General features: G+C 40.3%; 1 protein-coding gene across 1 annotated transcript; it reads right to left on the bottom strand.

The window, feature by feature from the left end:
• Positions 1-41,736: 41,736 nt before the first annotated feature.
• Positions 41,737-136,204, bottom strand: GUCY2F (guanylate cyclase 2F, retinal). The gene is given in 28 exon segments (XM_044234701.1): positions 41,737-41,824; positions 41,888-41,960; positions 41,963-41,996; positions 47,801-47,886; positions 51,012-51,110; positions 55,059-55,236; positions 58,701-58,905; positions 59,858-59,882; positions 59,885-60,020; positions 62,305-62,453; positions 65,640-65,786; positions 67,003-67,085; positions 70,984-71,138; positions 73,371-73,547; positions 89,718-89,807; positions 95,772-95,795; positions 95,797-95,904; positions 101,099-101,195; positions 105,174-105,253; positions 105,458-105,461; positions 105,600-105,624; positions 106,641-106,725; positions 106,727-107,024; positions 120,432-120,714; positions 135,511-135,663; positions 135,666-135,743; positions 135,746-135,847; positions 135,850-136,204. Coding segments are annotated over 28 exon segments (3,417 nt in total).
• Positions 136,205-144,179: the final 7,975 nt, after the last annotated feature.

The following is a 144,179-nucleotide window of genomic DNA, read 5'->3' as shown; positions in this document are numbered from 1 at the left end:
CATGTACTTCCAACTCATGGAAGGAATCTAGACTGGTAATCTAGCTTTTGAAATTGTAATAATATTGGTGTTCTTAAAGCCATGGCATGAATGAGTTAACCCAAGGAAAGTAAAAAACAAACAAACCAACCAACCCAAGGAAAGTGAGTGGAGTGATAAGAAGAGTTCTGAGAACAGAACCCTGGGGTTGTGGAGGGAACTATTTTCAAAGGTTTGGTTGAGGAAGAGGAGCCTGCAAAGGAGACTGAGAAAGAGTAATCCTAAAGGTAGGGGAAGAAAATCAGGAATGAATGTTGCCATGGAAGTCAAGAAAGGAAAGGAAGGTAAGTTTTAGGTAGAAGGGAGTGACCAACAGTATCAAGTCAAGTATCAACAGAAGGTAGAGTCAGGTAGTGATGAGATACATAAATTGAATTTGACTGTTGAGAGAGATTATTATAGTAGTTTCAGACATATTCCAACAGGTTGTAATGGGTTGACAGTTCCCACTACAGTGAGATAATAAAATGCATAGTATGATAGCTGGACAGCCCTTAGCCAGTACTCCCAATAACAGCACAAAAGGGAGAGGTCTTCACTTTTGGGGAGTCCTGTGTCAAATCTACCCTCAGGACATTAAGAATTTTCATCCACAACATGATTCCCATCCCATGTCCCCTAGAAAAAGGATGCCAATTAACATAGTACCCTATACCCTGTGGGGGAAAAATATGGTGGTTTGTTAAGAACTAAACTTTGAAGTTTTGGCTGCCAGCCAAAAAGTATGAGGCATTGCAAATAATTGCATTAGTATAGACATTATTTGGACATGGAATAGAAATGGGCCTTAGTTCGTGGTCTCTAGCATGGTTGTTTAGGCCCTGTAAAATATATTGAGACACTTTCCCCTTTCCTTCTCTGTGTCATCCTATGATGTATTTTTTTCCCCTCTACTAACCTACTCATAAGGGTTAAAGCGGGCTGTACATGTCTCTTTAGCCACTAACACCCCTGTAGCTGTGACACCATCATAAGTGCTGCCTTTTAATCCAGGAAACCATGAAATATGTCACAAAGTACAAAACCTGGTTACTCTAACCTACTTAATAGAGGCAATTGCCCCATTCAGGCAGGAGGAAGGTATTTCCCGTGTCGGTCTCTGTGTGATAGGGGAGGCTCTTTGTGAATATGTGTATAGAGGCAGGAGATTTTCTGTGGGCTCTAAGGGTGGTCTTGAGGTCTGGGAACCCTCAGGCCATATTTCTGTCCACATTTTTCTTTGTGCACCCATAAAGAACAGATCTTAGAATGACCTAAGAATAGTTGTTCCTCGGCCTCTCATGAGTCACAGGCTCTGTGGGAGGTCTGTAGCTATGCACAGAAATTCTTCCCCAAGATGAAGTTTAGGGACGACTCCATGATTATAAGTGGAAGCATGAAGAAACGTGTGTCCCATATAAAGGTTTTGGAGTTAGTTATTCTTGTTATTTGTTCTGCGGTCATGAAAAAGATCCTTAAGTCCTCAAATAATTCCCCATTGAATTATGCCACCAGGCACTATTCCTTTGGGTTAAGCATGTATCTGTCTGAATTTCTTATACCCCTCCCCATCTCTCTCTCTCCCATTGGGGAAGCTACTCTAAAAACATACAGTTAGAATAAGAAGGGAGTAAGTGGGAGTGCTGAAAGTTTTAAAGAGAGCCAGAAAATGTAAACTTGGGCTGCTGAGGTCAAAACTACCAACTCTGGAAAGGTCTGGTTCAGAATTTGCTTGCTTACTTGGTCTCTGTACTCAGTGTGAGAGCTTAGGCAAGGAAGCATCTGCCAAACCCAAGAAAGCATAGAACCACAAGTGTCCTTATCCTTGTCATTCAGGACGAAACTGGGTATTTGTTCGGCAGGAGGCAGCTTAGTACATAGAAAGAAGTAATTTGGGACTCTTTTAGGGAAGAAGACAAGACCTGAGTAAGACAGGGGCTGATGCTGGCCTGAACTTCAAGTATTTCTGTGCTTTTAGCACTGTGAAAGTGGGAAAGCTCCTGAAAGAAGAGTGGAGATCATATGTTGTTAATTAGAAAAGACGGAATGGGAAGAATGCCACGCTTTAGCTTAAGTTTTCCTTGTAGGTTGATGACAACCCACAGGTAAAGTTTAAGATGAGCATTTTCAAACTCATCCTTCTGTGCCGCTGGAGCAGCTCCAGCTATATGGTAAAGAAGCAGATGTGGCAAAAGAACAGGATGTTTCAGGCTTTGAGTTTCAAAGGGTCAAACAGAAGTGGAGATTTGGTCCTTTGGTCTTCTAAACACTGAAGATTGAAGGGTTTGTGGCTCTCTGGGGCTGTATTTCTCAGCCTGCATAGAGGTCCTGTTTTTTCAGGTGTGACTATAGAAGAAAAAAAAAGAAATCAGGTTGGGTAGGCCCTGTGAGGCGAGAATGTGGGCTTTCTCAGGTACAATGGCAGAAATAAAAGGCCATTCCTGAACCTGCCAAGAATCATTGGGTATTTCACTGAAATTGCCACTCGGGACTCCCAGATAGGACAATATGCAAGTCTCCAAAAGAGAGAAAGTGTCTTCCCTGGATAGAAGACTGCTATATACCTAGATCTCCTCTGGATAGAAAAATAGAAGGAAGACGCTTGACTGGGTATGCCTTTGCCTAGGGAGAATATAAGGAATTTTAATGACTTCCTGTGTAAAATCTTGAGGGGCCTTGGGTAGCCAGTACAAACAGGAGGCATTTCAGTTGATGGGATTTATGTTTCTGAAATCAGGAAACAGGCCAACATGGGCCTCTGTTTAGCTCCGTTCCATGGGATTGGAAGTTGGAATGCAAGGAGATGCCACCTCAGATTTCATTCTGTAATCAGTGGCCACTCTGCCTTTTTGACTTTTATCTAGTTACTTAAAAAAATCATATATATATATGTGTGTGTGTGTGTGTGTGTGTATATATATGTGTGTAATATATATATACATATATATACACCATATGTATATGTATATATGTGTATATATACATACATACACACACTAATATATATATGTATACATATATATACCATATGTATATGTATATAGTTTAGGAAAGCTAATAGCCATAGGTACAGCATAAGCTAGGGTAAAAATCCCACATGGTTTTCAGCTGTTCCCTACAAAACTTGGCAACCAGCTGTTACCAATCCCCATTGAGAAGGAAAGGAGAGGAAACAGGCAATAATTTGAAATGTGACCATAATGCAATGCGACTGCTGCTTTTTTACAAGCTTATCAGTTATCAGTTGGATATACAAGCATATCCAAAGGAGTAGTGTCCCCTTCAGACTAACACTTTGGGAGGCTAAATCCCTGTACATTTATTGCAATGATGTTGCCATTGCTCAAAATGTTTTTTGGCACTCCTCTTTAGCAACTGAGTTCAGAACCTGCAGCACATTTGTTTGATTATCCTCAGTGGTGATAAATCTTTGTCCTTTGAGGGTGGATTTGATTTTAACAAGCAGAAAAAGTCACTCAGAGCCAAGTCTAGAGAATAAGGTGGGTGATCAAGCTCAGTAATAGAGTTTTTAATTACAAACAACCACTCCCTCTCTTCTCCATTTCTTTCCCTGTCCACCTTCATTCTACCTGCCCCTCTCTCCATCTCTCCAGCCCTGCCCTCCATTCAAAGTGTGACTGTGAACCATTAAGACCACTTTTCTTGCATGGTTCATAGCCTAGTGTAAACAGAGGTTAAATGACTACTGCCAAGATTATAAGATTAGGTAAGAAGCAAGCTAGCATTAGACCCTGTGTCTCCTGCAAATCACAGCATGAGAAGCCAACTAACAGAGAAACTTGATGACAAAGGGGCTTAATTAATGGAAATGGATACGCAAAGGACCATGGGTTGGTTCTTCATCCCTAAAGGTCTTTCCAAATCCTTCACAGATGACATAAGTATAGTGCTGCTTGATGGCAATAAGAATTCCCTGTGATTTGGTACTTCTCTCCGGACAAGTCCAACTGGGGATCTGCCAACATCTCTGAAAACTGACTTTCCAAATAGGGTATAAGTGGAAGGAGGTAAGAACTCCCTACTTCTTATCCACTCTGGAAACAAAACAACAACAGCAAGACTATAAGAAAGCCAGAGCTGTCCCTGAGCAACATTGTGAAGGCAGAAAAATATGCATCCTTGGCAACTACTTTTCCAAATCTGTACCTCTCCCCCATCACCACCTTCTCCCTATTTCCCTGTTCTCCAGTGAGGGAGAAGTGTGTCTGATTTTTGCATTCCTGCTACAGAATTATACAGATCATCTGCATTTTTAGAAGAGAGCATCAGGGCTGTGATTTTCCCAAAGGGAAAGAGATCAAACAAGCAGAAACTTCTGATGTATCAATGAGGGAATACTTTTAGGCAAAGCAAAGGTATGACAAATCACCCCATAGAGACAATATCTGCCACTCTTGTGCATGAACTTATGCCTGGAATGAGCTCTATTGTGGGATGCTTTCCCTCAAGTGCTGGGCACTATTTAAACAGCTGGACTTTGAATTATAGAATTTTGGAGCTGCCAAAACCCCTAGAGAGGAGACAGTTCCCTCATTTTGAAAATTGGGACCTAGGAAGGAGCAGGGTGAGGAGTGGCCTTCTCCCAGATCACACAAGGAATCGCACGGCCCCATGTGGGGCTAGAGCTCAGGTCCCTGGCTTCCCACTACAGCAAAGCACAGTGAACACCTGACCTTTCTCAGGCATCTTCTGGCCAGCATTTGATTGCAGAAAGCCCAGCTCCTCGTTCAGTGTAAACCCGACTTTTTGAAGTGGGCCACTGTTCTCATGCTAGTTACCTCTGGCTATTAATAGAAGATACTCTTGTGTTTCCCAACGAAAAAAGGGAGTGAGAGAAATATCAAAGTCCTACACCCTTTCCAGAGACCCAATATCTTCTCTTTTGAGGACAAACAATTCCACTGGGAACTCAGGAACATTGCTTTTGAGCCCAGGCAGCCAGCATCCCTTCCACAGCAACTCAAGTTTGTATTTGCTATTGAATCCCCAGGATGAACTATTGGAGAAAGTATTCTACCAATTATGTTTCCATGGGGCCCAGAGCACATGGTCTTGATTAGAATGAGCAATAGCAAAGCAGATTTCCCCCTGTGAAGGTCTGAAAACAACTTGAAATCCAGCCAATATTGTTCTAGCAGCCAATGCCTGGCTTCCAGCTGCTGCTTGATAAAATTTCCAAGCTCAAGGAGATGAAACCTGGTGGGGTAGGTGGAGATATAGAAGGCCAAGCTAGGGAGGAAAAGAACCACAGAAGGACTTAGAAGTGTTATGTTATGGCTTTGATCGGCCCCTCTTTCCCAACTCCAAATCCCAACACACCCAGGCAGAGCAGATTGCCAACCCGTCACAGTATGGGGCTGCATGGTGAGACTCATTGGATACTAGGTCAATTCCTATCTCATACAAAGTCTTCCCAGACTATTATATCTCACCAGGAAGCCTCCCTGGCCTCTCAGAACTTACAGTAAGAATGCAGTTTCTCAAAAGTGAATACATCTCTCCACCACAAGTGAATACATCTCTCCACCACTATGTCCAGTTTTTCAGTATCCAGTGGGTATGTTAACCTTTTCATCCTAGCTATAATGTGTGGTTCTTGAGATCAGAATCTGCTTTCTCCTCCTTTGCATAATCCATAATGACTCCTTCCGTTAAAAGCCTCATAGGTGATTGACCACAGAGGAGTCTGGAAAGGGCACAGAAGTGCATACAGTCCCTTCGGCTTTTGCCAGTCTTTTCCACCCAGGTTGCCACTCTGATGTGCAGTATTCTGGGAAGGAAGAACACGAGGAAAGGTCAGGCCCTGAAGAGGCCACTGGAAAGAAAAAGTTGAGGATAGGTGAATAGGTGAATGCTTTAGGGGAATGTGGCAGTGAGGGCAGGCAAGTTGGGCACAGGTCAGGGAGAAGGACATTAAGAGGAAGAACAAAACTCCCCTCCCCATTTTTGTCTAGAGATTACCTTGCCTGGGGACCTATGGGAAGCAAAGCTTTGCTGCTGTAGCTTTTTATGTGTGTGTGAAGGGGTGTGCTAGGGAGAGGAGGTTAGAAAAGCCAAGAACCTCATGAATGTGTGTGTGTGTGTGTGTGTGTGTGTTGTATGGGTGTGTGTGTGTCTATATATTCTTTTGTTTTTCACACTGTGTCCCAGCTTGGATGCTACTCAACAAATTAATGCCTTTGTCACATCTCTGAAATGTCACTAACAGGTCCCAATCCACACAGCTCCTGGCACCAATAAGATGGCATGAAAATAATATGTTGACTGCTACATGGTAAGTGGAAACACACGACCTATCAATCAAACAAAAATCGGTTTTTCCTCTAGGATGCAGAGCCCTAGTAGAAAGGGAGCCCCAAGCTAGATGCAGAGAACTGAAAATAACACCTTCACAGACAAGCTGGAGAAATAAGTTGGTTTCTGGTTTGGTTTTTCTTTGTTGTGCCAGGAATTTCTAAAGTACCCAGAAAATTAAGAAGTGCTCTGACTCGAGGATTCCTGCAGGACTTCCCAGAAATCATAACAGCAAAAATGGTTCTGAATGTTTTCTAGGCAAGTGTCACATACTTCAGTGAGATTTCTTTGCTGGCTCTTATTATCTTGGCCTGTTGAGGCCAGCAACCTATCCCATTCCCTCAGGCTGGGGCTCTGAGCTGTCCAAACTGCAACCAGATTCTCTATCAAGCAGAGAGGGTGACCTGATCTTGAAGGCTTACCTCCCTTGTACACCCCTAATGCCTCACATGAGATGGCCCACTCACCATTACTTGCATCACCACCAGCAAACCCAGAAGTAATGAGTTTGTGGCAGCACAAGGAATAGAAGTTAGACAAAAGGGAACATTTACAACATTAATTAAGGAGATTTCTAAAAAATTATTTAAAATAAGTGTGTTGGGGGAAATTGGAAGGGGAGGTGAACCATGATAGACTATGGACTCTGAAAAACAGTCTGAGGGTTTTGAAGGGGTGGGGGGGTGGGAGGTTGGGGTACCAGGTGGTGGGTATTATAGAGGGCACGGCTTGCATGGAGCACTGGGTGTGGTGAAAAAATAATGAATACTGTTATGCTGAAAATAAATAAAAAATAAATTTAAATAAATAAATAAATAAATAAATAAATAAAATAAGTGTGTTGTGGCATCTGCCTGAAGTGGCTTAAATGTGATTGTTTTTTCTTGCCCTTGGATCTTGTCATGTAAATGTCCTCCTCCTTAGAGATCCAGAGGAAAATCAACTTTAAGAGGGGTAATGCCTTAGCCCTCATTGCCCTCTTCTCTGCCACTCCCCTGCTTGTTTACCTTTTAACCCTGATGGCTTTGTGCTTGTTGAAGGTGGAAGGCAACACTGGGAGCAATTTCAAGTGTGGGTACCCTAGTTTCAGGAATTCTTAGAATTTGAACCTATCTTGGTGGATGAGTTGAGGTGGGTTGGGGGGCACCTTTAGGTGTATCTGTATATCTCTTCAGTTATCTCTTTTCTTTGGGAGGAAATAAACACAGAGTTACACAGGCATATGCACAAACACACACAACCTTCCCAAACAGGCTTAACTACTATAAGGAAGCTAAACAACAGAACTACAACATTATAATGAAGGGCAAGGGGTCAAGGAAGACTAGTTTAAAGTTTTCTATATAAAACAGTTTTTTAAATAGCAGTACTAATGACAGAATTTTGGAGGTGAAAGGGATCTAGAAAAAATCCAAATCTGTTCCAGAACTCCTGCCCTTAGTTCTTTAGAGAATGTGTTTATTTCCTCTCTGTCCATTGAAGATGTATCTGCCACTTCCCTTCAATGTCACCAGAACCAGTACAGTTCACAGTTCCTCATAATGTTGGCCTTTAAGTCTCCCCTGCTTACAGGGGTAATGGAGATAGTAGGTTGCTGTTGTCTGGTGTTTCAACTGAAACTTTTATCAGAACTCCACAAAAGCTGCCACCAGAGGGAGAGACTATGACTGACTTGAAGGTGAAAACATAGCAATTTGGGCCAATAGGTAAGATAGTAGGACTTAAGAAATCCAGTTGTCCAAGGACACCTGGCTCAGTTGGAAGAGTGTGAGACACTTGACCTCAGGGTTGTGAGTTGGAGCCTCACATTGGGTGTAGAGATTATTTAAATAAGTAAGAAAACTATAAAGAAAGAAAGAAAGAAAGAAAGAAAGAAGAAAGAAAGAAAGAAATCTAGTTGTCCATCCCCAGGTTGAGGTGCTAAGCTGCATGAGGGAAATAAACTAAATACTTCTATAAATCCACTTAGACTATCTTACTTTACATCTGCTATACTTTCTTGGAATTGTCCTAAAGTCCATGTGGGCATATTTAGATAGTAGGATAAGGCATACAAGGGCAGGGAGGACCTCCTGCTTCTAAAGTTCCTGCCATGATTCCAATGCTGTGAATTTGCCAGATATACACATTCTGGCTATCCAGCTATGTGCAAATACAATCTCAACACAGCTCACTGTCATGACTCAGGGACACACGGAGGGAAGGTTTGCTCTATTTTATTTAATTTCATTTTCCCTCCCTTCTCCTTCCCTCCCCTCTCCCCTCTCTACCAGTGTCTCTCTTTCTCTCTCTCTTGTTCTCTCTTTCATTTTTTCACCCTTTCTTTCTCTCTAGTTCTTTCCAACACCTCTTCTAAGAGCAAAAACTAAAAAGGCATTTCTTGGAAATCCGTGCTGCATTCAGCATGGCTGGGTGGAAACAAGTATGCTAACTTGGCTGCAACGACTCCTGCATGGCACAGAACTGACTGGCCTGAGGCTTGGCCACCTGACTTGTCAGGTCAGGGAAGCCCTGCTGTTCTTGCACTCTGCCCTCCATTGCTTTGGCTCAGCTCACAGCAGAGTGCAGTGGCTAGCCTTGTGTACTTTGGCAAGATAGCACTGTTGTAATAGGCCAAGACGAGGGTTTTCCTCAAGCCACTGTACAGTCCCTTGGGAGACTGTGGATGGACCAACCTAGCTGAGAATTCACTTCCTCTTAAGACTTCATCAAGAAGTTGTAAAATGCTCAATGACTTCCTTAGACATTGGAAGTAATACAGCTGCTGTCAGGCTCGGAATACTCACCAAGAGAGGCTTTTCAAGAAGTGAAGTTTTCCTAGATTAATGAAAGGCAGTTAACTCAGCAGCCTAGGGAAGAAGCTAAGCTGGTTGGAGGCAATTAGCCAGAATGGGTAATAGGCATTCCCAATCTCTACTGACAACAACGTGAGAGGAAGTGCTCTTGAACTAAAGCATATGGGCTTTAGGGGAACTTCAAGAGACAGTCTGAATTGCTGGCAAGCAATGGACCAGGATTGAAGGAAGACATAGACAGCAATCCAGAGCAGATCTTTGGCAGTTTGGGAACTAGATGCGCATAATTGCTTGGAGTGCTGAGACTACTCCATTGTACTATTTGGTACTTCTGATTGAGAGGGCAATCTGGATGGGTTGGGCTATTGTGCCCAACCAGAAGAGATTTTTTTTTTATCTATTCTCAGGACAGAAAACAGGAAAATTCCTTTCTGTTTAGGAAGATTTAAGGAAAACACATTAAGCAATCTGTAAAATTGCTTTTAGCTCAAGAGGTTGCTGACAATCAGCATCTGCTCAACCAAGATGCTTGTAATACATGGGCCTGATCTAAAAAGCTGCAAATTTCTCACCCAGCATTGCTCCAGCATTCTGGTTGGGGGAGCAGCTTCAGTGAGAGCTAAATATGAATTTTCTTCCTATCTGAAACAGGAAGCAGAGAGGGCCGGGCTTTCTTGGGTTCTTTTGATCTTCACTCCAAAAACTCCTGCACTGTCTGCCCATCTTATGTTACCCCCATCTACTTTGTCATTCATTATTCCTTCACCCTGGCATGCCAAACCATGTTCTCTGCCATCTCTTTCTTTACTTACTCCTTAGATTATATACGTATTGCTAACTGTATATGACTGGAATGTGCATTAATCAGAATATGATAGGCTTAGAGTAATAACAAATAGGCTCTTCTTATATCTCAGTGACATATAAAATCTGATGAGAGTCATCAGGGGTTCTCCTCCAACTTGGACAACTTGGAAATCCAAGCTCTTTCCATTGTGTGATGGCACCATTTCAACATGAGTTCCAAGTTCTCTGCAGCAGGGTAAAGGAGGGCTAAAAATATTTTAAAGGCCCGACTACAGAGAAGTATTCATCATTTCTTCCACATCCCATTGGCAAGGGTGAAGTCACATGGGCCCCCACCCAACTGCAAGGAAGGATGGGAAATGTAACTTTCCTGTGAGTCCAAGAAAAGGAAAATAAAACTACTTTGTGAATACATAAAATTGTCTCTGACAGAATTTATGTCTGTGGCTTTGTGCCTCCTTTTTCATATCAGTGTCTGTTCTCTAGGGGAGCACCTTACTTCCTGGGCCCCCGTACAAAAGGATGGGTATCACCACGTGGTGAGCATGAACATTATCTCAGAGCTAACCTAGTAAGTACAGCATGGCTCCCCCATGGCCATAGTAACATGTGAAACTAATCTGCCCCTTTCTCTAGTAGGAAAATGGGATGTAATATTTATCTTACAGTGCTATCAGTATTAGAAATACCATAAGAGAGACACAAGTAGAAAAGGGACACCTTTACAATCTTCACTTTAACCCATGAGAATTCATGACCACTAGGATGAATCCAGAAGCTCTTAGGCTGGCTTTTCCAGGATACAGTGAAACCTGTAGGATCTTAGAGTGAGCTATTTCCTGGTAAGTGGACTGACAATGGCTGCCTGGCTATCACTATCAGCCTGAGTATATATATTTCACCCTTCTGATGAGAGTGATAGGCATGCCTAGGTGTGGGAGATTATCTGGGTCTGCCCAGAAGAGTAGTTAAGATTTTATTATATAGGAATAGAAAGTTCCACAGAGCTAGTTTAAGGAATGGCAATAGCTACCATTTTTTGAAGGCTTGCTATATGCCAATGACTTTATATGTATATTTACATCTAATCTACATAAATATCCCCAAACTTTACAAATATGGAAAACTGAAGAGAAGTTAAGAAAATGGCCCAGGATCATACAACTAATAAGCGACCAACTTGGAGTATGAATCCAGGTCTCTCTGGCCTATAGTGGCCCCTTGGTGGGAGATAGTGAGGGAAAGTAGCATTTGGAAGAATGAGCCCTTCTGCTTCAACTGCATTTTTTTCTTCCTCTGCTCCAACTCCAATTTGAACTCCCACTTTCTCCACTTTTCCTTCTCTTGATAGCACAGATCCAGAAATAAGTAATGTAGGAAAATAACTTGGTTTAGAAGAAGCCTCCAGACCATAGAGACAGACCACTCAGAAAGGGTTTTTGCACCAAAGGCAATCTTGTCTATCATAAATGAACAAATTAATTTATTAAAAAATAGCATATAGCTAGAGAGCCATGAGCAATTAGTGAAGCGACCTTTAGTTCTCAGCTAGCAGACTCCAGCAAGAAGCATTCTTTTGGTAATATAATACACAGCTGTAGGGGAGTCCTGAGCTGACCTTGCTGAATTTGTAGTGGGGCAGAAGAGTAAAAACAGGATGAGTAAGCTTCTGCCACCAATCCAGCAGCGATCAAATAGGAAACATGCTGGTAAACAAGGTTTGAGCTACCAGGGAAGCCTCCCTCAGCCCCAAGTGAAGCAGTGGCCAAGAAATGAACTGAGGCCAGTTTGGAAGAAGCATGGAGTAGTGTAGGGAGGTTGTTAAAATTACAGGGGCCTGCAGATATGTCTAGTCTAACTCTCTCATTATCCCAATAAGGAAACCATGGCTCAAAGGAAAGGGGCAGAGGACTTGCCAGAAATCACACAGCTAACTAGTGTCAGAACAAAGATTAGAACTTGGGTGTTTGAACTCTAACTAGAAGACACTTTTCATTCTGTCAATATTTAATGCAAGCAAACAGTATTTAGAAAAGATGGGTCCTCCTCAGTGTGCACATTTGGAAATGTAGGGAAGAGATTATATTTTGGGAAGACTACTTGTGCTACATTGCTTTACCCAGGGATGGGTACAGATTGTTTCTGGAAAACCCATTTTTCTACCCATAGGACCACCCTGCTTTTAGCATACCCTCATGCCTCAGAAGGGTAATGGGAAGAACCATCCTCCCATCTTTCTACCCTTTTGGTCCAGAATTTTCCTATCCTATGTCCTCACACCTGACTCTTCTAGAAAACTAACCAGTATCACCCCAGAACAACCAGAAGTTTGCCTCCAAACAGCTGAGCTTGTTAATTCTCATATAGACCAGAACTTTCTAGAAACCAGTATGTGGACCAGTTTCAGTCTGTGACCATGTCTCCACTGGTCTGTGTTGAAATTAGATAAATCACGGGACACCTGGGTGGCTCAGTTGGTTAAGCGTCTGCCTTCAGCTCAGGTCATGATCCCAGGGTCCTGGAATTGAGTCCTGCATAGGGCTCTTTGCTCAGCAAGGAGCCTGCTTCTCCCTCTGCCTGCTGCTCCCCTGTTTGTGCTTTCTCTTTCTCTCCAGCAAATAAATAAATAAAATCTATTTTTAAAGAAATTTCATGAATCAGGACAATGCAGTGAGTTTTTTATGAATTAAATTTCTCTTAATTTATTCTGTCTTTGCTACCTTTTTGGAGCTAAAGTGTAATTTTATTTTTTTTAATTTTTAAATGAAATAAAGAGATTTTTGCTTATAGTGGTTTTTTGTTTCACAAAATAAAAGCCAATCAACCTACGCATTCCTAAATAAATGATTTGTACTCTTCTACAAAATTCTAAATTCTGAAAAGCCCTGATATAAGCTACCCAGTCTGTTTCCAACAACAGATCTCCCCCCTCTTTAGGCCTTTTCTCTGCTTGCTGCTTATTTTCTCAACTTTGCTTCCTGCTCTGAAAAGTAAATCTTCAGATGCAAGGAACACAGCCAGTATTAGGTTTAGTGATGCTAATGCTAACCACAGCTTTATCAAATGAGATGCCTAGGGAAAGGCACATATGCCATGTCTGTTTGTTAATGGAACTGAGGGTAGCCACAGACTTATTAATAAATTAATTGCTCCATGATGTGAACCTCACACAACCCTCAGGCTCATCCTCCTAGCTATTGGCAAGATTAAAATAAATAATTTGTTATATTGGGGACATCCCAAAAGGAAATTTGATAATGGCACAGGGTTGGGGTAGTCTGCATGAAGGTGATTCCTTCTCATGATTAGAGCTGGGAAGCAAGACAAATGCAAAACCCATAGAAGAGTGGAGATACTCCTGCAAGGCAAAAGGACCCTTTCTCATAACCCAAAGTTATCTTATCTCTATTAGGCCAGTGGTAACCACAGGAGAGGATGAATAGCATTGCCATGGTCCAATGAGACTATGTGCATCAGTGTACCTTGGTGTTCCCAGGGCTAGGGTAAAATTAGGGAGATCAATTGTATGATTTTTTTTTTTTTTTGTCCATTGCAGCCTTGCCATTCTGTGGGTCTATATGCTATAGCTGGCTAACTGCAGTGATCTTTAAACATGATTAGACTAGTAACCCTAAACAAGGCAACATATTTACAAGGCAACATATTAAACCAGTGAGTTTTATAATCTCCTGAGTTCTACAAATCCTAGACACAGCCTTACTGCTGCTTGGTAGCTATCTATTTTGAAGAAAGAGGTATCATTTCCCATTGTGTGGCACTTTTAAAGTATGATAGGACAACTGAGATTCTTAACTTCCTTGAGTACTTAGTAAAATGAGATGAGGAGTGATTAAGTGAATACTTACAAGCATGCTAAAAATCTAACTCTATTGATCCTGATTCTGAGAAGTAGACATCAGGGTGCAATATACACTTGGCTTGCACTAGTTTTTTGGTTCTTTCTCCCATTACTGGGGTTTCCACAATCCTTACTCCAGGCTAAATACTGATCTCCACCCTTGCAGTGTTTCTTCGCTGGTAACCCAAGAAGGAAAACAGTTTATAAAATCTGTGAGTGGGTGGCGGGGAAAGGTACTTAAATATGTAAGACTGGAGGGTGCTCTGGATGAAGGACTAAAAGTAAAGATGTTCTGTATTCCAAAATTCTGACTCCCAGATCTTCATCCCTTCTTAAGTAAATTGGCTTGGTTAATCCCTAGCCATGAACCCACCATGTATGCATGTATGTTATTTTTCTCAGTTGCATCTGGGACTCTTCCACTAAGAGCTTTTATTTTTAATTGAAGTATAGCTGAGACATAATGTTACATTAGTTTCAGGTGTGTAACATAGTGATTCAACAGCTCTATATGCTCTATATGTTATGCTATGCTCATCAAAAATGTAGCCTTCATCTGTCACCATACAACACCTTTACAATACTATTGACTATATTTCCTATGCTGTACCTTTCATCCCCCTGATATATACATTCCATAATTGGAAGCCTGTATCTCCTACCCCCCTTTACACATTTTACCCACCACCCCGGACAACCATCAGTTTTCCTCTGTACTTTTTTTTAACTTAATTTTAATTTTAATTTTATTTTAATTTAATTTTATTTTATTTTACAGGACTCTGGTTGTTCATTTGTTTTGTTTTTTTATAAGGTTCCACATATGAGTTAAATCATATGCTATTTGTCTTTCTCTGTCTGACTTATTTCACTTAGCATAATACCCTCTAGGTCCATCCATATTGCAAATGGCAAGATCTCACTCTTTTTTGTGTTGAGCTGCATACTCTTTTTATATATTTTGGATATCAACCCCTTATTGAATATATCATCTGTAAATATCTTCTCCCATTCAGAAGGTTTCCTTTTTGTTTTGTTGATAGTTTCCTTCACTGTGCAAAAGCTTACTATTTTGCTATAGACCCAATACTTCAATTTTGCTTTTGTTTCCTTTGCCTGAAGAGACATACCTAAAAAAATGTTGCTAAGGTCAATATCAAAGAGGTTACTGCCTATGTTTTTTCTAGGAGTTTTACAGTTTCAGATCTCATATTTAAGTCCTTTATTCATTTTTAGTTTATTTTTGTGTATAAGTAGTCTACTCTCATTCTTTTGCATGTAGCTGCCCAATTTTCTCAGCACCATTTATCGAGGAGATTGTCTTTTCCCCATTGTATATTCCTACCTTCTTTGACATAGATTAATATTATACAATCCTTATCAAATACCAATAGCATTTTTTTACAGAACTAGAACAAATAATATTAAAATTTGTATGTTACCACCAAAGATCCTGAATAGCAAAAGCAATCTCGTGACAGAAGAACAAAGCAGGAGGTATCGCAATCCCAGATTTCAAGGTATACCACAAAGCTACAATAATCAAAGCAGGCACAAAAATAGACACATAGATTAATGGAACAGCATAGAGAACTGGGAAATAAATCCATGCTTAGATCTTCAATTAATCTATGACAAAGAAGAGTGCTTTGGGAAGTTATAGACATTTTAACAATATCAATTCTTCCAACCCATGAGAATGGAATATCCTCATTTATTTTTAATTTTTTAAGATTTTATTTATTTATTTGACAGACAGAGGTCACAAGTAGGCAGAGAGGCAGGCAGAGAGGAAGGGAAGCAGGATCCCTGCTGAGCAGAGAGCCCGATGCTGGGCTCAATCTCAGGACCCTGGGATCATGACCTGAGCAGAAAGCAGAGGCTTTAACCCACTGATCCACCCAGGTGCCCCCTCATTTGTTTTTATTATCTTTAATTTCTTTCATCAGTGTTTCATAGTCTCAGAGTATAGGTCTTTCACCTTCTTGGGTAAGTTTATTCCTAGGTATTTTATTCTTTTTGGTGAGATTGTAAATGGAATATTTTCCTTCTTTTCTCTTTCTGCTACTTCATTATTCATGTACAGAAATGAAAGACATTTCTATACATTAATTTTATAACCTGCAACTTTACTGAATTTATTTATTACTTCCATAGTTTTTTTGTGGATTCTTTAGGGTTTTCTATGTATAATATCATGTCATCTGCAAATAGTAACAGTTTTACATCTTCCTTACCAATTTGAGTGCTTTTTTTTCTATTCCTTGTCTGATTGCTGCAACTAAGACTTCCAGTATTATGAATGATGAAAATGGTGAGAGTGGGCACCCTTGTCTTGTTCCTAATCTTAGAGGAAAAGCTCTGTTTTTCACCATTGGGTATGGTGCTAGCTGTGGGTTTTTCATATAAGTCCTTTATTATGTTGAGATATGTTCCCTCTGAACCCACTTTACTGAGAATTTTTATTATAAATGGATGCTGAATTTTGTCCAGTGCTTTTTCTGCACCAATGGAGATGATCATTTGATATTTATTTTTCATTTTGTTTATTTGGTATTTCACAGGGATTAATTTGTGGATATTGAACCATCCTTATATTACCAGAGTAAATTCCATTGATTGTGATGAATGATACTTTTAATGTATTGTTCAATGCAATTTGCTAATATTTTGTTGAGGATTTTTTAATCTATGGTCATCAGGGATATTGGCCTGTAGTCTTCTATTTTTGTAGTGTCTTTGTCTGGTTTTGATGTCAGTTTAATGCTGGCTTTATAGGATATATTGGAAGTTTTCCTTCCTATTCTATTTTTTTAATAGTTTGAGGAGAATAAGTATTAACTCCTCCTTAAATGTTTCATAGAATTCACCCACAAATCCTTCTGGTCCTGGACTTTTGTTTATTGGGAGTTTTTATTACCAATTCAGTTTTGTTTTTAGTAACTGGTTTGTTTTAGGAAGAGGAACCAGAGCAAAGCAAGCAGGAGCATGAAAAGTCACCTACAAAATTCATGTCACCAAAAATGCTGGGTTTTATCTTCACCAAGACATCTTATCTCTCAAGCTGGCATGGATGTTTGGCTTCAGCCACAGTACATGTAAGCTAAAAAAATGTTCATCCTGTGTTCTAGGCTACTTTAGTAACAACATGCTTAAGGAAAGGGGTCCCATATGTGTCTCAACAAGTATCTTATTAATGGGCAGCCAGCCAGTTATCCATCACATGCATTGCCACCAAATAGCAGGGGTCTCAAAGAACCATGCCATGCCAGCCAATGTTTTTGTTTGTTTGTTTGTTGTTTTGCATGCATCTGTTTATTTTTTTATTAACATATAATGTATTATTTGCCCCAGAGGTACAGGTCTGTGAATCATCAGGCTTACACATTTCAGAGACCCCACCATACCACATACCCTCTCCAATGTCCACAACCCCATCACTCTATCCCTACCCGCCCAACCCCCAGGAACCTTCAGTTTGTTTCATGAGATTAAGAGTTTCTTACTGTTTGTCTCCTCCTGATCCCATCTTGTTTCATTTTTTCCTTCCCCATCCCCCACAACCTCCCACCTTGCCTCTCATATTCCTCATATCAGAGAGATCATATGATAATTGTCTTTCTCTTATTGACATATTTCACTCAGCATAATACCCTCTATTTCCAACCATGTTACTGCAAATGGTAAGATTTCATTTCTTTTGGTGGCTGCATAGTATTCCGTTATATATATATATATATATATATATATATATATATATATATATACACACACACACACACACACCACATCTTCTTTATCATCTATTAATGGACATCTAGGTTCTTTCCATAGTTTGGCTATTGTGGACATTGCTGCTAAAACATTTGTGTGCGAGTGCCCCTTTGGATCACTACACTTGTATCTTTAGGTTAAATATCCAGTAGTGCAATTGCTGGGTTGTAGGGTAGCTCTATTTTTCAACTTTTAGGGGGAGACTCCGTGCTGTTTTCCAGAGTGGCTGCACTTGCATTCCCACCAACAGTGTAGAAGGGTTCCCCTTTCTCCACATCCTCACAAACATGTCATTTCCTGACTTGTTAATTTTAGCCATTCTGACTGGTGTGAGTTGATATTTCATTGTGATTTTGATTTGTATTTCCCTGATGCCAAGTGATGTTGAGCACTTTTTCATATGTCTGTTGATCATTTGGATTTCTTCTTTGCAGAAATGTCTGTTCATGTCTTCTGCCCATTTCTTGATTGGGTTATTTGTTCTTTGGGTGTTGGGTTTGATAAGTTCTTTATAGATTTTGGATACTAGCCCTTTATCTGATATGTCATTTGCAAATATCTTCTTCCATTCTGTCAGTTGTCTTTTGGTTTTGTTGACTGTTTCCTTTCCAGCCAACTTTTGTTTTGTTTTGTTGTTTTTTAGCTTTCCTAATTGTCCTGTGGTCTGTAACACCTGGCATTACCAGAATTCAAAATTGAATTTCTCTGGCTCAGTTGCTCAATTTATAATCCATAGAAAATTTTCTAGACCTATACATACCAAACTGCATACAGCATTAACTCATGGGGTAGAGATTGGGGGACTAAAAGGGGTATTTTCCATTATAGTTTATACATGTTTGTATTGTTGAAAACTTGAAAAGTATGCATGTCTTTTGTAATTTAAAATAACTTAATCTGTGAATACAGATTTGGTGCCAGTTTAAATTGGTTGAAGAAAGAAGGCAGACTTGGGCCAAAAGACACCTGAGAGAAAGAGGTGCCAAGAGTACTTAAATTTCTGGGCCAGGGATTGGTGTTGTCAGCCTGAAGTAAAGCAATGAGGGCTCCTCCCAGGTTGGGTTGGGGCTAGGAGTTGCAGGACTCCTGGGGGCACTGAAGGACTTGTTTCACCAACACCAATGTACTTCCACTACCACCAAAAATAAAAAATCAAAGTGGTAATGGGGTGAATTGGGAGCAGAGAGAATGAAGAAATCTGTTTCCTGTCCCTTTTCTCCTAGCTCAAAACCTATCCTTAAAGTTATTTTATACTCAAAGGACTTAGAAGGCAGCAGACTCTTTAAATGTTCCTTTTTTTCTCTTCTTATTCACACAGCCTCAGCTTCTACCCATCATCCACCCCCTCTGACACCCCACCCCTTTCTACCTTTAAAAGCTCAGGATCCTTCTGGCAGCATGGAATAGTTAGTCTCATTTGAAGCATTAGCAAATGGCTGTGCAGTCAATTTATTTAAAACTTTGGAAGAAAGCAGATTTGTTTTCCTATTCCGTCAAAGTAACCATGCCAGCCTGTGATCCCTAAAGACATGCCCAGGTGATGGATGGAAGGCGAATAAGAATCTTTGTATGTACAGACTATAGCACCTTTTGTAAGGGCCTATTTCCCTCCACTGGTAGATCGCCAGGGGGTTCGAGTCCTCCTAGACGGTCAGGGGGTTTCAGTCCCCCTAGATGGTCAGGGGGTTTGAGTCCCCGTAGGCGGTCACTGGGGACAGAGAAAATCCCCACCAGCAAGTGTTTCTAGGGGACCAAGAAAATCCCCACTAGCAGCAGGCTCTGGGAAAGGGCCACTGGGTCTGCAGTTATCTTTGTCTTGTCTTTTTGTCGTCTGTTGTGTTGTTTGTTGTTTGAAGGAATGCGGCAAGTAGAGAGTAAGGGGACTCTGACTTTTAATGGCTATAACTGGAGCCAAGTGTGGTTAGTCTAACTCGAGACAGAGACTTTAAGGAATACTCCCAAGCAGCTGCCGAAACTCCCTTTATTTCAGGGAATTCCTTGCCTTCTCTGGCCCCATGTGGACTACTTAGCCTCTCCCCCTTGCTGGCGGGAAAGCATGGCATCTGAAGTGGAGTGGGCCCAGGTGGAATGTGAAATCTGTTAGCAAAGAGATGGCTAAACTGAGGGTTAATTGTCTGTCTCAGGGTTTTAATGGGTAATTGTTAAAGTAGCTTTCAAAGTCTTTGGTAACCTGAAACTTTAAACCAAATGGGGTAAAATGCTAGAGTGTTGGTTGCTGGAACTAGGTTTGTGCTTTTGAAATCTTTTGGTAAACATGTTTTGTGCTTAACTGATTCATAAATTTGCCTTCTAAGAATTCTGTTGTAATAGTTCAAAATTTATTAATATTTAGTCTTCACTAGAGATTGAGATGGTTCTAAGAAAATGTAAATGGTTTTCTCTTTGCTTGCCCAGAGTTGTAAATGAGATATCTTTGACTCATAAGGCTTTTCCTTGATATGCTAAGTTATTCAGGGAGTATTGCTAAACCAATGACAAACCTTGGGTTACATTTGGGTAAATGCTGTAACTACTCTAGAGGTTCTATACATTTCCTAAAGTTTTAATGTTTTGATAAGGGTCATCACTTGATATTTAGCCATATCTATTCTGAGTTTTTGTCATTTGTAGTTGTTTTAATTCTCTTGTAAGATAAATTCCGCCTTAAAGGAAATTCATATGGGAGACTTTCAGGCCAAATACATATCTTTGATATGTTAAAATCCTGGAACTGAAATGGGTAAGAATTTACAGAAGTAAGGGCTGCATTCGGACTAAACCAGAATTAGCAACATGGGACTAGATGAACTGAAAGATTGTAATGTTGTGTCTCTTAATGTTTTGTCTTATTTTAAACATGACTGGTTCTGTAATGTTTGCTTTTCCAGACTAGGGAAACATTTTCTTTAGGGAAACTTTTTCTTAAGTTATCTATAACTTACAGAGATGTAAAAGTACTCATTTGTAAACAAATCAAGGCATTCAACTTTTCTCTGTATCTGAACCCTCTGAAATCAAAAGGTCTCAGAAAGTATTCTTTCTTCCATGGCAATCAGTCATTTGCATAAGTTCAATAAAAATCTGTTCTCCTTGTAACAGGACACCATTGGAAACACTGGTTATTTTATCAAGGCTCTGACTGGAATGTCATATTTGAAAAAGACTCAGATATGACCAGACAGTTTAAAGGAACTAAGGTTGACTTTATAAAACCTGGAGCTGTAAAGCCCTTTGGAACTGTTGGCCTGATAACTTGCTTACAGAGTTCCCAGCAACCTCACCAGATGAGTAAAGGATGTCACTTCCTGGCAGGTGCAGGACCTCAGGAAGAGGAATTTGCCCAAATCTGACAGGTATTGCAGGCATGTCTGATGGCAACTACGTGGCTTCTGGCCTGGAGAGGCTACTAAAAGTTCAACCTAGAGATTCCTTATAAGAAGTTCCAGCAAAGCAGATTCTAAAAGAGCTATATGATCACACTCACTGTTCTTGCTGAGCTTATGTAAATAATTAGGCCAATTTTATTAAAACTGGAGTTGTTTTTCAAATAAATTAGCACTGATTTGGCTATCTCTGGAAATGAGGGTTATTAATAACATGCCTTTATGGATGTTAAATTTTAGATTTGGCTGTCTTTAAATGTTTGTTTACCTACACTAGACAACTTGAGGTAAACTTCAGAGAAATTGCACAATAGCTCGTTTAGATGATCTTGCTTCTGCCAGACAGCCCCAGATATGAGGAGGAAACTTCAGAAAATTGAAGGATTTGAAGGGAAGAATCTGACTGAGTTAGTGGGAATAGTGGAAATAGCCACTGAGGACTATGAGTCATGCTTTCGGGGGACGAGAGCTCTCTTACAAACTCTGCAGCAAAAAGGGTATCAGGTGTCAGCAACGAAAGCACAGGTTTGTCAGAGCCACACCACTTATTTAGGCTTTGATCTCCACGAGGGAGTTCCTTGGGATGGTGGGCTACTGCAGTCTGTGGATACTGCAGTTCGCAGAGATGGTGCTACCTCTCTATGAACTGGCTAAGGGAGGACTCCCTATAATAGAGTGGACAGCTGAAGCAGAAGGAGCATTTTGGGAATTACAAACAGCCTTACTGAGTGCCCCAGCATTGGCCATCCCAGATGTTACCAAGCCCTTCCACTTGTATGTGGATGAAAAGGCAGAGGTAGCCAAAGGAGTTTTGACTCGGACTCTGGGGCCTTGGCAAAGGCCAGTAGCCTATCTTAGCAAGAAACTAGATCCAGTAGTGGCTGGGTTCCCCCTTGCCTCTGCATAATTGCTGCTACAGCCCTCCTGGTCAAGGATACAAGTATATTTACAGAAATGGACTAAATTAGACTATAAAAGGGATTGGGCTAAGACTAGAACAGGAAAGTTAATTCTTCCTCGAAGACTAGGAAGAAATTAGTAAGCCAAATACATTAGGGCACTCATTTGGGGACACACAAACTTAAGGAGCTTATGGGCAAGCAGTTCCAGGTTTCTAAATTAGGGCATATGGCTCAGAATGTGGTTGATAGATGTGCTCAATGTCAGGAGGAACTAGAATGGGAAGAGGGAAAAGAGAAGGAGGTAAGGAGCCGGGAATTTATTGGGAAGTAGATTTTACAGAGATGAAACCAGGAAAATAGGGACACAAGTATATGTTAGTTTTTGTGGATACCTTTTCAGGCTGGGTAGAGGCTTTTTCCACCAAACATAAGATGGCATGAGTGGTAGCCAACAAGCTACTAGAGGTTTGTGATTGGGTCAGACAACAGCCTGCGTTTGTGAGTTCAGTCTCAGGCATTGGCCAAGGCCATGGGCACTAATTGGAAACTACATTGTGCCTAGCTCCGGGCAAGTAGAAAGAATGAACTGGACTCTTAAAGAGACCTTGACAAAGTTAATTCTGGAGACTGGCAGTGGGTGGATGGATCCCCTTCCTTTCACCCTCCTCAGGGTGCGATGTACACCCTACTTAAACAAGGTGATCCCATTTGAAATCATGTTCGGGAGATACCCCCCCACTCTGCCCTTGGCTACAAGAGGTTGTCCTAGCCGAAATGACTGATCAATCTGCACTCCAGTCACTGCAGGCATTATAGTCTGTCTTAAAAAGAACCCACATAGGTATCCGAACTGCCCACACTGGGACATAGACTGAGGTGGAACCACATCCTTACCAACGTTGCCACCAAGTGGGAAACTCGGAGCCTCGCTGGAAGGAACCATTTACTGTTATCCTGACCACCCCCATGGCAATAAAAGTAGAAGGCATCAGGACCTGGATTCACACAGGTCATGTCAAATGAGCTGAGACGAGGATGCCCCCCAGAGATGGATGCTGCCGCTGGTGGACCCCGCCGAACGTGGACTAAAGTTAAGACTCAAAAAACAATGAGTTCATTGAGTTCATTGTTGCTCCTATTGTTAAAGTATAGGTGGGAGATATAGACAATTGCTATATAGAGGAGGGCTTGACACACTATTTTTAGAAAAAGAGGGGGCTCTGCGTAGCCCTAGGAAAGGAATGCTCTTTTTGGGTAAATCACACTGGAGTCATTAAAAACAGTCTGGCAGCCATTAAAAAAGGACATAGTACTGGCTGAAAAGTAAAAGATTTGACTAATCTCCAAGGAAAAGTGCGGAATGTAAGGGCCTATTTAGCCAGAGCGATTCCATCCAATTAAAAACAAGTCCCAGAAACCCGTCCCAGGTAACAAAGCCCAAATACAAGGGTGGGTCAGGCCAGGTGGAGGTATCCAATCAGTGGGGGTGCATACTGTCTCCCTAGCTACCAAGGAGTATGGGCCCCGCCCTTTGGTGCCAATTCTGACCAGGTGATAGGCTAGTTCAAATATCTACTATAGTGTAAATTGTAAGTCATTTGATTCAATTGGTCACTTATGTGTGACCTAGCATGACTATGCAGTTTTCTCTGTGTGTTGCAATCTCATTGGCCACCTGTCCATGGCCAGGCCCAGCTACATGGCCTTTGCCCTTAAAAGCTACTCTGTAAGGCAGAGAGAGGTCGCCTCTTTGTAAGAGATGGCCCTGGTCGGGCGCCTGGGTGGCTCAGTGGGTTAAGCCGCTGCCTTCAGCTCAGGTCATGATCCCAGGGTCCTGGAATTGAGCCCCACATCGGGCTCTCTGCTCAGCGGGGAGCCTGCTTCTTCCTCTCTCTCTCTGCCTGCCTCTCTGCCTGCTTGTGATCTCTGTCTGTCAAATAAATAAAAATCTTAAAAAAAAAAAAAAAGAGATGGCCCTGGCTGGTCGGTTGATTCTTGATGTTTAGTGCTAAATAAAGCTTTGCTTGACCTTCACTTTGTATCAGTCTCGCTCCTTTCACCATGGACCCAACACTTTCACATAAATTTAATTCAGGGACTTCATCAACAGTTTGTTGTTTATCTGTACTGGATTTGGATTTGGGGTGGGTTGACACCCACCAGGATACTGAGATACCTAGTGACTTCTGATGACTTGTTCAGTGTATGCCCATGGCAAGCCACAGGAGGGCAGAACAAGATGCCAAGAAAGAGGCAAACTGCTTACTTTCTCCAGCTTACTTATTTTAGGCTATCTAAGAGACTGATGATTGACCAAATTCTGAAGGATTAGGGGCCTCTAGCCTGGTTCCTGACATAGTTGAACCAAATAGGTCATTGCTTTGATTCTCTCTTGCAAATGTGCAGCCCATTCCCAGGGCCAGTGCGAGTTTTGTCAAAGAGAATCAATTTGGATTCTGTCTTCAAATTAGACTGGCCTTTTGGCCTTTGGGCATACTTTTCTGAAGATTAAGGCTGACCAGGCCCATTAACTAGTAGCTTATTTGCTTTTTGTTCCCAGGGGCACATCTTAGTTTAGGAATATGAGAAGACAACATGACGTTTGCACAAGGCTAAACCAGTGAAAATGGTTTCTTGCAGAACACCTGACCTCAATAATCTGGAAAGAAACATACACATATCTAGTAACTTCTATTTTTCCAAGGACTTCCATATATGTTATTTCTTTTGAATTTAGCAACATCTCCATGAATGAGATGAAGTAGAAACAAATAGTCCTATTTGACTAGTGAGAAAACCAAAGTCCACAGAGGTGACATTATTTGTCCCAGACTGCAACAAGCTAATAATAGCATTTAGACTAAGTCTGAAGTTTTCTAACTCCCAGAGTTATGCTTTGTGCTATATTCTCTTATGTCAGTTTCCTTTTTTTTCCAAATATTTATTGAATACCTACCACATGCAAGGCACTATTTTAAGAACTGGGGATAAGGCAACAAACAGAAGTCCTTGCTTTCATGGAACTTACATTCCTGTGAGAAGAAACAGTATCTAAACAACTAAACATAAAGTTATTATTTGTCAAGTGGTGTTGGATGCTATAAAAAAATTTTTAAAAGAAGATGAAAAGTGTGATGGGTGCCATTTTTATATAGAAAACATTCTCCATTAAGATTATATTTGAGCAGACACCTGAAAAAAGGGAAAAGTCAGATTATATGAAGGCAAAGTATTCCAGGCAGAGGGAATGGCATGTGCCACAGCAAAGACTAAGGAAAGAATATACATAATGTGTTTGAGGAACAGTAAGGAGGTCATTGTATATTTTATGATGACATCCACAGACATCCTACTGTATATGAGAGTAGACAACACTCTCCCACCCTAGTCTGTTACTCATGCTATCAGAATTTGGGTGGGTTTATCAATAATATGACTCAGGGAGCAACTCAGTCAAGGCAGAGCCGGCCTCTCCAAACAGAATAGGGCTCTAACTCTGGTAGCTCAATGGCACCATCCATCAAGAACTGAAACTGACTGTGCTACATCTGTATCAATTCAATTCAAATTTAATATTAAGATTATTTTGAAGTTCTGTGTTAGTTTTGGCTTTAGTTTACACTTTAGAAAATGCACAACATCAGTCCCAGTTTGAATCAATTCACTATATGTTAAGAAAACAACAACACACTTTTTTAGAAGGGGCGGAGGGTGGGAGGTCGGGGTACCAGGTGGTGGGTATCATAGAGGGCACTGCTTGCATGGAGCACTGGGTGTGGTGCAAAATGAATGAATACTGTTATGCTGAAAATAAATAAAAAATAAATTTAAAAAAAAGTTTATTCAAATTCCAGTTACTTAACAAAGTGTATATCAGTTTCAGGTGTACAATGTAGTAATTTATACTTTCATTCATCACCCTATGTTCATCGCAAGTGCGCTCCTTAATCCCCATCACCTATTTAACCCATTCCCTCCACCTACCTGCCCTCTGGTAACTATTAGTTCATTCTTCATAGTTAAGAATCTGTTTCTTGGTTTGCCTCTCTCTCTCTCTTTTTTTTTTCCCCTTTGCTCATTTGTTTTGTTTCTTAAATTCCACATATGAGTAAAATCATATGGTATTTGTCCTTCTTTGACTGACTTATTTCACTTAGCATAATACTCTCTAGTTTCATCCACTTTGTTGCAAATGGCAAGATTTCATTCCTGTTGATGGCTGAGTAATACTCCATTATATATCTCTCTACTCCACATTCTTCCTTATCCATTCATCATGGACACTTGGGTTGTTTCCATAGCCTGACTATTGTAGATAATACTGTTATAAATACTGGGATGCATGTGCCCCGTTAAATTAGTGTTTTTGTATTCTTTCAGTAAATACCTACTAATGCAATTGCTAGGGTAGTTCTTTTTTTTTTAAGATTTTATTTACTTATTTGAGAGAGAGAGAGAGACATAGAGAGTGAAAGAGAGAAAGAGGAAGAATACGAATAGGATGAGGGGCAAAGGGAGAAGCAGACTCCCCACTGAGCGAGGAGCCCATTCTGGGGCTTGATCCCGGGGCTCCAGGTTCATGACCTGAGCATAAGGCAGATAATTAACCGACTGAGCCACAAAGGTGCCCCAGGGTCATTCTAATTTTAACTTTTTGAGGAACCTCTACACTGTTTTCCAGGGTGGCTGTACCAGTTTGCATTCCCACCAACAATGCGAGAGGGTTCCATTTTCTCCACATCCTTGACAACACCTGTTTGATCTTTGTGTTGTTGACTTTAGCCATCTGACAGGTGTGAGGTGATATGTCATTGTAGTTTTGATTTGTATTTCCCTGATAATCAGTGATAATCAGTGATGTTGAGCATCTTTTTATGGGTCTATTGTCTATCTTTACATCTTCTTTGGAAAAATGTCTATTGATGTCTTAGGCCCATTTTTTTTAATTGGATTATGTATCTTTGGAATGTTCAGCTGTATAAATTCTTTATATGCTTTGGATACTAACATATAAAGTTATAGCATTTGTAAATACCTTCTCCCATTCTGTAGGCTGCCTTTTAGTTTTGTTGATTGTTTACCTTACTGTGCAGAAGTTTTGTATTTTGATGAAGCCCAGTAGTTTATTTTTGCTGTCTCCCTTGTCTCAGGAGACAGACCTAGTAAGAAGCTGGTATGGCTGATGTCAAAGAGTTTCCTCTCTGTGTTCTCCTCTAGGACTTTGGGGTTTCAGGTCTTACATTTAGGTCCTTAATCCATTTTGAATTTATTTTTGTGTTTGGTAAGAAAGTACCCAGTATCATTCTTTTGCATAAACAACACACTTTGGTTCAGATAACAGTTCAGTGAGAATATTTGTAAAATGTGGCTTAACAAATATGTGTGGCTAGTCCTAGCATTTGGTTTTTTATTTGGTTCCATCCAAATTCCAGTATTCAATACCCGTCAGAGGCCCCTACTGTAAGCAGAGGTAGAGCTTCTTGAAGCATTGATGATGTTAGTGGTGTGAAAGTATTTTTTTGTTTTTTAAGATTTTATTTTTAAGTAATCTCTACACCCAACATGGGGCTCAAACTCACAATCCCAAGATCAAGAGTCACATGCTTCACTGACTGAGCCAGCCAGGAGCCCCTATATGAAATTTGTTTTTTTTTTAATGTTTCAATAAATGATTTTTCCTATGTCAAATATTTTGAAACAAAACCTCTAAGAGGCTGGAACTTGGGTTAATAGCACTATGATTCTAATGGTTTGTGTTTTTACATTTCCTTTCACATTTTAAGGAAACTTATTTCCACTTACCTGGCCAGAAAAAACCCAGGGAGCACACACTCTGACTCTGGTTGCTGACTATGATTGCCCCCGACCCTTCTGTGTTTTCCAGTATCTGCTTTGTCCATCAAGTGTCTGAAAGCTAGGAAACTGTTCCCTCAAGTGGGAAAAAAAAATCTCAGAATTCAGAATTCCAAATAGTCCAATGCCTTGCAAGGTCTGTAGTGAAAATGTTATTTTGGTCTCCTTGGATAATTTCACATGATGTGAGTATAGTAGAATGTGAATGGGCTTTGGAATCAAGATGAACTGGTTTTGATTCTGCTTGCCACTCATGTTTGTAGTCTTAGGTAATATGCATAAACCCTCTGAGCCTCATTTTGTTCATTTGTGAATTGGGGTTCATAATAGTAACTGCCTTCCAGGACTGTCATGAGTACCAAAAGAGATCATGTTTGTACAGTTTCTAGCACATAGTAGGTACACAGTGATAATGCTAATGACAATAATGAGATTTTCTGCTAAAAGGAATAGATTAGCAATTTCTGGATTTGAAAATGTTGTTAACTGGCTCTTCAGAAAACTAATGTTTGGAATTAATAGCCACAGTTGATGTTTACTCCAAGGATGATCAGCTAAAAAGGAAGTAAGTCTTGAAAAGTCTACAGCGACTTGATTTGATAGTCGAGATAATTTCAGCACCCCTATCACAAACAAAAATCCACTTTGGAGACCATTTATCTGGTTTGGCTGCTTCTGTGGATTTGATTAAAAGGGTATTTGCCAATTTTTTTTGCTGTATTTATCAAACTTACCTTGATTCCTTGGCTGAGAAATGGATTGGAAGAGAAGCAGAAAAGAAACTCCAACTATTATCCATCTGGCACTACCTCTTTGACACTGTAATAAAAAATGACTGGAGAAATTTCCAAACATGCTCAGGATTGCCAGGCTCTATGAATACCCAGCTGATGTCACAGGATATGGATTAACCATTGAGTTATTTTAATGAGGAAGACTTTGGACAGACTCTAGGAGACAGCTTATTCCAAATAGTTCCATTGTAGTCAGGTAGGTGGATGGTTTATCAGACCTTTGGGTATTAGTCTGTTTCACTGGTTAACATTTGCTATATTCAAGTGTCCTTTGGAAGCTAAGCTTCTCTATGCCACTGACCAGAGAGAGAGACAGGGAGGACAGGTCAGAATTACAGTTCCACTGAACTTAATGTCATCACTGCCTATAACTGACTTTGAATAAATTCAATTCTTTTTTTCCCAAGATAGAGAATACCACTCTAGTGAGTGTCATAAATAAGTGAATTAGCACTCACTGGCGTAAGTACAAGATAGAGTCTTGAAATCAGTTAACTTAATATCATTAAAACATTATTCTAAGGACTTAGTCTGAAAATTGTTACCTAGAAGATATGGCAGCTCTTAGTAGATTCTCAATCTGGTTCTAACTTTTCAGTCAGAAGATTTAGGCCAGAGGATTATGGAAAGTATGGAAACTAAACAGTTGATATGTGATCCTAAATTGATCCATAGATTGGTAACTTCAAATCTTTCTCCCATGGGGGAGAAGAAAGCTGAGTAAATACATTATTCACATAAGCATGATTTACTTCCTTGTAAAGTTTAAAGACTAAGTCCATTTAGAAAGTGTAAGTCAGGAAATTCTTAAGAGTGTAGACTAAATAATCAAAAGTTGAGGCCTTTCCTTTCTATGATGTGATACATCTAACCAACTGAGCTTGTCCAAAAAATAATTTGTGTAGCTTTTTCAGTCAGTGCCAAAGTGGAAGGGAGAAAATGCAAGATCATGGAATGGGCTAGAAATTATATTGCCACATGAAGACTTAATGAATCATTAATGATTCCTTGGCTTCTTTATGGAACAGGGTCAGAATATATCAAACTGAAGAACAAAAGTCATTATGGAGGGGAGCCTGGGTGGCTCAGTGGGTTACAGCCTCTGCGTTTGGCTCAAGTCACGATCCCAGGGTCCTGGGATTCAGCCCTGCATCAGGTTCTCTGCTCAGTGGGGAGCCTGCCTCCCTTCCTCTCTCTCTGCCTGCCTCTTTGCCTACTTGTGATCTCTTTGTCAAATAAATAAATAAAATCATTCCTAAAAAAAAGTCATTATGGACACTGGGTAACTTCAGTAGCAGATACCCTGCTGATTGCCAATGTTTAAATTTAATTGTAACTAGTCACCTCAAACAGAGAAGAAGTTCTAGTCCCGGCTCTGCCACTAACCAGCTGTGCAAACTTAGAGAGGATAATTTCTTCTCTGGGATTAGTTTCCCTGTCCGTGAAATAAGAAAGTTGAATTAAACTATATTTGTGGTCCGATCCACCTTTAAAATTCTATAAATCTATTTATTGGGAACAGAAAAAGGAATAAGAAGGTATAAAAACTGTATATGTGGTGTCTGTAGGTAGGATATTTGGGTAGATGATAAAGAATGTGTATCATAGTAATCAACCAATAAGCTTGACTTGCATTTTTATGAATATGTGCAAGAGCCTTTGCTAAGTTCTTGAAACAGTATGCCAACACTGCTATGAATCATTGAGTTATTCTCATTGCTGCGTTTATGCCATCTACTACTCACCATATCTACAGAGTGCAAATCCCATCTGGTGTTAAAATCCAATGACTTACAACATGAGATAGTAAGGTTAGAATAAATACTGAAGTGGTTTACTTTGTTAATCTGGGAGTAATCTTGAAGAGATCTAGAAATTTAGGCATACTAAATTTAGAATTTACCTTTCTCTACAATACATAGAAGCTGGCATTTCTTTACTCCTACAGCTAGTATTAGGGCCATAAATGAGAGGATAAAAATGTTTTCTTCATGACTTTAAAGTGCTTTCAATTCAATTTTCTATCTCGTAGCCAAATTTTTTGTTAATAAAAAAAAAAGATTTTCTCTCTCCCTCTCCCTCCCCCATGCTCTCTCTCTAAAATAAAATAAAATAAACATTGTTTAAAAAAAAATAGAAAAGGTTGTTATGATTGGTTACTGAAATATTTACATTTGGCTTTAGAATTTTGTGTTGAATTTTTGTTTCAAGAGGTATTTGTAATGCTTAGGGACTTCACACCACAAGCCAGATATTGAAGCTGCATTGCAAAGGGCTATAGAAAACACTGGGAAGTTTAGCTAGCCCCTCTTTGCTCTCTCTGTGTGTTGAAGATGGCATCTTTCATAATGATGCATAGAACTAGTTCAAGAGGTTCTTTAGCACTTCCACTAGGCTTGCTGCCTTTTCTGACCATATCCGCCCACAGGCTTTTGCTATATCTAACTATTGTTTCCAAATATTTTTGTTTCCAACTCTTGGGGGAAGCCTATTCTATAGGTTGGAGTAGAAAAGAACAGAAATTGGGTTAATAACAAAAGGGAGTGAAATTGAGTGATTCTGGTAATTCATCGGTCCATAATGAAGAATTGACTAAGCTTCCATATCATGGTGTGAAAATTATTAATGTGCATATGTTAACTTTCTCCTCTATCAAACAGAGGTTGACTTTTGTTTTCTCAGATTTTCACCACTCCATCCTATTTCTTCTGTGTTTGGAAAATTGATTTTTGGATTTTTATGATGAAGAATCAAGAAGAGAAAGAACAGGAATACATCAGAGGCCAGGGGAAAGGACTTAGGCTGAATTCTAAGTAATATACGTAATAAAATGCTTGGAACAAAGGCAATATTGAGAAAAAAGAATTGTTCTGCCTGGAGGTCCAAGAAAAGTTGGAGGGGGTGATGAGTTGGAGATAGAGACACTAGAGACCTGTGGAATATGATGGAAGAAAAAAACAGGAGAGAAAGTGGGATTTCAATGAGTTTTTCTGAATTCCCTTCATGGATTTTGATTAGTGCAAGGATATGAATTATTTTGAAATTCTGTTGGTGTCTAGACTAGGTCTTTGACCAAGACACTATTCTGACACTGGTCAGCAAGGGTCCTTACTCCAAAAAAGTTTCAGTAATTTCATAAAATCATCTTTCTCTGAGGTTGAATGCCCTACCCCTGTAGATATGCAATGACACTTCATAGTAGATCTGACAAATTGTCTTTTCCCAGTAGCTAACCATCAAAGCCCTCCCTTAGGCTTAGGCCCTGGTGAGATGCAGTCTGGTGGCAATAGCACTATCCCTCATCCCTGACATTTGGTTAGAAACTGTAACTTTCCCATTGCTTTGGCATCAATTTTCTCTTCTTCCATCCATCTTCATAGCATCCCTATGAGGTAGGTAGGACCAGAATGCATATCTCTACTCTCCTTTGCCAGCAAATAATTGGCAGAGACCACAAATCCTTAGACTCCTAATCTCTATTTTTTATATGTTTTTATATGTTTGATAATTTATTCAACAATAAATTATCTGTGATACAAAGGATAACTTGATACAGGAGATACTTGAGAGCATATAAGGATCATGTTAACTGTCCATTCTTCTAGGTACTCTGTGCCATGTCTCTATATTAAGCCAGATCAACAGAAAGCAATTTACCTTAACCATAATATCTTAGATTTCTAAGAGAAAAAGACTCCTACTGTCTTAAGATGTGACATTTTACAGCTTTTTTTTAAGGGGAAGCAAAGACATTTCCATTTGAAGATTGTTTCTATATCTTTTGTGAAACTGCATTGTCCATTATAATATATTACCTATCATATAAGGAATTACATGATAAATTCCTCCTAGAATTAAGTGGTGGAGGGAAAAAATCTATCTAGGCAGATGAACTCATAGTCATTTTACTTTTTTACTTGACAGAGGACCATGTGACCCAATTTTGTCATCTTCTTTTTCTACCTTACTGCCAAGAAACTCAAGAGTAAAATTTAGTGGTCAAATGCAGTGATTTATCATGAGGCTATCTAAAACTTCTAATTCTGCTTCTCATTACTTCTTGTCTGCTTTTAATTTGAATTGATCTGTTTTCATGTGTTCTTAACATTTAAACACTGCTTAAGTCTATTTTAAGGAGGCATGTTAGAAAATCATGGAATCAAAGACTCAAGTGGGAAGAAATATCAAACAACCATTTATCCCAATCTTCCACACAATGCTAGAAATATCATCTACTCTTCCTCACAACATGGCCATTCAAATTCTTCCTTACACTGACCTTTTGCCTCCAGCTTCCATCATTTGGTTCAGATTGTATCTCTTGAGGACCCATAAAACAAAGCGAAATCCTGCTCTCCATGGTATCTTTTCTCATATATCAAGAGAGCTATCATGGCTTCTCTTAGTCCTTTAGTCTCTACTTCTCTTGGGTAAATAGTGTGTTTCTTAAGATTGGTTCTTGTCAAAGCTTCAAGGGAAAGCCACAATAATAACTGGATTCTTTTCAATGCATGAATCATCAAGAACACAAGAAATAACAAGTGTTGGTGAATATGTGAAGAAAAAGGAACCCTTACGCACTGCTGGTGAAGATGAAAATTGATGCAATCACTGTGGGAAATAGTATGGAAGTTCCTCAAAAAATTTTTAAAATAGAATCCAATGTATGAATGGGGAGCATTTTTGCTATCAAACGTTAGTAACCTTCAAGAAAATATAGCTAACCAATAATAGTATAATAAAAATGTGACTTGATTTATCTCTTCAGAATTTTATGAGGGGAATATGAAAGCACTACTAGTTTTCAGATTAGAAGCAATGTATTTAGCCTCAATTTAACAAATGTGACAAATACAAAATATACCTTTTAAATAATAGTTAACTAAATTATATAAATATATCATTTTACATATCTAGAAATAGAGACCAAAAAGGGTGATAAGAGATAGACAGCTTTATGGGAAGAAAAACTTTAAAGTAAAAAGGGAAAAGAGATAAAAATGCACAGAGAAAAGTACACAGGCATTGAAACATTCATTTATTCATTTAACAAATGTTTATTGAGTGCCATTTATATGTGTCAGGTACTGTGCAGAGTACAAAGATGACTCAAACATGATTCCTGCCCTCAAGAGGCTGTAACATTTATTATTTTCTCTAGATCAAAACATAAGAGGGATAACTAAACAAACAGCTATATAAAACAATAAGTATTATATAAACATTAAAGAAGTTAGATAAAACTATTATAAAAATTCAGAAATAGGAACATATAACTAGAGAGAACAAGGAAGGCTTTATAGAGGAAGTAATATTTGACTACACTTTCAAGGATGGGTTGAATTGGGGCCTGTGGTGGTGAAAGGCAGGGGAGAGATTTAGATAGGGGGAAAAGCATGAATAAAGACATAGAATCAGAAAAGTTCTAGGGAAAGAGCAAGTAATAGGTTTGGGCTAGAGCATAAACTGTAAGAAGAGGGATAGAGAAAGTTAGGTTAGAACTTCACTAAGGAATTTATAAAAATGTACAAACATTAAAATTTTTTGGAACAAGATCTCAACTCTAATCCCAGAAAAGTACACTGAAATACAGACAGAGATACACAGAGAGGGAAAAAATTACTTCTGGAGTAACATAACCACTTTATGACACTCTTTTGGAATACTATCACTATAAACCATTAAAGTAATGTTGGATTTTCAAATTATAGGCATAAATGAGGATATTCCATGTTAATGTTTGTCCTGTAGGATTGTACTAAGTCAACCCAAATCTGACCAATGTGGCAGGTTCTACAGACTCACAACCTTCCCAATGAATTTACTCGAACTTTAGGTTGTTCCTGGACCAAGGAATACTCAAAAGAAGCAGAGCATGTCTTGCTTCTTAACCACACTGCCACTTGTAAAGAACCGAGCTCCATCAGCTAGCCCCCTAAAGGGCTCCCAGCAATTGCATTCCTTTTCTTTGATCTTTCATTCCAAGAAGGCATGGTCATGAGAGGTTCACCTAGGACTATTCCACATGATAGGCCCCATCACCCTTGAAGCAGCTAAAGTCCCTCTTTGGCTAGCTTATATTCACTAAGTACACAACAATGCCCATAACTCAGATTTCATGGTTCTGGAGGATCAAGGTGGTGTCAACAAGAGTAATCTGAATTACTTCTTATCTTGCTTTAAAGTCTGTGGGCTTAGTTCCCCTCTGACGTCCCTCACTATATACTGGAGTTATTATTTGGGTGATGGGCACAGTGAAAATATTCCTAAGATGTCCTCCGTAGTCAGATATTTTTTAAACTAATTCTGTAAATAGGGCTAAGGTCATGTGCTATAAACTACAAATTGAATCCACAGGGTTGGGAAAAAAATTGGAAGTTTGTTTTCTGTACACTTGGGCCAAATCAACTTAGGAATATTTATGGCTATTAATAAGATTCTGTCTGCATGGTAGAGGTGATTTAGGAATCTGCAATCTTCTCTATCTCTGGACTGTTATGTCTGTACAGTCACCCAGCTCAAAACACTCTAAACCAAAGTATTCCTGCCAAGCTTCTGCCCATATACATGGTTAGAGGTCTTACACCAGGTTCTCTAGAAAAAGTGTTCCTAAGGTCTAGAGTTGTCCTTAATAACTGAGATCTCTTTTTGACTTTGGTAAGAGCAGTTCCTCTTCTATTAACTAGATGGTAACCATAAGAAGATGACTTCTCTTCTCTGGACCCCAGAATCCTTTCTTATATTTCAATAGGGTTCATGATCTCCAAGGCCCTTCTAACTCTATGATTCTATATGCATATTTACTTGGAATGAGGTCACCTTTGAAAAATTCTTAATAGCTCCTGGAGCCATTCTAATTTGTAGTGAGCCAAAGTGAGAATATAGATTAAAGGTCATCTCTGTTCTCAGATCTTTGAAAAAGATCCACCATCACTTGCCTGCAGCACATTCAAACTGGAAAAGGGATGAGATAGCAGGGTTTTTACAAACCACTCCAGAGAAACCCAAGCAACACATGAACAAATATGTCATGTATTTTTTAAAGGTAACTTGTGTTTGTGTCTGTGGTCTACCTATCAGTTATCTTGACCTAAAAAAATGGCATGACATGGACCAGGAAGGCGGTAAAGAGAATTCTATTACAGAGTTACCACTATTTTAATTGGGCTAGAAGCAACCAATCAAATAGGAAATGTGCTTGATTAGGTCAACCAGCTTCAACTGGAGAACAGGTTAAAATAAAATGGTCAATCCACTGTGGACTTTCATCTAATTAATGCTTACTTGATTCAACTAAGTTTTTAAGTTATATCCAATTGTTTGATGTCACATAGATGTGACCACCAAGTGCATGAAGTATTACTATTTGGCTGTTTGCCACCTCCTACTCCTTGCAAGTTGATTCCATTTGGATTGGACAAGAATGTGATGAGATGAGTAGCTTGGTAATAAATCTGTTTATAGTAAGTCTCAAACAAAATAGAATGGAAGTCCTTGGAACAACACTTTTTGGTAGAGTAGCTTTATGTAGTAAACCAAGTTAGAGCTCACTGATGATGCCAAGAGAAATAAGGAACAAGTGGGTCACTGAAAGCTGCCCACATTCTAAGCAGGTTCAGTCTCTTACCACCAAAAGTATAAGTAGCATGGTTAGGAATACAATAAAAGTGAAACGGGCTAATTTGGGAATCAGCTGACTTAAGGTATTATTTGGCTAAGTGGATGTTATAATAACATGCAATAATGTATGAAGTGAGCCCAAACAAAGATAAAATAGAATAAAGGATCTAAGGGAAATCTGAGCAATTTAAGTTTCCTACAAACCTTTCTGTGTTTTTTTAAATTTGTCATAATGAACCTGCATTGTCATTGAGATCAGTAAGAAAAAAATCTCAAGGGATTTAAATGATGCCCGATGGGATGACCATTTTATTAAGTTACATTGTAAAGTACAAGAAAACCTCAAATAAGCAGAACCTAACTTGCAATTCATTAACACTTAACTTTCTTTCTCTAATAATCTATTCTTAGAAGAGACAAATCACAAGAAAACAAGCAAATATAAGAGAGGTGATTAAACAATTCAAATCTTATGAAAACATTGTGCAAATTGTTTTCTAAAGATTTTGTTTTGTACAAGGAATATAAGCAAGAAAAGAGTTGTGATAAAAAATCATTTTGGTTCCTCTTAGCCACTAACTCAAGCCACTGTGCACTAGTAACAAGTGAAGAGAAAAATAATCAATTGTATATAAGAAGTGGGCTTTACCACTATGTAAGTCAAGTGGTTCATGGGAATAGAGCGTGTTTTTCTTCTCCACAGATAAGTAAAATGCTCAGGCAAATTAATGAGAGCTTAGTTTTGGTCCATGAAGAAGGCCTTAATAAAAAAGAATCCAAGAAAGGATAGGCTGGTTTTAGATAGGGCTTCATGATAGCATCAAGCAAAGGCAGACATGATCATGCACAAGACAAGATTAGTAGGCAGTTTGGTTGACATGCTGGGCTTGAGAAATACCAAAAAGGGAATAGGGGATAGGATCAGACACAGAGTTAATGTATCACCCTCAGTGGGTCTTGTTGCTCAATAGTTTGCCGACCTAGCCCTGGGGCTATAGTTCCTGCATTAAGGGGCTGGACTAGGTTTGGGAGAATCCCAATCCATGGAGCCTAGAGCTGAAGCCCCACCCCCCTCCCTTGCCTTCAGTGATCCTTGCAGTACATACTAGAGGGCAGTGCCACCTCCTGTAGGAGAAGTGAAGTCCTCTGTTTTGAGTTGCTATCTTTCTTGGAAACTTCCCTTAGGCCTTGCCTTTCTAGAATTCTTTTTTTTTTTTTTTTTTGGCCTCTCTAGAATTGTTAAAAGCTCAGCTTTTGACTAAGACCTAGCCACAAATGGACAATAATATTTCATGTCTCCTTCTCCTCTGCCATGTCTAGAAAAAGGAATTAGAAACTCTGATCAAGGAAGCTGAAAGGCAGCTTCAGTCTTTTCTGCATGCTCTTGAACAGCTTTAGCATAGTAAATAAACTACCTGAGGCTGAGAGAGATTAAGCTTCTGTGAACAGTCTGAAGGCGCTTTGACTGAAAGTGGAAGGGAAACTGCCGGGAAGAGCTTTTGACTTTAAGCTTAGATTCAGGGTAAGTTGATAATGGAGAAATTAAATATGAGTGAGAAAGGTATCAAATTATTCACTAGGCGTTTTTTTAAAAAGTTTTGTTCTAAAGAATTAACTGTTTTACTGGCTGATATGTTTGGGTTCAGCTCTTTTAATAAAGAGATTTATTTTTATAATAAAAGGGAGGAAAAGCTTACTTAACTATTTTAAACATGTCTGTGACTTAAGTCTTATTGTTTTGGTCCATGTGACTGTGGCAAGCCATTGCCAATAACGCCTTGAAAGTAGAATCTGGAAAACTAAAAGCACAAAGTAAATACAAATGTTCAAAGGGATCTATTTTAGGGGCCAGGGTAGGAACTTGAAAGGCAGAGTGGGCAGGAGAAGGGAGAAAAAGAACAAAATTTAAAGGGAATTGCTCAATTCACTCCACTACTTCTGTATCTTTTACCCTGACAATATCTCTTACCTCTCTTCCGTCAAGTTCAGAATATAACCCTGAGGTCCAGTGAGCTACTCACCTATCTAGCAAGGACAATTGAATTATGTGCTTAGATTCTCCTTACTTAGATAGGAAAAGAGACCATGACAGTTGTGGAAAGATTTGAATAGTAAGCAATAAGAAAACAAAGGAACTTCTTCTTAGCCTTCAATTATCCAAGCAACACAATTAACCAGACTCTTCTCCTCTCCTCTATTCCCTATGCATTCCAGTTAACTAAGGTCACAGTGGACTGGGATTCAGATGTATGTTTGCTGGAAGGTTTTTTTTTTTTCCTGGCACTAATCTCATAGTATCTGAGTTATAAATTATACTCATTAAATACTTTCTAGAGATTCAAACAAAATGAAAAAGAAAACAAAGTGCCTCCTACTTTTTCCTGTGAAAATAGAGACCTTCTTATCTTAGTCCAAGTTGGGCCTGCTATTTGGGGATGACTAAACTTGGAGGTGGTTCTCTACCCTTTCTTAGGATTCACATCCATTGCATTTTACATTCAAATGGCCTTTTTGGTGATGGCTATGTAATGAACAAAACTTACTAAAGTTACTTCCCAGGGGCCCCCTTACACAAGAATTAGGCTTGAATAACCCTGTAGACTGGTCATCCTCAGAGGTATAGTCATTCACTAACTTCTTGCCCAGGCAGAACAATTTGTTGAACTGGAGTGTGGTTTTCCATTGCCTCACCAAAAGATTGCAATCTCATAGCCCTTCACTCGTGGGTGGAAGAAGGAGAACACAGTAAGTATACTTTCTCCATTCTAGCCTTTCACAGGATTTCAGTATGAATGATTCCAAGCCACACTGCACTGCTCTACACGAAGAGCTTGCAAATTGCTAAAACTTCCTGGATCACTGAACAAATAAACATTATATTTGTCAGGTTTTCATAGCTAAATGTTGCTATTTATAAGGGTTTTTTTTACAAATTTAACAAAAAAGGGGGCAAGTTAATACATAAATTATCCTCAACTTACTAATGAGATGTGTCCTATACATTTATAAGTCAATGATTTGGAACTTGGAATGCTCTGTTCCAGAGGAACTGTGTTTTATATATATGTAGTGGTCAGGTTTCTAGGACAGTCCTCAAAGGCTGATTTAACCCACATGGAGCAGTTATATTAGAGCTCTGGCAGGGGTCCTAGATTCTGAGAGCAGAAGGAAAAGCATGCTTTCTTCCCATTCTTTAAGTCCAAAGAAAACCCAGAGCAAAGGTTTAAAAGTGGGGGAATCTAAACTGACTTTTCCACTCCCATACTTGTTTTCACCCTTCTCCCATCTCCCAGGGATCCGTTACTCTTGTGTGTCCAAAAACCTCCACTATGACCTTCCATCTGTCATAAGTGCCAAACTCCCTCATTTCTCCTGGTCCCAACCAACATGAAACCTCCAAGTGCTCCTGAACACCTAGCTCAATTCACCTTCACTCTGATATAAGGGATTCATCACCCCTTACCCTCCAAAAGTTACATCTATGATTGAAAGACTCATCAACCCCAAATAGCCCAGCTGGTGAAATTCTAGGGAAAGTAACTGGATGAAGCGGTAACTTTTAGGAAAGTTTGGACAGTGGTGGGTATTTGGGAACATGAAGAAGAAGCTGCTTGGGAGATAGCAGGGCTCTGCCTGAGAGGCAGCCACAGCAGCCAGTTCAACAGAACTGTGCCCCTTTCACATTATCTTTCTTTCCTCCCGGTCCAACCCCAGAGGACTCTATGAATGTTTCAGACTTTCCCTTAACAACTTCCATGATGACAACAACAGGTGAGAGGCATTCATTGGTATTGTGGGTCTTCTGTACAATGGTCCATCTCACTAGCAGTCAGCCTGCACATTCAGAGAGAGTGGGAAACATTGTGGAATAGGTGGTATTACTAGATGACATCAACATAGGACATTTAATGAAAGAAGTGAAATGTCTGAGAGCTCTTGGATTTAGGTCAAGCCTTCTGATATTTGTCAAGGGTGCTCTTCTTGAGGATATTTGTTATTTGCACAGTCTGCCAAGGCCACTGTGGTCAATTAACATGTTGATTAAAGCATAAGTGCTAACGAGGCCAAGATCAGAGGTCAAATCCATTTGGGGGCCAATTGGCTTCAACCTGTCTCAAATACTTACAGCCCACAGAAACATGCCCTCTGTCAAGGGAGTGCAGAGGAGTGAGTATAAATGGCCTAAGCCACTTCCATCTATAGGGCTGAGAAAGCATTACAATACACACAGTCAATGATGGTGAGTCAGCTGCAGTGTCTTCTACAAGCTCCAACACATTCTAAGGAATGGATAGGTTCTCGCACAGTGCCTGCAATGTCTATGCCACCCCACTAAAGGGAAAACCCTTCAAGAGCTTCCAAGACCTTTCTTGTCATGAAAGAAAGATTAAAAAAGAGACTGTCTGTATGTCTATGCGTGTCTGTGTGTTTCCTTCCCCTTGGAAAGAGCATTCCTGGAAATTAGGTGAATGTACATCTCAGCTGCTTAATCTGCTTATATTGACCAATAGGAAGAAACAGAGCTAAGTCCCAGGTGGCAGGATGACAGAGGGTGGTACAGGGAGCTATAGGGGAGTACTGCTCAGGACTGAAGACTTTCAGAAGCATAAATATTATGACTTACAGAGTGTACCTGTGAGAGCTGCAGAAATGAAGATACACTGGGTTTCCTTAGGGGGAAAAAACAGTCATAGAGAGCTGACAAAGTCAACAGAAGCTAATGGGAAAATAAGAAGTATGTTTTATGCATTTGATAGCTGCCGCTAGAACTGTTATTATTCTGAAACATGCTTAAAAAAACAAGGGAGCAGGAGTGTATGGAGAAGTCATACTGTTTACTTCATAATCTTGTGATTTCTGAGGATATGTAGAGGGAACAATGGGTCTTGGGGTCAAAGTCTCCATAAAAGAAAAAATTAGAAAGCAAGATAGAGACGAGACACTGAAAGGAGCCCCAGAAAGCAATGGATTCCTCAGAGATAAATACATGGGGAGAATTCTTGATAATCAGGATGTTGGTGCTGCTTCAGAATCATACCATTCTAGTAGGAAGAGGAGCTAGGGGAAAATTGTCCTGAATTCAATCCAGGCAGTCAAGGAGTAAAAAAATCTTATTTTGGTGGACAGTGCCAACCTCAGAAGGGATCAAACAGTGCCTCCAGAGGAAATGACATAACATCCCCTCCAAGATGGTCGTGTCAATGGATCCTGGGAAAAAGGGGTCATCACAATATTGCTGTATTGTTCAGATAGATGTGAATCTCCAAAGATGTGAGGTGGCTCATCATGTGGTCCTTGTATTTGACAATGAAACAGAAAGGTGCACCTGTTTGATAACTGGATGACAAGGCCAGCCTTGTTAACATTCAAATGTGTTATCAGCGCAGGAGGCAACAGTCTTTTAGGCCAGGGGAGCTGACCTCCCTCAAATGTAGCTTGGTCTGCAAAAGGCCTCCCCACAGGGTTTTTGCTCAACTCAGTGGAGATTGGAAATTCACCAACTTCATCACACTCTGCCAACAGAGTGTAGGCTGAGACTGGCACCCAAGCCAAAGGGAGCCCCGGCTCTGAAAATTTGGCAAACTCCAGTGTTCTGTTTTCCTGCTGGCCATTACCTTATGGCTTGTTTCTCACCAGTTGCCTTTCTGCTTTTCTTCTTTGGAAGGCTGAAATATCTATTGGTTGTAAGCCATGGCCCACTTGCCTGTGAGACAGGAGAGACACAAAAATAGTGAAGACAGTGGAACATAGTGGGGCATAGGAAGACTCTAATTAAGTGTGTACTTAACCATCTTTGCCCACTGGTGGGGGCACAAGAAGGAGCTTTGTAAAGCCTTTTTTCCAACCAGCCAGAAGGTCTCTTCTGTGCCTTTGCCCTTATTATAGAAAATACAGAAAATCTTAAACGTGCTATAACCAGTTTTCCCAAAGATGTGCTTCTGATCAACAGTGTATAAGCATTCAGTTTGGCTCAGAAATTGCCTCTGCTTTCCCCTTGTCACCACTCCCTGGAGTTTTCCTTCCTACACAGCTTCCTTGCTATATATACCTGACAAGCTCCATAAGCTGACACAGCAGACAGACAAAATCTGAACACCATTTGGGGGAACTTGGGTGCCTCAGTCAGTTAAGCATCCAACTCTTGATTTCAGCTTAGGTCGTAATCTCAGGCTCATGAGATGGAGCCCTGCCTTGGGCTCCATGCTGAACATGGAGCCTGCTTAGGAGTCTCTCTCTACTCTTCTCACACCACCCCTCCCCCTTCTCTAAAAAAAAAAAGAAAGAAAAAAAGAGAAAGAAAAGTGAACACCATTTGAAGCTGCCATCCAGATGTTTTGTCTACACACTGCCACACAGCTCCATTGCTGAGTACATGTGTTTGTTTGGCTTTATAGTAACTAAACATCTGGATGCTGAATTCAAGAATTTGTTTGTCATTTTTGCTTTGATCTTTTGACTGTAGGCATCCCATTGTCTTTCCTGTCTAGAGTACATATATTCAGAGTCTACCTCCCCCAATACTTGCCACCGAAAGGCTCTCACAGAAACCAAAAATTGGAATAGAAATGGAAAAGCAGGCTGCACAACTTTAAAGGCCAGGGCATCTTGGCTGCTTAGAGAGGTCTGCATTTCTGCAGTGTTCTTTTCTTCCTGCCAAGGGATTCTAACAGGTAGAGAGAGACAACATGGAGGCCTCCATCTATAGCCTGGTTTCTTGGTTGTCAAGAATCATGGTCTGAGAAGAAAAAGGGAGTATAAACTCTAGCTAGTCACCCCAGGGCCTAAGTGACTACCTCAGAGGAGCCAAGTTTTCTGCCTCAGCTTTGCCCTCCCCTTTTTCTAATAAACCCTCCTCTCAATGTGTTTCACTCTACTTTCAATTTTCTTTCATCTGTTCTTTCATTTCCTTCAATCCATAAGGAAAAAAGTGTGTTTACTAAAACTGAGAAAAGTAATGGGATGTGTTTCCAACTCATTAATCTGAAATATGGTCTCGCTCTTGGCTGATCTCATTTGGAACAGTTCTAAATTGTTTAACTTAGAAATTCCAATTAGGTCCTCCCCTTTAAATATCAAATCCATTGTTTTCTATTTTACATCACATACATTCATCCCTTAGCAATAATGACCACAACCATAATAATAATAATCACATTTAGTGGAAGAATCTCAAAGCATTTTGCAGGTATTTGGTTCAAGGCTCTGAACAAGCCCACCATAGGCAAGTACAAAGAGAATACCACAACGACTCAAACCTGACAACCAACTCACCCTAAAACTCAAATAATTGGACTGTTTGGAGCCACTCTGTTTTCAGAAGAAGTGAACAACTTTAAAATATACTCATATCACTCATTCTTACATTTATTCTACCCTCACTGTACCAGGTGTGGAAATACAGAAATGTCTCTGTCCTTCAGGAGCTCACAGTGCAGTTAAATAAAAACACTGATGGGTCACGTTTGGGGCTTTAAATACAAACCCAAATTTTCTGCCTCCTACACTCTGTTCCTCACAATACCTAGTGCAGCGTCTCATATAAAATAGTTGCTCAGTAGATATACTGTTCCATTCACTAGAAAACTCAACCCTTGAGCAATTAGAATACTCAAGGTGTCATTGGACCTCACTTTGCTAAAACATACTCTTAAGGCTCAAACTTGAGGATCTCAACCCTCAGGTGTATTTGGGTGTTTATCTTAAGATCAAGAGGCTATTGAGACAGTGTGCCAATACCCAAGGGAGCTTTGTGGATGCCAGGATTGTCCAGATATCTGGATGAGTCCTGGGACACACACTGGGATGCCAAAACTAATGGTTGCAAAAGAGAATGGGAGTGTTATGGACTCAGGCAAGCTTCCAAATCAAACAGTATGCAGGGGAGCCCCAGGGGTTCTCTGAGGTTTTGGAGCCTATCCAGGATTCTTAAAATCCTAGATCTCTGTTTATCCACCCTATTTCCAAAATCCTGCTGAAGAGAAAGTGGGGAAGAACAAGTATGCAACAACCAAAACCTAAAGCAAACCCTTTGACATGGTATCAATCCCTGAGCAGTCCCAGAGACACCCCCCTCCCCACAAATAATAGTATCTTACTTTGGTCTGACACTTTTAAGACACTTTGGCATCTCCTGTCTTTTTTAATTCTCACAAAAACTCTGGAAGGTGAGTTTATTATTAACCTCATTCTGCAAATAGGGATACTGAGTTTCATGGAAATTAAATGACTTGTCAATAAGCAAGCATAGCTGGAACCCAAACCCAATTTTACTAAACTCCAGGTTTTATTTATTTTCTTTTTACTACAACTTAGCTGTTTTTTACTGAGATATAACTGACATACAACACTAGTTTCAGCTATACAGTATAATGATTTGATACATATATATATTAAAAATGCTCATCACAGTAAGTCTAGTAAACATCTTAGACTAAATGCTCTTCCTTCTATACCACATAGCTTCTCCAACACACTGGAGTCAAGGGAAGGTCTAGATGCCAAAAAGCAATGGCTGGGAATTTTAAATCTTGTGATTAATGAGCTTCCTGATAATCACGGGTCAGAAGAGGACTCTATGTGAAGAAATGGAAGCACAGAGAGGATAAAGTTACTTGTCCAGTGTTACACATTAAGTCACTGATGGGACAAGAATTACAGACCAGACCTCTGACCTTCATGACTATGCCAATACAACGTCATTACTTCTTTTTCTTTTTTTTTTTTCAGAGAGAGAGGGTGGTGGGGAGGGGCAGAGTGAGAGGGAGAGAGAGAATCTTAAAACAGGCTCCACACCCAGAACAGAGCCCAGTAGGGCTCGATCTTGAAACCTTGAGATGATGACCTGAGCCAAAATCAAGAGTCAGATACTTAACTGACTGAGCGACCCAGGTGCCTCCAACCTCATTAATTCTTAGGTCAAATGCTGATGTGGGGGGGGGGCACGTGTGTGTGCACACACTTACACATGTCCAAACTTCTGTATGTGAGTGCAAGGGATTGAGGATGGGGTGGAAGAGGTTGGGGGGAAAAAGAAAAATCACAAATAAAACAGGATTACTGCTTAAGGGCCTGAGAATCAAATACTATTTATCCCCAGAATGTTACAAGTGTCCACCCTGCAAGGACATAAACTGGTTGAGAACAACCATTTGGGAAAGTCTTCTCAGAATGTAAATTTACCTAAAGAGGTCCTAGTAAATATAACTGATAAGCCTAGATATATATAAAGTCAAACTTGTCAGAAAAACGGTAACTGAAATAGGACTCGTGTAAGAGAAGAGGTAATAAGATGACTTCTCACCAGGCCATTAGGAGAGAAATATTGAAAAAAGCTGACTTGGCCAGTTAAGCACTGATGATTTGTTGCCAGTACAATACAAGAGGGGGCTGGAGTGGGCCTTAGGCCAACTCCCCATAGAGGCTGAGCTTGTCACCTCTAAATGAGTCCTCCCCCAATCTACCTCAGCTTCCTCAGTTTGATGTCTTTCTTTGTTAACCCCACCCACCTAATTATTCAACTTCACTATGTTCTCTTCTCTCACCCAACCCAATCCACACTTTTGATTCCACTAGGGGAAACAACTTAAAGTGTCATCATTCCAGTGAAGGAGATGGAGTGGGAAAAGAGTGTCGTTACTGGATCCAATCCTTGAACCCAAGAGAAGAGGTTCTGATGTAGGAATTTCAAATATCAGCCAGCTGGAAGGAGAGGGTGTTTTCAACCATCCTCTTTGCTATCACACCTGGCAGGCTATCAAATGCGGCCCTTCTGACCCATGTACTAAAGCCATTCTTACTTTCCAGCAACACAGAGTTAATGAGGAATGGAAATGTTGGATCAGAATTTCTGAAGTGTGCTGGTAATATGGTCATATTGGGAATATATTGCATGCCCCACATGACAAAGAATCTCCTATCCCCCAGTCCCTACTACGTAATGTCCAATACCTATCTCTGGTATTGCAGACAGCAGGGGTACAGAGACAAAAAGGATCTCCCATTTTCTCCTTCCTTCTTTCGGACTTCTTATTCTCTTCTTCACATTGCCCCTCCCTCTCCCCTGAGGCCCCCTCTCTTCTCTCTCAGTTTTGCCCTTTTATCAGGAAGCCTCTAACACCTGAACTGACATGGCCTCAGGGAAAAACTTTCCCTGCCTTTTCCTCCATCTTGCTGTAGCAGGTTCCCAAATTCCCTGGGGTAAAAGAAACTGTGAAGTTTCAAAGGGCCCTTCTGAAGTAGTCCTGCTTTTATACTCAAAACACCCAAAGATACGATTCTTCCTCACTAGAATTTGGGGGCAATAAAAGCCATGGGGGGCGGAGGCATATTTTTCCTTTTCAGTTTCAAAAGTGTCACCTCTTCAGCTTTTAAATGACGGAATCTGTGCCCAGCAATCCAGAGAGGAAAGTGCCTTGGGAAATAAAGCCACCTTTGTCGTCCTCTGATAAGAAATGTCAATATATAGAGGAATCACAAAAGCCTTGAGTAATGTGATTCACTGTACAAGTAATGTTGCCACTTCTATCATCTCACTGAGTTCTCTGCAGAGGTGAGAAAAGAACCTCTACCCCCTCATAAATGACTCATCCCATCTTCTAGAAGATATTCAATACTATTGGAAGAGACAAACCAGAACTAGCCAGAAAAGGAACTGATCAATCAGAATCAAGCCTTCCAAACTTTAACTTCTGAAATCCTTTTACATGTAAATTGCCACCATCCGAGGAAGGCTTGCCAATGACAGAAACAAATTGTGCATCATTCAGCACCTGGGTTTTGCTTTGCCGAAGTATAATCACTGCGAAAATAATTTTCAGGCACAATGGTACCATTGAAACGATACTGAGTGGGAAGTCAGACTTCCCTGGGTTTTGGTTTATTCTGTCATCAGTTGACTGTGTGACCCTGATCAAATTACTTCACCTCTCTGGGCTTTGGTTCTTTGTCTAAAAATGAAAAAGCTAGATGATCGACTTTCTAGAGCCTCTTACAAATGGGGAAGCCAGGGGCTCTGGGGCTACCTAGAGGAAGATAAAAAGAATCCAGTGGAGATGGCAAAAAAGAAAGAAAGAAAAGGTAAAATTACTCTAATCCTGAATCCCAGATCAATGGATCATCCTAACAGAGAGAAAAGGTGCTTCAAAATGTTTGTCTTTCATGGGAACTGACTTTATTCCTCCTGATCCTTCAGGGAAGACATAAAGCCTCTCTGTAAATGGGAGGGGGTCAATGGTGTGCATGAAAAATTAGAAAGGTGGCCACTGAGCAAGCAAATAGAAAACCCAAACTCACTAATACTTTAGTTTATTGAATCATGTCTGAATTTCAGCCAAAGAGTAAACAAAATGGAAGTTAGAAGATATAAATAATAGTGCAGTTCACTGAAAACCCAAACTCTGAGTAATCCTTTAAGAAAGAAAGATGCAGCTCATAGTCTGAAAAACCCAGGAGTTGTAACACTCCTCCTCACTGTGGCCATATTTTAAAGAGAAGAAAACTGAAGCAAAAGGGAACACTCTCTTGGGAACCGCAAATATGGCTGGAAATTCTGCCCAAATTATAGCTCTAAGTCTCAGAAATCCAGGTAAACTCTTTCAGCAGACCATGACCTCTCTAGAAGCAGGTGTGTTCAAGTGGTTTGATTTAAACAAACAAACCCCCCCAAAAAAGGATAATATACCCTGAGTGCTGACCTTCCTCGAAGCTCTACTTCACAGCCCTCACTCAGAGCTTGAAGAATTGTGTGACTGACATGAATGCAGTAAGCTGTAAAAGAAAGACAGATGTGACTGTATTCTTCCAGGGAAAATCAATGAGAAAATATTAATGTAATGGATGGCCCCACTCCTAAATGAACGAGACCCTAAGAAAAGTCCCTGAGAGAACTTCAGTTAGGATTTCAAAAGGGGCAGGAACGGGGAGTGGCCTTCCTCATCAGGCCCAAATAAGGTGTTAGCTATAGCACTTACCAGCCTCCTAGACGCTATCCCAGATGAAAGGCCATGCAACAGAAAGTGTTAATTTAACTCTAAGGTTGTGATTGAGAAACCAGCTACCACTACTGTGCTCTCAGCTGAAATGTGACCTCCTCAGAGGCAAATTAGGTGTCAGCAGCTTCTTCTCTGCTAAAGCAGAGCTTCCAAGGTCTACATACCCTACTTAAGAGACAGCAGGGTATCTTTTTACATACGCATCCATACGACCATGTTACAGTATCGCTGCACTTAAAATAGAACATCAATTAAAAAAAATGTCCCAAGACCTTGCTCAACATTCTGTGACAATTGTACATTTATAGATTTCCTGTGGGTAGATGCATCTATATGTATATACACACGAATGTATTATTTTCCAACTAATGAGCCCAACCCGGGATAAGAGTGTCACATGGAAAACTATGACTAAAAATTTTATGTAGCAACTAAGTGTAACTCTTCGGTGAAGAGCAGTCACTTATTATTAACTCGGGTAGAATCCTTGACTTTCTGTAAAACTGTTATCTTATGAAGTAAGACCTGTTCAAGTTGAGTCTTAAATAAGAGTCCAAGACTTATTCCCACACACACTTGAGAAAATAATTCTTTTAGAAGCTGAAAACAATCAAAGTAGGAAGGCAAGGCTGGAAAGAACTGCAAGAAATTTCTGCTATGTGTTCTCATAATAACTTTCACATAATAACATAATAACATTTTTCCCAGCTCTGTACTGTTGTTTTTGTCTTCCTTGCTAAGTCATTGTCACCCAAAACCTCTCTTCAAAAAGGGTCCCTAGGGGCACCTGGGTGGCTCAGAGGGTTAAGCCTCTGCCTTCAGCTCAGGTCATGATCTCAGGGTCCTGGGATTGAGCCCCGCGTGGGGCTCTCTGCTCAGCGGGGAGCCTGCATCCCTCCCTCTCTCTGCCTGCCTCTCTGCCTACTTGTGATCTCTCTCTGTGTGTCAAATAAATAAATAAAATCTTAAAAAAAAGGGGTCCCTAAAAGCCGCATGCTCGTCTAGGTGCCCTTTACCAGCCCTATGTATATGACTCCACTAGCATCTGGTCGTCAGTCATAATCCTACTCGTGTGGAACACATGGGTCAAAAGAGAGAGCTCGTTCCAATAAACATCCAGGAGTTTTGCAAGGAGAAGCAGTCCAGCACTAGGTCACTAGTTACTTCCTTTCCAGAATCAGTGAATTCAACTGGGCATAATGGTGATACTGATGAAATTAATTTTTAGTAGACCTCTGACATGCCCTGGTCTCATATCCAACATGAGACAATCTCTTTACAAATCTTCAATCAGGTGTGGAGCTTAATGCCCTATTTTGGTCACAGTCATTAGTTTCCAGAAAAGCATACTAACCAGCCCCTTTAGTGCTGAGACCACATGCGTTTGTTTCTTTGTATCCGTCACAATGCCTTTCTTGCATAGTCAGTACTTAATAAACACCTGCTGTGCATGATTCATTCCATTTTCTTCTTCTTAGCTGTTCACTAGACAAGGTGATACCTAAAACTGAAAATTCTATTTCTGCTCTCAGCTCTATATTTCCAATGTGAAATGAGTGGAGTTTCCCTGGTGCAGACCAGAATGTGACTTCAATCTTCTACAAGCTTACATCAGTCCAGAGTGCTCTGCCAAATCTGCATTGCGGTTCCATGATCAATTTCACTTCATCCTGGGTTGCATTTCAAGAGCAAAGCCATACACATGCAGCAGTTCCTGGATGACTACTTCCATAGCTTCTGCCATGTCTATGGAATTCGAAGACTTTCCCAGATGTCAGAAAATTTATTCTGACAACAGCTTCTAAGTTCCGTGCTGCCTCCTTAATCATGGCCGCACAGGCTAGATTGACTAAGACTGGACCCATTGTGCAAGTCTGTTTTTGCACATGAGTGATGAAGAGTGGGGTCAGACAGGGCACCACCCACTGTGATATAGGCCCCCATAACATCAGAGACTAGTCTGAGTATACTACTGAAGTTTTGGGAAGATCTTGTCTTGCCTAGTAGCTGCTAAAGCCAGGGCTGCTTAGAGCTTAAGTGTTTTTTAAGTAGAAAACCCATGAAAACTGTATATAGAACCTATTACTGTTTTCTATGCTTTCCTATAGTAGCATAAACAAATTGCTTTGCTCAATCCTGATAAAGGGCAAGGCATGTTGTGTTTCTGACATTGCCTTGTAGTGGCAGTAAATAACCAAAAAAGAGGTGCCAGCAACAGACAGATGGCATGAAGATTTGTACAGTTTTATTCTCAAAGAAGGGGGAAAAGAAATGGTATCTTTGACACCATGCTTGTTTTATAAAAACTAAAAATTTTATATACAGGCCAATTGGAATTAATTATTTCAGATTTCCAAGCTCCTTAGGTTGAAGGATAATTGCCAGCTAAATTCAAGAGGGCTATTTGATAAAACCAGAACTCCTAGGATCCTAACTAGTTCAGAAAGAGGACTATAGCAGTAAACAGCAGTCGGGTGGGAAGCAGCTGATTCTGGTTGTGTCTCCACAAACTAGTTGAAAAACTAAATATGCCAGTCCCTTACTTTTTCTTTTTTCAACACGACTTCCCCGAACACACCATGCTGGCCAATGTTTTTTTTTTTTTTCTTCTATTCCCAAAGGACATTTTTAGTTGTTTTGATCAAATTGACTGTTTCAGTGTCACTTAGCTACAGCTTCATAGCTAGAACAAGAAGGGTACATATTTAATCCAATATCACCCCCTACTGGCTTATCATTAGAGACCAGGAAATTTGTGTGTAAAACCTTAATCTTAAATTATCTTTCATTTCTTTAAAAAACATTAAAATATTAGGTCTCTTGTTCTCCTTCCCTCTCTACAAAAATAATCACTTTTCCAACAGTAGGAGGTTACCATCCCATCCCATCACAGGTACCCATGTAACCCTGTTGATTCCATACGAGAAGCTGTGTTCAAAGTGTCTCCAAACAGGCAGTATCTGGGCATGGTGAGCCCCACCACTTCAGCAACAACTGGCCCTGTAAAGTAGCAGTCAGTTGAGATTACAGTCAACAGGTATATATCCAATGGTAACAGAGGAACACTGCCAAGGGGAAGGAATGTAGCTGCATAAAAGAACAAAGTTGCCACCAAATAGCTCTGGGAATCTGAAGGAAGCCCTACAGTGAGTAATAAACTCTTTGCCCTACAAGAAAGCAAGTTGATAATGATGCAGGCATGACTACCCTTCTGATTTACACTCTTGTTCCAAGTCACAGTTATACCCAAGATACTTATATCTGTCAACAGGGACAAATAAGCATAAAAGCCAAACCAGAAAGGCCTGGGCAGGGACTCAGGATCCAAACACATTTGTTACAATAAAGAAGAAGTGACCCTTTCTTATGTCTTAGGGTCAGAAGAAGGGATCTCATGGGGTTATTTATTTCCCAGGAGAATTATTACTAAGACAATTGGAAAATCTGAAAAGAAGTAGAATTGGCTTTCAATCATTTGTGTTAGGGGCACGGACAAGCAGCATATATAGATAACCCAAGAATATATTATATTTGTCCTTAGAATGTGTTTTGTTCTTACAGTTCATTATGGCTGTTAGGTGTTCAGACAGTGAACATTACTTGCAAAAAACTTCAGCAACCATAATGAAAACGTAATTCAGAAGTATTTTAAAAATTTGGGGTGCCTGGGTGGCTCAGTGGGTTAAAGCCTCTGCCTTCGACTCAGGTCATGATCCCAGAGTCCTGGAATCGAGCCCCGCATTGAGCCCCTCATCCAGCTCTCTGCTCAGCAGGATGCCTGCTTCCTCCTCTCTCTGCTTGTCTCTCTGCCTACTTGTGATCTCTGTCTCTCAAATAAATTTTTAAAAATCTTTAAAAATTTTAAAAAGAAGTATTTAAAAAATTCTCCACCCTTACTTTTCTGGCCTCTGCTCCCTTTCTATTTGAAATTGTTCAGCATTATCTTTTTGCTATTTCCTGAGTGAGAGAAAGTAATTAAATGTTTTTGCTTCAAGAAGTTCTTCCTTTAATTTATAAGAATAAAAATAAATAAGAACTACAAAACTTATGTTTTTCATTTTGATTCATTTCTTCCCATTCATATGCATTCATTGGACACAGAGCTAGGCACCAAGGGGAATAAAAAAAATGTAACATACTTGATCTCAGTTCTATAGGAGTTTATAGTCTAATTAAAGAGAAAAAACTACTAAACAGGAAGCAAGTAAGCAACAACCCAAAACAATGTATGGTTGAAATAAGATAAATGAAGGGGGGGGGCTGCTAAATAGGATCTGGTTCAGTCAAGAAAGGTCCAGTGGAGAAGATGGGATTTAATTTGAATCATGATGGGTGGGTACGATTTGAGTAGGAGAAAAGGGACAAGAATCAAATATTTGTGGTTTGAATTGACCATGAAATTTTGGGAAGATCTCAGAGAAAGCAGTCTGCCTAATTCAGGGGCTCAGGAAAAACTGGAGACAAGATTGGATATTGGGCTGTACCAGATGGAAGACCTTGAACCACTAGAGAATTTTGAGCAGGGAATTACATGACAAAAATGATTTTTCCTTTTTTCTTCTCAGATCAGTGTACAGAATGCATTGAACGGGAAGAAAGTAAAATCAGGGAAACCTGTTAGGTAACTGTTGTTGTAATGCAAGCACAAGGTCGTGAGCACTGGGAAGGAGGAGATGATAGGGAGTGGGTGGCAGAAAGAGGAGATGAAACAGAGACATCATGAAAGGAGAACCAACAGACTTATTGGCTCTCTGACAACCATGAGGAAATTGGCATGGGCTTATAATTCATGAAAAAAGATGACTTGAACTTTTAGATATGTTGAATTCAAAATAATGGTGAATAATCTAAGAAAAGATGTGCTGAAGAAGGTTGAAGATGTGGAACTGAAGCACAAAGGAGAGATTGAAGTCTTTTCTTTAAAAGAAAAATGCTGAACATAAGCATTCAGGATGCAAACATGGGTAAGATATGGTTCCTGCCATCAAGAAGCTTATAGTCTAGGGGTACCTGGCTGGCTCAGTTGGTAAAGCATGTGACTCTTGATCTCAGAGTCATGAGTTCAAGCCCCACATTTAACATGAAGTCTACTTAAAAATTTTTTAACTTTTTTTTTAATTTTTTATTTTTTATAAACATATATTTTTATCCCCAGGGGTACAGGTCTGTGAATCGCCAGGTTTACACACTTCACAGCACTCACCAAAGCACACACCCTCCCCAATGTCCATAATCCCACCCCCCTTCTTCCAAACCCCCTCCCCCCAGCAACCCTCAGTTTGTTTTGTATCATGCTTAGCGAAATAAGTCAAGTGGAGAAAATTTCTTTAACTTTTTAAAAAAGATTTTATCTATTTATTTTAGAGACAGCGAGCACTCACACATGAGTGAACAAGGTGGGAGGGGCAGGAGGAGAGGGAGAGACAATCTCAAGTAGATTCTCTGTTGAGAATGTGGGGCTGATGTGGGGCTCTATCCTGAGACCCTGAGATCATGACTTAAACAAAACCAAGAGTTGGATGCTCAAGCAATTGAGCCACACAGGCACCTTTCCCCAAAAAAATTTTTTAAGAAACTTATGGTCTAATGGAAGGAGAAACAAGTAAACACAGATTATGCTGATGACTATGAGAAGGATGGATAGAAAGAAGCAAGAGTGGAAGCAAGGAGATGTTATTGCAGTGATCCAGGCAAAAGAAGCTGGTAGCCTAGACTTGAGTTATGAGAGTCAAGTATAGACAAGACAGATTCAAGAAATATTTAAAAGGTAAAATGCTCAAGACTTGGTAAATGGTTGAATGGTATAAGGGTGAGGGAGGAATCAAGGAGGATGACTCCCAAAACTAACTGGAGCTAGTTTCTAGTTCACCTAATTAAGGTGAATAGTTGTACCATCAACTGAAATAGAAAATAAACACAGGAAGAAGAGGAAGCTTATGTGGGAAGAAAATAATTCTGTTTTGGGATTGAGTCTGAGGTACGTGTAGAACATTCAGGTGGAAATTTCAGCAGCAAGTTTGATATAGAAGGCTGAAGCTTAAGGGAAGACATATACAGAAGTGGGGATGGAGAGAAGTTTGGGTGGCTCAGTTGGTTAAGCAACTGCCTTCAGCTCAGGTCTTGATCTCAGGGTCCTGGGATAGAATCCCACATCAGTCTTCCCACTCATTGGGGAGCTTGCTTCTCCTTCTCCCTCTGCTGCTCCCCCTGCTTATGCTCTTTCACTGTTTCTGTCAAATAAATAAATAAATAAAATCTTAAAAAAAAAGAAATAGGGCTGGAAGTCATCAGCATACAAGTTGTACTTAAGCCATAGATATGAATGAAAGAAAAGTATGTAAGGGGAGAAAAAAAAAGTGGATGAAAGACAGAACCTTGGGGAACATCAATATTTAAGGGATAGAAAAAGAAGAGATTATCAGACAATGGTAGATGATGAAAGCCAGGTTGGAGTGGGCTGAGAAACAAAAATCAAGATGTGAGGAGAGCAATTAGACCACAACTCAGAGCTTTACAAAAAATCAGGTAGCAGCTACAGTTAGAGAGCAGGAAATTCCAAGACAGCCAGCGAATGAAATGGAGAAAAAGCATTCAGAGAGTGAGGAGCATATCATAAAAACCAGTTGAGGGAAGTTTTAGGCATAAAGTTATCAGGGGCACTCTACCCTTTTTCTAGTCTTCCCCTGAGGCACATAGAAAATGTTGGCTCTAACAAGAAAGGTAGATTAAAAGGTATTGGTACCTAGAACAAGGATTTCTGCCCAATGGGGTAGTATAGGTGTTGGGAAGAGAGTAAAACTTGGGTAGGCATAAAGAAATTAGGCACCATTAGACATCTGGATGATCCAACTGCCAGTAATCAGGAGAGCACCACCCTCTTCGACCTTTTCTAATCTTCTCTTGAGGTGCATGGGAATGTCTTTTCTTCCTGTAGCTGGCTGTTGTTACCTGAATGCAGGCCTATTCGAATCCGGACTGGCACCTTTGGCATGTGTCTCATCTTAAAGGTCCCCACGGAGCTCAGGATATCTAGGGACATGTTTGCAATCTCAGCTGCATGCTGACTGCCATTCCCCTTTGGGAGGCCTGAGGCCACCATGTAAGTATCTCCAATGTATTCCCAATACTTGGGAATCAGAGGAAATAGAATGAGCAGACAAATTGTGTGTGTATGTGTGTATGTGTGTGTGTGTGAGAGAGAGAGAGACAGAGAGACAGAGAGAGTTGAAGAAGGCTTATTTCTTGTAAAGTGAGGAAGATGGAGAGACTTCCAGAGATTCAAGGTCTGGCTGCATATTAGAATCATTTAAGGAGCTTTACAAAAAAAAATTGATGTCTAGATACCACACCCATAGATTCTGAAATAAGCAACTTTGCAGTTTCTTGGCTGGCCCTAGAGAACTATCAGGCCCCCAAGTAATTCCTGGGGTAAGGAAAAGAGGAGATTTGTAGGAATATCCATGGATACCCATGGAAGAGCACCCTAGAAGAAGGTGCATATAATATTCCTCTAGCAAGTATTTCTCCAGAAGATTTCAGGTAAATGAGCTAGCAGCCTTAAGACAAGTATAGAGAAAGGGAAAGGAAGGAGGTGGAAGAGACAGTTCCTTCTGCTTTGCATTGTTAATATGATGGAGTTAGTTTTGTAGTCCCTTGGGTGTGAGAACTGAGTCTTTTTTCCACCAGCTATCCCCTCCTCTGCTAGTGCCACTTGTCAAAGGACAGCAGAACCCGCCCTCAGCTGCTTTAAGCTGGACACCTGTAAGGAAAGGCAAATCTGTATTCCTCATCTTCCCAAAAGAGGTGTGCTCACTCTTTTAGGTGACTAGTAAGTAGAAGCTTTTCAAGTAAATCCAAAAGATAAGTCTACTGGAAGGACTTCCATGAAATGTGCCAGTCTGACTCTGCTAGGACAAGTTTGGATCCAATTAAAATCCCTGTTCTTCTAGAGAACTGCACTCACAAGTGCAATAGTTATGACCACAAAACTCTGATGTCACACTGCCTTGGTCAGAATCCCAGATGTACCATTTACAAACTGTGTGACCTTGCCAAGTCATTTAAATTCTCTGTGCTTTATTATCCTTATTTTCAAAACAGGGATAATAAGAGTATCTGCCTTATGGAGTTTTCTAAGGACTAAATAACTTAACATATGCCAAAGCACTTAAAACCTGCCTGGTGGATAAGTGCAAGCTATCATAATCATCATTACCATCATCAAACTAATACGTCTTAACGCAAGCCATGGGATGGTGGCTATGACTCAGCTCCAGAGAAAGTTCAGTAATCAGCAATAGGCCTCTCATCTTGACTTTCTATATAGCCAGTAACAATGATGCTTTGAATACATGAGACTTTGTACCTCACCATGCTTCCATCCAGGGCCTCCCTTTCCTCATACAATTAGAGAAAGGGATCCCTGTCCTCAAATAAGTATGCCAGCCTGCATAGAGGAAGGGAACAGGTACACTCCAAATGTTACATGGGAGGGAGAGACTCACTTACTTGCTGGCCATTATCAAAGAATAGTGGTTGACTCTTCCCCGAAATGAGTTAGTCACTCAGGAGTCCCCACACACATGGGTGAGGAAAATAGAAGGGCGGGGAGCATGGGCAGTGCCTAGCCTTGGTGAAAGACTGTTGTGGGAGACTGTGGGGGGGCGTGAGCCAGCAGGAGGACATAGAAAGGGCAGGGGAGGTATAGAAAAGGGGCTGGTTGAGATGGGTGGTGGCAGGAGAACAGAAACTGAAAACAAATCACCAGCTTTGTAATTTTGCAGTAACCTTCTCACTTCCATTTCAGATTAACAAGTGCTGGGAGGTGATTTCAATTTTACAGGTAAAGAAAATGAAAACACAAACAGGTTTGGTAAGTCACTGCTGGTTCAATTTTATTTCCTTTGCCCTGTTGCATTTAATAAACAGGACTGAAAAATTAGATTTCATTTTTGGATTTGGAGAGCCCCACTCTACCCTGGAAACAGCCCATGAACTCCCTACTGCAGCCATGAAGTACCAAAATATCTTATGGCCTCATCCCTAAGACTTCAGACAATTGTCTGAGAGTATCAGTTGCATTGATTAAACCAGTGGCTGTGTTACTGCCCACGCTGAATCCTCTTTGATTTTAGTTTCAACTGAATTAGCTTTCAGTGATTTGTTTTCCTCTTCAGGCTGCTTGAGTTCAACAAGTTAAGACAGGCAGTCTGATTCTATGGATTTTTCCTCCACTGTGGCTTCCATGTGTGCTTCTTGATAAGTTTGCAGCTCCGGCTGATTGACAGGTATGATATCTATTTCTGAGCCCTATTTAGATGGCTTGGCCTAGCCCTGAGGCTCTCTACCTGACCTGAAAGGGCCCTGTCTAATTTGAGATAAACACACTGCCCTGTGTGTGATTTGAGAGTTGGAACATTTCAGACTACTGTGAAGGATCCAATGAATGGAGGTACTCATTCCCCAGCTCTACCTTGGTTCCTAGGATAGAGGAGATGTCTAAAGTTTGGGATTCCTGGGGCATGTTTTTCCATCAATAAGACAAGTATCCATGTTTCAGGCAACGTGGAAATGGCCTTGCACAGCTATAAGATTTTTAGTCATTTTCTGCCTAGAGATAAGACAACATATAAAAATCAAAGGTAGGGAAGCATGGCAACCAAAGGAGTGAATCTAATCATCTATTCTCTGCTCATATTCAGCAACCTTGGATAGCAGGAGTGGAAATTGACAGCTAGAGGGATGGGGTGGGGGGATTTGGGAGCAGTAGGTTGCAACCTCATGGTTAATGACTTCCCTAGACCTCAGTCCACAAGATGGGCTTATGGTTACCCTATAGCAATCCCCTTGACCTATGTGATGCCAGAGTTCCCTCCTGTATAAAAATGGTACTTAGGGGAACAAACTAAATTTTAACAGCATGTGTTAGATCTACATGAGTTTTACCAAGATGAACTCTGTAGCAATCACCAGCTATGGGCAAAGCACCAATGCTTCTTCTATCGCCCTTGTATCATATCTAGCATGAGACTACCTACACCGTGGTTACTTAGCCACTAAAGTACAATAACCCTTTTGGCTCCAGCCTCTTCTTAGTCTCAGTTCTAGAAAAAAGCTCAAGAGAAATCTGCCTGGCAATCTCTTGCTCAGTTCATACTGTTATTTTATAAAGTGTGAGATTGTATGCATTCTGCCTGGCCTTCATTTCTAATAAGATATCAATGGAAGTGTTATACTATTTAAATTTTACGTCCTTAATCAGAATTGGAGACAAACCGTGAGTGACTCTTGACTATAGGAAAGAAACTGAGTGAGGGTTGCTGGAGGGGAGGTAGGTTGGGGGGAGGGAGTAAATGGTTTTTGGGCATTAAGGAGGGCACATGATGTGGTAAGCACTGGGTATTATATGCAACTGATGAATCACTGAATTCTACATTTGAAACGAAAATAAATAAATAAACGTATAAATACATAAATAAACTTTACCTCCTACATAACAGCATTCAGTAAAATTCCACCTTTTAATTTTGGGATTGCGAGTCTCATATAAAAATTTCTCTCTAGAATATACTTGCCTGCTCAGTAACTTACCTTGTAGACATCATGATTGCCTATGACAGCATCAAAGAGTGTGTACAGGTTATTAAGATCTACCACCTCAATAGGCTCACTCATGGCTGAGATGGTGGCGAAACCCACAATGTCACTGAAGTACAAGGTGATCAAGTCAAAGCCCTCAGGTTCAACCATGTAGTCCTTTTTGAGGGATTTGGCAACTGATCAAAAGCAGAGACAGCTATTCCTCAGAGGACACAGGCCTCCCGGCATGCCACACACACATCTGCTAAAACACAATTTCTCTAAAAATCACTGCCAAGTAAATGAGTAGGAAGAAGATGTCATCTGGATGAAAACATTAATCCTTTAATTTAGTCTATAAATATATTTTGAGTGCTTATGATGTGCCAGGTACTGTGGCAGATGCTGGAACACAGCACCGAACAGACAGCCTTGGTCTGTGTTTTTGTGGAGCTTTTTTTTTCTTTAAAGATTTTATTTATTTACTTGACAGAGGGAGAGATCACAAGTAGGCAGAGAGTCAGGCAGAGAGAGGGGGGGAAGCAGGCTCCCCACTGAGCAGAGCTCAATCCAGGGCTTAATCCCAGGACCCCAGGATCATGACCTGAGCCAAAGGCAGAGGCTTTAACCCACTGAGCCACCAAGGCACCCCTTGTGGAGCTTTTCCTCAGCTATCCCTTCACTCAGGGGATGATCCCAGGTGGTTGCTTTACATGAGACCAATTTTCCCAATCATCTCCTAAACAATCATGTTACAATATGATCAGGAGTCTTGGAAATTTTGGAAACAGTATCAAAAGGTAAGGCTTTGAACAAGGAAGGAAAACCTAGAAAAACAACTCTGCTACTCTCCTCTAGGACCTCAAAGAACTGACTCTTTTTAATTGGTCAGCTTCTAGGCAAAGTCATGAAGTTACACATAGAAAAACTTAAGCACCAAAAACTTAAATGACCAGCATGCTCCACAGGTAGTGGGAAATTAGGAAGGTGTGCTCTACTCCCTTGGTTTCCAATTCATCTTTGATTTGAAGGTGTGGCTCAAACCTACTGGAAGTAGAAAGGGTTCAGGATAGGGCTAAGGAGCAGTTAGTTATGGGTAACTTTTTCTTTCAATTTCTAATAGAACACACTGTTACAAGGATTCACACTCCTCAGGTGTTCACACATACAGTGGTAGCATCTGTGTTAGAAGATTTCTGTTTTCTGTTTTTCAATTTCCAGCTCTTCAGTCTGTTCCCAGATCAAATCTTACAAGTTGCTAGTATATTGCTCCAAAATCCAAAGCATGGAGTCAATGATATTGGTCTTCTTCCCTTTATCCAAAGTTTTAAACTGAAAGTAAAACAGAAAAAGGACCCAGGGGAATTTTTATTCTCTAAACTCAGAGATGATGGAGTAGGACCCCTTATCACAAATTCCCTCCTCTAAAATGACAGGGCACAAGAAGTAAACTGAGGTATAAATGGAAAAAGTCACCACTCAAACTCACTGTTACCCTGTCCAATTCACAAGGTTCTTTTTCCCTGAAGCTCTTCCCCCACATTTCTGGCTCTTTGAAGTCTGAGCAAAGGTGTTATGGGAAGGATTCTCCAGCTCTCAGATGCTGTCACATGGTAGTAGCCACTTCAAAGGCAATAGGATCTTGTCTTGAGCCTAGGTCATTTGTGAATGGGATGAGGAGAGAGAGGGCAGGGAGTACTGTTTTACCCTTCTGGGTAATCAACCTATCTAATGCCACTGTGTTACCAGTTTTTGGATAGTGGATGGTTCCTTGACCTCTTAAATATGACCCAAGATCTATATGGTAAGATCTACTCCCTATTTCTTACCATCTTACCACGGAGGTCCAAGAATAATGATGTGCTTTAGCACTTGCCCTTCATGTCCATCAGGGTCATGTAGAAATTCAGCTGGTCTTGGCCCATTCTATGCCCTGATGCCACAGGGTGGTGGCTACATGCCACAGTTTTTTAATGTGCCCTCCTGAGGCCCTGTCCATCTATAGAAACAGGGATCTTGGCATAGCATTGGAATCATGAGGGGGTAACCCCTCCTTGCTGATGTGTTCAGCACGCACAAGGCTGTGTTTACAACAATAAAAAGACTGGTGGTAGTTTTGCTGATCAGACATCCAGAAACCTGTCCCAATGAACCTTCTTATGCAATTGGGCCACACATGGTCCCCTTAGCACTCAATCCCCCAAGGCTAATACCAGGAGTTTCCTTCTGAGCCTGATCCACATCTACAGGTCTACCAAGGTCCTGCAGGTAATCTCAGTAGTCTGCTCAGATGTTTAAGGCTCCCCTATTGCCTGACTCTGGGAACCTCCCTCTCCTTCTCAGCCCATTTAAGTTTTATTAGCTGCAGGGAGTTGGCAGGCTATCCTGGTCTTTCAGACAATCCAAACTTCCACCAAAGCATTTCAGTGAAGGCAGCCCCCACAATGTCCATTTGAAGGCTGTATGATGTACACTCCTTCCATTTATCACCAGCTTCTCTTCTGTCTTCTGAAATAACATCTCTAGCATCAACACAAGGACAAATGCTTTTTCTCTTGCCTCATGGTAGGTTTTCAGAAATGTGACCTTCATGGTCCTTTGCCTTTTCCATACTATTGAATACCTGTTTGAGTGTCCTCAAGAGATCCAGTCAGCCTAATGGAAACATTGTTAGCTGGGGACATGGATGACTTCATACACAGGGCCCCTAAGGCTTTCAATCCACCTCTTTCTTTTTTCCGCCTCAGATACCTGCCACTCAGAAAGCATCTCAATGCTGTACTCCAGCCAGGCTCGAAAGCCTCTCCACCAGAGCTGACACAGCATTCACAGAGAGTACCCTCAGTTTCAGTATCCTGTAGTTTCAACAAAGACCTAAGCGGCATGTTCCAATATAAGAACTGCACCCTAGGTACCCTTGGCAGAGCTTTCTCTTTCCTTTCCTCATTTTCCCCTTTCTATCCCCAACCCTAGGGAAAGAATCAGACTCTTTAGAAATTCAGTATCTTAAGGAGAGAGCTTACCATTTTTTGTGCAATTTATTGCCTCAAGTAATTCCCTAGGAACTTAAAAAAAATCTCCTGCTTTTGTACTCCCCATTTGCACATTTTTCTGTCATGAGCCTCCTTTCAAAGACCCTATGTCTTTCCTTGCTCCTCAAAACTACCTGGTGTTACTTCAGTGGTATACTCAACAGTTTTCTGGCATCTCCATAGCAAACATGGCCCTACAAGGACTTGTGCCAAGCTGAAATCAAATACGATAACCCATCTTTTAACAGTCTCAATGCCATTGCCTTGCAAGTGCCCAGTGGTTCAATTCTATTTCTGAAAGGTTGGTTAGGTCAGATTGTGAATGGTCCAGAATAGAGGTTCATATACAGAAGCACATTGAAATCAGCCATTGCACACCTGGAGGATGTGCTAGGGGCACTCCAGTATCAAAGGCCTCCAAGTAGCCACCCCAATGCTTCCTCCCCAAGAGGAGTGATTTTTTTTTCTCTCTCTCTCTTGCAGGTGTTTCCTTTTACAATATGATGAGAACTCAAGGAGTTCGTTTTGGGTAGGCTGGCTTTAGGATGCCTTCTGGGCAGTGCTGAGATTCACAGAGTCCTTACCTGATTAAATATTTCATCAAAAATTGGTCGCTGTTCTGAAGCTTCAGCCCAGCGCTGCTTCATCAGCTGGAGACATTCTGGAGGGGCACACTCAGGAGGAACCATGGGTCTGTACACAGGAGGAGGCTTCTTAACTCTGTCTATGATTTCTGTCCAGAAGTAAGAGGAGAAAGCTTTATAAATCATAGAAAGAGTGCTAAGATTTGACAAAGATCATTGAGTTTTAGCAAAGAAAGAGGTTTGCCAGGAAAAAAAAAATCACAGGCCATCTCCTTTGCTTTCTCCTTAAGTGGCTTAAATATAAATTGTCTCTGAGCAAAGGAAGTATTGGTCAATTTTAGGTTTTAGGTTTTAGATGTGGCCTATCTGATGTCAATTTTAACACTATACCCCCAATGATCTGGCTCCCTTCACCCACCCCCAAACCATCTAAACTTTCCAGTCCCCACAGTAGACCCACCTAGCCCTCCCTGAAGGCCCAGACCCAGCCCAGATCCATGCTGTGAGTCCTGCCTGGCCCCTAGGAAAGAGGACTAAGAACTCCAATAAACAGTTCAAGACCTCATCTAGATCCTCCTAACTGCTTGTCCTTGAACTCCACTTTCAGTGGAACATGTACTATGTATCAGACTATGGACTAATGACTTTGAACACATTCTTCCATTAGATTCTCACTACAAACAGATGATATAGGAACCCTTGTTTTTATTTTACAGAAGGTTAAAATGACGAACAGAGAAAGTCACATGGCTAGCAAGTGACAGAATTTGAATTTGACTCCAGGCAGTCTCAATCCACTACATTGTCCCACTTCCAAATACCTCAGACTTCAACCAGGAGTTCCAAAACTCCCTATTCAAACCCAAAAGCCATTAGTGACTGAGAAGTCCAGATCACTCAGACTAATAGAAAATTCCCAGGAAGTAGGAGAAAATAGTTAGCCTTCAATGTCCTCAGCAATCCACACCGGACCTCAAACTGTTCTCTCTGCTTCCAGGCTGGCCTTCTGCAAGCATTCTTAAAACATGAATTTGGCCGTGTCATTTTCTTGCTTAAAACCATTTAATGACTTCTCATAACATACAAGGTAAAACCTATGCCCTATCACTTCAGCTCATTTCATATCCCTAACCCAGTCCCCAAAGCCCCAACTCCAAAAGGCACCAAACCTTGCTTGTCCCACCAGTGTGCCCTTCCCACTCCTACATTGGCTGTAACACTCCAACAGTGCTGCTTTATACCATACAGTAGGCATCCCCTTGCCTCCATGAAAGAAGAGGAGTTTGTTGCCTCTGACTTCTCAGAAATTTGTGACATCACACTTCTGCTCCTTTAGCCCAGGTTGGCCTATACTAGTAATGTTTTCTCCATTGCAGTGCAGTTTTCTCCATTGCAGTGCCTACTGCAGTATAATAGATTCCATGTAAGCCAATCCCTTGGAGTATGACTGCCCTCATCCACTCTCTGGTAAATGGAGTCCTTATCTTTTTACCAGAGCACCATAGAGTTGAATGGGTTATCTCTCCACTTAGGCCCAGTATAATTCCTGCCCTTGAGGAGCTTATAGTCCTCAATGGAGGAGCTAAACGACGACGAAGAATATAAGTGTTCTAGCAGACATTCCACACAGGTAAGCACACAGGGGCACATGGCCTGCACTGAAGAGGTCAGAGAAGGCTTTCCAGACGAGGTGACAAAAACTGGATCAGGCAAAGTAGGGAGAAGGCAAGGGCATTCCACGGACTCTAAACAGCTCTCTTAAAGGCACAGAGGTAAGACCATGGTACTTGTAGTCATGTGGTTTAGCTGGAGTGTAGGGAGTAACCGGAGATAAGCTCAGAGAAGTGGCTAGAGGCCAGACTGCAAAGAGCCTTGTATGTCATGTGAGGAATCTGGACTTCATTTGACAAGTGATGGGAAACAGGAAGTTTTGAGTATGGGACTCTGAGACAGGAAGTTTTGAGTAGAGGAGTGATATGGAACTCCGAATGAGGCAAAAGATAGCTAAGTATTTGGGTTTCTTTGTTTTGTTTTGTTCACATTTTTTTATTTTTTTTTATTTTGAAATAAATTTAGACTTCCAGAAAAGTTATAAAACTGGTATAATAATTGCCTACTCTTCACTCAGCTTCCTCTAATGTTATTAACTTATATAACCATAGTACAAAGGAAATTAATATTGGTACATTACTATTACTATTATATTACTATCCTGGTCTTTATTTGAATTTCATCAGTTTTATTCCCAGTATCTGTTTCTGTCCCTCAATCCAATTCAGGATCCCATATTGCACTTAATTATCATGTCTCTGTCTCCTTCAACCCATGATGGCTCCTTATTCTGTCCCTGCCTTTCATGACTTTGACATTTTGATGAGAATTAGCTAATTATTTTGCAGAATGTCTCTCATTTGGGGTGTATCCGATGTTTTCTCCTGGGTAGACTGTTATGCATTTTTTCCAAAAATTCCACAAAGGTGACATTATGCCCTTTTCAGTGCATCATGTCAGGGGGTACATGATGTTAGTGAGCCTTGATCACTTGAATAAAGTGGAATCTGCAAGATCATCTCCTCTGAGGGCACCTGGGTAGCTCAGTGGGTTAAGCCTCTGCCTTGGGCTCAGGTCATGATTCCAGGGTCCTGGAATCAAGCCTTGCATTGGGCTTTCTGCTCAGCAGGGAGCCTGCTTCCCCCTCTTTCTCTGTCTGCCTCTCTGCCTACTTGTGATCTCTCTCAGTCAAATAAATAAATAAAATCTTAAAAAAAGATCATCATCATTTGATAGTAAACTTATTATGTTTCCACTTGTAACTACTAAGTATCTAGTGGGTTCATACTCTCAGAATATGCAAATATCCTATTTCCCCTCAAACTTTTGCCCACTGATTTTACCATTCCTTCATGGATTGTGCCCAACAGGCAATCATTTTAATGAAAGATGAGGATGAAAGCCTATGGCATGTCACAGGGAAGATATGAAATGACCATGCCATCCAGGAGCATCATGAGGGGTACTGAAATACCTGGCAGGGACTGTCTCAAAGGAGAGGAGGTTGCTTAAAAAGAGGGGGGTCCAACATAGGTCCTGTAAGTCCTTGGCTTACATCATAGTTTGGAAAGGACCAGCTTCCTGAGTTGGGAAACTTCTTCCAAATGCCTAAATCTGTTTGGCTCTAGTCCCACCTGCTCCTCACATGCTATTTGCAGGCTAGCAGGCAGTTAGCAAAAACACATATTTGTGTTCACTCTTCTGGCAAACTACAACAGCCTGGGTTAGGCTGATGATCTGGGTCATGGCAAGCTCTTGGTGGCCTTTTCTTGCCTCCTGCTTACCTTTGACAGGCAGATCCATCATGCAGAATGGGGTGCCCCGAACCAGCACTTCTTGCATGATGATGGCAAAGCTATAGACATCTCCTGCAAAAGAACCTAACGTGCTGCCCTTTGGGGTTCTCAACAGTTCGGGGCTGTCCATAGCAACTTTGAAATGAAAGCATTGTTTTAAGAATGCAGGGAGGATTAACTGACAGCCTTTGCAAAGCCCTCAAGGGTTCCAATGGTGCTGTTTCATTGACTGCTTTATATTTTTATCAGACTGACTAGCATGCTAGTCCACCCCACCCCGGGGTCCAAATCTATGAATCTAAGAAATTGTGCACAGAGAAAGCATACTACTCTCCCCACTCCAGAACCATGCAGGCGGACAGAGCGGAGGTGCAGGGCAGAGAAGCTTGAAGTAGAAAAACTATCTGGCACTTGCTTTCTTGTTCTCTTGAGCCTGCAAGTAGCAATTGGCAGGCTTCCAGGGAAAGGCAAGTACATAGACACTCTGGTTGCCATGGATTTGCTATTTGTTGAGATCTATATGTGTCTGGTAATTTGATTGTGCTAGGGCTTAGGGATTCACAAGTTGCTTTCTTCAGGTCTTCTCTAAGAGGATTTGAGAATCTCCAGGCCTCCTCTATACCTCACAGAGAAAAAAGATGCAACAAGTCCTTCAAGTCAGTTCTACAAATATTTATTGAGGGTATAGTACATACTGGGTACTATGCTAGGTGCAGGAATGGTGCCAGAGTTGAATTAGACCTTGCCCCTGCCCTTATACGGTTCACAGAGTAATGGGCAGAATAGACATGTGATCCCCTAACTGCAATATGTGGCAGGACTACCTACTTATGTTAATGTATAAAGAAATACACACTGGGACACCTGGTTGGCTCAGTCAGTTGAGTATCTGATTCTTGGTTTCAGCTCAGGTTGTGATCTCAGTGTCATGAGATAGAGCTCCCCATCCTCTACCACTGTCAGACTCCATGCGCTGCAAAGAGTCTGCTTGAGATTCTCTCCCTCTCTCTCTGCCCCTCTCCCCACTCATGTCTCTTTTTCTCTCCCCTTCTTTCTTTTAAATAAATAAATAAATAAAACACATTTGTAATATAAATGCAGTAGTCAAAAATTTTACATGGAATCATACAAAATTGCCATTTTCTGTGGGTAAAAATGGTTGATATTGACAATTCCATGAGGCTCAAACTAAAAAAAAAAAAAAAAGGAGAGAGAAAAAACTGAGCTGATCAAATTAATCCAGGAAGGCTTCCTGAAAAAGTTAGATCTTAAAGGAGCTTTTTAAAAAAGTCAAGGATGCAGTTTCCTAGAGCTGAGAGGGTTAGGGCTTTGCAGGGAGAAAGAACAGTACGTGCAAAAGAACAAGAAGTAGAAAGGAGCAAATTGCAGATGGGGGTGGTGGTAAGCAGATTAGCTTGGCTGAAGAGAAGGGCTCTGTTAAGGAATAATGAGAAATGAGAAATGGGGTTGATGAAGTGGGGGAGGGACGGTGGCTAGAAGAATGAGGGCAGAAGGTGAGAGGCCCTGAGAGCCAAATGAAGGCATTTGGAGTGAATACAAAAGGCAGTAGGGGTTCGGGAGCTGGAGAGAGATTTGATGAAAGCTGTGTTCCGAAGATTAATCTGGCAACCTGCACAAGCTGGATTGAAGGAGAGAGGCTGAAGTCAGGGAGACCAGCTCAGAAGTCATTACAGTAGGAGCCAGAGGCGAGGTGAAAGGTGCCTGAATAGGGGTGGGGGTGGCAGCAGGAGGACAGGGAACAAGATACACAGGAAGGCTATAATGAAGAAGTTAGTGACAGGGCTGGGGATGGACTCAATGTGCTCCTTGGAGGGGAAAGTTTTGGAGTAAACAAGGGGTTGAAGTCCAGAAAGGAAGGCTGAAGAACAGTGTCTGCTGAGGACGGGGTGGTGGGAGGAAAGTGCTAGCTAACTTTTCATCTTGTTAGCTTAGGTATTGGGAAGGGAACCCGGGGTCAAGCTCCTGTGAAGCAGGAAGGAGGATGGAAAGTTCAGAGATTATTCTGGTGTGTTAGTGAAACCCAGGAAAGAAAATTCACCTTGGAAATTCCAAAGTTGAGCCAATCCTGATCAAAATGGTAGAACAGGGATTTCTAGCCTTACCCCCAATCACATACTCATCTTTTGTCTTTGTCCCCCAGGTATCCCCAGTCTTTGTCACACACCACCACCACCCCCACTCTCCTGCCCCCATGGAAGTGTCTGATATACTCACTAGAGTGGTTTTGTCTTTTTGCCTTCTTGCCTAGTAGGACTTAATATTTGCAAAGAAAAACCAAAGAGACTGAAAGTTACTTTGGTCAAAGGAATGCATTTCTGACTGTGGGATTTTCGGAATACCGTCCTGATACGGTTTGGAGGGGAGGGCAGGAGGGTTATCTCAGAGCAAGAAAAATGCAGCTGTTTCTTCTGCTATCCTCTCTCCTACACATTTAAAAGCATAAAAAGGGAAAAGAGGACAGAACTCTCCAGTAAAAAGCTGGGTGATTAAATACAATCATTACCAAACAGTGTTTTCAAAGAGCACTTACATGTATGTTGTTAATGGCCAAAATGAGACTTTATTTGCACCATACTTACGTAATTGAAAGTGGACAGTAATGAATACACTTAGGACCCACCCCCATTTCCCCATCTCCACTCTCAAGTAAGATCCACTACCTACCATTAGACTTGAACTCTCAGGGAAACTAGAAAAATTACTTTGGCTTGCTTTGCATCCACCGATGCCACTACCGACTCTAAGCCTTGCTGTGGTGATAAAAAATCAACTGTGGAGAGCCAGTGTGGTGAAGCGCAAAAGAAAAAAAACTCAAAGTCAAGAGACAAAAGTTCAAAATCTTAGCTTGGTCACTAAGTGGCTCACCTTACAGAACCTCCACTTCCCCATCTGTAAAATGGGCATTGAGTCAGATGATTTGCAATTATAAGATTATATTACCCCTGTCATCTAAGGAGGGAGCAGCAAGTTTCCTTATTTCATTTTAGTACATCCATCTGCCGAGTCACCAAACATTTATTCTGCCAGGTATGGTGAAAGGCACTGAGGGAGGCAAGCCTGTTTCTTGCCTTTGCAGAGCTTATAAGTTGAGTTGGGAGAGAAGACAGTTAATTAAACTTGTAATACCAACAAAGTATGGAATTACAACAAAGTTCAAAGCCCTAAGGATCATAAAGAGGGAAACTTTGCTGAGCATAGGGGGTCACGGAAAGTCTCTTGTTGAATCAGTGGTATTTAAGTTTAGCTCTGAAGGAATAGAATCTAGCCAGACTAAGAGGAGTTTATAACAGAGTGGGAAAGGAAGAGTGTCCCAAGGGATGGGCAAAGCACATGTAAAGGTCTGAGAGTAAGAGAGAGCCTGGGGTAAATAAACAACTGGAAGGAGTTCAGCACTGCTAGAGCCCAGAGATGGAGGAGGAGTGATTAAACAGGAGAGGTCCACAAGGCCCAAACCACACAGGGCTCATAAGCCATGTAAGGAAATTTGAACTTTATCCTAAGAGCAATGGGAAGCTATTCAGTGAATTTTGGCACAGCTCTAGCACGATCAGATTTGCGGTTGAGAAAACTCACTCTGGCTGCTGTGTGTGAAGAATGGATTGAGCATCCAGACTGCCATTGCAATTTGAAGAGTGAAATGACACAGTAAGAAGGAGAGACAGAGCAAGAGACAGGGTACACACACACACACACACACACACACACACACACACACACATCCTTTCCCCACTCTAAGACCAGAGTTTCTTAAGTTTGCAAGTTGCCAGCCTGTGAATTAAGTGGAACTCCGGGAAGATGGGCATTGTGTTTTAGCATTTAGAGATGACTCATCTTGACAGGAAGCTAAGTACTTGCCAATCTGCAGCTACTGTCCCCGACATCCTAGCATCAATACCAGGCAACTACTCCAACCTTTCAAATTGGAATTAGCCAAACAATAACCATAAGACTAAGTTGGCAACAAGCACAGGTCCACAGAAGTTGTAATTTAGATGCATGTAGGGGCCAGTTTTCAAAAGACCTGATTCGAATTCCTGGAACTGCTGCTAAGTAGCTGTAGGACTTGGGCAAATCGTGAGCCTCATTTTATCTCATCTGTAAAATGAAAGAGTTGGACTAGATGCCTCCTTAACGTTCAATATTCTGCAAGTTCTATAAAGCACAAAGATACCACCACTGATAACTGGACTCTCTTGTCTGCATCTACCCATATGTCTCTCTGTATTTTTCAGTGTTTGTTTCTCTTACGTCAGCAGTTTTAAAACTAACACTGCCAAATATTCTTTTAAAAAATATACATTGTAATTTTCATCTGTCCCTCTTTCTCTTTTTCTGGGTTGCCTGTTTCTCTGTTTTTATGTCCCTCTCTCTTCTCCACCCTTGCATTGCTAGTTAAAATTTTTAATGCCCAAACTTCTCTATGTATTTAATTCTTTTTTTCCAATTTATTTATTTTCAGAAAAACAGTATTCATTATTTTTTCACCACACCCAGTGCTCCATGCAAGCCGTGCCCTCTATAATACCCACCACCTGGTACCCCGACCTCCCACCCCCCCGCCACTTCAAACCCCTCAGACTGTTTTAATTCTATTCATTCTCTCTCCTTACTCTTTCTTACTTCCTCTCTTCCGTCAGCTCATTCCTTCCTATTTCTCACTCACCCATTCCCAATTCCTCATCGCAGATTTCTCCCACTTCTTTGATCTGTTATGACCTCTACAGGCATTGTTTGATGCAGCCACTAGGGCGCTAAATATAAGACCGAAAACACCAAATGCACAGTATGGGCATGCCTACTTATCTAAGTAGAAGGCCACAGTTCTGTCTGAAGCCATCCCAGGCAACCCATAGAGTATTTACTTGCTGGGGACCCCCTCCTCCTCACTTCTTTCTCTTTGACAGAGACAGTAAGGGTAGGCTCTAGTGACAACCCATTCCAGAATGTGCTTTGTGCGGGTCCAGCTACCAAATTACCTTCCATTCAATCTGACAGGTATTTATTGAGCACCTACTGTGTGCCTATCGCTCAGCAAGTTCCTCCAGAGACTCCTGGGGTCTCCAAACAATACAACCTAATCCTGCCACAGCGGGAACTCAACATTATTGCACTGGCTTTGTTCTGAAGGCTAGGCTGTGCTGAGATTATAGCCTGCAGACTTCATTCAATTCCTTTGGCTTGAAAATGAGGCTGAATTTTCAACAAAAGTGGGGAGTTGAATCAGCCTGAGGCTTTAATTCAGTGCATACTCTCATTTGAATTTTGGAGTTACCTTGAGTGCTTCAGAAGAGTATAATAATACATTGCTTACCTTCCGCAGATGGTTCCTCTTGGGAGACTTAGAGTTTCCAAGATGTCATTAAAACCATAATCTGTCACTTTTAGTACAAAACACCTATCTACCACACAGTTCCAAGATTTCAACCTCCCATGAGCAAACTCTCCATGGTGTAAGTACTTCATGCCCTGCAGATACAAACAGGATTTATTTAGTAACTTCTTTTAACTATTTTGTGCTTTTAAGGCCAATTTCTGAGCTTGTTAGTGGCATGAGCTATTATGGGCCAGAATTCAGCCCCCTTTTTTTCTTATATGCAGGCAAAGCAAAACTGTAACAACAAGAAATATTTCCGGGCCCCTTCCAGCTCTAAGATTTTATGCTTTTGATGAAGAATCCTATCTTGTATGTCTAGAGAATGGTATGCTATTGGGAGATTTATTAACATTTCAAACATAAGATGGATCCATACATATGTAATTTCCAAGAACTGGAAGATTCTGCTTTTCTCCCCAAAAGATCTAGTTCGACTTTCATTCACTGTTGGAAGAAATGGAAATTGGTACGTCCTTTTTGGTGGGCAGTTTGGCAGTAGATATCAAAATTGAAAGCATTCATACCCTGTGACCTAGGGATTGTGCTTCTTCTCTAAAGAAATGCTTGTACATCTGCACAAGGAGACATACACAAGAATGCTCAAGGCAACTATGCTTAACAATATTATATAATTAAAATACAATAAATATCTGTCAAGAAGGGTCTGTCCAAATTGTGTTGCATATGAACTATGCAATATTCTGCAGCAGTTAAAAATAATAAAATAGATCTGTATGTACTATCAGGGAGTCATGTCTAAGCCATAAAGTAAGTGAAAAATGAAAAGGTGCGTAACTACGTAACAGTATGTATTTTAAAAAACAAAATCTATAATGTATGTAAATATACATGAAATGAATTGCTAGGTTAATCACCAAATTGTCAGCAATGGTTAACTGTGGGGGAGGATGTGAAAGAGGGTTGAGTAAATATTAATATTTTTCCTTTATATATTTATATTATTTGATTTTTAAATTTAATTTAATACATTACTTCTGTAATTAAAAATAGGTAATTGAAAAGAGGAAAGCTGAATACTGCTGATCTCTGCAGCTTGCTTTAGATGACATTCAAATGTGATCTATAGGGACTCTTTTCAGATGGGTTTACTCATTCACATATAAATACAACTCATGTTCTAGTGCAATCATCTCAGAACTGTTTATGCTGAGCCCTTTTAAGTATCTGGCTCTATTTTGTGGCCTGACACCCCTTTGTATTTGTATGCTTTACATCTTGTGCCCTCAGAAAGTCTGAAGTTGCCAGTACTCCCAAGCCTAGTCTGCAGAGGGTGAGATTTCCCCTGAGGGTTGTCTAATGCTTGGGTTTCATTCATCATAGTCCTGAGAGGACTGTCATTTAGAGCCTTCTCCCTTAAGTCATGGGACCTTGCTGATAGAATGAGTGGAAAGAGTACTAGAATTGAAATCAGGAGATTTGGATTCTAATATCAGCTCTGCCACTTAATAGTTGGCTAATAAATATTTATTGAGCACTTACTATGTATGGCAGACACTATAAAACAAAATGTACCTCATTTAGCTTCTCTGAGCCTCTGTAAAAGGAGGCTAATCGTACTTATTTTATGGAGAATTGGAATGAGATAATGTCTATAAAGCTACCTTGAAAAGGGTTAGGCCATAGTATAAAGGTTAAGACTATGGTCAATATGCAAGAAGCTCAGCAAGTCATTGATTAACCAGTTCAACCCCATAAAGATGCACATGGACACAATTTGCATATTATTCCCAGGAGTTCATGGACTCCACCAAAGCCTATCCATAGACCCATCCATGAACCCCTTTGACTTTCAGTAGTCCTTGCCTCAGAGAATGAAAGTTCTTCCTAATAGAGCCTATGGTCTTCTGGCTTTCTGGTCATGCTGAGTTCCATAGTTATACCTATGGTGTGCAAAGACCTATCCCTTAGTTCTAGACTGAGCCATCTCTTAGAACCACCAGGAGATGAGGCTAAGCAGCGTCAAAAGATCTGGGAATGAATACTTTTCCACATCCAAAAAGCAGAGAAATGGAATGGAAGGAAAGGTTGCTTAAGGGGAAGAGTGCTCAATGGCAACAGAAAGTAAGGACAAATCTGGCCCTCAAACTGGGAGAAAGGAGTGGGGCAAGTAAGTCCCTTCTATATCCGTACCTTATAACAGATATGGACAAAGGGACTATGAGAAGGGCTAGGGGGCAGACCCTAGGAAGGAACTTGGAAGAATGAGATCATCACAATGATCCAAGTATAATTAAATACCCCCAAAAACTTTTAAATTCTAATCTATAGGGAAAATCCAAGATTTTCTCAATCTTTTTATTAACCTTGAAAAGATCCAGCAGAAGTGATGATTTAAATATCCAGTCAAGTTTCACATCCTGATTTGTCAATATAGCTTCTAGGCTCCTTCTGGAAGAGAATTCTGTCACAATGGCAAATATCCCTGAATCATAGAAGAAGCCCAATAAAGGGTTAATATTTTCATGATGCAGGTCCTTCATCTGGAAACAGAGGCAGAGAGGAAAGTCACAACTGTCCTGTCACAATTGGGGACCAAAGTTTAGGGCACATACCCTCCTCTTAATCCTTCCTATGACTGCTTACTGTGAAAAGCTGAATTTTGGTCCCCATGATCTCCAATCTCTAATGTTAATCCTGTGATTATTATGTTTTATGGCAAAAGGGAGATAATTCAGATAGGCTTAATCTGATTATATGAACTTTTCAAATCAGAAGAGGAGGGAGGAGAAGAAGTCAGAGAGATTCAAAGTGTAAGGACTCAACACTCCGTTGTTGGCTTTGAAGCTGGAGGAAGAAGGCTAGAAACCAAGGACTGTAGGCAGCCTCTAGTAGCTGAAAACAGCTCTCAGATAACAGCCAGCAAGGAAATGAGGTCTTCAGTCCTACAGATCTACAAAACTAAATTCTGCTGATAACCTGACTGACCCTAGAAGTGACTTCCCCCCAGAGACTCCAAATAAGAGCCCAGAGCGACTGACACCTTGACTTTATCCTTATGTGACACTAAGTGGAACACCCAGCTGATCCCACTTAGACTTCTGATCTACAGAACAGTGAGATAATAAATGGGTGTTGTTTTAAGCCTGTGTTTGTGCTGTTTTGGTATGGCGATAAAATTTCTACTCACCAATTCCACTGTGTCTGTTGGGGGAAGGGGTTCCCCACACAAGCAAGCAATTCTCCTACACGAGCTGGATGTCCTATAATTCAAATCAATTCTAACACTATCTACTTGGAGATAGCATCAGATTCCACAGGTTAAGGGTTCAGTCCTACAAGACTGCTCCCCCATACACACGCCAGACACAGTCTGAAGTCCCCTGGGCTTTTACAAACCAGCCATAGACTGAAGGTTCTAATGACCCTCACCTTGGGTTCAATTAATTTGCTAGAGTGACTCACAAAATTCATAGAAACATTTACTTACTAGATTACCAGTTTATTATAAAAGGATATAATTCAGGAACAGTTAGATGGAAGAGATGCATAGGACAAGAAATTGGGGAAAGGTGTGGAGCTTCCATGACCTCTCTAAACGTATGCCACTCTCCCCAAATCTCTACATGTTCACCAACCTAGAAGCTCTCCAAACTCTCTCCTTTGAAGTTTTTATGAAGGCCTCATTACATAGAGGTGATTGATTAAATCATTGGTCATCCGCAGAGTGTATATGTATTGTATATATATATATATATATGTACATATATATATTACTATAAATCACAATATCATAGGCAGTGATAGAAATTAATGCAATGGTCAAAAGGGGAGATTTTAGAGAGATATCTCTGTTGGCATATTAAGTGATTTTGGGGGGACTCTGAAATGGAGCTTGGATGAGCCAGGAGAACTAAAGAAGTTTAATACAATGAAAGGTGGAATAGATTGTCTATTTGTGAATATTTATCTATTAAAATAAATAGCTTACATAAACATCAGGCCAAAATCTTCAAAATTTGTTTCAGAAGAAACATCTACAGTTTTGACTCCATTTTCCCTTGCATCATTAATTTTTTCACTAATGCAAGAAGCATTTAGTATGTACCCACAATGTCCATGGAACTGGACTGCATGCTAGAGATACAGAGTTAAACAAAATGAAATGTAGTTCAAAATTACAGCTGTCAGTTTGTCTATCACTCCCCCTTTGAATATGAACTCTTTTAGGACAGTAATCACTGAAAATGTTATAAATACCAGAGAAGTAAGATAAAGATGAAGAGAGAAGAGTCTCTGATGAATTTGGCCAGTAATAAATTATTAATTATAGAAACTTAACCTATAAATATATTTACTCTGACATACATATATATAGACACACACATGCACACATATATATACACAAATTTTATATATTTTTTTCATGTGGGAAATAAGGGAAAGGGTTAAATCACATATTATTCTATTTTGAGCATTGAGAGCATAATGGAACATGAACTGAGATGGAGTACACTGGCTTAGAATATGAACTTACTCCTCCAACAGGGTGATCCAAGCTGAGGTTTAAATTATCCCTGATGCGAATGGCAGCTATTGACCGTTAAAGCTGCCTTTTAAGCATAAAAGCCTGACACCCATTACAAGTCACTTAGTCCACGGCAGCTTAACCAGCTAAGGAGGACATGTAAATTCAGCCCACACATAACAAAGTGGGCACTTATTATGAAGGTTTTATTGTGCCATCTCTTAGGAAACAAGCATCAAAAACTATTGGGTTCTAAACTTCTTTTGGAAGACAGAATACAAAGTTATGTCTGTTAACTGCTCAACACAAATCTATTTCCCTTCTTATTAGGAAAACAACTAGTCCACATTTTGCAGCTTCCCTTGGACCTAAGTATAGCCATAGGACTGACTTTTAAGCAGGGAAATGTAAGAGGAAGTAATACATGCTCTTTCTACGTTAAGGCTTTTAAGAAGTAAATATATGCCTTTCATGTTATTTTTCACTTGTATAGAGGAATGCAGATGATGACAGGGTCCTAGGAGAGGGGAGAGCCATAAAATGGTTATATCCTGGGTCCCTGAATCCCTATATTGGAAAGAAGTCACCTGCTAACAAAGAACACCTACCTTGTACTGTTATTTGGATGAAAATTAAACTTCTGCTGTGTTTGAGACATTAAATATTTGAGACATAAATATCCATTACAGAATCTAGCTTTACACTAGTGGCCCTAGCATGTAAAAAGTTCAGGCCCAGGTTTTCCCTAGATCTTTACAGTTATATGTTCTCAGCTACAACCAATACAGAAGACCCCATACCAGGTAGATACATACATTCAGTCATGTGCTACTGATATTTTGGACAATGCCAGGAAGCAGAGAATGTTTGGAATATACCCTTTTTAGTAAGACAGTCATCTGAACATTTACTGGGTGGGCATGTACTTCACCCCTTCAATAAAATAGTCATCTTCAAATGTTCAAGAGTTAAACTGTCCTGTCTCCCAAGATGTTTGTTAGTACTATATCTGACATGAAACCTTTAAGCGTACAATCATCAGAGGAACATGCTCCTGAATCAAACATTAGCTTAAGTGATCTTAAAGAGGTCTTCAACTGCTTGACAATGTTTCTGGGATACTGTAACATCAGAATAATTCCTACTTGCACTACAGCTGCAATACCATCCTAGTGGCAGGTATGGACACTTATCAAAATTTAATTCTCCATACCAGTGCCTGCCATTGCTATATCAGCCATTGCTACCTATTTTGGCAATAAGATTTTCTACCTCCATGGACTAACTGGCTGTTATGTCTTTTCCTATTTCATTTTGTTTTGTTTTGTTGTAGAGAGCTATTGTTCAAGACCTCCTACCCTTGTATCAATCTATTCACTCTTTTTTAAAATTTAATTTAATTTTATTTTTTTCAGTGTTCCAAAATTCACTGTTTATGTACCACACCCAGCAATCTATTCACTTTTTACCACCCAGAGGTCAATGGTCATATAGAACATATTAACCAGGTACTAGTGAAAGATTTCTGATGTTATGTTTCTTGCCAGTAATACTTCATTAATTTAACAAACATGTATTGAATATCTTACTATATGTTAGGTCCTGAGGTAAGGGTTGACAAGACAAATGGTGAACAAAATAGTATATGGTCCTTAACTTCTTAATTTAAATAATTACACAAAGAAATGTAAACTTGTGGGGTGCCTTGGTGGCTCAGTAGTTTAAGCGTCTGCCTTTGGCTCAGGTCATGATCCCAGGGAATTCAGTCCCATATCAGGCTCTTTGCTTCATGGAGAACCTGCTTCTCCCTCTCCCTCTAACTGCTGCTCCCCCTGCTTGTGCGCGCACTCTCTCTCTCTCTTGCTCTCTCTGTCTCTCTCTTTATGTGTCAAATAAAATCAAATAAAATAAGAAATGTAAACTTGCAACTATGACAAGCCCTGTAAAGGAGAGGCACATAATGTAAGTATGTATAATTGGGGCTTTGACCAATCAGAAAAGTTGAGGAAGTTTCCTGGGAAGTGACAATTGAGCTGGGAGTTAAAAGATAAGTGGAATTAACCAGGCAAAGAAGGAAGAGAAAAGTATTCCAGAGACTGGAAGAGCATGTGAAAAGGCTCTGTGCTGGGAGTATATCACAGTCCAAAGACAGAAAAAAATCCAGTACGTCTGATGCAGAGAGGGTAAGGGAATTATTGTGGTATGAGATAAGGCTGAAGAGGCAGGGCAGAGCCAGACCATAAAGGCTCTAAGACCATTTTAAGCAGATTTTTCTTGATATTAATGGCAATTAGAGGCACTTCTATACTATGGAGGATATAGTAAGTCATGGCAGACTACCATTCCTGATACCACAATATTAAAAACCCAGATAAATTGCAAAACTATATTTTAAAAGACAACAAGGATATGTATAAGCAAAAAAAAAGGAACAAAAACAAAAAAATCCTGAAATTAAGAGAGGCAGGAGGCCATCTGAGATAAACAGATTATTGCCAGCCATTTTCTTCCCTTAGGATATTTGCTAATCCTTGGCACAAGCAGGTTTGGCCTAGCAGAAGGGCTTTGCTGGGAAAAAGAGAAAATCAGCACAATTTCAGCAATTGTGGAGTACTGGCATGACAATTAATAAACTTCAGGAGACCTAAATGTTAGCTGGATCCCCCAGTCCAGTATATAGTCTGAGTGTGGAAACTAAGGAAGACTAAGAAGCTCCTATAAAGTGAGCTGAAATCTCCTTTAGTCTCCCAATATTCAGAACACAAAGTCTTACTATAAGAATAAGGCCTGCCACAAACACATGGCTGGACTTTTCCTCAAAATATTTGCCAAATTTGGAAGCATCATGGGGTAAGGGTAGATAGAGGCCAAAGAATAAGGATCAAAGGCTCTGAAGCACAGTCTGGACATACCAATCTTTAAAAGTGGAGAATACAGAACCCTGCAGGCTTTCAGAGGGATATGCTTCGGAAACATAACAAAACTAGAGGTGCACTGAGTCTAATTAAAACTACAATTCAGCTCAGTTCCTGGTTAGATGAATGTGTTTACTTCTTTACCCTACCCACGTAACAGATGAAAAGAGAAAACCCTCATTGGTAGAACATAATGCCTGGAGTCTCTATAGTGTCTTTATATGAAATGTCTACCATATAATAAAAAAAAATTAGGGATGCCTGGGTGGCTCAGTCGAATAAGCAGCTGCCTTCGGCTCGGGTCATGATCCCAGGGTCCTGGGATCAAGTCCCGCATCGGGCTCCTTGCTTGGTGGGGAGCCTGCTTCTCTCTCTTCCTTTGCCTGCCACTCTGCCTGCAAGTGCCCTCTATCTTTCTGTCAAGTAAATAATTTTTTTTAAAAAATTACTAGGTGTTTGAAAAAGCAGAAACAAAGGAGACAGAAGACAATGGAATATGCTTTTAAATAATCCAAAGACCAAAACCTCCATAAAATATGGGCCAATATTTTTTGAACCATGAAGGCAGTGGAGAGTGACCAAACCCACAAATGGAGGTAAAGGTAAACCTGAAAACACACTAAAATAGGTAAAATTTGTGTTTTTTTGTTTTGTTCTTGTTGTTGTTGTTTTGTGAAACTGTATTCCCCAAACTGCACATGACTTGAAGGCAGAAAGTGCATCCTGGCAGGTTTGAGATGTCAGAAGGCAAAGTCTGAAACCAAAAGAATAGCTAGAAAGTTAGGGAAGAATTCCTGGAAAGTAATAAGCTATAGAGCAAGTTCAATCCCAAAATATACATATAAAATTTGCTCAAACCTACATTTATCATGGTGAGCATCTCCTAAAATACGTAATTGTGAATTCCTAGGTTGTACACCTGAAATTAATATAATATTGTAGGTCAACTATACTTCAATTAATTTTTTTTTAATCTGCCCAAATGCTTGGCTGAATGTTAATCTTTGTATGCATGGGGAAGGTCCCAGGGACCTCATAAAAAGGCAACAACTATACCTGAAAGCATGGACCAGAGATTTTAGTTACTATATACCACATGGGAGAAGTTAAAAATTAAGTCTAGCCAAGATAACTGCCTGCAAAAACAAACAAACAAAAATCATTCTTCAGAGCAATCTAATGGAATCCAGAATTTCTAAAATACATCATTCATAACATTCAGCAATTTTTAACCAAAAAGCCTTAGATATGCAAAGAAACAGGGAAATGTGACCTATACTCAAAAAAATAAAAGCAGTCTGTAGAAATCAACCCTGAGATGATATAGATGCTGTAACCAACAGAAAAGAACTTTAAAGCAGATATTCCAAATATATTTGAGGATGTAAAAGACAATGTATACAAAATGAATATATAGATAGGAAATATCAGCAAAGAAACAGAAGCTATAAATATGAATCAAATGGAAATTCTATAAACAAGATGGGATAGGGAGGGAGACAAACCATATGTGACTCTTAATCTCACGAAACAAACTGTGGGTTGCTGGGGAGAGGGGGGTTGGGAGAAGGGGGGTAGGGTTATGGACATTGGGGAGGGTATGTGCTTTTGGGTAAATTGGAAGGGGAGATGAACCATGAGAGACTATGGACTCTGAAAAACAATCTGAGGGGTTTGCAGTGGCGGGGGGGTGGGAGGTTGGGGTACCAGGTGGTGGGTATTATAGAGGGCACAGCTTGCATGGAGCACTGGGTGTGGTGAAAAAATAATGAATACTGTTTTTCTGAAAATAAATAAATTGGAAAAAAATGGAAATTCTATAGCTAGCAAATATAAAATTCACTAGATTGGCTTAGGAAATGACAGAAAAATCAATGAACTTGAGGAAAGATCAATAAAAAATACACTAAGCTGAACAACAGAGAGAAAAAAGATCAGGAATAAAATGAATAGTCTCATGATTAAAAAAATTTTCACAGAAAATCATAAATAAGAACATGTATGAAAAACCCTTCAGGTAACATGAAACTCAATAGTAAAACATTAAATCATTTTCCTATTGAGCCAAGAGCAAGGCAAGGATGTCTTTCTTCACCAGCTCTACTCAATATAGTATGGGAGCATCACAACACTGATGAGAAAAATTCAATATTGTTAAGATGTCCATTGTCACTAAGTTGGTTTACAAATTCATACAATTTGTATAAAAAGTTCCCAAAGCCTTGTTTAAGTAAAAGTAGCTGATTCTAGAACTTACTGAAATTTAAAATAAATGTTTTTATCCAAAACAATCTTGAAAAAGAACAAATTGGAGGTGTTTACACTGCTTGACTTTAAGATTTACGCTAGAGCTATGATAATTAAGCAGTGTGATATCAGCAGTACAGTACATTAATGAGTTAGTGAAACTGAGTAGAGTCCAAAAAATATACCTACACACATATAGTCAGTGAATTCTTGCCAAATTGAAAAGCTAACTCAATGGAAAAAGGAAAGCTTTTTTAAAGCAGTTATTGTAGGAATACTGGATATCTCTATGGAAAAACAATGAACCTTGATCACTCTCTCAGTCCATACACAAATACTAATTCAAGATGAGTCATCATCCTAAATCTAGAATCTTGGAATAAGCAAGTATTTCTGGGTAATTAAAATAAAATAAAATAATCAACAGATACCGCTAAGAAAATAAGCCACTGACTGAGGAAAAATATTATAAAACATGGATCTGACCAAAGGTTTATATCCAGGATACATGAAGAATGTCTACAATTCAAAAATTAAAAGACAAAAAACCCCCACAATTTTTTATTAAATGGCAAAAATTTGAATGGGCAATTCACAAAAGAAGATACACAGATAAATTAGAGACATATGAAAAGGTGCTCAACAACTTTATCCATCAAGAAAATATTAATTGAAACCACAATAAAATACCATTTTATACACACCAGAAAGGCAAATATCAAAAAGATATATATTGCTGAGAAATTAGAACAAATGGAACATCCATATATTTCTGATAGTAATGTAAAATGTTATAACAAATTAGAAGAGCTGGTTGGATGTTTAATATAAAGTTACACTTGCATCTGCTCTATGACTCACTTAGTCTATCCTTTTTTTTTTTTTAAAGATTTTATTTTCTTAACTGAACTCTACACCCAATGTGGGGTTTGAGCTCACAATCCTGAAATCAAGAGTTGCATGCTCTACCAACTAAGCCAGCCAGGCACCTTTCAGTTAGTCCGCTCTTTGAGTATTTACCCAAGAGAAATGAAAATATATGCTCATAAGAATACGTAAAGAATGTATAGTTGTCTATTAAAAGATACTCAACATCACTAATTATCAGAGAAATGCAAGTCAAAACCAGAGTGAGACATCATGCCACACCACTAGGGTGGCAACTATCAATAATTTTTTAAAAGAACCTGAAAATAATAAGTGCTAGCAAAGATATAAAGAAATTAAAAGCCTGTGTACTGTTGATAGGATTGTAATTAAGTGATGCAACCATTGTTGAAAATTATATGAAGATTCCTCAAAAAATTAAAAATAGAGATACCATATGATATAGTAATCCCACTTCTGGGTATATACCCGGGTGAATTGAAAACAGAGTCTCAGAGAGGTATTTGCAAACTCATATTCATAGGAGCACTATTCACAATAGCCAAGAAGGAGAAGCAACCAACTCAAGAATGAGTGAATAGCATACAACAGAATATTAATCAGCCCTAAGAAGGAGGGAAATCCAGTGACACATTACCACATGTGTCAGATGAACCTTGAAGACATGCTACATGAAATAAGCCTGTCACAAAAACACCAATGCTGTATGATTCCAATTACATAAGGTGTCTAGAGTAGTCACGTTCATAGAAACAGAAAGTAAAATGGTGTTAGCAGAAATTGGAGGAAGGGGAAAAAGAGAGTTGTTGCTTACTGGATACAGAGTTTCAGATTTCCAAGATAAAAAAAGTTCTGGAGGTCTGCTTCCAACAATGTGATTATATGTAACAGGATTGAACTGTATATTTAAAGAGTTAAGGGGGCATTTGGGATGAGCACTGGGTGTTGTATGTAAGTGATGAATCACTAAATTCTACTCCTGAAATTAAAGTTGATTCTTTGTTTAAAAAAAAAAGTTAAAATGCTAATTTTGTGTTTTTTCACAGTTAAAAAGATTATAGGTGCCTTATACATTACATCAAAACACTAGAAACTGGCCAAATGCTCATCAGCAGGAGAATGATAAACAAACTTTGATATATTTATAAAATGAACTACTACTCAGCTATTTTAAAAAATGAACTACTGTTACATTCAAAAACATGAATTAATCTGAAACAGTACTATGGTGCTAGAGAAAAGCCAGGCACATAGGAATACATATTGCATTATTTTATTTATGTGAAATCTAAGAACAGAAAAAAATACTAATTTATGGTGATAGAAATCAGAACAGTAGTTGCCTCTGGACTACAGGCTTTGACAGAGAAGGGTAACGGAAATTTCTAGGATGATGGACATATTCTGTATTTGTTTTGGGGAGTGGCTACAGAGATGCATGCAATTGTCAAAATTCATTAAATAGAACATCTAATTAAACCTGAATAAAAAAATCTATTTTAAAAACACAATGATAACTATGTGAAATAAGCCAGTCACAAAAAAAGACAAAGGCTGTATGATTCTACTCATATGAGATAGCTAAAGCAGTCAAATTCACAGAACCAGATAACAGAATGGCAGTTACAAGGAGTTAGAGTGGGGTGGGTAAGGGGAGTTGTTTAATGGATATGGAATTTCAATTTTGCAATACTAAAATGTTCTGACAATGTGTTGCAAAACAATGTTAATATACTTAGCACTACTGAATTGTATACTTAGAAATGGTAAATTTTGTTATGTTTTTATCACAATTAAAAATAAAAATGTAAGGGGTGCCTTGGTGGCTCAGTTGGTTAAGTAAGTGTCCAAGTCTTGATTTCGGCTCAGGTCATGATTTCATGGTCCAGAGATCTAGCCCTGTGTTGGGCTCTGCACTGAGCGTGGAGCCCTGTTGGGATTCTCTCTCTCCCTCTTCCTCTGCTCCTCTACCCCTACTCCTGCTGGTGCGTGCTCTCTCTTCCTCTCTAAAAATTAAAAAAAAAATTAACAAAAGAAAAAGAAAAATTTTTAAAAACAAATGAGGGGTGTCTGGCTGGCTTAGTTGGTAAAGCATGCAACTCTTGATCTCAGGGTCATGAGTTCAAGCCCCATCTTGAGCACAGAAATTACTCAATAAAAAATTTTTTCTTTAAAAACCAAAGAGATACCTGTATAAACCCACTAGAATGGGTAAAACTATAAATACTGAGAGTATCAAATATTGCTGATGATGTAGAGCAAAGGAAACTCTCATAACTTGCATGCAGGAAATTAAAATGGGAAAAGGTTTGATAGCATCTTATAAACCTAAATGTATACTAACTTTAACATGGAAATTCCAATTAAAATATGTGTCCATAAAAAGACTTGTTTAAAAAAGAGAGACATGTAAAAAGCATATTCCTAACAGCTTTATTCACAATAGATAAAATTGGAATCAGCCCAAATGCCTGTCAACAGGAAAATACATAATTAAATTCTGCTGTATTCATACAATTGAATACTACTCATCAATGAAAAGAACAAGCTATTTATACACACACAATAACATGGATTAATATCATTTGGGATGCTGTATGATACCACTTCTATGAGGTTACAGAAGAAGCAAAATTAATGTACAATAGGAAATACCCTGGAACAGTGGTTCCCTCTTTGTGGGGGGGAGGGGTTAGGACACAAATTTACTGACGAACAGAGAGAAACTTTCTGGAGAGAAAGAAATGTTTCATATTAGGGATCAGCATTCATTTTCTATAAAGGTACATATAAAAATATTTTATTTTTTGGAGATCATATACTATTTCTGTTGCATAGGCTTTGTTTTCCCCCTTTTTTCCAGTTTTTTTTTTGTTTTGTTGTTGTTGTTGTTGTTGATGTTGTTTTTATAGTCATTTAAAAATGAAAAAACAATTTTAGCTCCCAGGCTGTGAAAACCAGGCCAGGGGCTCCTGGGTGGCTCAGTGGGTTGGGCTTCTGCCTTTGCTCAAGTCATGATCCCAGGCTACTGGGATGGAGGCCCACATCGGGCTCTCTGCTCAGTGGGGAACCTGCTTCCCCCTCTCTCTCTGCCTACCTCTCTGCCTACTTGTGATCTCTCTCTTTCTGTCAAATAAATAAATAAAATCTTTAAAAAAAAAAAAAAACAGGCCATGGACAGATTTGGCGCATGGGTCATAGTTTGCTGATCCCCATTTCATATCACAATAACCATCTAGACCATATGGGCATATCCTTTTATCAAAATCATAGATCTATAATATAGGCATTTCAATGTATATAATAGTACTTCAAAATGCAAAATAATAACAATAGCAATAATAACCAAGTTAGAGATGTAATAATAATGGTAGAATGTTGGTAATTTTTTAATCTGGATGATGGGCATATGGAGTTTGGTTGTATTATTCTGCTTCTTTCATATATGTTTGCTATTTTCCATAATAAAAAGTTTTTAAAAAGAAAAGAAAGAGTTCCAGGATATAGCTGAAGTAGTATTTAGAAGGAATTTTCTAGCTTGAAGTGACTATATTAGAACATAAGAAAGGTTTCCAGTTTTAAGAATTAGAAAGAGCAACAAATTGTATACATAGAAAGTAGGGGTGCCTGGGTGGCTCAGTAAGTTAAGAGTCTGCCTTCAGCTCAGATCATGATCCTGGGGTCCTGGGATGGAGCCCCATATGTGGGGCACCCTGCTCAGTGGGAGTCTGCCTCTCTCTCTCCTTCTGCCCCTCCCCCCTGCTCATGCTTTGTTTGCTCTCTGTCTCTCTCAAATGAATAAATTTAAAAATCTTTTAAAAAACCACAGAAAGTAGAATGAAGGAAATAGCAATATAAATCAATGAAATAGAAAGTACACATACACTAGAGAAAAATCAGCAAAACCAAAAATTGATCTTTGGGAAAGATTTTAAAAATCAATAGTCCTCTAGCAAAACTGATCAAGAGGGAGAAAACACGAATTATCAATATCAAGAATGAAAAGGGGGCATCACAATAGAGCCCAAGGCTACTTAGAAGATTGCATGAGCATATTAGGTACATCTTTGTGCCAGTCAGTTTCACAGCATATATGAAATGGACAATTTTCTTTTAAGCCATAACTTACCAGAAGTGGTACAAAAGGAAATAAAATGTTTGAATAGTCCACTATCTCTTCCAGAAATTGAACCTGTAATTTAAAATAATCATACAAAGAAAAGAGTAATAGAAATCTATTTAAAGAAATTTAAGTAGAAAACTGACAAGATCAGATTCTATTTTGAAAAGACCACTTTGCAAAATGGAGAAAAGATTTGAGAGTGATAAAAGTAGATATGGAGAGAGTACTTAAAAGACAATTACCAGCGGTTGCCAGGAATTAGGGAGAGGGAGGTATGAATAAGTGGAGCACAGAGGATTTTAAGGGCATTGAAACTATTCTGCATGTTACTATTATGGTAGATACATGTCATTATACATGTGTCAAAGCCCACAGAAAATACAACACCAAGAGTGAGCCCTAATGTAAACTATGGACTTCGGGTGATAATGATGTATCAAGTTTTATCAAGGTGTGCATCAGTTATGACGAATGTACCACTCTGGTTCAGGATGTTGATAGTGGGGGAGGCCATGTGTGTAGTTTGGGCAGCGGGCATATGGGGACTCTGTACTCCCTATTCAATTTTGTTGTGAGCCTAAAATGGCTTTTTAGAAAATTACTCATATTTATAAAAAAAAAGATAATTGCATTAGCTCTAGTGGAAGTTGATGGTGGTTTGGAGCAGGATGGTAATAGTTAAAATAGAGGAAAAGAACATTGGAGGTTGAAGGAGCATGGAAAAAACTCTGAAGTATGAGTTGTAGAAAGCAAACTAACAAAGTATAATGGACTTAAAAGACAGTGGCAAAGAACATTTTAAGATGAAAAACATGAATTTATAGTGAAAACAATATACCTTATTACATGATTTTCTGCCACAATACTTAGCTATTCGAATGCAGGCACAGAGAAAGTCAAGAGTTAAGATTGTCCAAAATCTGAATTTTGCAGATATATTTGACTAGAAAGTGAGAAATAAGAATGTGTTCAAATGATGGCTTATGGAATCTAAAATTAACACAAAAGAAGACAAAAGAAGAGTTTGTGGGTTGGAAGAAAGCAGAGGTCAGTAGGCAGGAAGACCTGATGTAAAATATAGGCACAGGTGAAACAAAAGGAGGATACAGTCAGAGTATGATGTCTGAATCTATAATTTTGGAGGCAAAGCATTTTCAGTAGCAATTAGAGATGATGACAGAGCCCAGGGTATAATAATAGCAGTGGGTGGCCAAAGTGGAATGGAAAAAAAAAGATGATTAGAGATTACATGGCAAAAAGCAAAATAACCGAGGTATTAGGTGGCACAGGAAATATGCCCGACAGTTGTAGATGGTGGTGAAGAGCATGAGCCTGGGAGATACAACCTGATTTTCTTACATACACTTTTGCAGAAATTAAGGCCCTAAAGGGATGTTGAAAATTATCAGTCCTTTGGCCTTCTGACCCCAACTGTTTGCCTTTCAACAACATCCATCTCACTGTGCAGGGCTCCTTTCTATAGCTGGCTTACCAAGATCTGCTTTCCAGTCTGGCTCCTAGTATCCAGTCCCAACATTTTAGCATCATGAAGGCACATAAGTGGTCAAGGCAGTGTTGGACACACAGTGATGGCCCAGTGAGTTCTATCTCCTGCTTTATAAAAGTACTAGAAAGGAATTGGGGCCTTTCACATGATAAATTCTCGAAAACTCTGGCCTTGTCCCTAGAGCTGAGTTGCTATCTGCACCTGACATGGCCATGTGAGTCAGTAAGGAGACATGTAAAAAGATGTTATGAGAATAATGGGAGCCATTTTTCTCACTATTTAAGAATGGAGTCACAGTATGGAAAGGGGAAAGGACAAAATTAACTGTGTGGCATTCAGTTATAATTATAAGCATTACTGTAAATTCATGGTTTTAGATAGATGATAGATAGATTTGAATAAAATTTAAATTGGTACATGCACATTGATATAAATAAATGAATAAATAAATAAATAGTAGAAAAGGTAAGGCTTTTTCTAACAACACCAACTGATAAACACAGAAAGAATACTGGAGTTAGAAAATCAATGGGTACCTCTAAAAACAATATAAGACATTATGTGTTAATTAATTGAATTAAAATTTTAAAAATGTTTAAAAAAAGAAAGGAAAAAAAGAAAATCAATGGTTCCTAAAACTAGTGAGCAAAAGTTTGATGAAAAACAAGATATTTACACAAAGTATCAGTTTACAGATTATGTGCTAATTACAATGGGAAAAAGACAGTAACTATACTGGAGAGATTTAGTAGATTTTGAAACCACCTCAACAAAGTAATCAAAATTAACATCACAATGTGACAATTGATATTGTATGCCTCCTGATAAAAAGTACTGAAAAGCATAACAGCACTTTTGTAGTATTCTGGCTGAAGATGCATAAACTAAATCTAACCACGAGGAACATGGGATAAACCCAAATTGAGAGACTATCTACCAAATCACGGATCTGAATTCTTCCAAAAATATCCAGGTGAAGAAAAAGCAAAGAAAGGCTGAGAAACTGTTCCAAATGAAAGGCACTAAGGAGATATGACAACTAACTATAATACGTGATCCCGGATTGGAAACTGGCCTGGGGAAAATTAGCTGTCATTTATTTTGACCATTGATAAAATTAAAATATGGACAATAGTTATATATTATTATATCAATGTTCAATTTTCCAATTTTGATAACTATACCATAGTTACATACAAGAATGCCTTTTAAAGGAAATACACACTGATGTATTTAGAAGTTAAAGGGTGGGATGTCTACACCTTACTTTGAAATAGTTCAGAAAAAATAATATACATAAGCTTACAGAGAATGAAAAGTAAGCAAAATGTGAACAATTGCTTAATCTGGGTAGGGTATACAGGAATTCCTTGAATTATTCTTGCAGCACTTCCATAAGTTTGAGATCATATCAAAATAAAAAATTACCCAAAAGTCATGGACACATTCTATCTTGGGTCAATACCTATCTTATTGACCCTAAGTTCGACCCTGTTAGGCACCCGACTTTGAAGTTAGCTCTCTGTTTAGCATCCTGGATCATCAAACCAGTGTGGGATTGCCTATTCTAGCTCTGATGTTGGTCGCCTTTCTGATTTTATCTTTCATTTTAGCGTCAGCGCCAAGCATCGAAACCACACCTAAGAGAAATACCAAATCACAGCATCTCATCTGATCCCTGGGATACACCCTGTCCACGGTAAGCCACATATCTCCCATTTCCTCCTCTCCTTTGTTTTCTCACTTGTACAGTGCTTGGGATGTAGCAGGTGTCTGATTCATACCTGTTGGATTGATTTGAACTTGCCTACTTCATAGATGTGAAGAAATCCATTATTACTTCCTAAAACTCCCACTCTTCTGAGTCTGAAGGAACCAGAGACAGTCTCTGTGAATCTTTCATAGACTCAAAGCTCAAGAAGGAGCCAAGATTTTAAACAGTTTGGGTGGAATCCTCCTCATCCCTGCCTTATCTTAAACAAACCACCCAAGGACTCTTTAAACAAAATCGGTGGGACTTGGGAAATCACCATTTTTCTTATGCAAGTCATAATTACAAGATGACTTTTCTAGGCCTGGCAACTGGAGCTTCTGAATGATTATGGGATATGTACTTAATAATAATTATAATAGCAACCATTTTACAAAGAAGTTGTATATCAGGAAATGTGCAAGATGCTATACGTGTATTATCTCTTTTAATCCTCATGCCAACCCTGGAAGCAGACATTAATATACTTCCTTTACAAATAAAGAAAGTAAGACTCAGGGGTTTAGGTGACTTGCCTAAGTTAAAATAGCTCTTAAGTGAGTAGAGCTAGGAAGGGAATCCTTCACGTCTCTTTGACTTCAGAGTCTATACTTCTGCCATAGCATCACATGGTCATATCAAGACAGTCACAATGATCCCCACACTTACTTGTTAAGGGTCTTCCTAACAGCTGGTGTTAGTTACTTCGGAGATTGGTTTTAGTGGGAATGTACATAAACAAGGATTTCTCATACCATTTCAAACATATCACTTGCACTGGATTTGATGGACTTAAGGTCTCCAAAACATCCAAAGGGGAACTTTTTCAGCCACACCCAATCACCCTAGAAAGAAAAGGCAGAGAAGAGTGATGAGACTTAGTTGCCAACAGCTCTAGAGCAATGTCCCTTCCATATGAAAGGTTTATAATCAGACCATCAACTCAAACAGGCTTTGTTCTTCCTCCATCACACTCCACCACATGGACACACTGTATCTGAGCTAAAAATGAGGTCACACAGGGACACCAGGGTGGCTCAGTCGGCTGAACATCAGACTCCTAATTTCGCCTCAGGTTTTGAACTCAGGGTGGTGAGATCAAGCCCAGCATCAGGCTCCATGCTCCTCGGGGAGTCTGCTTGAGTTTCTTTCTCCCTCTCCCTCTGACCCTTACCCCAATCACTCTCTCTCTCTCTGTCCTAGTAAATAGATAGTTGATTGATAGATAGATGATAGATAAATCAAATCTTTAAAAAGGAGGCCATGCAGAAAAGTGAAAGGTAAAAATTCCAGTTAACTAAAGACAGGGAAACCACAGCAGGTAGGCGGACTTCAGAAAAGGAAAGTTCTCGCTCTCTGCAATGACTCCTTTCACTAACTGTAGAAAGTGCTAGGTCATTTCACTTATTCATAGCTAAGTGATGTAGTGCTGGGTTCCCCACGATTAATGATGATGGTTGGTGGTTGCAATTCTTACTGCCTTCAGGCATCCATGGTTGGAGATGTAATGCAGCAAATGTTTTCTGCATTTACCTTGCTCCATTTCTCTCCTGTGGGACAGGCCATTTTGGGGGCCTCTTATGCTTCAATCATAAACCAGTTGGCTTTCGTGTAGATTAAACATTTCTTATTTGGATGCACAAATGTACTATCTTAGTAATATGAGTAACCTAGACCCTTTCAGAAGTCTATTTCTGACTTTTTAAGTACAAAGCCCTATTTCTAAGGCTGCTGTCAAGTCAAAAACCATTATTTTATTGTCTTTACTTTAACATCAGCACCTTAATGATAATTTTCTTCTCTGTTCATAGCCTCAAGGACTAATCAGTCATCAAGCCCTATTTTGTTTCTGTCCGACCCAAATTTTTTTAGAAAAGCAATACAAATATAAATTCCTTTTTCTCCCTGATAATAATAATAATGCTTTGCATTTGCACAGCGCTCTTTACCCTTCAAAGTGCTTTCACATCTATTACCTATAGCCTGGAGATTCCATTTCAGGCTGTACCAATTTGTCGGCAAGGAGAGATAATAAAGCAGAGAGCTCTGTGCAGTCAAATTCCAGGAAGAGAGTGTAAGCATTCTCTTATTAAGGAATATATCCAGCTGTGGCACTGCATCTGGAGACCTGCCAGAGGCAAAGGCTAATAACAGGAGCTGCGGGCATCTGAGTTCCACGCCCACACTCTGGGTTAGAGGGCATCTTCGAGCCGAGGAGGTTGAAACCCTTTAACTAGGGAATGGCTCTTGGAGGTCTTCAATGCCTCTTGGAGGCAGCTGAGCAGAACTGTGCCAGCCAGGCTCAGTGCCCACAGAGTCCAGCAAGGTTAGTCCAGGATCCGCACCTGCCTACAACAAAATGGCCAAGCATGAAAGGCAGCCTTCCTGGTCTTTTGCTGGGAAATTCTCTGAGCCTCGTCCCAGGCCAGCTGCATTACGGTCACCTGGGAACTGGTTAGAAAGGCTGAGGCTTGGGCTCCACCCCACACTTAACTTCCTTAATCATAGGAGTCAGGAGGGCCAGACCAGAGCTCGAGGTCGAAGGCTTAGCCTTCAGGGGACTTTGCCCTCTACAGGGATCAAAGCCAAGGTTTCAGCCGAAATACAAAAATTCTAACTGGGAATTCACAAAACCAGCAAACATGCGGGATATAGTGGTGGGCAGTAAAGCCTTTCCAGCACCTTTGCAACCATTTTCCATGGCCCCTGGTCACTACTAGCTGTTAAGTCACCTTTGTGCTAATTAGAAAAGGTGTTTTCCCACAAGGAACAATGAATAAACAAATCAACATGTGAGAATATAATTTTACAGCTGGTGGCAGTTGGGCGATGTTGGGCGGCAGCCCTGGTTGAAAACATACATGCATGTACCACGCCCTCATTTACTCTTACATCCTCCAGATACCACGGAACACATTCCACTGGCAGCATGGCTGGTCTGCATACCACCAACCCCTGCCTGCCAGGTGGAGCCTCTTTGTCAGGTTTAAAGTCAGGCTGTTGGAGGAAGTGGAGGAGAGAAGCTGAAATTGGACCTCCAAGAATATTAGGCAGAAGAAAGGAGTAACTTCAAAAAACTCCTGGGGAATAGTCAAGGTAGCATATAATCAGATGCACGTATGTTTTATTTTACCAGTGGCTATGTATGTGCATAGTCGAGTGTACACATAATAATGTAGCTATGAGAACTAACCCCCACTGCCTTGTTTCTGAGCTAGGCTGGAGGTCAGAACCTCTCTGCCCAACCCTGAACCACTCTAAGTTAGTACATGTCTGTAATGGGAATAGTACCCTCTTAAATACGGGTGCCCTTGTGCAGTGCACAACCTGAACATCAGGACTGGCAACCCTAACTCTGCCTCTAACCAATACCTGATACTGTCTTCCTGGAGTCGGCTTTATTGTAGAGAGGGGTTAGCCTCTCTCTGGCTTATAACCTTTTAGAGATCATTAAGCCGATCCTTCCCCCCCCCAGCCAAATCATCAAATGTGAGAGCTGGAAAGGGTCTTGGGTAACCCTGTTCTAATCCCTTCGTATTTTGGTAAAGAAACTGAAGTCTGAAGAGATGAAGTGACTTGCCCAAGGTCAGAAGGCTAGGTAGTAACAGAACAAAGGTCTTCCACTTTCCACTTTCTACTTTATTGCTCTTTTCTCTCATGGTTTTCTTTGGTTTGGAGGATTTGTGTGTATTTATTTTAAGATTGAAATAGTTCTCACAAACTTTATAAGCAGATTTTTATTGAGTCTGTGTGTGTCCTACTTCATGAATAATGAGGAAAAGGAAGGAAACAGGCAGGTTTTATCTTCACCACACATGCATTATTTGTTTTGTTTTTTCTTTTAAGAGAGAGAATGATAAAATACTTCATTCATCATTCAGTTTTTAATTAAGAGAAAGAAACATTCAACTCTAGCCACTAAAGTTTTTAGAAGTAATTTAAAGTCCATCAGTTTTGCACTAAGGCCATGGAGCTTTAACTAAGAGTCAAGAGAACTAGGTCCTGGATCTGGTTGTGCCTCAAATTCAGGGGTGGCCTCAGAGCAACCACTTCGTTGGTCTGAGCCCCAGTTTTCTAACAGACAGAGCTAGACAATTCTGTGATGAGAGAAGTGGTTGGTGGAAAGGAGACGGTGGAGGGGCGTGGAGACAGAGCTCTAGGTGGGAAAATTGAAGAAAAAGGGCTCTGGGAATGGAAGATGATGGGGAGGCTGTGCGGGGAAAGGGGTGAGAGAAAGGAGGCAAAGAGGAAAACATAGGCAGAGTCTGAGAGGCAGAAGGAGTCAGAGATTAAGAGGGAGGGTAAGTTCAGTGGGTTCTCACTGAGCCTATCAGGGTTGCATTCATGCCCACCTCACCCTCTCCCCTAGACTGTGGCTATCAGAGCAGACAGTGCCATGTTCCCACCATATCTGGGGAGTTTTCTCTTCCCAGCAGTCGGCTCACCTGGCTTTCCTCTCCTCTCTCAAAGAGGATCTATGAAAGAAGGGTGGATTTTCTGGTCTGGTTGCTAAGGTAGGGACGCATCTCTGTGCAATCAAAGTGGGAATCACTGATAGACATTCCTGTCCTTTGGGGAAGCCTGTCCTTTGCTGTTAGTCATCTGCTCCTCCAGGCCCATTGGCTGGAACTTGCAGATCTTCCAGTGACAATTCTTATGAAAAGCTGATTTATTTCACACAGAATCTAGATAACGAATCTTCTTTAAAACACTCCCAACAGAGGACCATTTCAGAAAGCACATTGAACCTCTTTGTTTGATCTGTTGGTTCAATTAACTTACACTCCTTCCTACAGTCCTCTTCAGCCCTAGCCAGGCAGTTTTCCTCTTCTGCGGTTTTCCTTCACACTCTGCCATCAGCCTAATCTTGCCTTCATGGTGTGGTATTATTCTCACTAACACCCTTCTTTTGTGCAGATAAAGGCTCCCTTTGGCCTTGTTGAGAAATCCTCATGCTCTGACTGAGCAATAGTCATTTCCACCTCTGCCTCCTTCCAAGAGGTGGAAATATCTGACAGATTCTTATAGGCCAGTTACGTACAGATGTTTATTTTTCCCCTTTCTCAATTTTAACACTATAACCTTCTGTCTCCACCAAACAAAACATACCACAACTCGATACATAAATTCTTCCACAGCGTCAGATAGTCATATAGCATATCTGAGACAGAAGAGGCCTTCAAGATCTCTTAATTCATCCATCCCCAGCCCTGGCTACACACATAGGGAATCTTGAAAAAAATTCCAATGCCTGAGCCCACCCCATACCAACCAAATCATAGTTACTAGTGGCAGAGGCTAGGCACAGGTATGTTTTTCAGGTTTCCATGGAGATTCTAATGAGTATCCATGATTAAAAATATGGTTCAACCCCTCATTTTACAGATAAAAAAGCAAGAGACCACCCTAGATTACTGAAATTTATTTCAGAATCTTAGCAGTGTCTGTATACTCATAAAGCCATCAGCCCACTGCATTTGACATTTAAAAGCTATGTGATTATCTTGGTTTTGGTCTTTGAGAGAGTCAATTCCCCAAAACCACAAGTTTACACTTGAATCAAATCTCCTCTTTAAGTCAATGAGCTTCGAGGCAAGATCCCGGAGGTTTCCTGCTACAAATTTAAGTCAGAGCCCTCAGGTACACTGAGCAAATATATACCATGCCAATCTTGGTGTTTTAGGCATCTGGCAATTATTTGGCCAATGGAGGAGAACACTCACTCGGAAAATTCAATACGTTGGACAGTCAAAAAACTCATTCTGTCCTGTTTGGGACTTTCCTTGTAGTTACTATTGAAGTTGAAAATGTTTGCTGCTTTTGGGAGTATCTTCAAACAAAACAAGGAAAGCACACTGGGAAGGCATCACTTATGAGGGACTAGTTTCCCCTCTTACCCCCTGCTTAACTCTTTCCTGCTGAGAAGAAACAGTTCTTCTCTCCAGCTGTTGCAAGATTTGTTCTGGTTGCCAAATTCCAGTATCTAAGAATAAGGAGCCAGGAGTGGCCTCTTAAACTTGAAAGACAGAAACTTAAGTGAAATTTAAAAAAAAAAAAAGATTTCCATTTTACACAGCAGAAGGTCACTGTTATTGGTTACTCCAATAGAGAGCACAGACTGAGGAAAAAAAGAAATAATTTTTAAAAGATTTCAGTAATATCAGAGGATAACAGGTATAGGAAGAACAACTAGAATTTGAAGGGAAGGGTTTGCCCAAAACTTTACACAAACGTATTTCTAGACATTCCATCACAAACAGGTGACTCAGGAAGTCAGGAAGTCATTTCTTCTATTATTATACGCTATCTTCTAGAATGAATGACATGATACACTGCATGGATCCACCGACTTTTTTTTAGGATTTTAATTGTTTTTTAATTATTTATGACAGAGAGAGATAGTGAGAGAGGGAACACAAGCAAGGGGGAGCTGGAGAGGAAGAAGCAGGCTCCCCACTGAGCAGTGAGCCTGATATGGGGCTGGATCCCAGGACCCTGGGATCACGACCCAAGCCAAAGGCAGACACTTAACTGACTGAGCCACCCAGGCACCCCCTGACTATTTTTCACATGCACAATAAATATATGGATTTGAAAGATTAATGAAATTATAAATAAGTAGATCAGTTGCTAAGGAAAATCATTGTCCAAAAGGTTAGCGAAACAAGTCCATCAGTGGATAGCGAACAAAAAACTGAAAAATTTTTCCCAAAGCCTCAATATTGTTACCCCAAAGACTAAGTCCTAAATCACTGTCTCATTTTAAAAACCAAGAAGGTAGCAGATAAGATAGCTGTTGGATAGCCTACCTCATAAATGGATATGTTGGAGTTTTTCATAGGTAGCTGGAGTTAGACTCCCCGAGGAAAAAGGGAGCCTTGGAAACCGTCCACTTTGGACTTCTGAGGTGATCTGGAAGCTTACACTGGTACAACTTCCTCTCTGTGAAAGGATTAGGAAAAAAAGGTTCTAAACAAAACTCACATGATTTAGGACAAAGCAATGAACTGTGGTATAAGTACTGCACTCATCTGGCTTCCCTTTTTCTTTTTTTTTCCTCAGATAGTAACTATATGAGTAGAACGTTGTAAACATGAGATTAATTTGCCCATCCCCCAGCACAACATTTTTTAGGCTAGGTTTGTTATCATGCTTCACCTCTGTATACCATGAAAGAAAGGTAAATGTTCGCAGGTACCTCCATCTCCAGAAAGGATTTGATCTCTGATTTGGGGGACACTTGGGTGGCTCAGTCAGTGAAGCATCTGCCCTTGGCTCAGGTCATGACTCCAGGGTCCTAGGATCAAGTGGGGAGTCTGCTTCTCCCTCTCCTGCCCCACACTTCTCCCTCTCTCACAGACTCTCTTTCTCTCTCAAATGAATAAATTTAAAAATGTTTTAAAAAAGGAATCAGAAATTTGGGGTGGCAGAGAAGAACACCAGTCATAATTTAATCTGGGATCCTCACTCTATAGACAAACATAAAAACACAAGCATCTAACATTTTGGAAAAAATCAATAGCAGAACTAGCACATAATCCCACCCTTCTGGCTCTCATGCCTGGCTCCTTTTGTTATACCGTCTTGAACGGCAACCTTCGTTGTGCAGGCAAGATTAATGGCAGAAGGTATCCCAGAAAGCAATAAGACAGTAGAGAGTGAGTAGATCGTCTGCCCATGATTTATGAGTCTGATGCTTAAAAAGACCAAGTTCCTTATTCCTTGATTTGTTAACTTGTACACATAAGTCTGGTAAAAGAGGACCAGGAAGTGCACTGTTGAACGACAAGAGGAAGAGTTATCTGTAATCTGTAGTAACCTTTAATATCGGCCAGCTTTATCTTCAACTAAACCAGCAGACTTATTTCATATGAAAAAAATCATAAATCAACATGTTCCTCATATTCTTCTCCATGTCTCCAAATGTGACTTTCTTGAAATTACAGTAATTCAGAGCTATTGTTGTGTAGGCTAGCCCCCACCCCCTTAACTCTAACACCCTCATTTTACAACAAGGAAATGTAGACCTAGTGAGGGCTATAGGCACTGGAAGAGGAACATGGATGTTACCATTCCCAGTCTTGTTTTTTCGAAGGCACCATGCTCTGTTTCACTCTTGGCTTGCCAATAAAAATGAATCATAAGTACTTTCACATACTCTGCTCTTAATGGTCTTTGATAATCTAAAGATAACTAGTCGATTTAGCCCCGAGTTAAGTTCATTCTATCAAGACAAGACTATCATGAAGTTCCAAGTAAACTATACCCAGCTCCTAATGTGTTGAAATCCCAACAGCTCGTGATTCAGACAAGATGTAAAACTTGACTCTTCATATAACCCTTGCACCAACCTGAACTCTCCTTAACAGAACGAGGCCAGGGAGGAATCTACTTCTCTTTCATTCTTTATTTTCATATCTCAGCAGGAGCACCTAGATCTGTATATTGAGACATAGACCTCTGCGTGAAGGGGCACAGGAGAAAGCAAGAGAATCTGCCAAAATCCACATACATTTGGGCTTCAGCTTTACTTTCTTCTAAAAACTTCCTTTCCTGACCTGACTTCTACTGACCTGCCAATTTATCTAGACTGGATTAATTTTATATTCACCAAGAGTTTATACTTTCAGACATTCCATTTGGATGGAATTCTTGGCTTGGATTCTTGACTGATTAGACACAGCCAGCTGCAAGTTTGTGACCACACAGCGATTTAGGAAAATGTACACTTCCCCTACCTTTTCTTATCAGAAACTGATACAAGCCAAATGCCAAAAAGGATCTGGAGTTGAAGAACTATGTTCTAGAATAATGCCATCCTTTTCCACCAGGGCCAATATAGTAAAAAAATAAAATAAAATAAACATTCTCTATAAGGCTATCAGTCCCTGTTGCTCTTCATTTTTCTCACTTATGCAGTGAAAAGTGATTATTGGTTGTGTTTTTTTTTCTCTCTCACTATGTCAAAATGTATGCACAAGTGAATGAAGGATCTGTCATCATGAGCAAGATTTTAAAAACTTGGGTACTTTGTTCATCTGAAAGAAGCCCTATTCTGTTATCTTTGGTGATTTCTTGCAACGCTGTACAAAACCCAAAGATGTTTTGTGTCTCGGTAGGAAAGAGAGAAGGGCAGGAAGAGTTTTCCCACACTTCACTGGACTATTGCAAGGCCTCTGCAAAGAGAGAGTTAATTCAGCCCGAAATCGATCTGTGTTTGTTGCTTTGACACTTGAGATCCAAAACTTCGAGGCAATGGACATGAACTGAATACCACGCCAGAAGTGGGATTTTTAAAAACAGGTTTATTGCTCTTGACCATTTTAGTAAACATTGCTACGTTTAGAACGATGACTTCTAATCACCTGCTTTTACTACAGATTACCCATTTCTGGATAAAATATATTGTCATAGAAGTAACTACTTGTTTCCTCAGTATCAAGTTATCTATCAGAGCTTGACCTCCAGTATCTGCCTCTTCTGATGAAGGTGAGAAATTTCATATGATGCATAAGGGGTATGACAAATCCAGACAAATTCTACCACCCTGAGTGACTTCCAGGTTCCTCTGGTGGCTTCAAAAATAGAGACTAACATCAGTACATCTTTACGGCATGAGGATGGAATGTAGCTTTCAGCCACAATGATAATTTTGGCATTTAGCAGTACATTTCCAGGAACATGATATCAACCTTACAAAAAAAAATTAGATGACTAAAACAAATCAGAGTTAGGGTTGTAACTGAGGATTAAGCTAAACAGCTGAACATTTCATCTGATTCCAACTACACAGAGTATTGCCATGTAATCCCATCATCACCCAGCCAACTAGTTCAAGTATACCTTTCTTTGCCACGTTTACGCAAATGATCCGTTTGGTCACAGAGATCCTGAATTCTCAGACCTGGTATACTGGTTTAGTAAAAGTAAATGTCACATGGGGACAAATAGGATGTGCTTGCATTCTCTCCTTACATCCTGCTACCACTATACTAGAATTTGGACAAGCAAATGTCTTCATTTTGGCCACATAGACTAGGCACAAAGAGACAACCTCTCACGTTACTACTACAGTTGACGAAACTCTTCCTCATGCTTTCTTTTTTTCCAAGCTTTTGTTTATGCTATTTTCTCTGCCTACTGGGGTCAGGGAGGTAAATACAAATTGGTCACATAGACCGAATGTAAGATAGTAGAGAGTGATGGCAAGTGGGTCAAAATGCATGCTTCTTCCAAAAAGGGCAACTACTACTGAGTCCTGAACAATTGCCATGATAATACCCAAGGCTGACAGATCTTCCAGCCTTTATAAAACACCCAGAGGGGAGTGTGGGTGGCTCAGTCAGTTAAGCATCTGCCTTTGGCTCTGCTTCTCCCTCTGCCTGCTACTCTCCCTGCTTGTACTCTCTCTCTGTCAAATAAATTTTTAAAATCATTTAAAAAAATAAGAAAATTTAAAAATTAAAATACCCAGAAATCCAGGTCTTTATGTGCAATCTCCCAATTTAAAGTTCTGGCCATTATTTTTTATAACTATAAGAGTCAAACAAAAGTGGTTACCAGTTTGTGACCTGTGACCTGTGACCTAGACAAATCCTATCTATCCTTGATTAAGACCCAGCTTTAGTGCTGAGTCTCTTAAAAAAAAAAAAAAAAAAAAACCTTCTTCCACTGATACATCTCCTCTGACGTTCACCATATTTCTTTTGTGCAATATGGCACCTAGCAGCTCCCTTGTGTGGTATAATTTGTATCTCTGATTTAGCTATAATTTCCTTGAAGGCATCTCTCACAAAGCCTAGTCCAGGACCAGAACAGGTATTCAGTGAAGAGCACCAGTTGTTACACAATAACCATCAGAACAGAACCACGTGCCACCCTCCAGGGACATTCAACTGATTTTCACTCGTTGATTTTCACTCGTTGATTCATTCACCAAACTCTTGCAAGCACCTATTACACTATCAGCACAAGGTTGGGAGCTATGGGCTAAAATTAAAAGAAAATGGATCTCTGCCCTTGAGGAATGAGCACTCAAACGTGGAGTTCAGATATACCGAAGAAGGGCTTCATGAAGTCAAAGCTGCATTGTTGCTCAACGTGCATTGCGTGGCCTTCACAAAACTGTTCTAAGACAGCACCTTCCCCTAGAACTGTAACCTGAGTCACATATGTATTTTTAATCTTTCTAATAGTCACTTTAAAAAAAGTAAGAAGCAGGTAAGAATAATCTTAATATGTTTTATTCAGAGGGGAGGAGTAAGATGGCAGAGAAGGAGACCCTGTTTCAACTGGTCCCCTGAATTGAGCTAAATATCTACCAGAATACTCTGAACACCCATGAAGTCAGCCTGAGATGTAAGATTATACACTTCTGGATCTCTACGGGGGCAGGAGATCATTCATGGAGAGGTGTTCCTTGCCTGGATCACAGTTGATATACTCAGCTCTACATCCCCTCAACCACTTCTCACCAAAATGACTAGGAGGAGGAACACCCAACAAAGGAAAAATTCAGGGACTGTGCCCTCTGCCACAGAACTATTGGATATGGACATAAACAGTATGTTGGAAAGGGAATTCAGGGTAACAATTATCCAGGCAATGGCTAGGTTGGAGAAGACCATTAGTGGCAACATAGAATCTGTAAGGGCAGAAGTGAGAGCTGATCTGGCAGAAGATATGCTTTATTTAACCCACAACATCCATTGTATCATCATTTTGACATGTAATTAATCTTTTTAATTTAATGAGATATTTTACATGTTTTTGTACTAAACCTTCTAAATCCAGGGTATATTCTACGTTTAGAGCACATCTCAATTTAGACTCACCATGTGCTTTTTTTCAAAGATCAACTGATTGATGTGAGTGTGATATTGAGAGAGAGAGACTGAGAGAGCATGAGTTGGGGGAGAGAACCTCAGGCAGACTCCACACAGAGTGCAGTGCCCGCCATGGGGCTCAGCCTCACCACCCTGAGATCATCATCTGAGGTGACATCAAGAGACAGACCCTTAAACGACTGAGCTACCCAGGTGCCCCCAGACTCGGCCCATGTTAAGTGCTCCATAGTCACCTGTGGCTTGTGAATACCATACTGGACAGTGGAGCCAGGGAGGGGGTTGCTCCTTACCTTACTGCCAAAGTGGGGATTGATAAACGTCACATCCTTCAAAGTCAGTAGAATTCTATTGGGTCCTTTAATCAACTGGATTTTATTTATATGACACCTGAAACAAGTGTAAAATCAGAGGGTCACAGGGAGCTGGGTATTTTGTGAACCAGGATAAATTTGCCCTGTGATGGAAGTTTTAAAATATACAAGATAATGGGGAGACTAACCGCACATAAATCTTTACCCTTATACCCACAGCAAAGAGAAACAGCAACCCTGGTTCTCACCACTCACAGAATTACAAAGACCAAAAGAGAAAAATGAAGATGCTATTGAAGAGACATCAAAAGGGAAGGATGAGGCTGCTGCATGGGGACAGTAAGTCAGACTAATAAAATAGTGATCCCCCCCCCACAAAAATGGTGATCCCACATCAAGAGCACTTTCAAAACAACACCTTGCAATACTCATAAAGAACTCACCACTCTTTCTCCTATGCCACAGTACATATTCAAATAATACCCAGGCCAAGAAGCATTCATCTCCATTTAATAGGCACAAAAACACATTCAAGAAACAAAACAAAATTAAGCAAATTGTGTGATTCCCTAGCCTGAGGCAGAGCTAGGACTCCAATCCTTGGTCCCTGGCTGCGGGCCCAGATTTCTGTCCACAAGACCACTTGTCTTGTGAAGTAGCATCTATGCGTTGCCAAAGCAACAGGTTGAAAAGTGGAAAAATTCAATCAGTTGGTTGCTTTGTCTACATGATTCCAAACAAGTGGGCTGACTGGGTTTTTTTTTTCTTTTACTGAATTGGTCTCTTGTCTGTGCATTACACAGACACAATTTAAACCTGATTCTCTTCAAACATGCCCATTAATTTGCAGCAAATGTAATTATTTCCTATAAATCAATTACTAGACACATAGAAGTTTTTGATGTCTACCCACACTGCCAGGTAGGTCATTTCAGTTGAGCCGACCGGGCAACTTAAGGACCTGAAGGATACCTTGGATTTAGTCTGTGTGGTTGTTTTGTTCTGTTTTGTCTTGGGGGTGCTGACAGCTACAGTTTGGTTTCGCTTTTTCCACAACCCCTTAATGGCCACCCTGTGCAATGTATTAGCGCCTGCAGAGTGTGGAAAACAACCACTGAATCAAAATGCTTTGTCAAGTTACTGTAAGCAAGTCTGCTATGTCACTGTAACTTTAAGCACCAGTAACACTGTCTGTTTGTCTCAGTGAGTCCACTGGTTTGTAAACAAAAATGTGTTTCTAATTGTCTGCCCACAAGTATGTCCCTTATCACTGTGGGAGCTGTTGCCCTGTGGTGAAAATTAAAAGCGCCCTGTAGTGAATTCTTGGGTAGAGCACATGAATCTTTCGGCGAAAGCTTCGCCCCCTAACTTATCTACTTCATATGTGTGGTGATGTCTTAAAGCAGGCACACCTGTGAAAATAACCATGCTACACACTCTAGTAGAAAGACAACTGGACTCCCAATCCAGAGACCTAAGATGCAGTGCAGATTCTGTCATTAATTAGCCAGATGACCTTAGGTAAATAATTTAACCTCTTCATGCTCCATGTCCTCATCTGTCTAGCCAGATAATGGTTTGTGCATTACCCGCTTATAGAGTTGTTTTGAAAATCAAATGAGATAATATATGTGAAAGTGCTTCAAAAAGCATGAAGCACCATGAAAGTATAAGAGCTCATTATTATCATTATCATCATTAGTTTTACAAAGCACTGGAGAGCTTTATAGAAAGGCGAGGCAATCTGGTTCAGAGTCGGGAGAAAGGAAGAGTTCAAAGAATCCTTTGTTTTGGGGTGGTTGGGTTCTTTGCAAGTCTTTCTTTCTGGAAAAAAAAAAACTTAAACAATCAAAACACAGAGAAAAGGAAAGAACAGAGAGTCACTCTCCTGCAAGTAATCACCATCTATTACAGAAACTCATCAGACACTCAGTTCTGATTGCAGCCATGGTGGGCAGAGAGAAGGAGGCAGGCAGCAAAGAGAGGGCATCTTTTGTGCTCTGTTAGCTGAAGTACCAAGGACCAAGTACCTCTGGGAAATGATGTGCTGCTCTCCCATCTCTGAGTTTTCGGTGACCACTTCAAATACCAATTGTCTCAAACTCATTTTCCTCTCCAATCATGTCCATCTCCATGTCCCTCTCCAGCCTTCTCTGCCCTTCAGCCCACAAACTCCAAACATCCCCCCCCTTGTGATTTTATAGACTTTTCCCCCTTGCCTTCATACGAATTGCAGATTGAGCTCACTCTAAGCCGAAAGAACCAGTCGTTTCCATGGGAAAGACCAGTGAGGCCAGTCATTGGAGGGGGGAGGGTGAGGTGGGAGGTTGACAAGTAACCTAACCAGCTTAGTGACTCCATTTTCAATCTTGCCACGGGATGTTTTGGCATTATGTAGCCAGAGCCCACAACTCTTCGAATCTCCCTAGAGAGGGGCATTTATTTTCCCTAAGTATCTAATGATGTTAACTCAATACTCTGGTCTTAGGCAGCAGCTAAACTCAATACATTAAATTTCTGTTCTGAACCGGAGTATGTCACAGTCACAGAAATTAAAAAGAAGAACCACCTTTAATATAATGTTTTTGTTAAGTGTGTTTTAACAATTCACAAGATACCTACCACTCTGTATGGCTTTATCAAGTTTCTAATATAAGGAAATTGAATAAGAGTGGTTTTGGGGGGTTTTGGTTTGTTTGTTTGTTTGTTTTTTGCTGTGATGCCAACATACTAAACGCTAAGAGTACCACCTATTAGAGTTTCGAGCTAGGATTTCACAGACTCGTTATAACATCAGAACTGGAAGGGCTTTTCAAGTTCACTTAATCCAATTCCTTCATTTTACAAATGAGAAAATTCTGACTGAGAGAGGTATAGTGCCTTGTCCAAGTTTACACAGCTGTTTAGTACACTCTGGACATTTTTCTCAGAACTTGCCAAAGGAGCTCCACTCCATTCCCACCAAGTTCGTGTTGTATTGTGGTGAGGACCACTCTTACAAAAAGATAACAAAGGTGTGGTTAGCAGGGTGGAAAGTGTGAAGTGGGAGGGCCGTGGTTGATTCATTTTTCACTTTCCCCAAATCGTCTTAATTTGGGGACAGGTCAACTGTTAAAATGCCAAGATTATGAAAAAGGAGCATCTTATGAAGCCATCTTCAGCCATGCCATTTATGCCCCGATTCTGAATTCATTTATCAGAGTAGTTGGTAACCTTTTATGGGATCTGAGGGAGAAAGACAAAGACATGTTGATAATGATGACGTTGATGATTGGCTAGGATAGCTTTTGTCCAAGGAAGAAGGACAGTGTGAATCTGGAGTATAATACCCATGGCAAAATGTATGAGTGTCAATAATGATGACGTTGATGATTGGCTAGGATAGCTTTTGTCCAAGGAAGAAGGACAGTGTGAATCTGGAGTATAATACCCATGGCAAAATGTATGAGTGTCAAAGTGAGGGTTCTGGGCTCCCAGCAATCAGTGGGAGAATCCCATGTGCCTGGGCAGGAGGTAGGACTTTACCACTCAGAGTGCCTCCTCTGAGTCAGGTATTATTCTAGGTGTTTTACATACTTCAGTTTATTTAATAATCCTCACTACAATCCTGGGAACTAGGACCATTATTCCCAACTTCTGGATTCTTGCCAAAGTCTAATTCTTAAAACTGGTTAAAATATCCCAATTTTATTTTGTACTAGTCCATACTATTTGAGGAAAGAGGTGGGTAGTGGAGACCGCCAGTGGAAAAGGGAGCACAGATAGGGAGTACACAGACCCTAAAGTACTAGTTCTCTTATTTCACGATAATGGGGCAAGCCAGATTTACTCACAGGCAATAACACTGACAGCACAGCTGAGGAAGCTATTCTTGGCATCATGAAAACACTTCACTCTAAATGGGGCCGGTAGGGACAGCAAACTGCTATGGAAAACAGAAAATCAGTGGGTCATAATGAGGAAATTGTACTGAAACATGACTTCCTGGAAATAAATACTAACAAGGCTATTATGGCCTTTTACGTTTATATCAAAAAAAAACCCAAAAATGTACCATATAAAGTAAGCAAATCCATTAACAGCAGGGCTATAAGCAAAGCAAGTCAGACCATCACACAAAGACATGGTCAATGCCTATAGAGAGCAAGAGGAAGAATGGCATTACCAGAGAGAAGCTGTAAATAAAGGGCACCATGAAGCAGCTCCTCGTGCTTTCTGGTGAGTCTAAAATCAAGCCACATCTACCTAACTTAATTCCATTTTTCTACAGCACAGTATGTCTTGTTAACTTTATGGACACAGAAAGCAATTTCACTGTTCTGAAGCAAAACCACTCACCACTCTGACAATAACAAATCACATGCATTAAGGGTGACCCGGGTGTTGCTTTGGAGGAAAAAGTTCATGAATGGAAAATTTTGAGTACCTTAATTTAAGGTGGATGGCAATAGAATTTTTGAGAATAAATACGTTATCTCACCTGTGAAGGGTCAGTATTATGTCACCTTCATAAAATAAAAGACATTTTAAATTCACTGGAGTCCATAGACCTTGTGTGTTATAGATGAAAAACATAGCACTTGTCCTTCAAGTGTGAGTCTAGTTTTGATAATCAGGGTTTCACCGAGATGTAAATTACCCTCTAGGAAACCTAAACATTTGGATGGATTACTAAGATTTCAGAAGGAAATATATGATGACGCTAACATCAGGGTAGTAGGGTATGTCATGCTCAAGCAAACTAGAAACTGAAGCCCATTTCAAACAGATGCATTTGAATTTAGAAGGGTGTGGTATACACTCACACAGGAATAATATGGATCCTTCCAAAGTTCCCCTCTGGCTCTTAGAGATTTGATGAAATTTCCACTCTTCCTCAAGCTAGAGGAGTTCCATCAGTCAATCTAACTGCAAGTATTTATTGGACACCAACTGTGTTGGCTGGGGGGGTGCACATAAGAATTATTAGCTATGGTACCTGCCCTCAAGGAGCGGTATGTTTGGGAGGGGGAGAGACAATCAATACACAAGAAACAATTGAAAAGCAATTTTGTGCTAAATTGTGAGGTACAGACTTTTAGTTCAGTGGGAGTTCAGAGAAGAAAGGGTATAGAAAAGATATCTTGATGCAAACTGATTGACGGGTTTTGTATACATCAAGGGAAGAAGCGGTGATCTTTCTAGCAAGGAAAATGATCACAGGTCATCATCAACAATAGACTGAGGAAAAGATTCACGCCTTCCTCTTCTTAGAGTAGCCTTTTTGGAAGTGGTATCATTATGAAAATGAGTGGGGGTGGCTTTTAAATTGTAGATGATTTTCCAAGGCTGTAAAATAGCTCTCATCTTCATTATTTTAAATTAACTACCTGGAATGCCAAGATGTTTATCTCCCCAGAATGCAAATGACTGATTCTTTGAGTGTTCCAGTGTTAAAATACACCTTCTCTAAAATAGGTTCCCTTGTAACCCACGCTGAGCCAAATTGACTACCAGTGATTTTTCTATTCCTTACCTCAACAGATCTTCCCTTCTGCAAATCAGCATTGTGCATCTGCTCGAGGGGGCCTGCCACCAGGGAAGCAAATGGGGGGGGGAGTCCTCTCTAAACCGCAGCAGCTCCTTTTCCATGTCCACAGTGTAAGTACAATAGAGTTCCCATTCTTTCCAGTTGGTGTCCAGGATTACATATTCTGCAATTCCATTTCCATTTGAATCTCTCCTTATCAATAGGCTGAATCCATAGAACTGCGTGTTTCTGGAATGCTGAACCAGGCTGGCAGCACTAGCCCGTCCATTTTCTTTCATAGCATTATTCATGGCTTGTGCGATAAAGTAAATTGAATTATAGATGGTTCCAAACAATGGTGAAATATATTTTTAAAAATTACAATTATCTTGAGCCCTGGTCGCCCTAGAGCAATCTCAGAGTGTATTCCAAGCCTGTGTTCATTATTATGGGCTGCACGTCTGAGTGGAGAAGAGCTATGAAGACCCAAAGGAAAAAAACAATTGTTTCTGAGGACTTGCTTGGTTTCTCCCCTGAATTTTTCTGTTTTTCTCCCACAGGCCTTCACATCTTTAAATATATCAAATATGACAATTTTATGAGCAAACCAGTCATACACAATATATTTTTATGCTCCTAAACTAAGAAAGTGATTTAGAGTTATAAAGGGCACTAAAAAAACAAGTATGGAATAGACAAGAGGCATGCAAAGGAGATTTACCAGGTTAATTACCAGTGCATTATGCATGATAAAATCATTTTGCTGGCACTACTAGAATGGAAGGTGAGTGTGGTAAGGCTGTAAATAATGTGTTTCCACAGTCCATGTCTGTGTCCTGTCTTAGTCCAAAAGGGCTCTTCTAGACACACTCTCCCCAGAGAAAGTGAATGCTAGAATACAGTTTGAAACACACAACCCCACACATACACATGCAAACATGCATCTGTATGATACATACATAAACATACACATACACATACACCCCCCCAAAGACAGTGCCATGTGTTGTAATGCATGGAGAATGTGGGTTTTAATCAACAAACCCTATATCCTGCTGGTGTCTAAACAGACAAAACTTTGTTGAGAAGCCACTGTAAAGCAGTAAGGCTTCTACAGTGGATAGCGTGACTCTGCCTGCCATATATTTAAAGTAAAAGCAATAGCATTTGGTGTACTATCCCTGACACACTGCTTAGTGACCTAGTAAATTTGGTTTTGGAGCAAACTTGTATCTATTCCAAAAAGGTAGGGAGGAAGAGAGAACAATCCCTCCCTCAATCCCTGCCCACCCCCGCCACAGGCCATGGCTTCATGGTTTTCCATAACATTTCACCTCTAGAATGGAGTTCAAGAAAGCAATGGTCATGCCATTTTACCGAGCTTCAGAGAAAGCTGATACTTGCTACTTTGGTTTCACCATGACTAGAAAGCTATCTTCCTCCTTCATCTGAATAAGAGGGTTTAAAATTGAGTGGATCATTTTCACGTTGGAAAGACAAGTCAAGATGCAGAGAATTATAGTAGCAGATAGCAAGACAATGCCATGCCCTGTTGCAGAGCAGTAGGTTGCCAATTACCCAAGGAGTATCAAAAATACCAATGCCATAAAAACAGACACATAGACCAGTGGAACAGAGTAGAGAGCCCAGATATGGACCCTCAACTCTATGGTCAAATAATCTTCGACAAAACAGGAAAAAATATACAGTGGAAAAAAGACAGTCTCTTCAATAAATGGTGCTGGGAAAACTGGACAGCTATATGTAGAAGAATGAAACTCGACCATTCTCTTTCACCATACACAAAGATAAACTCAAAATGGATAAAAGACCTCAATGTGAGACAGGAATCCATCAGAATCCTAGAGGAGATCATAGGCAGTAATCTCTTCGATATCAGCCACAGCAACTTCTTTCAAGACATGTCTCCAAAGGCAAAGGAAACAAAAGCGAAAATAAGCTTTTGGGACTTCATCAAAATCAAAAGCTTCTGCACAGCAAAGGAAACAGTCAAGAAAACAAAGAGGCAACCCACGGAATGGGAGAAGATATTTGCAAATGACAGTACAGACAAAAGGTTGATATCCAGGATCTATAAAGAACTCCTCAAACTCAACACACACAAAACAGATAATCATATAAAAAATGGGCAGAAGATATGAACAGACACTTCTCCAATATAGACACACAAATGGCTATCAGACACATGAAAAAATGCTCATCATCACTAGCCATCAGGGAGATCCTAATTAAAACCACATTGAGATATCACCTTACACCAGTTAGAATGGCCAAAATTAGCAAGACAGGGAAAAACATGTTTTGGAGGTGATGTAGAGAAAGGGGAACCCTCTTACACTGTTGGTGGGAATGCAAGTTGGTGCAGCCACTTTGGGGAACAGTGTGGAGATTCCTCAAGAAGTTAAAAATAGAGCTTCCCTATAACCCTGCAATTTCACTACTGGGTATTTACTTTGAAAATACAGATGTAGTGAAAAGAAGGGCCATCTGTACCCCAATGTTTATAGCAGCAATGGCCATGGTTGCCAAACTGTGGAAAGAACCGAGATGCCCTTCAACAGACGAATGGATAAGGAAGATGTGGCCCATATACACTATGGAGTATATGCCTCCATCAGAAAGGATGAATACCCATCTTTTGTAGCAACATGGATGGGACTGGAAGAGATTATGCTGAGTGAAATAAGTCAAGCAGAGAGAGTCAATTATCATATGGTTTCACTTATTTGTGGAGCATAACAAATAGCATGGAGGACAAGGGGAGTTAGAGAGGAGAAGGGAGTTGAAGGAATTTGGAAGGGGAGGTGAATCATGAGAGACTATGGACTCTGAAAAACAATCTGAGGGGTTTGAAGGGGCAGGGGGTGGGAGGTCGGGGTACCAGGTGGTGGGTATTATAAGAGGGCATGGATTGCATGGATCACTGGGTGTGGTGCAAAAACAATGAATACTGTTACGCTGAAAATAAATAAATAAATAAAAGAAAAAAATACCAATGCCAAACCCAATGCAGACAAACAAAATGAGATACTTTAGGTTTGGGATCCAGTAATCAGTATTCCTAAAGTGCCCCAGGTATTCTAATACACATACGTGGGTTAAAACAATACAGAAGAAGAAACAGTTGCCTATAGTCTCTTCCTAATACCAGAATGTTAGACAAATCATTTATACCCTCTCCCTGGGCTTCAGTTTCTTCCTCTCTAAAATGTCTAGAACCACAAATGTCTACAGTTGGAGATCATCAGGTCTAGTTCTCTATCTCTTTAGACAGGAAAGGGAGGCTCAGAGGAGTTCAATGATCTGTCAAGGTCACTGACTGGGGCATAAAATCAGGACTAGAACACAGGTTATCTGTTCTTAGTTTAGCATTTTTGCTTGAAATAGGCATTACCTGAAGTCTTTTTTAGGTGCGAACTCCTCTGAAATTTCCCAACACTTAGTCTAGTACAGGGACCAAATTTAGCTTGCAGACATTTCTGTTTGGACTGTATATATATTTTTTCCCTTCATCTCTCTGATCTTTTAACATGAGAACATTAAACAGCTCAGTCCTTGGTCCTCTTTCCTAGCAACACTCACTCCACTGGGGATCTCCCTTGGTCTCATGGCTTTAAATACCATATTTATACTATAAATCTCAGATTTATACTTTCAGCCCAGACTGCTAAATACCAAACTCATAAGTCAACTACCTACTCTGATATCTTTACATGTACACTAGTTTTCAATGTACCCAAAATCAAGCTACTGATTTTCACCTCAAATCTTCCTGCTTCATCTATAATGATCTTCCCCATTTTTGTTAAGAGCAGCTCCATTCTTCCAGTGGTTCAGGTGAAAAACCTTGCCCCAGATAACAGAGCTAACTAAGAGCAGGGCAGAAATCAACATTTCAGTTCCCTGAGTGTTTGTCCAGGGATGTCTTTCCACTGACTCGCCTTAACACACACTATAGAAGGAGGCATGGTGAATGGGTGCCATGTGCATCCACAATTAGTCACCTAGCACACACTGAGGTCCCTAAAAGCATTTTCACTAACTTTCCCTTTTTACTTTCTCAGATGCTCCACTTAATTGTCCTCAGGAATTTTGCGAGAGCCTGACTGTTTTCTGGGGCTTTGATAGGTTATGACAATAAGTTAAGGCTGGAAGGTGGAGTATAAAATCAATACTAGTAAAACAAATGAGTGTAAGAAAAAAAAAAAAACCACAGGGCAGCAAGCCCCTGAAAGCAGAGAAAATGCTAGTATTCTGTTTTGAAAGGCACGGAGCCTTCTGGGAAAGAGACTGTATCTACCTACAGCCAAAAGCAAAGATTGAAACTATTAAAAAACAACACCCTCACCTTTGAGTTGACCCATCTCACAGGATTTTCAGCTAGTCAGGCTATGCTGCATTCTGTGTTCCTGGAGTGACCCCTGTTAGAGCTGACTGACAGCAACTCTCCAAGACAACTGAAACCTGAAGCCTATTTTTCAGGATTCTCTAGCCTCCACCACATAGCACACCTGCCCACGTACGTATGTGCGCACACACACACACACACACTCTACACACTTGCATGTGCATAAGTGCACACACATACACACACAGAGCCACAAAAATAGAGGGACCCGAAGCTAAAGGAAAGGGCATAGCTATAGCAATAGCATTCAGTTGCAAAAGAACTGTCACAAGGGCCCACTCTCACTGTGAGGGCTTGAATTTGTGTCCCAGCTGGTTTGTGGTGCTGTTTCACCCACTGTGCCCTTCGGTGCCCTTCAGTAGTAGAAATTGTCCCTTCCTGTAAGTCAAAGGCACACTCTGTGAGCATTGGTCACAAAAGGTCTCCAGCTGCGGCTGCTGCAAATAATGAAAGAAGAGGTAGAAGATGGGGTGAGGGAAAAAAGGCCATCTCCACACCCTCTGTCCCCGCTTCTGACTTCAACTCCAAAGAAGCACAATAGGATTGGCAGGAGTTTCTGTCAGGCAGAGGACCTCGTTGACATCACACTCATGACTCAATCTATTAGTTTTGCCTGCTGCATAGACCTGAACCTGATTGAATGAATTATGAATAAATGATTGAGAATTGATTGTTTGTTATTCAGCAAATTTAGCTAGTTCTACTCCAGGCTTCTTGGTATCCAAGAAAACAAGGTCTGGGTCAGGAGCAGTGATTTTCAAATTTGTTCAATTTAATGGTTCATGCTGTTGTTAAGTTGACCATCATCAGTTCCAATTTACTGTGCTCACAAGACACAAAATTGGCTTCCAAAGCATTTTGTTGTTAGAACCATTCACTGAAACATACCTGGGTCAGAAAGCATCATTTGAAGGACTAAATGGCAACACCACTTTTGAACAAAAAGCCAGGCATGTGCAGAGATCAAGAAACCAGATGGTAATCAAATTCCTCTTATTCAAGGTGGTACCTCCAACAATGCATGATCCCAACCCTTGGACTTAGCCAAGAGATGGCTAATAACCCAATCTATTTGATATAATACTCGGGAATAGAATAGCTTTATTTTTATAGAATGATCCCCTTATTGTTTCTATAGAATGATGTACAAAGATAAGTGTAGCCACTGTAAGCAGCAGGCAACCTTTCCTGACAAGTGTCTGGTGCGTCCCATCCTGGAATGCTTCAGCCCTAACCACATCCCCTGACAGGCACATTTTTTTAAGCTAACAGAAACCAGTGGGTTCCAGGAGCTTCAGGGGCCCCTGGGCTTGCTAAGAAATCCAGAGGATTTCCTTTGCTTAGGCAAATAAGGCCACATTTGGAAAAATTATCCCAAATGTGTGTTCTAGCAATATGTATTTGTAGACAGTAGCATTTTCCTGAAAACAAGCATTAGGAAGACAGCAAAAGTAAAGGATGTAGACACTAAAACCTTACTTCAGAAGTCGAATTTTAAAGGTACAAAGTGATAATCCTTGCCCAATTATCCTGAGACTAAATTAGGAAGTTTGTCACTGGCTCCCTACCCCGCAATCCCTCCATTTTGATTCATTGTTCTCTCTCTCTTTTTAAAAAAGATTTTATTTACTTATTTGAGACAGCGAGAAATAGAGCAAGCATGAGTTGGGGAGAGAGGCAGAGGGAAAGGGAGGAGCAGACTCCCTGCTGAGCAGGGAGGTAGAACCTAGGACCCGAAGATCATGGCCTGAGTTAAAGGCAAACTCCCAACCAACTGAGCCACCCCGGCACCCCTGATTTACTGTTCTCCTTTCATGGGTCCTCATAAAGTCCTAGTACCTCCTAGGTTAGAGGAAAACAATCTGAAAAACCCATTAAAATCAAAGTGTTAGTCACTTAGCAATATTACATTGAATAAAGCATTGGACGTGGGATACAGTGTAATTTATTATGTAGTTAAATGGTCAAGCTCTGGTAGCAGATCAGTATTGGAATCCCAGCTCTGCCACTTGCCAGAAGCTGTATGACTTTGTAAAAGTTACCTTGAGCCTCAGTTTCATCATCCATGAAGTAGAGATAATAATACCTAATTTGTAGGCTTGATCTACAGATCTGATGAGAACATTTATGTTAATTACCAGGCACAGAGTAAGCACTGAATACATGAGAGCTGCTATTATTTGCACTTCAGAAGAGGAACACAGAACTCTAATAATACCATCCTGGAAAAATAGTGGTCAAGTACCTTATCCCAGTCTTGAATTTGTGACATTGGTAAAAATAAGTAAAAATCCCAATTTTATTTTATTCTATCTTAAGATTTTCTTTATTTTTAAATAATCTCTACACCCAATATGAGGCCCAAACTCACAACCATGAGATCAAGAATTGCACACCCTACTAGCTGAGCCACCTTGGTGCCCCTAAAATTCCCAATTTTAGACCCAGTGTTCTTAGCACCCTAAAATGGTAAAACCGTTCCCCTTCATTGAGGAAAAGACCTTATTTCTATTTTTTTCTCCATGGTATCACGTGCAAAGTGCTGAGCCCATAATAATAATAAAAAGAACAACACTAATACCACTAATAATAAACATTTATTAAGGAGCTATTAGGTGCCAGGCAAGCTCTTTATGTGTATTAACTCATTTAATTCTCACAACAACTATATGAGGTAGGCACTATTATTACTCCCAACTTAATATAATGAAAAGAAGATACAGAGAGCTTAAGTAAATGTACAGCACTCTGCCTTCAAAGCCCATGCTCTTAACCATGTTATATGTGAGCTTAATAAATATTTGCTAAATCAAGTAACTACTAGATCCACCAATAACTTTTTTGTAACTTCTTTTTTCCTTCATGACTTCCTGATTGAAGATAGTGAGATCAAGATTTTTTTTCCTCAGTCTCCTCTTCCTCTCAAATATCACTCTCAAACAAGGAGAACAAGGAACAGAAACACCAACCTTCCACATCATTCCCCCAAGGGGGAATGTTGGTAAGCAACAAGCAGATTTCCCCCCCTGAGAATCCTACAAAGGCATAGGAATTAGAGGCACCAAGTACTGTAGAAGTTCGAGTGAGGCAGGACTTTAAAGGAAGGACAGCCCTTTGAATGTCCTTGTAAGGAGTGATTAGACATCCGCCATCCCCGCCTCTATTAAGGAAAGACAAACCCTGCTGGAAACAGGTTAAATTGATTCAGAACAGCTCTGGAGCTGTGACACATAATCCAAAGGAAGGTAAAAGTTAGGCAAGCCACAAAAAAGAGTGATGAAGTTGAAGTGTTTATACTTAACAATGAGAGTCCCAGTCTCCCACCTCCATGACTCCTAGAATAGTGACAACCAGGATTATGACTCCCAAGAAGATGGGAGTATTCTTCCCTGAAGAGAGTGTAGCCCAAAAGGCAAGATCTACAGATACTGACAAAAAACTTCAGCTGGCTAGCCAATTTCTCCACTGGTTAACAAACACACAATGTACATGCACCTTCAAATCTGTCTCTTAGAGCTTCATTCTTTTCATTCAGGATCACCAGAGAATTAAGGAAATTAAGAATTAAGGAAACTTCCAAAATGAAATAGAAAGACCAAAACAAAGAAGCATGAAAAATTAGAAATGGAGAAAAACACAGGCAGCAGAAAAGAATTTCAAAGAACGTACAATGAATATTTTCTAAGAAATAAGATAAAATACCATATTTACAAAACAAAACCAGGATGCCATCAAAATAGAATAATCAAACAGCAAGAACCAACTCTTGGAAATTAACAATATTATAGGGAAAATATTAAAAATCAGTAAAAGAAGATGCAAAATTGAGAGGCTCTGTTAAGAAGAGTAATTTATAACAAAAATATGGATGATACAAGAGAAACAATTAGACAATTAAAAAATCAACCCAGACAATCTTATAAACAACTAATAGTATTTTCAGAGAGAACAAAGACAATGTTGTCGAAGAAATTATCAAATAAATAATATACAAAACTTTCCCAGGTAGAATGAGATTGAAAGATCCCACAATAGATACTGCATAATATATGTCAAGGACCCAGACATCATCATGAAATTTCCTAACATCAAGAATAAAGACAATCTTAAAAGCCTCTGGAAGAGATGGGGAGGAATGAGAAGAGGTTGCATTAAAGTCTCAGGAATAACAACGGCATTGGAATTGTCAATGCCAATAATGGAAATAAGAAGACAGTGTACCATGTCTTCAGAGTGCTAAAGGAAAATGATTTTATTTGATGGTTGATTTTAAGTAATCTCTACACCCAACGTGGGGCTCAAACTTAAAAGCCTGAGATCAAAAGTCACATGCTCTTCCAACAGCCAGCCAGGAGCCTTAGGGAAAATGATTTTTTAACCTAGATTTTTATACTCAAACTATCAACCAATAGTGAAGATAGAAGAATGACTCAGATAGGCAAAATTTCAAAAATTTACCATCCCTGTAGCTTTCTCACTAGAGAGTGTGCTCCACCAAAACAAGAGTAAACTGGGGGAAAATAATGGGAGCCACAAGATTCATGCAAGAGTGGATTCAGCATAGAAAAAAAAGAGAAAGGGACCTTCCAGGGTAGTGAAAAATGAGATCTTAGCATAACAGTTGTGCAGAAGCTTTAGAGAGCAATAAGTTTACATTGGAACAGGAGGACAGAGAGCTTCAGGAAAAACAAATGAAACTGATAAGGGATTTTTGCCATGTATTAAACTGTTCTGTGAAAATTCCACAGCTTTATCAGACAGTGTGGAAGGACTTCAAAATTCAAGTTAAGGTAAACAAATTTAAAAATGAGACAATTGTTAATCCCAGTAAAAATCAAAAGTTATACACAGAATGAACTGTTACCATAATATACCATATGGATCAGCAATCAATGATATTTAGATAGGTATAATACAAAAAATACCAAATATGAATTTAACTAAAAATTGTGGCATACCTATATTGAAGATTTGAAGGAGCATAAGGAAGTATATAAGAGCTAAAAATCCTCAACTGTAATAGAAAGTCAACAAATAATGTCTAAAATTGATTAATCAAGGGGTGCCAGCATGGCTCAGTCACTTAAGCATCCAACTCTTAAATTTGGCTCAGGTCATGCATGAATGATCTCACAGTTGTGAGATAGAGCCCTGTGTCAGGGCTGGGAGTGGAGTCTGCTTAAGATTCTCTTGCTCCATGGGGCGTCTGGGTGGCACAACTTGTTAAGCAACCAACTCCTGGTTTCAGCTCAGGCCCTGAACTCAGACACATGAGATTAAGCCATGCATCAGGCTTGGTGCTCAGCAAAGAGTCTGCTTAAGATTCTCTCTCCTTCTGCCCCTCCCCCCAGACTCTTGCTCTCTCTTTCTTTCACTCTCAAATAAATAATCTTTAAAAATACACAAAGGACTCTCCTTCTCCCTCTACCCCTCCTCCCCCTCTCCCTCCCTCTCTCTCTCTCTCTGTCCCTCAATAATAAATAAATAAATAATCAAGAGATAACTGAGAGAGAGAGAGAGACCAGTGGTGGAATGGTATTTACAAACCCAGAAGTAAATACCAGAATAAAAAACAAAAAAGACAAGAAAGTGGTTGCTTCTGATGAAAGGTGGAAGGGAGGCCTAGGAACTGCTTTGTTGTTGACACAAACTTTTTAGCCTTTCTTAACCGTTAAAACTATGTGTGCATATCACTTTGACAGTCTTTGGTTTTACTTTTTAAAGAACAGCATAAGTTAAAAGAGATTGCAAATACTGCTCTAGGCAATATAGCCTCTCTATGGAAATTTTAACTCCACTGGAGGTTATTGGGCAAGAGAGAAATACGGCCATGTTTTTCATATGTTTGTTTATTCACTTACTGTCCTTCTCACAGTAATTTACACCCCAAAAGATCAGGAACAAGAGATGTGCTAGGATGGGGCACCTGGGTGGCTCAGTGGGTTAAAGCCTCTGCCTTCAGCCCAGGTCATGATCCCAGGGTGCTGGGATTGAGCCCCACATTGGGCTCTCTAGTCAGTGGGGAGCCTGCTTCCTCCTCTCTCTGCCTGCCTCTTTGCCTACTTGTGATCTCTGTCAAATAGATAAATAAAATCTTTAAATTAAAAAAAAAGAGATGTGCTAGGAAACATTTGACTCTATAAGGAGGAAAATAGCTCTTACTTGTATCACTTACCAATTTCTGGGGTGTAAATACTCCCGATGACTGGTTTCTAGCTACCAACATGATGCCACTGGACACAGAATTGGGAAAAAGTGCACACCATCAGCTTTTGTAAACAAGTTCCAACACACCACCGACAAAAATCTTGCCTTGTTAACTGCTCTATCTGGTGTTCCACACAATGCATGGTGCGTAGCAGATGCTCAGCAAATAATTATTGATCTGTTGACTTAACAGGGCAAAAACAGCAGGAGTTCAGGGACAAACAAACAATGCACTACATCTTTTGATCTAAGAAAATATCATTTGGAATTCTGAAAGCAAAATAATTTTGAAAGCTAAAACTATTGAGCAATTTTCTGCTAGGAATCAGAAAATTTCAAGAGTAGGAAGCTGAAATCAGATTCAAACTTAGATGGTAAGTATAAGGTCATTCTGGCCCCATGCAAGAAAAAGTGGAAAGGAAGGAAACTGAGCCAGACATTCTGCTAGCTACCTTACACATGTGACTTTGTTTAATCTTTGCAATAATCCTAGAAGATGCAGATCACTAACCCATTTTACAGATGAGAACACTGAGACTCAAAAAAGTGGAAGTAATTTGCCCAGGACACACAGCTAGTAAGAGTGGAACCCTGGTACTTAAACCCAAGTGTGTCTAACTCTTTATCATATGCTGTTTTTCCTATACCAGCTGCCTTCAAAAATTCAGCAAAATAATTTAGGCAAAAGAAGGTTTTTTTAGCAGAAATCTGAAGATAACTGTCTCATCCTTCTCTTAGTCTTTGGTTAGGAGGGTATACCCTAGGAACATGCAAAGAGGGGAAGGAAATGCATCCAAACAAGCTGTTTTATAAGATCTAGATCCTTTGTTTTAACTCTATTTTCTTGTCTAAAGCAGGGTACATGCTGCCTAGCAACGAAGATAGTGGTGTGTTTTCTTTTCTTACCTTAATTACCTTAAGTTTTCCACAAGGTATTGTGGTGTAATAAGGTGTAATATTTGGATCAAATATTACAAGTAGTAGGTCTGAATTTTTTATATAAAATATCTGTTCATATATATGCATGTACAATACACACACACACACCTTTCTCCTTCCCTCATTCCATGATTAAAGCAAAAAGACTTAAGTCTGTATCGATGTGGTGTCGTATCATTGGCTAAAAAATACAAAAATTCACCATCTCTTTGCTTGCCTGTAAATAACACCAAACAACTGGTTTGAGCAACCATTCTTAGGAATCTGAGGGATACTTGCAACTCATGACCAAACTGACCACTTGTTTTTAAACATCTGTGTGTCTCCTAAAAGAAAGATTTATTATAAACATCTCAGTAGCAATAAAGTTCAAAATCTGCCCTGTTAATATTTCTGTTGGTCACCTTTTTTTATTAGAACAAGAATCAGCAAAATCTTTGTTATCAATACTTAAACTAAACCTAAGTTTTATCTGAATTATTTGTTCAGAGGCAGAAGCAGTACACAGGATAAAGAAATAAATGGTGAATATAAAAAGGAATCATTGAGAATGTGAGTGTTAGACACAATCACCTTCCTTGACAGCCTTCTTCCCTGCTAACAGAATCTCAAATCTGTTCACATTTTTCCACCAGCCATAGGGTTAACCATGATGGTTTTGTTCTTCCTAAATGATTGATTTTGGTATGTATATGAGACATGAATGGGATCAAGAAAGTGTGGAGAAAAGTGTGCCTGAGGAACTTCTGGGAAAGATTTCCTCACTCTTAAAAAGAGACACAAGAAAAGATCATTGCCCATTTTTATCTGGAGGCAGTTCCACCTATAATATGTAATGTCTGGAACTGTGGCAGCCATCATGGGACCATAAGATCAACCAAATAACGATGGCAAGATAGCATGCTATGGCTTGTAAAATGGAAAGATGAATCAAGCGTGGTTCATTGATAACATCGTTGATGAATAAAGGACCCTTGAGCTCCCACACCTTCAAAATTTGAAAAGAAAAATCACCTGGGCCATTTTGTTTTGAACAGTCTGTTACTTACAGCCAGAAGCATTATAACTGATACACTATGCTAGCAAATGCTAGAACTTTTAATTCTACTCATGTGTTATTCTAAATACTTCTAAAAGCGACTGCCTTCTACATCTAGCCTCCAACCTACAAAAACCACCTCTTTATTTTTTCAAATCTAACTGGTATCTTTGGCCTCCCCATCTTCTTCCCATATTCCTTGTCTTTTTTGGATGTTTCCTCTTTGTTTTTGTCTTTGCTCTCCATTCCTTTCTCTGCTTTGTTCCCCTCTCTACTCCTTTACTTTCCTCAGGCCTTTTAGTGTCTGGGATTTGAATCTGAAATGTGTTTATACATATGTTCATTTATACACATGTAAATATCACATCTTACATATTAGAAGGGAGGAATTCTTCCCCATTCCAAACTATTCCTTTCATACAGAAATAGCTCTACTAGCAAAAAAAACATCTGACCCCTCCTCACCCCCTTACTCATTCCCTCCCACAAAAGAGGAGTGTTTTAACCTGACTGGTTAATTTGGAAGGAGAACTAAGGATATACAGCCCAGCCCCTCCTAACTTCTTTCTCTTGGGAGCCACCTACCTATAGGAAGCACACACTCCACTATGCTCCTCCAGGCTGTACATTTTACAAAAGGCACGCCCTTGTGGTGCTGGAATATGGTCGTCCTACAATGTTGTTGACTAGGTAGGGAAGTCTGGGTAATCCTCAGATTCAGTACTGGGAAGCTCAAATGCTTACAAACAGAAGCCATATTCTCTAATACCAGTTTTATCAGTAATAAATTTAATAATGGTCTTATACACCAGCTCTCTTTGATTTTGAATAGATTTAGAACTATTCAAACCAGCTGAACTTGGGTCAGACATAAGAATTCTCTAGCTCCCTTGAATAGCACTAGTATATTATAAAATCTTTGTTTCCCTTTTTTTAAATAGATTTTACTTATTCTTCACAGCTGCATGCTGCCATTATGGGCAACTTGACAATTAAAAAAAAAAAAGCTTCAACAATGTGTCTTTGTTTTACAAATGTTTCCTGCAAACAAAAGGTGTTTTTAATTTGTGCGTGGTTGCCTACGCAATAGAGGCTTTTCACAGGAACAATATTGACCTTCTAGTTGTCTGAGGGTCTCTACTTATGATAACTTCTAAATCTGCACTTACCTGATCTGACTCCCAACTACTCAGGAATTTCATGTATAGCTGCTGCCTCAGTATAGGCTTGATAGAAGGTTTTTTCTTGGGACTCCACTGTAATGGTCAACACAGCATCATAGGCTTCCCGGAGTTTCGGGTTTTTCCTCAGGACCTGGTAGGGGGTATGCTTATAAAGTAAACTGTAGAGCAGAGCATCATAGGGAACAAAGACGTAGTTTCCATCAGTCATTTTCACATCATGAGCCCATTCCAAGAGACGCATCTGAGTTTCTCCCCCAATCAAGGCCGAATGCACATACATGGTGATTACTGAAACCAATAAAGCAGGAGGGTTGTGGCAGTAATATGTTAGTAAAATAGAATTCTAAAAACCACAGATCGGGAAAAATAAATGGATGTGTTATAACCAGCTGGTAAGTGATTTTTATCTTACGCCTCTAAGATAATCAAGATGTTGAAGCGCTGAGCTAAGGCTGAGGTATGCTCAGGACCCTGGATTCAGCAAAGGGATGACGCAGATATGACTACAGCCTACAGAGCCAATACTAGACAGGAATAAGAATAAATTAAGCTAATGGGAGGTAGCATAATTAAGAGGTTTGGGGATTGGAAGATTCAGGTTTATATCTTAACATCACTAGTCATTGTTAGCTGTATACCCTTAGCTTACCTCTCTCTGCCTCACTTACAAAATGGAGATCATAAATATGTACTTCATAGGGTGGTAGTGTTGATCGAAGGAGCAATTCATATAATGGGCTAAGTGCGTAACACTAAAAAAATAGTATCTAAGAATAAGAAGGCTAAAGGGTGAGGATGGGGGATATTCTCAGAAACACCACTGATACTTATGGTCCTGCTCCTGCAAATATACATTGCAGTAGATTTTGCACAACTGTTCCCACCCCTTACCATGGCCATTATAGACAATGAATGGCACTAGCTCACACTCACCTCTAAATGCTAATAATATTATCAGTGATATGTTCAACTTTAAAAAATCTAACTTCCCTGTAATTGGAATTACTTTGCTCTCTAATTCCTCCTAGACTTACGAAACTATGTTGTTTGGCAAGGCTATGCTAGAATAGAGTGGATTAGAGGAGGCTACGGTTGAAGAATGGCAGCAAAATCATGAGACTGAAAGTCTTCTATCCAATTTCGCCCTTGGCATGCTAAATGAGTTGAGTTTAAGCCCACTTGTGCTTCAGTGCCCACATCTTTAAAATGCAGATTCCAAAGCATTTCACAGGTACATTGAGTAGTTTAATTAGATAATGACTGGCAAGTATTCTAGCTCCTCGAAGAAAGGCAAAGGTCCTATTGATATTGGTAAATATTAATTATACGTGCTTTCATGGAAACTTTAATCTCAGGAAATGAGTACGCTTAACTGTGTTCAATGACTGGTCTTTGGCATTTACATATTTCTTCATCTATTTCCAAAAACTTTTTTACACTCGTTAAATAACCCCCAGAAACTTTCCCCTTTGACCTAGAGCTGATAATTTCAGTTTTTTAAGGTGTAACTAGCAAGTTATGATGACGATTTAAATCACACACGCACACACAGTGTAACTTTCAGTTTTCAAATGGCCATCAGTTCCTTCAATATAACTGCCCTAAAAGGTTCTATGTGTATTCTGATCCTTAAATCTTCCTTCAAATACTCTGGGATATCTTTGGAGCTAGTTCATGAGCCACTCAAGGATTTCAAATTCCTTTGTTCATAATTACACATTGCATAATGGGAAAATGGAGTACCAGAGAGGTTTGACAAGGCAAAAGCTGGATTTAGAAGGAAAAACTAGAATCAAATTTGGTTGCACCATTAAACATGAATCATTTGGTCCAACTAGTCCAGTAACAGGTCCACTGAGGGGGAGAAATGAGTTAAGTCAGCTGTTTCAGGTAGTTGGCCAGTTTGTCCACCAGGATTCTTAGCAAGCAAGTTCAGTATTAGCATCTTTCTTCAACAAAAACAGAGATTAGGTGATTTGACCAAGATGACTCAACAGAGATAAAATTTTATTTACTATATTTCAAGGAATATTAAAATTACTTCACTAGATGGAACGTTAAATGGAATTGTGTTGGTTGAAATACAGCAAATACTTTAACATACACTCTGTGTAGTGCGTGCTGTGTTGTACCACCCAACTGCCCCCTTCACAACTGACACACTCGTTCTCCTAGCTGCTGGGGGTGGGGCTGTGTCAGGAGATCATAGCTAATACCTCTCAGAGAGAGCCACCTCTCACAAGGTCATATCCCCTCAGAAGTGTGTTGGAACTGGCTGGTACTAGTTTAGAAGAGCCTGTGGTTAAATTTTCAGGGATTCTGTGCACCAGTCAGTGTCAGACGTGTAGCTCGAAATTGGGCATGGCGGTAGTGATTATGGAAATCACTCTATGAAAATCGGCAAACATTATAAATCAGGGCAATCTTCCCCCCTGACGAGCCGGCTATTCAACAATCGTTATCACATTGTACCCCTTTCTCAACGTCAGCATGTGCCCAATGACTGGCCAAGGACTGTGTCTTATTTATCTCTGAATCCCGGGACATCTTATGCCCCCAATGAACATTGTTTAAATGAATACCTAAAAAATCAGAGGTTGTACACTTGGGTATCTTTTGTGGGTTCCTTGAGATGTAAGGCATGGGCATATCTGGATTGTTAGTATGGAGGAACAAGTTGAAGTGATATTTACCTGGCAGGTAAATTCTACCATACTTGTCCTTGATGCTTAGTGTCATTAATTATGCTCAAGACCTTACTCTCGACCTTAATCTCTCCTTGTAATATTTCTTTCATGGGCCCACACTAAGGATATCTTAGACAAAGAGTCAGAATTTTTATAACTGGAAAGACTCTTTGAGACCTACTAGTTCCTTTCATTCCCCTCATTATTTTACAGATGAGAAAACAAAGCCTTGGAGAGGGTATGATCTCAGTCTCCTCCATTTACTACATGGCAAGATCTTGCCATTGAACATGACTGAAATAGAAAGCATAAATACTGAATTCAAACAACAGCATCTTAATTTAATAGATTGAGTGCTTTGTGAACAGGGATTTGTGGGTGCATCTGTTCTACATGATGATTTTACTAAATAGCTTTATTATCTCAAAATTACATTCATTAAAATGGGATTTTACCTGTAAGTTGTCGTCAGGCAAGGATTAGTGGACAGAAACCTTAAATCCTCGACAAGGCCTGGGTCAACGGGTGATCACTGAATAATACTAATTTGTAAGTTTCCATCCTGATTGTTAACAGTCAGCCACTCTATAGCCAAAACAAGGATCAGGAGATACATCTTGCTGAGATCCCAGCTCACCATGATATGATACTAGTACTTTCTCTGTGCTTCCTGAGCCCCACTCAAAACATCACCAACTATGTCTTCATACTGTGATACCTACTAGGGCAGGCTCTCCAGGACCTTCTCTTTCACCCTCAACACTAGCAGCAAGAAACATCTTGAAACTCCAGGGGAAGTTCATTACTAAGTCACTCTACTCCTACTTTTTATCTTCTATTGAAATATTCTGTCTGATAGTTCCTTCAGATGGAGGAACTGTGTTTCTCAGAAGGCGAAGTTCACCTTTTTATTTTTTACAGATTACTGGCTATAGAGTCCTTAGTGGAGGAAAACGGGCCCAGTCTCACACTTAAGTCCTTAGTCCTTACGAGTTGTATTCATACAGTGAGCCCACAGTATTGCTCCCAAGCCCAGAAAGCACCCACACACACACATTCTAGTGTTCTTTATCTTCATTTTAACCGTTCTGCAACATCCCCTATCACTGGTGTGTGTGTGTGTGTGTGTGTGTGTGTGTGTGACTATATATTTTAATCTATTTCGCTTTAACAAGTGTTGGGGGGAGTACACAAGCCAGAGGAAGGGGGGCATGCTCTGTGATTTATCCCAAGTCTCACATTCCCCCAGGGTTCAACCATCTGACCACACTGTGAAACAAGTACACCCGGACCGTCTTCCTGTCAGCTTTCTTCCATGCAGTCTATAAAATGGATGCATAAGAAGAAGGTGGGAGGCTTTGGAATCAGCCTGCTTCCCAGCTTCACCCCCCACTGTGATTGGGTTCAGGCAGCCTTCAGAGCACAATTTAAGAACAGGGCACTGGGCAATGTATGACTGTTTCTATCAGCTAAGGACACCACCCCGCCCCCCTGGACACACACATTTTTGGCTTTAAGTCCAGAGACCACCACTTACTTACCTGCCACCCATGTTGAACCCATACAAGTAGCTCAGCATGATGTCAGACATACATTACATTTAAGGGCCATTCCACCTACACCAGGTCCTGTTTTCTTATACACAATATAACTGGTATTCCAAGTGCATTTATTGCTTTCACATCGCAGCCCAGCTTGAGATAAGTTTTTAATATTTCTCCACACCTTGCAACATATGTTTTCTTCAACTTTTTAAAAACTGCTATCCAGGTATGGCCTCTTAAATGTTGAAAACTTAGATGCTGGATACTTCTACAGAAACTTCCTTGTGTGCTGGGTATCCAATAATTTTATCATTGCTGATATCAGACCCATTCATGACAGCTGGTTGTCTTTCACCGTTTACTTTTATGTAGGCTTATCCCTACCAAATCCTATACAAAATGCCCTATCAACACAAAGGCTCTTAGCCACGGTATTATCAATATCACCGTTGTTATGACTATAGGAAAATAAGGCCAACACTGGCTACCTTGAGGCACTTAAAAGAATTTCATCAGTGGGCCAAACAATTAAGAAAGAATAATGGAAGAACTGAATTATACAACCTATGTGGCACACAAGGTCTCAAGTGAGTATGCTTTGGGGACATACCTCAGGTAGACAGGAGGCAGTAGAGTGTAAGTCTTTCATCAGACCAGTTGTTCTCAAAGAGTGATCCCTGGACCAGCAGCACGGACACCACTATGAACTGGTTAAAAATGCAAATTCTGGGGCCCTTCCCCAGCCTTTCTTTCTCTTCCTGAACCAGAAACTCTGGAGAGGGAACCCCGAAATCTGTGTTTTAACAAGCCCTCCAGGGGATTCTGGTAAACACCAAGGTTTGAGAGGCACTGTTTTAGAGCAACCTGAGTACATAGCCTGGCTTTCCCATTCACAAGCTGTGTGACATTGGCAAGTTATTTAACCTCTTTTGGCCTCTGAAATCTTATCCATAAAGTGTGTTAAATAATAATTAACATTATTAGTTAGGGATGTTGCAAGAACTGAATGAGATGGTCTGTACAAAACACTTGCAAGGGGCTCCTGGGTGGCTCAGTGGGTTAAAGCCTCTGCCTTTGGCTCAGGTCATGATCTCAGGGTCCTGGGATCAAGACCCGCATAGGGCTCTCTGCTCGGCGGGGGGCCTGCTTCCTTCTCTCTCTCTGCCTGCCTCTCTGCCTACTTGTGATCTCTGTTTGTCAAATAAATAAATAAAATCTTAAAAAAATCCCTTGCAAAATGAAATGACTGGCACACAATAAACCCTCAGAAAATATTAGCTATTACCAAAGTTGCTATTATTTCTTTGGTTTTTTTTCCAATTTATTTATTTTCAGAAAAACAGTATTCATTATTTTTTCACCACACCCAGTGCTCCATGCAAGCTGTGCCCTCTATAATACCCACCACCTGGTACCCCAACCTCCCACCCCCCGCCACTGCAAACCCCTCAGATTGTTTTTCAGAGTCCATAGTCTCTCATGGTTCATCTCCCATTCCAATTTACCCAAAAGCACATACCCTCCCCAATGTCCATAACCCTACCCCCCTTCTCCCAACCCCCCTCCCCCCAGCAACCCACAGTTTGTTTCGTGAGATTAAGAGTCACTTATGGTTTGTCTCCCTCCCTATCCCATCTTGTTTCATGGATTCTTCTCCTACCCACTTAAGCCCCCATGTTGCATCACCACTTCCTCATATCAGGGAGATCATATGATAGTTGTCTTTCTCCGCTTGACTTATTTCGCTAAGCATGATACGCTCTAGTTCCATCCATGTTGTCGCAAATGGCAAGATTTCGTTTCTTTTGATGGCTGCATAGTATTCCATCGTGTATATATACCACATCTTCTTTATCCATTCATCTGTTGATGGACATCTAGGTTCTTTCCATAGTTTGGCTATTGTGGACATTGCTGCTATAAACATTCGGGTGCACGTGCCCCTTTGGATCACTACGTTTGTATCTTTAGGGTAAATTCCCAGTAGTGCAATTGCTGGGTCATGGGGCAGTTCTATTTTCAACATTTTGAGGAACCTCCATGCTGTTTTCCAGAGTGGTTGCACCAGCTTGCATTCCCACCAACAGTGTAGGAGGGTTCCCCTTTCTCCGCATCCTCGCCAGCATCTGTCATTTCCTGACTTGTTGATTTTAGCCATTCTGACTGGTGTGAGGTGATATCTCATTGTGGTTTTGATTTGTATTTCCCTGATGCCGAGTGATATGGAGCACTTTTTCATGTGTCTGTTGGCCATCTGGATGTCTTCTTTGCAGAAACGTCTGTTCATGTCCTCTGCCCATTTCTTGATTGGATTATTTGTTCTTTGGGTGTTGAGTTTGTTAAGTTCTTTATAGATTTTGGACACTAGTCCTTTATCTGATATGTCGTTCGCAAATATCTTCTCCCATTCTGTCAGTTGTCTTTTGGTTTTGTTAACTGTTTCCTTTGCTGTGCAAAAGCTTTTGATTTTGATGAAATCCCAAAAGTTCATTTTTGCCCTTGCTTCCCTTGCCTTTGGCGATGTTCCTAGGAAGATGTTGCTGCGGCTGAGGTCGAAGAGGTTGCTGCCTGTGTTCTCCTCAAGGATTTTGATGGATTCCTTTCTCACATTGAGGTCCTTAATCCATTTTGAATCTATTTTTGTGTGTGGTGTAAGGAAATGGTCCAATTTCATTTTTCTGCACGTGGCTGTCCAATTTTCCCAACACCATTTATTGAAGAGGCTGTCTTTTTTCCATTGGACATTCTTTCCTGCTTTGTCAAAGATTAGTTGACCATAGAGTTGAGGGTCTATTTCTGGGCTCTCTATTCTGTTCCATTGGTCTATGTGTCTGTTTTTGTGCCAGTACCATGCTGTCTTGATGATGACAGCTTTGTAATAAAGCTTGAAGTCCGGAATTGTGATGCCACCAACTTTGGCTTTGTTTTTCAATATCCCTTTGGCTATTCGAGGTCTTTTCTGGTTCCATATAAATTTTATGCTTAACATAAACTTTTTCACAATATTTATTCTTCCAATCCAGGAGCATGGAACATTTTTCCATTTCTTTGTGTCTTCCTCAATTTCTTTCATGAGTACTTTATAGTTTTCTGAGTATAGATTCTTAGCCTCTTTGGTTAGGTTTATTCCTAGGTATCTTATGGTTTGGGGTGCAATTGTAAATGGGATTGACTCCTTAATTTCTCTTTCTTCTGTCTTGTTGTTGGTGTAGAGAAATGCAACTGATTTCTGTGCATTGATCTTATATCCTGACACTTTACTGAATTCCTGTATAAGTTCTAGCAGTTTTGGAGTGGAGTCTTTGGGTTTTCCACATAGAGTATCATATCATCTGCGAAGAGTGATAATTTGACTTCTTCTTGGCTGATTTGGATGCCTTTAATTTCCTTTTGTTGTCTGATTGCTGAGGCTAGGACTTCTAGTACTATGTTGAATAGCAGTGGTGATAATGGACATCCCTGCCATGTTCCTGACCTTAGTGGAAAAGCTTTCAGTTTTTCTCCATTGAGAATGATATTTGCAGTGGGTTTTTCATAGATGGCTTTGATGATATTGAGGTATGTGCCCTCTATCCCTACACTTTGAAGGGTTTTGATCAGGAAGGGATGCTGTACTTTGTCAAATGCTTTTTCAGCATCTATTGAGAGTATCATATGGTTCTTGTTCTTTCTTTTATTGATGTGTTGTATCACATTGACTGATTTGCGGATGTTGAACCAACCTTGCAGCCCTGGGATAAATCCCAATTGGTCGTGGTGAATAATCCTTTTAATGTACTGTTGAATCCTACTGGCTAGTATTTTGGTGAGAATTTTTGCATCTGTGTTCATCAAGGATATTGGTCTATAGCTCTCTTTTTTGATGGGATCCTTGTCTGGTTTTGGGATCAAGGTGATGCTGGCCTCATAAAATGAGTTTGGGAGTTTTCCTTCCATTTCTATTTTTTGGAACAGTTTCAGGAGAATAGGAATTAGTTCTTCTTTAAATGTTTGGTAGAATTCCCCCGGGAAGCCATCTGGCCCTGGGCTTTTGTTTGTTTGGAGATGTTTAATGACTGTTTCAATCTCCTTACTGGTTATGGGTCTGTTCAGGCTTTCTATTTCTTCCTGGTTCAATTTTGGTAGTTTATATGTTTCTAGGAATGCATCCATTTCTTCCAGATTGTCAAATTTGTTGGCGTAGAGTTGCTCATAGTATGTTCTTATAATAGTTTGTATTTCTTTGGTGTTAGTTGTGATCTCTCCTCTTTCATTCATGATTTTATTTATTTGGGTCCTTTCTCTTTTCTTTTTGATAAGTCTGGCCAAGGGTTTATCAATTTTATTAATTCTTTCAAAGAACCAGCTCCTAGTTTGGTTGATTTGTTCTATTGTTTTTTTGGTTTCTATTTCATTGATTTCTGCTCTGATCTTTATGATTTCTCTTCTCCTGCTGGGCTTAGGGTTTCTTTCTTGTTCTTTCTCCAGCTCCTTTAGGTGTAGGGTTAGGTTGTGTACCTGAGACCTTTCTTGTTTCTTGAGAAAAGCTTGTACTGCTATATATTTTCCTCTCAGGACTGCCTTTGTTGTGTCCCACAGATTTTGAACCGTTGTATTTTCATTATCATTTGTTTCCATGATTTTTTTCAATTCTTCTTTAATTTCCCGGTTGACCCATTCATTCTTTAGAAGGATGCTGTTTAGTCTCCATGTATTTGTGTTCTTTCCAAACTGCCTCTTGTGGTTGAGTTCTAGCTTCAGAGCATTGTGGTCTGAAAATATGCAGAGAATGATCCCAATCTTTTGATACCAGCTGAGTCCTGATTTAGGACCGAGGATGTGATCTATTCTGGAGAATGTTCCATGTGCACTAGAGAAGAATGTGTATTCTGTTGCTTTGGGATGAAATGTTCTGAATATATCTGTGATGTCCATCTCATCCAGTGTATCATTTAAGGCCTTTATTTCCCTGTTGATCTTTTGCTTGGATGATCTGTCCATTTCAGTGAGGGGAGTGTTAAAGTCCCCTACTATTATTGTATTATTGTTGATGTGTTTCTTTGATTTTGTTATTAATTGGTTTATATAGTTGGCTGCTCCCACGTTGGGGGCATAGATATTTAAAATTGTTAGATCTTCTTGTTGGACAGACCCTTTGAGTATGATATAGTGTCCTTCCTCATCTCTTATTATACTCTTTGGCTTAAAATCTAATTGATCTGATATAAGGATTGCCACTCCTGCTTTTTTCTGATGTCCATTAGCATGGTAAATTCTTTTCCACCCCTTCACTTTAAGTCTGGAGGTGTCTTCGGGTTTAAAATGAGTTTCTTGGAGGCAACATATAGATGGGTTTTGTTTTTTTATCCATTCTGATACCCTGTGTCTTTTGATTGGGGCATTTAGCCCATTAACATTCAGGGTAACTATTGAGAGATATGATTTTAGTGCCATTGTATTGCCTGTAAGGTGACTGTTACTGTATATTGTCTCTGTTCCTTTCTGATCTACCACTTGTAGGCTCTCTCTTTGCTTAGAGGACCCCTTTCAGTATTTCCTGTAGAGCTGGTTTGGTGTTTGCAAATTCTTTCAGTTTTTGTTTGTCCTGGAAGCTTTTAATCTCTCCTTCTATTTTCAATGATAGCCTAGCTGGATATAGTATTCTTGGCTGCATGTTTTTCTCGTTTAGTGCTCTGAAAATATCATGCCAGCTCTTTCTGGCCTGCCAGGTCTCTGTGGATAAGTCAGCTGCCAATCTAATACTTTTACCATTGTATGTTACAGACTTCTTTTCCTGGGCTGCTTTCAGGATTTTCTCTTTGTCACTAAGGCTTGTAAATTTTACTATTAGGTGACGGGGTGTGAGCCTATTCTTATTGATTTTGAGGGGCGTTCTCTGAACCCCCTGAATTTTGATGCTCGTTCCCTTTGCCATATTGGGGAAATTCTCCCCAATAATTCTCTCCAGTATACCTTCTGCTCCCCTCTCTCTTTCTTCTTCTTCTGGAATCCCAATTATTCTAATGTTGTTTCATCTTATGGTGTCACTTATCTCTCAAATTCTCCCCTCATGGTCCAGTAGCTGTTTGTCCCTCTTTTGCTCAGCTTCTTTATTCTCTGTCATTTGGTCTTCTATATCGCTAATTCTTTCTTCTGCCTCATTTATCCTAGCAGTGAGAGCCTCCATTTTTGATTGAACTTCATTAATAGCTTTTTTGATTTCAACTTGGTTAGATTTTAGTTCTTTTATTTTTCCAGAAAGGGCTTTTATATCTCTGGAGAGGGTTTCTCTAATATCTTCCATGCCTTTTTCAAGCCCGGCTATAACCTTGAGAATTGTCATTTTGAACTCTAGATCTGACATATTACCAATGTCTGTATTGATTAGGTCCCTAGCCTTCGGTACTGCCTCTTGTTCTTTTTTTTGTGGTGAATTTTTCCGCCTTGTCATTTTGTCCAGCTAAGAGTATATGAAGGAGCAAGTAAAATACTAAAAGGGTGGCAACAATCCCAGGAAAATATGCTTTAACCAAATCAGAAGAGATCCCAAATCGTGAGGGGGGAGAAATCTCCTCTGATTGTGATCTCCTTTGATTGGGATCTCCCAATCTCTTCTGATTGGGATCTCTTCTGATTTGGGGATAAAAAGATGTTCAAAAAGAAAGAAAGAAAAAAAGAATTAAAAAAAAGAGATTGAATTAAAAATTCAATCAAGAATTTAAAAAAGAATTAAGAAAAAAAAAGATTGAAGAGATTAGGATCTCTTCTGATTTGGGGATAAAAAGAGGTTCAAAAATAAAGAAAGAAAAAAAAGAATTAAAAAAAGAAAATGAATAAAGAAAAGTATAAAAAAGAAAAATATATATATATTAGATAATCTAGTTAAAAAACGTTAAAAAAGAAAAGGGTAAAAGTTATAAAAAATTTTAGCAGAAGAAGAGAAAAAAAATGAAAAAGAAAAAAATTAAATTAACTGCAAGACTAAAAAATCACAGGCAGAAAGCCATGAGTTCCGTGGTTTGTTTTCTCCTCCTCTGGAATTCTGCTGCTCTCTCCTTGGTATTGAAACTGCACTCCTTGGTAGGTGAACTTGGTCTTGCCTGGATTTCTTGTTGATCTTCTGGGGGAGGGGCCTGGTGTAGTGATTCTCAAGTGTCTTTGCCCCAGGCGGAATTACACCGCCCTTACCAGGGGCCGGGCTGAGTGATCTGCTCGGCTTTGCTTTCAGGAGCTTTTGTTCCCTGAGCGCTTTCCGTAGAGTTCCGGAGGACGGGAATACAAATGGCGGCCTCCTGGTCTCTGGCCTGGAGGAGCCGAGAGCCCAGGGCACCGCTCCCCTATGCGCCCTCAGCGAACAGCTCCTAGTAACTCGCGTCTGCCTAACCTCCGGCCGCGCTCCGAGCTCACTGAGCCTGCGACCGGTTCAAGGCAACTCCGAGCTGCGAGCTTACTGTCGGCTCTGTCTCTGCAGCCGGCTTTCCCGTTCCAATAACCGCAAGCTCTGCGACACTCAGACACCCCCGATCCTTCTGTGACCCCGCGGGACCTGAGGTCACGCCGACCCCGCGTGGGCTTCGCCCCGGTTTAGCCTCCGGAGCGGTGTCCCTCAGCGGATCAGACTTTTAAAAGTCCCGATTTTGTGCTCCGTTGCTCCGCCGCTTGCCGGGAGCCGGCCCCTCGCCCCGGGGTCTATCTTCACGTCGCTTTGGATTCACTTCTCCGCCAGTCCTACCTTTCAGAAAGTGGTTGTTTTTCTGTTTCTAGAATTGCTGTTCTTCTACTCTTCGATCTGCCGATGGATTTGCAGGTGTTTGCAATCTTTAGATAAGCTCTCTAGCTGATCTCCTGCTAGCTGAGGTAGTCTCAGCCTGCTACTTCTCCGCCATCTTGACTCCTCCCCCCCCTTTGTTTTTTTTTTTAATGTACAGTAATCTTCAATAGATGGGAAAAGGTTAGCCGGCAATAACATAATAATAAGGTTTTCAATTTTGTACAAATAAGGGAAGACCATTCTGTGTCCTATTTTCTAAATATCCTATTGTAATGAAGAAGTCCCGATTTGAAAGAATTTAAAGGCATCCCCAATGGTTCAACAACCTGGTTAGTCCAAATGGAAAGGATTTCACAATCAGCCAAGCATTGATAGGAAAAAGATGAGGAGAGGAGGGTTTGAAAAGTTCTCCAAAGAGCTTTTCAGTGGGGCCTCCTGCTAGCCTTTGTGAGAATTGGCAACAAAACAAGACAGAACAACAACAACAACAAAAAAAACCTCTTCTGGGTAATTGCAATCCAACAGGTGTTCTGCCTGGTGAATGGATGTTCTTTTATGCAATGGGATCAAAACTTCTACCAGGGCTCATGGTTTAAGTAGAGAATGAACTGGATTTCAGTCTTCCTGCCCACTCAGCTAGATCCCCTGGTGCAGGACACAACCTCCCTTAAGTAGGCACAGCAGCCCTGACTGTAAATTGTGGCCCTTTGTCTTCGATTCCTATCTTCCCTATCTGACTTGGTCAGAAACAAAGATTATTGGTAATTGCTTCTGAAGCTTCAAGGAAATGAGCCGAGCATCTGGGAGAGGCTGAATCCCCCCTTCTCTGGGATTTCATTCACCACATTGCTTGTTGTGAATAAGACCTATACCTACCTACTTGTGATGTGAGACTCACAGGTGTTGTAAAACTTGAAAGGAAATACCTATCTTCTGGGTAATCCTAAGGATTAAATGAGATTAAGTATATGCAAATACCTTGTAAACTCTAGAGAGCTGTTCGCATACAAAGTGATATTATGGTTGCATTCACTGTCTCTAAAGGCAGAATCTAATAACCCCCCTGCTGTTTCCCCTCCAAAGAGCCCACAGCCATTATTATTGTTATTATCATCTTTATTGATGCCCGGACCCTGAGATTATGACCGAAGCCGAAGGCAAACACCTAACCCACTGAGCCACCCAGGTGCCCCAAAAGCAGTGGTTCTTAACCCTGGCTACATTTTACATGCACCTGGGAGGCTACTGAAATTACCTCTGCTAGGGCCTCATTGCAGACCACCAAAACCTCTGGGTGTAGCATTCTGGCACCAATTGTTTAGAAAAGATGTCCAGGGAATTCTAGTGTGCAGAGTGAGAACCATCGACCTACAGGAATGAATCTCAAAGAGTAGGGCCATAATATGTACATTTGCTATCTCTCTGCCTCAAAGGACATGTGGGTGGTGAGCACTCAATCCTAACTTCTCTCAGCCCAAAGAGTTTCAGGGCCTGGATTTATTTAACATTTCATGGTAGAGGCCAAATTGTCATTTCAAAGACTATACTATTTAGAATGGGTGGGATGCGAAACTCTCATGGAATGTAAGCTTGCAGGAGACTCTGGACTTCATGAAGATTTGTAACATATTCTAAAGTTATACTAAATCTGTGAGCCTGTTTCTGGCATGACTTCTCCCTGGAAATGGCTTTATATCTTTCAAAATAATTCTGTGCTCTGTTTTGAAAGTATCAATCTCTATCATGAAGTAATCAAAGCCACACTGATTGCTTAACATTATAGGATCTTGTAGACTGGAGCTGGAAGCAGACAACTGTAGTTCCAGGAACTAAAACTTCTTGCCCTCATCTTCCCATAATCATCATAATGAAGGTCCAAATACCGGTGACACTTGAAACTTATAATGGGCTTCTGTTTATCGGCCAGGCTAACCCCGACCATTCTCTAACAAACCCAATGTTATCTTAAGGAAATGACTGGGACCAGGACTAGTCCTAGCAGTCATCAATTTGACAAGTAGTTTCTGAGCCCTCCGTTCGTTCTCAATCAGTGGAGTGGCCTGCAATAGCAAAATGAGCCGTGTTCCCACAAATCACTGACACTTTCCAGGAAAAAAATCTAGTTTTTAAAAAACTGGAATAGAAAATATCAAAAGCAAGTGCCACAAGGGCCTGCAATAAAAGTAAGTAAGAGACACTGGATTCCAGAGGACCAGGAAAGGTTCTTCTTCCCCCAAACCACCTCAGCTAGGTCTGGTGACAGTAGCTTTGCTGGGGTCTTCCCTTTGCTTCAGGTTTTGTCCATGGTCTCTGCAAGAATCACCTTCAACATCGACCTTCTCTTGGAAGGGGAAAGGTTAAAATCTGGGCTGACTCCTCATTTTAATATACTTTTATTTATCAGCTAGGTCCCTGGGAATGGCACATAAAAAGATAAGCCCTGAGGCGCCTGGGTGGCTCAGTGGGTTAGAGCCTCTGCCTTCGGCTCAGGTCATGATCCCAGCGTCCTGGGATCATGACCGGCTTCGGCTCTCTGCTCAGCGGGGAGTCTGCTTCCTCCTCTCTCTCTGCCTGCCTCTCTGCCTACTTGTGATCTCTGTCTGTCAAATAAATAAATTTTTTTAAAAAGATAAGCCCTGTTTTAGGGGGGCAAGGGAGGTGAGTGCAGAGGACAGAAGGGGAAGTGTATATTGTGGAGTCCAGAGAAGACAGGTTCCAAGTGAAAGGTGATGAAGCAGGTGGCAAGAACGGGCCAAAACACAGCCACAAAAGCACCCCTTTGGGGCTGATCTCAAACTACTGGGGTCCTACAGGTATGGAAGGTGTGTGGCTCCCGTTGCTCTTGATGCTGAGAGTAGGCACTGGGACCCAATGGCATTTATAACCACTGAGTTCTTTCGTTCACCTTTATTTCGTTCACCAAACAGGCTCCCTTGAAGCTGAGCAGTCTTGGAGCCTGAGTGTGAGTCCAAGAGGGCGGATGCCTGATGTGCTCTCCCAGGGTGCGAGGGTAAGAGACCTTTTGGAAATTGTCCTATTCTCCGCCGCCACCACCCCGCCCCCGAAGCCACGTTTTAAACCTCAGCGGGGAGAAAGCGCTCACTGAGAATTCTGTCAGCCTGACGAATCCGCAGGAGCGCCGCCCGAGTGCTGTGGCTGTCTTGTCCTGAGCTCAGTACGACCCCTACCGGTAGGCCACGGCTCTGCAGAGCGCTTGGTACTCGATTGGCGGTGTGCACCCAAATGTCTTCATCTGGGAGATGACTCTGGCGTGAGCCCCCTGGCAGTACCTCATGACAGTTACCAGCACCCGCACCGGAGAAGGGAGTGTCCGAGAAAGGCCGGCGGGCTGATTTTATTGTCTAATTCCTAATTCACACAAGCCCAAGAGAAAAGCCCTTTGTTCCAACTGTTTCCCAGGAGCGAGGCGGCCTTGCAGTGCCGGGGTTGACAGGGCCAATAAATCCCGAGGCCATCTGGTGGTAAACAATGAAACTGCAAAGGGCCCTGGCGGTCTGGCCGTCTTCATTGAGAATCACATACTCAAAAGAGCAACCCGCGTCAAACGAGGAGTCCCTGTTGATGCGCTCAATGACTAAGCCAGCAGCAACCTCAGGCAGAGCATTTGAGAACAACGGGTCGCAAGTCCAAGGGCCCACTACCCCTATCTTGTAAAGGGGCGCCCACACCCGCTGTGGGATGGACGCGAGGGCCAGGAGGCACGAGCACCATAGGAGCTTGAAGGCTACAAGGCCATGGTGTTTTCGCTGTCTTCTGGGAGCCGGACACCAGAGCATAAGGTGAAAAGAGGGCCATGGTCCTCAAAACATAGCCCTCCTGCTTCCGGCAAGCTAGTGAGGAAATGTCTGAAGGTTAGTCTGCTTTCCTGAGACGGACCGTTGTGTTTCCAAATGTTTGTCAATAGGAGGGAGAAATTCATTACTTGCCTTATTCCTGAAGCTTCTGGAAAGATTGATTATAAAAGAATGGCAAAGGAATGGCAGTTCCCAAACCACCCTGACCAAAAACGCCTCTCCTTCCCGCATTGTTGTACTCCTTGTCTCAATAGATGGCACCTCCACCCACGGTTTGGCCCCTTGCTCCAGGCAGAAACCTGCTAGTCAGCTGATGCTCTTCCTTCATCTCGGCCCCCACATTCAATCTGTTTCCGAGTCCTGTTCAACATTGGCAACAGCTACCCACTTCACAACGTTGTGAGGATTATGTGGATAAACATACAGCAAGCACATGTTGTTAGCATTATATTAGTGATATTATCATTATCACTTCTATAGTTTAAAATGTGCTCATTTATCTCCACCCTAATGCTTCTTGGAGAAAGACACAGATATAAACCCATAATGGCAATGCAGAATTTAAAAAATAGTATGATTTTATGTGGATCAGCGGAGGAGAATAGAGAGGATCACCCAAACTCTGATTTCAGGGGGAGGTGAGGAGAGAGAAGAGACAGTCTCTCCAACTTGAATACTGAAAGAAAGGCTAGCCAGGTTAATGGGGTTATGAGGGTGATGGTACTAAGCACCTTCCAGGCAGAAGGAACAGCATATAGTAAGTCACAAAGGTTTTTTTAAGAAAAGTTTTTTTTTAAAGATTCTATTTATTTGTTTGAGGGAGAAACAGAGAGGACACGAGGGGGGCAAGGGCAGAGGGAGAAGGACAAGCAGATACCCCAGTGAGCAGGGAGCTGGTCTCAGGGCTCGATCCCAGGACCCTGAGATCATGACTTGAGCCAAAGTCAGACACAACCAACTGAGCCACCCAGACCAGGCACCCCTAAAAATTATTTTTAAAGAAGAGGATATGTTAGATACTCAGAATTCCAAGACATTTGTTTTGTTCATATCTATGATGGCAGCTAAGGCAAGGGCCAGGTCACCAAGCCATTCACAGGTTTTTAGATTTAATCCTGTAGACAATAATTTTAGGCAGAGAAATGGCATTATCAGATTTCCATTTTTAGAAGATTGTTCAAATAGCTGTGTGATGAACAGGCTGGAAAGGGGTTAAGACTGGGGACTTCCAGGTTCAAAGCTGTTGTATTAATTCCATATTGGAAATGATGACAGACAAAGAGAGGGGTCATGAAGATGTAGAAGAATGGAGAGGAATTCCACCAAGATTAGAAAATATCAAGGAGATTAAGAAAGTAGAACTGACAACAGCTTGGTGACTGACAGGATGGAGAAGGTAGGGAGAAAAAGGACCCCCGGATGATTCTGAGCTTTTCAGACCTAGGCAACTGGTTGGAAAATGATACAAGTCTCTGAGATAGGGAACACTGGAGGAAGGTGGTGAAAATATAATGCATTCTATTAGACATGGTGAACTCATAAAGCCTGTAGACCATACAAGTGGCAATACTCAGGACAATTTGACACACTGGATCTCATCATAGAAAGCTGATCTAGAGAGAGAAATATGAGTGCAATCAATTGATAGAGAATAATTAAAGACATGTAGGAGATTGACAAAAGAGAGTTGTGAGGTAAAGAACAGGATACACCCCTGAGAATTCATGTCACTTAAAGGTCAGGCAGAGAGGAAAGAGGTCATAATGAAAACTTAAATTGCAAGTCCAGGGAATCAGCAAAATCCAAGAGATAGGGTGGTATCTTACAATCCAAGGGAGCTGAAGCTTGGGGGATGAAAATTGTTTATCCCATCTCACACTCCCTTGGGAAGTCAAGTAATCTAAAGATAGAAAAGGAGCTGGCCATTAGATTTGGATTCGGAGTAAGGCTGCCAGTTAAGGGGACCACAGTGAGTCAAAAATGAATGGGAATTAGTGAAGTGGAGTCAGCAAATGTAGAGAACCCTTTCAAGGTGATACATGCAAAGGGTTTCTCCATCTAGCCCTTGCCTTTATCCCCTCATCGCCCACAGTTTTCACTTGATGTTGCAGTAAATTTCCTGCAGACATTTATCACTTAGCCTATCGGGCATAGGATTTGTAAAATGCCATTCCTTATGCCTGAAATTCCCCTCCCTTCCTGCCTCTCACATTCTACTCCTGGGTTCTGATGAACTTCACCTTAAAGATCCACTTGAAGTGTTCCCTCCTCTGTGAAGCCCTAGTTAACACCCTCAGATTGAGTTCATTGTTTTTTCCATCTGTGCCTCATACTTATACCCATTAGGGAAGATGTCACTGTGATTTATAAATTGCCCCTACTTCTGGTCTACATTTTGACATGGATACCATTGGATATCTCTATATTTACGGGACCTCATACTTTCAACCACAAATGATGAGCAATAACGAAGGCAACTCCCTATGGGGAACAGAGCCAACTGGATTGGGAACTTCTAGAGGTCTTCTTCATGGTCCTCATGCCTAGTCAAGTTCCCAATATAGTAGCTATCAAATAAATATTTGTGAAATGAATTCATAAAACATTAAGGATGATCCAAGGTCAGTAATAACCTCACCAGGCATAAGTAGAACGAATTGCTTGGTGGGGGGAAATGTTAATGAGGGAAATCCTTAGTGAATTTTTAATTCCATACAAAGATCAAAATAATGGCATAGCTCTCTTCAGGGCTGATAATTAGTGCTAGTGTGTACCAGTCAAGCTCAGTTTGTTGTTCTTTACCAGCAACAATTCTGCCTGTGCCAGTCTTGTTGGTTATTATCTTGAGTCTTATTCCTAATTTTATGGGAAAGTCTGACTCCTCAAGAGACCAGTCAGGGGCACACATTCAGGATCTTAAAGACCTACCACAATAGTGTACCTCAACATTTGTAAACAGGTGAAAGTGGGTTAAAATGAGGGTCAAGAAATATTTAGGGAGGAGATGTTTCAAAACAGCATGAGCCAGAAGCTGAAGGGTATATATGATGGAGAAGGAAAACTTCCAACTTTACCGTGGGGGAAGTAAAAAGGTGGTTCTGGGTTGATTATATCCATAAGTTCCTCAAATCTATTTGCAGACCTTCAGAGTAATCTAGCCCCAATCTCCATTCCCCCAAATAGATTTATTCTATTTGCTGTGTTGAAGACATGAGGGTGAGATTCATAGTGGATGAGTTATGAGATGTAGACTTCACCTTCAAAAAGCTCCCAGCCCAACACTACAAGCTGAGCTCTAAAGAGCTCACATGCTTCTCTTCCCACTCTCCCCCAACCCCCGTCTTTTATCTGTCATGGCAAAATTTGGGAGCCAGGGTACTCTCTGGATAACATGGAAGAGGTTCCTATATCTGGTCTGTATTGTGATGAGGTTATTGAACTAGATGATATCTCTGTCCTTAGAGGACCTTGCTCTTTCAGCTACTAAGAGTAGACAATAGAGAGGGTAACTCTATATGGGGAAGAGTCCTGTCCACAAGCAACAGGGAAAAGTGGCCAACCAACTGCCTCTTCCCCCACAAACATACCCAGTTTTGTGAGTTCTCTCTCATAAGTAGTACATTTAAGCCAGAAACTAGCATTTGGTTAACAAAGACTAATATTTATTGAGTTCTTGCTATGACTCAAACACTGGGCTAAACTCATGTGTTATCATATTGTCAAAACTCAGTCAGAAGGAAAAAATTCACCATAGTCTTTGAGGCAGGTATTATTGTCACCTACACTTACAGATGATGAAACAGAGGCTCAGAAAGAACAAGAAACTTGCCTGAGGGCACACTGTGGTAGAATGGGGATTTGTACCCCAGCTAATTAAGCAGTAAAACAGATAGACTGTTGACTGCCCCTAATCCGTGAAGTTACAGAGACCATTATTATACCTTCTTTGCTTCCCATATCAAGTTAGACTAATTCACTTGTGGTTTTAAAAATTCCCTTAGTCCCTCCATGAAAGAACAAATTACATAATGAGGGGTTGGGGGAAGAGTAAACTGGGAGGAGCAAACACATTCATTATCCAACCAGAAGGAATTTGCCTCTACTGTTGAAGCCCAGTCTTGGGACAGCTCTCTTTACTGGGCTTGGGAGGTACCAGTCACACTGTATTCTATATAGAGCTAATCCTAGTCTTTGAAAATGGAAATTTTGGGAGTACAGATGTGGAATGTTAGTTCTGATTCTCAACTTCCTCACCAGTGAATTGGAGGTAAATTTAATTTAATGCATTTTAAGTGAGGGATTAAATAAGATAGAATGCTGAGCGCACAATTTTCTTTAAATAAATACTTGTTCTTCTTGTTGTTTAAAAAGAGGACTGTATGCGGAATCAGGAGGCCAGAGTCCTGAATCCAGTTCTGCCACTGACTTGCCATGTGACACTGAAGTTTTCATTCCTCCTCTCTATCTCTCTCGTTTTTTCCCCCTCGGCTGGACTAGAGGATCTGCAAGTCCCTTTCCTCTCTCATATGCATTGATTCTGGGATTCTGTACATCTTCCAGACAGTGACTTTATTAAACCTCTGCACCTGTTAAACTGCTTTCCGAATTCATTCAACATTCTCTAGCCTTTGCTGTTCTAATTAGTTTTTCACTAGTGTTGTATTTCTGCAAGTGGTTCGTACTTACTTCTATCTGGCAGATCCAGTTTCCTGATTGTTTTAAAATATTGGTCTAGAATCTTCTATCAAACACCTACAGTGTGAAGTGTAACCCCCATCCCCCCACACGCAGATCAAATGATGGAGTAATGCTACATGGAAAAAGTCTGGGTTCCTAAAACCACTCATTATCTTATTTTCATTGTTAAGATGTATACTTTGAGATCCTGGTTTGTGCTAGCCCTGAAACTACAAAAGTGGGGAAATATAAAGCCTGAAATTTCACCAAGAATTGCAACTGGTTACACCAGAAGTAAGGGGACAATAATGTCTACCAACAGAGTTCACATGCAAGGTAAAATTTGTACCTTCCCTGCTTGCTTTTCTCACCATTTTATGTCCAGTGTCCTGCACAGTGATTGACACATAATAGGTACTCAACAAATTCTTGCTGAATAAATAGTGAATGAGAGAAATGGAGCACAAATGAAATGTTTTATATTACTATGGTCCTGAGTAGGCTCTATTTTAGGCCTTGTTCAGGAACTATCTTTGTCACAATCATCTAGTATGTAGTTTGTCTTCAAACTTCTTTTTTTTAATATTTTATTTGAGAGAGAGACACACATAGTGAGAGAGGGAACACAAGTAGGGGGAGTGGGAGAGGGAGAAGCAGGCTTCCCACAGAGCAGAGAGCCCGATGCAGGGCTAGATCCCAGAACCCTGGGATCATGACCTGAGCTGAAGGCAGACGCTTAATGACTGAGCCACCCAGGTACCCTGGTCTTCAAACTTCTACTCTGACTCTCTCCAGCCTCTCTATTAATGGAAAGAAAAACAACTCTAGAAAAAAGAAGCTTTTCACATCATTTCCAGTGATTTGTACAAGATTAATATTTGAAAATCTCCCATATTCCTTCCCAACCAATGGTGTTTCCTTTGTAATAGGGTGTCAAGAAAAGTTTATGCCACAGGAATTAATCTCCAATAGTATAATTTCAATTTCGAACATCAGCTGCACATAGGCAAACGAAGAGAGACCACTTTTGGAGTTGAAAAACGAAGGGACTTTTGGTGTTCCTCAGATCAAAGTGATTAGCTCTCTATTCTAGATGTAAGGCTGACATTTTTATGTTATAATCCAGGTCATTCCTCCTAAGCACAATGATTACACATCTCAAGTTCTAAAAACTTTGCTTTCAACATTAAAAGGATCATACACATGATCAAGGGATATTTATCCCTGGGATGCAAGGATGGTTCAAAATACCTAAGTCAATAAACGTGACACACAACTTTAACAGAATGAAGGATAAAAATCACATCATCATCTCAATCAGTACAGAAAAATCATTTGACAAAATTCAACACCCTTTCATGGATAAAAACTCTCAACAAACTAGGTATAGAAGGAATATACCTAAATATAATAAAGACCATATATGACAAGCTACAGCTAACGACAGACTCAATGGTGAAAAACTGAAAGCTTTTCATCTAAGATCAGGAATAAGATAGTGATGCCCACTCTCACCACTCCTATCCAACATAGGAATGGAACTCCTAGCCAGAATGGTTAGGCAAGGAAAAGAAATTAAAGGCATCAAAACTGGAAAAGAAGTTAATTATGTTGGGCCCTAGATTGCATGAGCTTATATGTGAAAAACTCCAAAACCTACACACACAAACACATTAGAACTGACTAACAAACTTGATAAAGTTTCAGGAAAAAAAATCAGCATACAACAATCAGTCACATTTCTTTTTTTTTTTTTTCCCCTGGTAGTAAATGGCAAGAAGTTTAATTTTAGAGAAGCTGTTACACAACCAACAATGCATGAAGGACACAGGAAAAACCCAACCTGTTTACACAAAAAGACAGTTACAGAGGGGCACCTGGGTGGCTCAGTGGATTAAAGCCTCTGTCTTTGTCTCAGGTCATGGTCCCGGGGTCCTGGGATCGAGCCCCGCATCGGGCTCTCTGATCCGCAGGGAGCCTGCTTCCTCCTCTCTCTCTGCCTCTCTGCCTACTTGTGATCTCTCTGTCAAATAAATAAAATCTTTAAAAAAAAAAGACAGTTACAGAAATGTTCCCTGAAACATTGTCTATAATAATTCAACACTGGAAATACACTAATTTTCCTCAACTGGCTAAATACATTGTATGAATATTCAACAGAACATGACATAGTAGTTAAAATATATAAATTTGAGCCACGTGTTTCAAAAATCTTAACACTGAGCCAAATCACAATCGGTCACATTTCTATACACTAACAAGGAATATCCACAATGAAATTAAGAAAATCCCATTTACAAATGCATCAACAATAAAGTACTTAAGAATAAATTTAACCGAGGAGGTGAAAGATTTATACACTGAAAGCCACAAAATGTCAATGAAAGAAAGTAAGAAGACACAAATAAATAGAAAGACATTTCCAGCTCATTGATCTGAAGACTTAACCTTACCAAAATATCCATACTATCCAAAGCAATCTATAGATTTGATATTATTGCCATCAAAACCGCAATGGCATTTTTTTACAGAAATAGAAAAAATGTCTAAAATTCATATGGAACCACAGACGACCCCGAACAGACAAAGCAATCCTGAGAAAGAAGAACAAGCTGGACATCTCATAATTCCTACCATCAAAATATATTACAAAACTATAGTAATAAAAAATACTATGGTACTGACATTAGAACAGACATATAGCTCAATGGAACAGAATAAAGAACGTAAAAATAAACACACACGCCTATAGTGGAGTGATCATCAAAAACAGAGCTAGGACTCCTGGGTGGCTCAGTCGTTAAGCATCTGGCTTTAGCTCGGGTCATGATCCCACGATCCTGGGATCGAGCCCCTTGTCAGGCTCCCTGCTTGGCAGGAAGCCTGCTTATCCCTCTCCCACTTCCCCTGTTTGTGTTCCTCTCTCATTGTGTCTCTCTGTCAAATAGATAAATAAGTATAATCTTTAAAAAAAAAAAAAAGAAAAGAAAATGGAGCCAGGAATACAAAAAGGGGAAAAGACAGTCTCTTCAATAAATGGTGTTGGGAAAACTGGATATGAACATGAAAAAGGATGAAATTGGACCTTTATCTTACATTGTATACAAAAATTAATTCAAAATAGATCAAAGATCTAAATGTGTAAGAGCTAAGACTATAAAACTCCTAGAAGGTAATAGCAGAAAGTCATCTTGGCAGTGATTTCTTGGATATGACACCAAAAATGCAACCTACAAGGCAAAATAGACAAATGGGACTCCATCAAACTAAAAAGCTCTGT

This window comes from Neovison vison, chromosome X (genome assembly GCF_020171115.1).
Source record: "Neovison vison isolate M4711 chromosome X, ASM_NN_V1, whole genome shotgun sequence".
NCBI lineage: Eukaryota > Metazoa > Chordata > Mammalia > Carnivora > Mustelidae > Neogale > Neogale vison.
The sequence above is the reverse complement of the archived record's forward strand: the minus strand, read 5'-3'. Positions and strand labels throughout refer to the sequence as shown.